The sequence below is a fragment of the Haliotis cracherodii genome, unplaced genomic scaffold, assembly GCF_022045235.1.
Source record: "Haliotis cracherodii isolate W230 unplaced genomic scaffold, xgHalCrac1.p SCAF_17, whole genome shotgun sequence".
NCBI lineage: Eukaryota > Metazoa > Mollusca > Gastropoda > Lepetellida > Haliotidae > Haliotis > Haliotis cracherodii.
This window is the reverse complement of record NW_027266272.1, coordinates 23,800,905-23,921,303: the sequence shown is the minus strand read 5'-3', so window position 1 is coordinate 23,921,303 and position 120,399 is coordinate 23,800,905. Positions and strand designations below refer to the sequence as shown.

General features: G+C 40.6%; 6 protein-coding genes across 6 annotated transcripts; 3 read left to right on the top strand and 3 right to left on the bottom strand.

The window, feature by feature from the left end:
- Positions 1 to 374: 374 nt before the first annotated feature.
- Positions 375 to 6,687, bottom strand: LOC139464543 (tRNA N(3)-cytidine methyltransferase METTL6-like). The gene is made up of 6 exons (XM_071246065.1): positions 6,565 to 6,687; positions 5,284 to 5,572; positions 3,182 to 3,313; positions 2,301 to 2,471; positions 1,018 to 1,159; positions 375 to 643 (listed from the first exon to the last, which is right to left on the bottom strand). Exons 2-6 carry the CDS (start codon positions 5,560 to 5,562, stop codon positions 390 to 392), a joined length of 978 nt encoding a protein of 325 aa, XP_071102166.1. The 5' UTR covers positions 5,563 to 5,572; positions 6,565 to 6,687; the 3' UTR covers positions 375 to 389.
- A 6,340-nt stretch (positions 6,688 to 13,027) lies between these two features.
- Positions 13,028 to 23,125, top strand: LOC139464979 (sodium-dependent glucose transporter 1A-like). Its single transcript, XM_071246623.1, has 5 exons — positions 13,028 to 13,132; positions 16,560 to 16,763; positions 18,791 to 19,074; positions 19,294 to 19,295; positions 20,791 to 23,125. Exons 1-5 carry the CDS (start codon positions 13,028 to 13,030, stop codon positions 21,840 to 21,842), a joined length of 1,647 nt encoding a protein of 548 aa, XP_071102724.1. The 3' UTR covers positions 21,843 to 23,125.
- Positions 21,063 to 46,070, bottom strand: LOC139464980 (tRNA N6-adenosine threonylcarbamoyltransferase, mitochondrial-like). The gene is made up of 11 exons (XM_071246624.1): positions 45,829 to 46,070; positions 45,389 to 45,488; positions 44,712 to 44,806; positions 43,342 to 43,404; positions 42,624 to 42,753; positions 40,732 to 40,936; positions 37,846 to 37,994; positions 34,094 to 34,224; positions 31,461 to 31,535; positions 30,657 to 30,744; positions 21,063 to 21,755 (listed from the first exon to the last, which is right to left on the bottom strand). Exons 1-10 carry the CDS (start codon positions 46,068 to 46,070, stop codon positions 30,669 to 30,671), a joined length of 1,266 nt encoding a protein of 421 aa, XP_071102725.1. The 3' UTR covers positions 21,063 to 21,755; positions 30,657 to 30,668.
- Positions 46,071 to 46,310: 240 nt separating this feature from the next.
- LOC139464978 (glycine--tRNA ligase-like) lies at positions 46,311 to 70,729 on the top strand. The gene is made up of 17 exons (XM_071246622.1): positions 46,311 to 46,582; positions 51,380 to 51,481; positions 52,967 to 53,066; positions 53,984 to 54,125; positions 54,586 to 54,674; positions 55,217 to 55,293; positions 56,663 to 56,808; positions 58,226 to 58,375; positions 58,505 to 58,667; positions 59,409 to 59,573; positions 62,548 to 62,655; positions 63,545 to 63,690; positions 64,347 to 64,432; positions 65,549 to 65,658; positions 68,064 to 68,157; positions 68,763 to 68,950; positions 69,748 to 70,729. Exons 1-17 carry the CDS (start codon positions 46,337 to 46,339, stop codon positions 69,856 to 69,858), a joined length of 2,223 nt encoding a protein of 740 aa, XP_071102723.1. The 5' UTR covers positions 46,311 to 46,336; the 3' UTR covers positions 69,859 to 70,729.
- A 2,543-nt stretch (positions 70,730 to 73,272) lies between these two features.
- On the top strand, positions 73,273 to 74,212 carry LOC139464712 (uncharacterized; the record flags this gene model as incomplete). The annotated part of the gene is made up of 1 exon (XM_071246229.1): positions 73,273 to 74,212. A coding segment is annotated over one exon (573 nt), but the record flags the coding sequence as incomplete, so codon positions are not given.
- Positions 74,213 to 81,934: 7,722 nt separating this feature from the next.
- LOC139464711 (ankyrin and armadillo repeat-containing protein-like) lies at positions 81,935 to 118,221 on the bottom strand. The gene is made up of 22 exons (XM_071246228.1): positions 118,116 to 118,221; positions 116,079 to 116,734; positions 115,009 to 115,443; positions 114,486 to 114,590; positions 111,522 to 111,693; positions 109,890 to 110,073; positions 106,741 to 106,960; positions 104,725 to 105,291; positions 103,767 to 104,060; positions 102,871 to 103,164; positions 97,977 to 98,178; positions 96,531 to 96,739; positions 94,598 to 94,702; positions 93,565 to 93,978; positions 93,160 to 93,253; positions 92,693 to 92,843; positions 91,367 to 91,520; positions 90,675 to 90,836; positions 85,730 to 85,959; positions 84,436 to 84,594; positions 83,483 to 83,907; positions 81,935 to 82,976 (listed from the first exon to the last, which is right to left on the bottom strand). Exons 2-22 carry the CDS (start codon positions 116,689 to 116,691, stop codon positions 82,694 to 82,696), a joined length of 5,472 nt encoding a protein of 1,823 aa, XP_071102329.1. The 5' UTR covers positions 116,692 to 116,734; positions 118,116 to 118,221; the 3' UTR covers positions 81,935 to 82,693.
- Between the last annotated feature and the right edge of the window lie 2,178 nt (positions 118,222 to 120,399).

The window sequence follows — 120,399 nt, the reverse complement described above, 5'->3', positions numbered from 1 at the left end:
GAGCTGGTCCTGGAAACAACAAGGGCAGATAACTCTAATTGTAGCTGGGAAAGAGCTTGGTAAATGACCATGGCAGGTTTGATCGATCCAGGGGTAGTTTGATGGGACAATTTGTAGAAGCCTTTCTGTACGTATAAGAGAGCAACAAGAGAGTGAGTCGTGGTCTTGTTTCCAATTTACTTATGGTTTTGAGGTCTATTTGGAAACACCAAGGCTACATGACACTTTACATCCTCTCTTGGTACATCCCCTTGTAGGAACTTTGCAGGAATTTCACGCTGGGCGTGTCTCTGCATCTCTTTAAGACAAAAGGATTTTACACTGCTCATTTCAAACACAAAGAACAATCACATTGACAAATACATTTATTCTGAGGTACAAAAGTAATGTCACGTGACTTGTTGACTGGAACTGTCTGATGAGTCTGTTACTTCTCTGAGTGATGGAGAATTGTGGGAGCCTGTGGAGATGATCGTAGCTTCTTTGTCAGGATCTGCAGATGCAGCTAAAGGTTTCACAAACTTCCCCTGAACAAATATACGAGGAACACATATTCCCTCTTTCCTGTTGACTGTCTCTCGCTTGACATACTCATTCTTGCTGACTGTAAAACCAGCGGAAGTCATCACATTCTCAAGGTTTTCTGAAAATAAACCAAAATAATTTTTAGAATCAAGGAGGCTATTCTACGTTGTGTTTGCAACTGAATATAGTATACAACGTTTATAATGAACACGCTCATTACAAACTGACGGATATAACGAACTTACTTTTTTGTCCCGACTATTTCCTGTAGTTATGCTGTATATATGTTTATAACGAACTACGGTTATAACAAACTAAATTTAGTGGTCCCTTTGAGTTCGGTATAACCGTAGTTTACTGTATTAATCAAAATCACATTAAATATGTCATTCAACCTCAGCAATCTCCACAGATGTCCTGAAGTTGTCTAGAGTCGGTTTAAATGACCTCCATGATGATTCCAGGTTAGAAGAGGTCATAATAATATCTCACCTATAGAAAAGTAATATGCCCGAGTTCCATCCTGCCTCACGTAGAAGTTGTCGGACAGTTTATGTCCAGGTGCAAATCTCAGCATTGCATAGTCATACAATCCATAGTCTCGGAATAAGATGCACCCCCCAGGCCGGATCACCTGTTGCCATGGTGATAAAATACATACCAGATTAATATTTAAAAAAACTGTACATGCTGTAAGCAAAATTAACAGGATATGTTTGATTCATGTATCTACAATTATATCACTTTGTGTGGAGTCTACTACTAATTGCACACAGTGGACTGTCTAACTGGCATCATGTGGTACTGGAAAGAAATGCTTGTTTGAGCAGAGAATGCTGATCGTGGATGAGAATAATGTCACTATATAGATTACCCTAACTGTGACACTCATCACTCATCAGCAATTTATACTGAAATAAACTTCTAATCCATGTTTAGATATGTATCGATACCAGGCTTCTGTGTGTTTATTTAGTGGACATGCTTATGCCTAATTAATAGAGTTTTCTACCATGAATATTGATAGGTAAATCAGAGCTTTCAAATCACCACAAACCCCCTGGGATTGAAAGTCGATTTGACTGCTGCATCACCGGGGAAGCTAATATTTTTAGAATGGTACTTCTGTTACAGTCAATGTCGGTAGGCATATTTATATAATTATACGTACAATTATGGGCTACAAAATGCAAAGTAGCGATATGATGTCATAATAGTGACATGCGGGGTAGAACGAAACCTTTGCAAGGCTTGCTTAGTTTTCTTTAGGGGTGCCCACCTTATATTAGCTGACGAAGTTGTCGTGCTACATGCTTTCAGAGCCTGTCATGAGTTCGAGTATTACGGTGCAAACAAACTGCTTGAGCATATAGAGTGCCATATTTTGTTGAAAGGCTGTTGTCCATGATTCCATAAACTCTCATGGACAACCCACTCAAAACACTGGACTCAACCATGCTGCTTCACTCAATGTATTTGCTAAACCCAAAGGTTTCGCGTTTTATTTATCATGGTAGAATGCCGTTTGGTTCCAAATTCAATTTAGCAAGGTTAAATCTACAGGTGACCTTGCTCTACACTGAAAACACAATATGTTTACCTCCTGATTTGTTTCCGGCTTACAACTGAGTGATTGGTCGGTGCGGGGTTATGGAGAGGCATTTTTTATGTAAATTGATAATTTCAACTAAAAACAGTACCAGAATCCAGGATAGACAGTGGCTGCAATACACAGAGATTAATAAATGACATTAGTGTAAGAGCCTCCATTTTACCTTAAAGACATTGTGAAGAGCAGCAAGCATCTTGTCTGGGTGTATAGCTGACAACACAAAGATCATGGACACGGCATCTACAGTGTCTGGGGGCACGTTGTCGAGGAGGTCATCGACTGTCAGATCACACTGGAAGGCGTTGCAGCGGGCAGCATCGTACAGGGGATTAGACTGCAACAAGATGATATTCACTAGAAATACATAGACGACTGAGTGACAGAGAGTGAATTGGGTTTTTTAGCAAGTTTTTGCAGTATTCCAGCAACATGACGGAGGATGACACCAGAAATGGTGTACCTAAGTGGGAATCGAACCCAGACCTGTGGTGTGATGAGCAAACGCTTTAGCCACTAAGCAATGCCACAACAGCACTATCCCAATACACACACTAAGCTGAAGAACACAAAATGTCATTGGTGAGAGAAGGTTTTCTGGTTAGGAAGATATCTGCTGGATTGTTAGCACTCACCCAGTCATAATATTTAGTGACTGAGTGAGTGAGTTGGGTTTAACGCCGCTTTTAACATTATTCCAGTAATATCGCGGCCTGTCAGCTTAAGGTTGGAGGAAAGCCTCAAGTGATGCAGGTCTCAGACGTTTACCATTCCAGTGAAAGCCACGAGCACGGGTATGGTGCTGACAAACCTAGAAACATAATCAGGGCGAACCAGGATTTGAACCCACAACCATAGGTTTCTGGCATGCCCAAGGGATGCAACTCTGCACAGCGAATCGCGGCACCTTAGATGACTGGGCCACCGGTGCCCCCTCATAATATTTAAGCTAAGTTACAATGACAACCATGTGGTATAGTAACTGCCTGATACCTGGTTTTGTCTTTTTTCTTGATTTGGGGGTTGGGGATTCATCACAGAACTTACTTTGACAAATTCCACAGCTCTCTTGGAGAAATCACATGCATGAAAGTACAAGTTTTTGTCCTCCTCCAGTAGAGGGAAAATAAAGTTGCCGACACCACAACCAACTTCCAGTATCGTCTTTACATCGGAATCCTGAAACACGCCTTAATCATATGATGCATGTTACAACCTGTTGGATACAAGACGCCTGTAGGGAAATGGTTTTAGCTGTGCAACCAGGATAATGAGTATCATTTCATTGAAAACAGGACAAAAAAATAAAACAAGGTTTTAAGTCGTAGTCTTCACATAAAAGCAGTCAATTCAATAATAAAGTACCCCTTGTTAAAAATTCCCGGTTAGTGAAATCATAACACTTTATCACGATTTGCCTTGGCCTTGTCCCTTGCCTTGAAGTCTTGGATAAATCTCTGTACATTGTTTGTTATTGTTCCAATCCATCTGTTAAATTTGATTGGAAGTTAGTAAGCATGGTCCTTGAGACACCCCTGATGGGTTGGTTGGTTTTTTGTTTAACGCCGCACTCAGCAATATTCCAGCTATATGACGGCGGTCTGTAAAATAATCAAGTCTGGACCAGACAATCCAGTGATTGACATCATGAGCATCGATCCACATAATTGGGATCGATGACATGCATCAACCAAGTCAGCGAGCCTGACCACTCGATCCCGTTAGTCGCCTTTTACGACAAGCATAGTCACCTTTTACGGCAAGCATGGGTTGCTGAAGACCTATTCTACCCAGGATCTTCACGGGTACACCCCTGATTGGATTATGTATAGCCTTCACTGAGTGGAGAATAAAAATTGAGTACATATTGTTCCCATGACTGGGGTAATAATAATCTAGCACCATGAGCCAAGATGTGGAAGATGATTTTTTCCGTGGACTACAGTTTAAAAAACATGATTTTCCGCGTTTCCGCAGAGATTTCACATCCCTTTTATATATATATATATATGATTTGGGGGGTATTTTGATGTTACTTCCATGATATGGCATTTGGCTTTCACATTCTCTGGTTATCTAGTTTTTTGCATTATTGACCTCCTCTGAAACTACTTTAGACTACAGTTCAGGTGAGCTACAAATGATTTCACACCTGGCTGATACCTTCAACATTGGACAGACTGCTTCAAGTAAATGGCTAAAAGTATTTTCTACACAAGTACTTGTCACCGTCAGATTACCTTTCCTTTTAACATGTTTAATAACACCATTGTATATAATAAGCTCACATACATAAAGATTCAGCTTCAGAACTTCATTGATTCAGAGCACAGGAGTCCGTATCTAAAAATAGACGCCCTCATGCATATTCATTACCATCTCCACACGCGAGCCCGTTCACAAGTTAGAAAAGCAATCGGTAACTGTAGTGTCAGTGTGGGTATATTTTTCTCGTTCGTAATAATTTGTTGAAAAATCTCGTGTGGAGATGGTCATGAATATGCATGAGGGCGTCTATTTTTAGATACAGACTCCTGTGTTCAGAGATACTCCATGAACCATGACATGCAAATGTAAAATACTGCTCTTCTTTTTAAGATGGCCTTAACTGATGTGACTTGAAATGATCTTGATTATCAAACTTATGGAAGCAGGATGACAAAACTATTAATGAAATAATGAAAGGTTAAAATAATGTCCAGGCCTAATTCAGACATGAAAATGTAAAATACTGCTCTTCTATTTAAGATGGCCTTAACTGATGTGACTTGAAATGATCTTGATTATCAAACCTATGGAAGCAGGATGACAAAACTATTAATGAAATAATGAAAGGTTAAAATAATGTCCAGGCCTAATTCAGACATGCAAATGTAAAATACTGCTCTTCTATTTAAGATGGCCTTAACTGATGTGACTTGAAATGATCTTGATTATCAAACTTATGGAAGCAGGATGACAAGACTATTAATGAAAAAATGAAAGGTTAAAATAATGTCCATGCCTGATTCAGAGAGACAGGTCAAAAAGAAGGGGCGGTATATTTCAGCAATAGAGATAGGCCAATTTAAAAGAACTGAAAACATTGTCAAAATTCTCATTTGATTCAAAGAAATACTTTGATCATAATTTTTTTTTGTAAACCCAACCTGTTTTTCACTGATTAGTTCTGAAAACTCTCTTTTTGTCCAGTGTCGGTCCTTAAAGAATTTGGTAGTGTTCCGTTTATAAAACAAATCCCAATTCTTTTGTGCTTCCAGTTCAAACTTCCTTTGCTTATATTCAGAAATGAGTGTCTTGTCCTTATCAAGCTTTGCTGTTTCTTCAGGTGTGAGAGTTCTTGCTTGGTGACCAATTATTTCCTCAAGTCCATTTTGAGAACCATCCCCATGTTTAGCAGCAGCTTCTCCTTTCATGTCTTTGTCCATGCAGCCTTATCTGAAATGAGAAAGGGTTAACACTGCAGTTATCTGATTGGCTGATCAGTCACTGGTTGACTGTTACATATTCATGACGTCATCCAGTGAGTTTAACATGATGTCACTTGCCTGTCCCATCACATTTGAATGACTGTTTGCAATTTGAGTGAGTGAGAATGGTTTTACACCGAGTTTAGCAATATTCCAGCAATATCATGGCGGGGACATCAGCAATGGACTTCTCACATTGTACCCATGTTGGGAATCGAACCCAGGTCTTTGGTGTGACAAGCGAGCGCTTTAACCACAAGGCTACCCAACCGCCCCTCGCACTTTCAGTTACCTCACAGAGAGTATGCAAGCAGGGGGGAAGTAGTGCAATTTAAAGGCAGCCTTTTTGGGATTTCAATGCGTGTCGCAGGGAGGAGCGAACTCACATTGCCAGTTTGAAGCCTACCTATGCTAGAGATAATCTAATTAGCCTACACGTTACCATTCATTTACTAAGTGATCAGCAAATGCTGTTTACCTTCATGCACATGCACATTTAAAAACTGATAATAATTGAACAGATTTTCCATAAAATTACATTGGATTCATTAATTTGGTAAAAAAAAAAGATAGCTAACCCATACCCTTACTCACAACTAACCCTAAAAATCGTAAAGGTGCATTTTATTGGAAAGGAGTGCCTAATTCCAATGATCGTAAAGGGGATCCAAGTTCTTAGGCAAGGGCTAAGGATAGAGTTGGGGTAGTCTCTCAGACAAACCCTGAAACAAATATATCCAATACAGCCCATGCAAGTCTATAATAATGGGCAAGTCTAGATTACTGCAGTATCAGGAAATCTGAAAATGATGAAAGTCTCTTGGCTTCTTTTTATTATATCTTATAAGAATAATTTAACAACATTTCAGTAACTTGTGAAATCAAATCAAATCTATCAGCGGAAAACGATCAACAGCTTGTTTGGGACCAAATGTAAGTAACGTATTTCTCAAAGCCTACCAATGGTGAGGGCTCTTGTAACTGTCGAAAAGATCAAAGTAGACACAATGTATGGATAAAGACGCTGATCAGTACAAATGTTAACAGACGATATTGGACAACGTTCATGTTGCAATATTTACAAAGGGAGGTAACTCTCTAATACATGACAAGTCATTTAATAGATGAATTACATGCAATAAAACAATAAAAGCGAAATGGACGAAGCATAGACATCAACCTTAATTTAACTGTAAGTATTAATATTCATGGGGCAATGGTTTTACTTCAGACATGACTGCGTGACTGCGCGATAGAGTTTAATGAAATCAAGAGGATATACATTAATGATGTATCCCCATCTTAAAATCGGGAGCATCAACACTGCATAAACCGAACCAGACCAGGGGTGGGGGCGCGGTGTGTTAATGGATAAACTGGCAATTTCATAATAAAACATAAAGCTTCTGCATTTTGTCTTTTCAGGAAGGGTCATGAAAAACATGTTCAATGAGTTGGGGAAGGTTATCTAATAATATGACAAGTATTAGGGGAGGGTTATTATTTTCATTACATCAGTGCATCAAAACCCTACACCTGTAATAAATGACCGATCCTTTATGAACGGTAACCAAAATACCAACAATGTATTAACGTGGACGAATAGGCATGATCCTATCAAATGTCTTTTTAACAGAACAGCAACGGTAGCTGTGGTCATTTAAACACGAGAAAGCGCCGTGTGCATTTACATTATTGCAAACTAATACATTTACTGATATTCGTATATGTGTCTTTAACAGAATACAACAGTAATATTTAGTGTGAAATGTATTACATTCAATACATCTTGGGGAAGCTTATTTTTATGCATGTGCATACACAAGTGTAACTAATAAATATAGGGGGCGGTCGGGTAGCCTTGTGGGCAAAGCGTTTGCCCGTCACGCTGAAGACTCGGGTTCGATTCCCGACATGGGTACAATGTGTGAAGCCCATTTCTGGTGTCCCCCGCCGTGGTATTGCTGGAATATTGCTAAAAGAGGCGTAAAAACAAACTCACTCACTCAATAATAAATATAGTCTGTTTGAAAGCGTTGATTACACAATGCATTTCTCTCCTCTAAACAATAATATTTAAAAATGTAAAGCTGATTTCATAGAGCTGGATATACTTGTTTGTTTTATTAATATAGATTGGTTTTGGTTTCTTAAAAGATATGTGACAGGCTCAAGTATTTCAAATATGTACATAACGTTTCATTAAGATTAGTTAGTTAGTAAGTTAGTAGTAAAGTTGTCATCCTCTATATCTCCATTGCTCGCGTTTCGATGCACCTACTACAAGTGTAGGTTCGCCGAAATGTTAGCCCTGAAGACAAAGATGATGTAAGGTTGCATCAGCTTGTTGCCATTTAATTATTTAATTAAATACCTTTGAAACTTACTTTAAACAACAATAATAATATCATTTTTGTTATATGATATGCTTTAGTATTTTATACCATAAACATTCATTACATAGCTCTGTTATATTAAATAAGCTTTCTCTCACTTTAACCTCCACTAATTGTCTAACTGCATGCTTTTGACCTACATCGTTCTTGCGCGCACCGGCCCAGACAACCGTCTCGCTGATAGGCCAAGATGGCCACAGATTGTATGCATTATAAAAATCCATTACTACTTTACTTATCAAGGAAGGACATATCTCTTACTCGTAAAATTATTGCCGATCTTGAGTAACAGTTTCGATAAGACTTCCGCCCGTATCCTCACTCAAAAATGTATATAATTAACAGGATTGAGCGGCAATGCATAGATATACAACTTTTGGAGGAGGAAACGGGCGGAAGTCTTTCGGTATGATGTTGGATATATGGGTGATATTTAGTTATTGTGATTAGAAATAGGATGTACTGTGTGGTGCACTTCTGATTTGATTTATAAGAAATATAATGTATCTCGTATATATTTACAGCTGTCGATGAACTCCCATTTCTGTGAGTTATTGTGATATAATTATATCAACTAAATATCTTATGTTATAGTCTATATGTACAGTAATGACAAGTACACGTGATTGCGCTCAGCAATATTCCAGCTATATGACGACGATCTGTAAATTATCGAGTCTGGACCAGTCATTCCAGTGATTGACATCATGAACATCGATCCACGCAATTGGGATACGATGACATGCATCAACCAAGTCAGCGAGCCCGACTACCCGATCTCGTTAATCGCCTCTTATGACAAGCATTGTCACCTTTTACGACAAGCATGTGTTCCTGTAGACCTATTCTAACCCGGATCTTCTCGGGTAGGCAAGTACATGTGAATGTATGTCACTATGTTTGATAGGAGTGATTGATGTATCTCGGTTAATGCAGGCGTATTGGCTTTGTAGCTTTGATATGAAGGCTAGAGTACCTTATAGTTTGACACTCTATTGTACCTTATCATATCACTGTATATAAACATAGTTTTCTGCAACGTTTGCCGAGTGTGTGTGTACCATAGTACATCACCGGTGTTACCAGCACGGGTTTGACGTGCATACATATAGTGTCATCAGCCTACCGTATTCGACATAATAAGCGCCCAGGGCGCTCTCAAAGTTAGAAATAGGGGGCTCTTATTAGAATATTATTTTGAGTTGAAAGATCGTTAATTTCGTGGTTTATGCTGACAGCCTGAAATGTTTATATACGACAGATATATTTTTCCAGGATTTAATTGCCCATAATTATTATACACAAATAAATAAGTCTGTGTACGTAAACCAATTGGAAGGGGTGCTAATTGAGATTGTTCACTAGCCAATATATTGGCAAATATCGCCGTGGGCGCTTATTAGAGCAGGGCACTTATTACGTCGAATACGGTTACACCAAACTGCTGTATGTGATCATTTGGGACGCTACCCCTATCGGCCCACACTTAGTGCTGTTATAGATTTATACGTGTAATCCAGTCATAGCGCAGGACTAGGGTTACGTTGATCTGTTTTTGGTGATGGTCTTGCTGCTGAGGTTGACAACTGTGTTGGTGTACTGTTGGTTGACTAAACATGGGCCACGGTTTTTGGTCTTGGGTTTTTTGTTGTTCTGGAGTTGATGTAGTTTGTTAAGGTGGATGGATTTCGTCTTAGACTCCAATTTGTTGTTGGCCTGGTTCTGGGCACTATGCAGGATGTTGTAGATGTTTGTTTGTTTGTTTGGTGTTTAACGCCGCTCTCCGCAATATTCCAGCTATATGACGGCGATCTGTATATAATCGAGTCTGGACCAAACAATACACCGATTGACATCATGAGCATCGAACCACGCAGTCGCATACGTTCGTAACAGAGTCCTACGGATCGGGAAAGGCCCAGAGAGGTCGGCCAAGGACTCCCGACAGTATGGTGCGTCCCGTAACAATCGTGACTATGTCGTGACAGAATCTGCTGTTTCTGATCAAAATCGTAACATTGTCCTGTGTTGCATGTCTGGACAGTGTCCTGTGGATCGGGACGCTGTCGCGATGAACGGGCATGAATTGTTCATTGCCGTTTCTTGTCGATTGAGTCCATATTGTGTCCAGATCTTCCCAAATGCGAACCGTCTTTGTCGGTTTACTGGCCGGTCACTGTCGGATCTCTGTCGGATCGCATTCGGGAGAATCGGGACAGATTCGGTCGTTTTTCACCATGCGGAAGATACAAATCGGATCAGATTCGGATTAAGAACGATAGAATCGGGACGATGTCGGCTGGAAACGGCTGATTCGGGACGCTTCCTAAACAACATCTGATTGTTTGTGAATTTCCCGCCACGAATCACAGCATCTTGATCAGACTTTTGACAAATTTTAATCGGGAATGGTCCTATCAAGGACGGCAGTAAAAATCCTGAATGTGTAACTGAGCCCTAATGTCTTCCATTTTTCGTGATACAAGTGAAAATGGTTACTCACTATAATGCAAGATGGCTGTTAATGTTCTTTTTCAAATGTCCTTTGCTTACCTATCACTTTAACTACACAAACTTTACTTTTTTATGTTTGTATATATATAATTGCTGCCATGTTGAGAATAGTTCATATACTGTGAAATGCCCTTAAATGTTATGGAAAAAGGAGGAATCAGACATATCTATGTCAAAATCACTTAATTTTATACAAAGATAAAAATGGCTTTAAATTTCTTCGTCAAAACTATACATGTACGTGCACCACGACTGAGGTAGACAATAAATAATGTATTAATATATTCAAAAATATATGCTGCCACATGCAGCATCGATGATAATTGCTAACACGTCAAGGCTGGGAGCGGTCGTTATTAATCATAAAATAAAATGACGTTATCGCGAGACACGCGGATGGTAAAATAAAAACATTGTATTTTAGTCAAGTCAAGATTAAAAGCATTAAATCCTCATTTTTTAAGTCCTGTTATCTGTGAACTACTAGTACTACTAGTACTACTAGTACTACTACTACTACTACTGACCCGTGAAGATAGAATAGGTCTTCAGCAACCCATGCTTGCCGTAAAAGGTGACAATGCTTGTCGTAAAAGGCGACTAACGGGATCGGGTGGTCAAGGTCGCTGACTCGGTTGATGCATGTCATCGTATCCCAATTGCGTGGATCGATGCTCATGGTGTCAATCACTGGATTGTCTGGTCCAGACTCGATTATTTACAGAACGCCGTCAAATACCTGGAATATTGCTGAGTGCAATCACATGTACTTGTCTTTACTGTACATATAGATTATAACATAAGATATTTAGTTCATATATATCACAATAACTCACTGAAATGGGAGTTCATCGACAGCTGTAAATATATACAAGGTACATTATATTTCTTATAAATCAAATCAGAAGTGCACCACACAGTACATCCTATTTCTAATCACAATAACTAAATATCACCCATATATACAACATCGTACCGAAAGTCTTCCGTCCGTTTCCCCCTCCAAAAGTTGTATATCTATGCATTGCCGCTCAATCCTTTTAATTATATATATTTTTAAGTTGGGATACGGGCGGAAGTCTTATCAAAACTGTAACTCGAGATCGGCAATAAATTTACGATTAAGAGATATGTCCTTCCTTGATAAGTAAAGTAGTAATGGATTTTTATAATGCATACAATCTGAACATTGAGGTTTTAAGCTATGGCCAGCTTGGTATATCAGCAAGACGGTTGTCTGGGCCGGTGCGCGCAAGAACGATGTAGGTCAAAAGTATGCAGTTAGACAATTCGTGGAGGTTAAAATGAGAGAAAGCTTATTTTATGTAACAGAGCTATGTAATGAATGTTTAGGGTATAAAATACTAAAGTATATCATATAACAAAAATGATATTATTATTGTTGTTTAAAGTAAGTATCAAAGGTATTTAATTAAATAACTAAATAGCAACAAGCTGATGTATCCTAACAACATCTTTGTCTTCAGGGCTAACTTTTCGGCGAACTACACTTGTAGTAGGTTATCGACATGCGAGCCCTGGCGATAAAGAGGATGACAACTTTACTACTAACTTACTAACTAATCCTAATGAAACGTTAAATGAAACATATTTGAAATACTTGAGCCTGTCACATATCTTTTAAGAAACCAAGACCAATCTACCCCGTATAACATAAGATATTTAGTTGATATATATCACAATAACACACTGAATTATTTTTCTTATAACTCAAATCAGAGTGTGGCGTTAAACAACAAACAAACAAACAATTATAGCATCCCTTCAACTGATTTACCCACCTTAACTAGAAATAAAAGAGACCACGGATACAACCTCATTTGTTTCATATTTAGATATATGCAAGATTCAGACTAACAAAATTATCCCTAAGACTGACTAACGGGATCGCTGGTCAGGCTTGGTTGGTGCATGTCATCGTATCCCATGCACCGTATCATCACGATGTCAATCACTTGATTGTCTGGTTCAAACTCGATTATTTAGAGACCGAAGTCATATAGCTGGAATATTGCTGAGTGGGCCTTAAATACCAAACAAACAAACAAACAAAACAAAACAAAAACAAAAAACAACAACAAACAAACCAAACCACTACCACCACCGGTGACAACTATACAAAATGTCTTCTCAATAACCAGTTTCGGTGTCCGAAATCTAAAGTTAAACATACAAATCGCCAAATTGGAAAATATCAGAAAAAGTAGGCAAAACAGATGTATATAACAACTTCTTTATTTTACTGCTGCCGTGATAGCAGATGTTATCCTCATTTTTTGTCTGCTTTGTCATTCGTCAACTTTTATGAAATGCATTTCAAACAATTCATTATCCGAGAAACAAATAATGCATTCGTAGTGGGCAAGTGGTGTTTATCTGGTACCTGTGGCACGTGACTATACATGCCGAAATACACAGGGTCATTAGCATACGTAAGTCAATCTCTCTTAACGTTCTCGTCCCAATTTAAACCTTGAACAATTTTTGCTAACATGGAGAATATTTCGTTTAGGATGATAATTGAATCCAACTTTTGGAGAAAACAGTTGACCACGAAATATAAGCTACTGAATCTATGCGAGTCTTTTTTCGCCGAGGTGAGGTTGATAATTCGCAAACTTGGCTTCTGTCATTTCGACATTCCATTCTCCAAACGTTTCGTGATGCGACACATATGTCCATGTTCTTTTCACAGAAGGACGAGTAACGTGATGCGCTAATCTTAGGAATGACAACATAAGGGTTATTGTTTGCGCGTGCTCTTTACTTCATAGAACACCTTCATATACAGAAGACGGTTCCCAGTCTTTGCCACGCGGGTCACGAAATGTGACAGGTGTCATAGAATGTACGTCCCAGTGACCCAGATAACCCCGTTCTTGGATATATTTGTGTGACTTTACCCGATCTCTTTACCTACGAACAGAGCGCATCAGGGTATGTTCCAAGATTTAGAAAAAGACGTTATCGCTGGAAAACCAGTATGCGTCTTGGTTTTCTTTAAAAGTCGAAATAAGGTTTACACAAACGAACTTTTTATTAGTACAACCAGGGAGTTTTTATGTGTCTATATATACCGGTGTGTATATATACTCATATATGAGTATAGACTTGTGTAAGTCTCTTGTATAAGATTCCCAGGAATAATTATCATTTATTTAGTAAAAGTAATGTGTTTGAATATGCCAAACGTTTGAAGATGAAGTATTTTCTTTCAAGACCATTGATGTTTCATTCTTGCTACAGATTATTGAAGTTTATGAAATATTCATATGCATGCACTTGTCCATATTTAATACCCGGGTACCGGACACCCTATTACCCAGCCCTGCCTGGGCACCCGTTATGGGTCTGAAGAATTGGGTACAAAATGTACGAATCGTAATTGTTTAACCGCAACATAAAATGATCTGATATCGCATACACTGAAGTTGATAGATGCTTTATCCTTACTTGAACATATAAAATTCAGAAAGAATGCTTGCATAGTCTGAAGGAAATGTGAACATTAGCTATGCTTGTAGTTTAACCATGGAGTTTTATTGTCGTTAAAAAATATACCACGTGACTAACCTCATGTTCGGTAGTTGTGTGGGTCGGGTGGGTACTGAGTAGGACAAGAGTACCCAAAGGATGACCTTGACCCATGGTTAGTCACGTGATATATTGTTTAATGGCAAATATTTACTAGAAATCTATGGTTACACTATAAGTGACAAATGTTCGTACATTGTATTTCTTTCTGACTATGCACACATTCCTTCTGACTTTATATGATTGAGTAAAGATAAAACTTCTGTCAACTTCTGTGTATACATGACCAGATCCTTTCATACGTTTATCTACCCAGGTAGGGTCGGGTAATAAGGGGCTGGGTACCCGGGTAGGGTCGGGTAATAGTGGGCTGCGTACCTGGGTAGGGTTAGGTAATAGGGGGCTGGGTACCTTGGTAGGGTCGGTTAGTAGGGGGCTGGGTACCCGGGTAGGGTTAGGTAATAGGGGCTGGGTACCCAGGTAGGGTCAGGGGGTAGGGGGCTGGGTACCCGGGTAGGGTCGGGTATTAGGGGGCTGGGTACCTGGGTAGGGTCGGGTAGTAGGGGGCTGGGTACCCGGGTAGGGTTAGGTAATAGGGTGCTGGGTACCCAGGTAGGGTCGGGTAATAGTGGGCTGGGTACCCGGGTAGGGTTAGGTAATAGGGGTCTGGGTACCCAGGTAAGGTCGGGGGGTAGGGGGCTGGTTACCCCGGTAGGGTCGGGGAATAGGGGGCTGGGTACCTGGGTAGGGTTGGGTAGTAGGGGGCTGGGTACCCGGGTAGGGTCAGGTAATAGGGTGCTGGGTACCCAGGTAGGGTCGGGAAATAGGGGGCTGGGTACCTGGGTAGGGTTGGGTAGTAGGGGGCTGGGTACCCGGGTAGGGTCAGGTAATAGGGTGCTGGGTACCCAGGTAGGGTCGGGTAATAGGGGTCTGGGTACCCAGGTAAGGTCGGGGGGTAGGGGGCTGGTTACCCGGGTAGGGTCGGGGAATAGGGGGCTGGGTACCTGGGTAGGGTTGGGTAGTAGAGGGCTGGGTACCCGGGTAGGGTCAGGTAATAGGGTGCTGGGTACCCAGGTAGGGTCGGGTAATAGGGGGCTGGGTATCCAGGTAGGGTCAGGTAATAGGGGGCTTGGTACCCAGGTAGGGTCGGGTAATATGGGGCTGGGTACCAGGTAGGGTCAGGGGGTAGGGGGCTTGGTACCCGGGTAGGGTCAGTAGTAGGGTGCTGGGTACCCGGGTAGGGTCGGGTAATAGGGGGCTGGGTACCCAGGTAGGGTCGGGTAATAGGGGGCTGGGTACCCAGGTAGGGTCGGGTAATAGGGGGCTGGGTACCCAGGTAGGGTCGGGTAATAGGGGGCTGGGTACCCAGGTAGGGTCGGGTAATATGGGTCTGGGTACCAGGTAGGGTCAGGGGGTAGGGGGCTTGGTACCCGGGTAGGGTCAGGTAATAGGGGGCTGGGTACCCGGGTAGGATCAGGTAATAGGGGGCTGGGTACCCAGGTAGGGTCGGGTAGTAGGGGCTTGGTACCTGGGTAGGGTCGGGTAGTAGGGGGCTTGGTACCCGGGTAGGGTCGGGTAATAGGGGCTGGGTACCCGGGTAGGGTCGGGTAGTAGGGGCTTGGTACCCGGGTAGGGTCGGGTAGTAGGGGGCTTGGTACCCGGGTAGGGTCGGGTAATAGGGGCTGGGTACCCGGGTAGGGTCTTGAAATAGGGGGCTGGGTACCCGGGTAGGGTTGGGTAATAGAGGGCTGGGTACCCAGGTAGGGTCGGGTGATAGGGTCGGGTGATAGGGGCTGGGTACCCGGGTAGGGTCGGGTAGGGTAATAGGGGCCTGAGTACTGGGGTAGGGTCAGGTAGGGTTGGGTAGGGTAATATGGGCCTGAGTACCTGGGTACCCGGGAAGGGTCAGGTAGTAGGGGTGAGTACCTGGGTAGGGTCAGGTAGTAGGGGGCTGAGTACCCGGGTAGGCTATGGTAGGGTCGGGTAATAGGGGGCTGGGTACCCGGGTAGGGTCGGGTAGTAGGGGGCTGGGTACCGGGGTAGGGTCGGACAGTAGGGGGCTGATTACCCGGGTAGGGTCAGGTAGGGTCGGGTAATAGGGGGCTGAGTACCCGGGTAGGGTATGGTAATAGGGGCTGGGTACCTGGGTAGTAAATGTGGACTCGTCCCAGCCCTTCTGTGTGTACCTGCCCGGCATTGTTTATATATATATATACAGGCCGGCTGATGTGATGAGTTGTGGTCCCTCTGACGTAGTCTCTCTCCCAGACCCAAGAGAATAAATTAAGTCTGACTCCAGTCTTGAATGATTTGGCAAGTCTAGATTGCCGCAGCTCCAGGAAATGAAGTTCTGGGCTCCATTTGAAATGTACTTTTATTCAAATAATAGATACATATATTCAAATAAGATGACTTTTTTTCTGGGACAAAATGTCCGCCTTATTCTGAAGGACACCATTCACTGTTGTATTGTGGGTATTATTATTTCAGTGGTCAGCAGAGAAAGGTCTCTCATATTTCTACAAGATGGCCCCAGAACAGATATCTGTGATTGAAACGGGACAGGATGTTGCCAAGCAAAGTGGGAACGAAACAGAGGACCAGGAAGAAACTATTTGCACAAGCTGGAGAGACAAGATTTACATGAAGAAGTTCATCTACACCATCTACCTGGCCATAGCGTTCTCCATGTTGGTGAGTAAACTGGACATGGTTTGAAACACAATGCCGTTTAGAGAATGGTCAAATGTAACAAATGTTATATTTGGGATTACACTTTCTCAGTAAAGTACAAGTTCTAGTAGATTCTAGTAGGGCTTGGACGGGTAATTTGGGTACTGAGAAGGACCCAGGTACCCATAGGACTACACGGACCCGTGGTTAGTCACGTGATAAATTGTTCAATGACAAAAATTATCTAGAACTCTATGGTAACACTACAAGTCATTAATGTTCGCATTTCTTTCTGACTATGCACCCATTCCTTCTGATTTTCATATGATTGAATAAAGATATAACTTAATTCAACTTCAGTGTATGAATGACCAGATTGTTTAATACATGTATCTACATACGTTTTGCCCCGGCTATGCTAAAAATGTCCCCAATCGGACATTTTGAGACATCTCCTGAGACCTACAGTGGGTACCCGGGTAGGGTCGGGTAAACCGGGTAGTAAATTTGGACTCGTCCCAGCCCTAGATTCTAGTACTTTTGGGGGATGAGTCCCATCCAGGATTCGAACCACACTGCCGGAGTGAGGCACCTAATCGCCAGCACACATTTGGACTCAAGCAAATTTAACACTTTCAAAAGCAGTGAAGTAGTCTGGTGGTGAAAGCATTAGATCGTGGATGACCCGGGTTCGAGTCCCCACATGGGTAAAATGTGTGAAGCCCACTTCTGGTGTCCCCCGCTGTGATATTGCTGGAATATTGCTAAAGCGGTGTAAAACAATACTCAGTCACTCTCTCACACAATTTCTGCCCGGCATTTTGGCTTTTGAAAACATATTTTGGATGATCAAAGATGGCTGCCTAACAGCCATGTAACAAAATATCCACAATATATGGCGCGGCCATGTTTTTCATCATTCTAATCTTGTTGTGTTCACTATCGAGGTACAGAAATAAGATATGTTAAATGCTTCGCTCACTTGTAGTGAGAATTTAAAGCCTCAGCACTGATTGGCACATCAGAAAGTTCACCTGTCACGACCTCCCAGAGTGAGACCTATATATATATACTATTCGCCAGCACACAATGGGACTCAACCCAACTCAACACTTTCATAAGCGGTGATGTAGCCTAGTGGTTAAAGCAATAGATCGGGGATGACCTGGGTTCAAGTCCCCACATGGGTACAATGTCTTCGTTTATAAGATCTGAATTAACTTAGATTGTTTACATGCTGCCATGATATAGCTGGAACATGGCGTAGAACAACATTCACTCACCCCTTGCTTCAAAAGCTTCAAAATTTTCACTGTTTCACTCAGTGATATTCTTCAAAGATCAACAGCCATATGGTCAAAAACACCGAACATTCAGTTCTCGCTATCGCTATTCAGATTTGAAGACATCCGATTACGGGTCACGTCAGAACGACCTTTCATCCGACCAATGAAAGCGTCGCTTACCAGATCATGAAAGTGACAGTAGGAATGTGTTTTCTAACGTTAACACGGGGTATTCCGAACGACAGTAACGGCCCGTACAACTGATTCCGTCAAAATTATCATCTTTCTCTTACTTCCGTGGGATAAACATTTGAACGGAGGAGGCGTTGCACAGTACGTGGGAAGGACTGCCATACAATCGCAACCATATATTACACATTCCGGAATGTTCGTTTCTTCAGTTTTACAAAAATTTAATCGAAAACTGACCCAATATATTTTTCAAGCGTAGTCTGAAATGGAAGTCGCCAGGTTGAAACGAGTGCCGTAAAGCTTGTGAAATCTGTTTTCTAATTGGCTGATGTCGACTTCATGTTAGTCGTTTCAGTGGTCGGTCAAAGTACGCAAAAGGTCGTTCTGACGTGACCCGTAATGGGATGTCCTCAGATCTTTATTTAGCGGCAGCGAGAACTTAGATCTAATTTTAATGAGATTGGTTAGCAACAGAATATTTTTGTCTGACACTGCTTCAATACAAAAAAGGCAAAAAGTGAGCAGGGCATTAACTATGAGTCCCATATTAGTATGTTTTGTACCCACCAGGGTGTGTGTATCGGACAGAGAGGACCCTCCTTCCTTGACCTTCAGATAATCACCGACACGGACGTGGAGCGGGGATCTGCGTTCTTCACTGCGGGTTCCGTCGGCTATCTGGTAGGGTCTCTCATCAGTGGCTTCGTGTACGACAAGTTCAACAAGGTGCTCACGATGTTCTTCTTGGGGCTCTGCATGGGCATCAGCACAGGGATTCTGCCGTTCTGTTCACTCTATGGCTTAATGGTGGCCATCCATCTCGTCACTGGGGCATTCATGGGCGGAATCGACACGTGAGTTGAAATCTTCAGGGATCAACCTTTGTTGCCAGAAGCGCTGGCTATTGATCAATTATCGATAAACTTCGAAGACGTATCTTTCATCAAATATACAAAAAGCTCAGAGACAAAACATCATATTTAGCGTCACTAGTTTCCATTTTACTCTCAGTCGACGGCACACATGCTATGCAAATCCTGCAGTCAACCGAAATCTGCACGGCAGTCGCTAAGTTGTTTATGAACTGGATGTCAATCTTGTTACGCAATTTTGATTGGACTAAGCTGGACTTTTACTGTCAGTTAACTCCCTTGCCTCAGTAAGATATCATCACAGCGCTGAGATCGCTTTGTGCAAGTGGCCCCAGGGGTGTGGTGCTGAAAAACCTAGAAACATAATTTGGGTACTTTTTAAGAAATAATTCTAGCTAATTCACACACTTCGGGGGTTGCCAGAGATTTTTATTATACCCCCGAAAAAAATACCAAGGTTCCGTCCATCCGTCTGTCCGTCCAAAAACTTTGTCAGCGCGATTTCTCTTAAACTATTCAGGGGATTCATCTCAAACTTAGTACATATAATCTGTGTCATATGGAGAGGTGCAGTCAAAAGAAATTTTTTTTTAATTACTTTTCCATTTTTTAATGAATTTTTCAAACCCTAACGTCCGTCCGAAAACTTTGTCCGCGCGATTTCTCTTAAACTATTGAATGGATTCATCTCAAACTTAGTACATATAATCTGTGTCATATGGAGGGGTGCAGACAAAAGAAAAAAAATGTTTTTATTAATATTCCATTTTTCAATGAATTTTTCAAACCCTAACCCTATCCTAGCTATTTAATTTGTAACTACTGACACACTAGGTGGGTCGGGGGTATTAGTGAGCCACGCTCACTTTTGCACTTGTTTTATTTCGCTTCATACTATGGGGCCACCAGATCAGCAGACTAGTCATTAGAAGGAATAGTGATGAAGTTGTTCTGTAATCATAACATATTCAGAAATAAATTAAGCAATATTAATTAAGCGATTAATATTGAGCAAAAATACTTAAAAAAGATTTGGTCAAATTCCTCGTATCCTATGGAAATATTCGTTTCTCACAAATACTCAGTATTTCCACTACGGCTGGGACGAGTCCAAATTTACTACCTGGGTACCTGCCCCCCTAATACCCTACCCTACCCGGGTACCCACTGTAGGTCTTAGCAGATGTCTCAATATGTCCGATTGGGAACTTTTTTAGTATAGCCCTGGCAAAATGTATTTAGATACATGTATTAAACAATCTGGTCATCCATACACTGAAGTTGACTTAGGTTATATCTTTATTCAACCATATGAAAAGTCAGAAGGAATGGGTGCATGGACAGAAAGAAAAGCGAACACTAATGATTTGTAGTGTAACCATAGAGTTCCAGATAATTTTAGTCATTAGACAATATATCACGTGACTAACCACGGGTCCGGGTAGTCCTGTGGGTACCCGGGTCCTACTCAGTACTCAGTACCCCCCCATTAACAAATCACTGATTAGGAACCTTGTCCTTATATTGATATATAGATGTTCCTAAAAATAAACGTCAGGTAAGACAGGTTTTCAGAGCTGATGGGGTCTGATGTTTTGCTTGGTTTGACAGTATGTTGTATTGTTAAAGGTCCAGTTTAATTACATGTTATACACAGTATCATTGATGCCGTCTCTCATGTCAGCTGATCTGTTTCAGGCGGGAATGCTGAGCTGGTTCGTACATGGGGAAGCAATGGACGCTCGGCCATGCAAACAGCTCATTTTGCATTTGCCTTTGGTGGAGTTATCTCCCCTCTTATGACCAAGCCCTTCCTGTCGCCATTACCAGATGTGATCAACGCTACAACAGCTCCACCCAATGTTGGGTTCAGCGGGATGAATATCACAGTCACCTCAGCATATATATCCTCCAATTCAACTTTGACCCCAATTGAAGAGAAACAAACAACAATAGTATTTTATGCTTATTTAATTTCTGCTGTATTGACAACATTCTTTGCTTTTCCATTTTTGATAACATATTGTCGTGAAAAATCTCAGATGAAGAAGCGAACTGCAGGGGAGGCCACTCCGGAGCCCCCAAACATGTCACGTGCTGTGTTCATCTTTACGATAGGAATGATATGTGTAACCTACATGCTGTACTGTGCTGTCGAGGACAGCTTCGCAGCGTACCTGATGACATTTGTCGTCAAGCATCTACACTGGAGCAAGTCTAGAGGAACGGAATTAACATCAGTATTTTGGGCATCCTTTGCTGGAGGAAGATTTCTTGGCATCTTCTTCGTAAAATTTCTCACTCCAGTCAAGTTGCTATTTATATGCTGCACTTCTTTAATAGCGTCGCTAATTGCTTTTCTTGTTTGTGCGCAGTACGATATACCTGTAGGCATTTGGATCAGTTCGGTCACAATTGGACTGTCAATGTCTGTTTTCTTCCCAACAGGGTTGACTTGGACGGAGGAGGAGTTGTTAAATATGTCCGGGAGAGTTGCATCCGCTATTTTGATAGCTTCATCGTCAGGGACCATGGCGAACCCCATAATACTGGGGTATCTTATGGATGAACACAGTCTCATGTGGTATGCGTATCTCCTCACGGCAGAAAGTATTGCATGTCTCCTCATGTTCCTCATACTTCTCATCTACGCTCGCACGTTCCTAAAAAAGAGGAAACAGAGCGCTGATATAACAATAGAGGTAAAAGCCAATGGTTTCTCATCACAGGTTGAAGAAAAGTTTCTGTGATCTGGTCAACTAAGGGATAAGAGAGGGACTATTTGATTTTCATTCATATTTTTAACATGGGAAGCCGATACTCAATAAGCAGTATTCCAAACAAAATTTCCCATATTTAGTCAAGGATGTTCATCAACCATTACCCAGTTCTGTAGAAATTCTTCTCTTTGAAGTGGACAGTTACTAATGGATATTATCATAACCAAGATTTTGTATTTGACTCGCAATAGCCTGTCAAATTTGTGCCTATAGTCGGCACTTACAAATTCAGCATTACACGTCTGAATGGATGTGTTTGGTTACATACTGTTTCACTGAAGACATGATTTGTTACATATTGTTTTCCTGAATACAGGTCTTAATACACATACAGAGAGAAATACTGTTTCCCTGATGACTTTGTTAACATTGAACTATACTGATGGAAATTAATAAGGGAACAATGAAAACTATAGGAAACAAGAAAACAGCGTTATCACTATCCCTGCCATGAGGCACATTATAAGTTAGTTTGTTCATATTGTAGTGAATAAAAACTATAAAAAAACGAGTCCCATGAAGCCTTAAGAAGAAATAGCTAATTGAGCAGCTTTCTCATCAGAAATAATGATTAAATATGAAATTAATACACACAAAAGGCCCCTTCTCTGGTAATAATGATTCAGTGTTGATAGATAAGCTAACTTATCTTCAGTGGTTTCTAAGATAACTTGTCCCCTTTACACACTCTTTACACCAAGCAAAATAACAAGGACCATAACAATAAAATGGACAGGACCAATTTTCGAACTCAGTCTTGACAAGTATCTTTTAGATAGGCATGCAAACTTTCATTCCTGTAACTTCAGTAGTTTATGAGAAAACATGTCCCCATTTCATGCAGTTTGCACTAAATTGAAAAGCACGGAGCAAGGGGCCTATCTCAAAAAATGAATTTACGACACCAATTTTCGAAGTTATTTAAGATCATGACCAGTAACATCAGTGTGTAAAATTTCATTTTTCTGACTTAAATAGTATTTGAGAAAATTTGACCCCTTGGAGAAGCAGATGGACCTAAATTAGTGGCAGGGGATAATAAGCTTTACTGTGAGGACATTTGAAATAGAGTGCTTACTAATTCAATACATGTCAGAATCAAATGTTGTTATGTGTTTGTGTGCATTGTTTGCAAAGTGTATTTGGTAGACAAGGCTGGGAACTCATGCTAGCACATCATTTTACTGTGTCTAAAACTAAATGTTCTCTCAATCATTTCCATCAGTATATTAACATGAATTATGTTAGTGTCAAATATCAATATAGATTATTGTTTTTGTTGATTTTTGTTTTACATGGTGACTAAGAAAATATTTTACTTCATGAGTCCGTTTCCACGGAAACTATTTTCAAGTGTTGTGTTTGATTGAATATTTATGAAAATGTTGATTTTCAACTAAATTGCTTTGAAGACAATTATGTTTGTATCAAATACGTTTGATAATCTCGGTGAAATTAATCCATCAAATGGTCAGCACTACCATCCCAAATCAATATACATGTTTTATATGAAATCAATTTTATGTCCAATTCTAATGAAATCCAAAATGTTGTTGTTTTTTTAAGTAACTTGATTTAAGCATCTTCCTTCCAAAGAATCACAAATGCTTTAAAAAGTACCAATTCTCAATAAGTTATTATTTTTTGTTGACAACTAGTGATGACCCAAACATCAAACTAGGTCAAGTGAGGAAGGCAAGTAGTCCTTTAACTTGTTTTCCTTCATTTCAATGTTTAGCTCACCTGACTGAAAGTAAAGTGCATTTTCATTTTTTACATTTTTTCACATTTGAATTTTATGGAGTAAGTGGATTCGTAAACCAAGTTTAATGTGATCTAATGATACTTGAGCTTTACCCCAATACGAGTAGAAAGTCAAATCCTACGTTGTTTTAACCGTTTTATTGTATGAATTTCATGTTTTTCATGCCATACCTATACACTGGCAATGCCATACACCATACTTGGTATGATATTATGTTAAATAATACAGAATCTTTTTATTTATTGTTTGTACACTGTACTGGTAATCCTATCTGATACATCTTTCCGAGGCAAGAGCGTCCACTAGACTTTTTATCAAAGTCTTGTTTCCACCCTTGCCACATCAAGACCCCTTTCCTGTGCTAAATATGATTGGACTGACGCACATATCATCCAATCAGAGAACGTTTCACAAAATCAACATCCACGACTGGTACATCTCGGTATGGAAGTGATTTACCCCTTCCTGTTTTTGTTGACACAATCTCATTAAAATCTGATCTTAGTTCTGGCTACCGCTAAACAAAGATCTGAGGGCATCCCATTACGGGTCACGTCAGACCGACCTTGCGCGAACTTTGACCGACCAATGTAATGACCAATCAGAAGGCAGCTTTCTCGTGCATTATGGCACTAATTTCAAATTGGCGACTACGCTTCAAAACATATTTTGACAAATTCTCTATTACAAATTTGAAACCTGAACCAAAAAACATTCTGGAATGGCTAATAGATGGTCTAGATTGTAAGGATTCAGTCGTTAAACCCATAACTATTGTTCGGAATACCGAGGTTGCATGACGTTTTGGAGGTTGCATGACGTTGTGGAGGTTGCATGATCAGAAATCACATTCCAACTGTCACTTTCATAATCTGGTAAGCCACGCTTTGATTGGTCGGATGAAAGGTCGTTCTGACGTGACCCCTAATGGGATGTCTTCAGATCTTTGTTTAGCGATAGCGAGAACTAAGGTCTGATTTTAATGAGATTGTTGTTGACATGAATAGGTCTTTTTCATCTTTTATACTCCCTAACAATTGCCTATGTTTTTGTGTCAGGGATGAAATCGCGAATGTTTTCGTTATCTGATCGACTAGGTCATCGCCTGTGGTAGTCGCCATCTTTGTGAAGCTATATGAGATTAGAACAGCGATCTGATTGGATATCGCGTTTTCATAACAAGTGGCACTACTCGTGCTCTACGCGAGGTGGCGCCAGGGTTGAGCAAAGACAAGTGGCCTGGATGTGGCAAGGGTAGAAACTAGGCTTTGATATAGGCTAGTGGAAGATGTATCTGATAATGAATACTACTTTCTAGATCCTAGTCAAGATGTGCCATGTTCCTCTGATGAGCTTACATACTTGTTCCCCACTGATATTTGCCTCATTAGCACAAACCAAAGTCGTCTCTTGACTTACGAACCAATCTGTCAATTTTATAACGTCAACAGAATTTTTATGATTTGTTATACCCCGACCTGTTCTTATGTGTGTGTGTTTTGACATTTTTGTGTGTGATCTATAAACAACTGAATTGATTCTTTTAAACTTGGTGAACAATTTCTATACCAATGGGAGAGGTTAGTGCGAAGTGTGATTTCAATATTTGGATTTATTTTTAAAATACAGCTTTTTTCGGGGTTTTTTACACAGAATTTATTTATTTAAACATTTGTGCAACCTATAACTTGAAAACTACTGCATGGATTCTTTTCAAATTAAGGGAATATACTTATAGAAGATGTGCAGTGCAAAGTTTGATTATGATATGTGTATTTTCTGAAACAATATGATGTTTTTATGTTTTGAACTTGAATTCTTTTTTCCTTTAACATTTGTGTGACCAATAATTTGAAAACTACTTCATGGATTTTTTTTCTATTTGGGGTTCAGTTTCTATACTAACTGGAGAGATGCCGTGCAAAGTTTGATTTTGATATGTGTGTGTCATGAAATAATATGATTTTCTCATGTTTTGAACTGAGAAATATGTTGGAGTTCAGGTTGGGGGTATTCACTTTCTGCCTTGTTTGTTTTGAAGCAGTGTCAGACAAATATATTCTATTGCTAACCAACCTCATTCAAATCAGATCTCGCTGCCGCTAAACAAAGATCTGAGGACATCCCAGATGGACATCAGAACGACCTTTCCCGATCTTTGACCAACCAACTGAAATGACAAACGTCAGCCAATTAGAAAGCAGCTTTCTTGAGCTTTACGGCACTCGTTTCAACCTGGCGACGTCCATTTCAGAATACGCTTGAAAAATATGTTGGCACAGTTCTCGATTAAAATTTTGAAAACTGAACAAACGAACATTCCGGAATGTCTAATATATGGTTGAGATTGTATGACAGTACTTCCCATGTACTGTGCAACGCCTCCTCCGTTCAAATGTTTAACCCTTGGAAGCGAGAGATAAACGATAATTTTGACAGAATCAGTCGTACGGGCCGTAACTGTCGTTCGGAGTACCTCGTGTTAACGTTTTCGAGGTTGCATGATGAGAAAACACATTCCGACTGTCACTTTCATGATCTGGTAAGCGACGCTTTGATTGGTTGGATGACGTGACCCGTAATGGGATGTCCTCAGATCTTTGTTGAGCGATAGCAAGAACTAAGATCTGATTTTAATGAGATTGGTTGCTAACAAGAATCCCACCCCCACCCAACACTTGACACTTGAGCCACAGAGCCTGACACTTTCTTCAGTTGGGGTTATTCGAGGTGAAGCGATACAGCAAGGTCACGATACAATACATATCATTATACATGGGTCAAGATAAGATGCGTATCGCGATACGCATATTTACGTCAAATCCATGGAAACTTCTTACGATAAATATTTCAGAGCAGGTTTAAAAAGAAAACCTAGCTGTAGACACATGTTCGTAGCGACAATTTTCAGTAGTGAACTTGAACAACACATTTGCGATATTTGAATGACAAAAATGCTGATGTCATTAAACGAGTAGTAAGTAATTTAATTTAGCAAGAGTAACGTCTTGTATCGATCAAAAAAAAAACTGTATCATGTATCGTATCGTATCGTATCATTGCATGTAAACACATAATGCACCGGTTCACAAATGTATCGTTTCACCTTTAGGGGTTATCCTGAAGAGCAGTGACACATTGTAGAAGTCCGACCAATTCCCCTATGTGGACACCACAAGCATACACTACCAAGGTGTTTGTGTATTCATGTTTTGCTCAGGGTACATTTCAGTGTACTTAAGAATTGACAGCAATATGTATTTGCGTTTATGGAGGTATGTAAGATAGCTAAGCCATAAATCGTGAAGAACAATGAGGAACGAAGTGTGGTTTATTTTCAAGATCTATCATGGCGTCATTTCTGGTGATTCGAATACTGTAAATCTTGAAATTAACGCGAGCGTGAATCAAATGCGAAGAATACGATTGGTCTTTGCTCTCATTATTTAACATTGCATTTATACCAACTAAGACATACACTGAAAACAAACAACTATGTATTCCACATCACTGTTTATTGAGCAGCACTTGTAACAAGTATATAAACAATGTCATTCAAACACTAATTACATCCTGTGAATTGTCACTGCTGGGGTCAAGACAAGAGTTCTATTCACTTACGTCATCACTGATCACACCTGCAAGTCCAGACAGATACCACCCAGGCAACATGGTGTCTTTGTTCTTTGCGACTGCATCAAAGGCCGACATGAGCCAGTGCGCATGTATTGTTTAAGCGGAAGTACTCTACTCAGCGCTAATAAGCGGTGCTATTTGGTGTGTTGGATTAATGTAAGGATGGATTAAGGTGAGGATTCCCCCGTAAACCTGACAGATGACATTTTCTTTAGATATAAATCCACTGATGCTTGAGAGGAGGGGCTGTCGCATTCATTTTGAGTCGCATTTTTGGCTAGGGGCCAGTGGTTGCATTTTTTAGGAGACGCATTAATTTCACGATTTACAGTATGCACAATCAACTTGATGATGTCATATATTGGACAACATTATTTTTTAGAGGGATATGTCCAGTAAGTTATTCCGCTTAGATGTTGCTGGCAGATATGGATCTCATGGATTATTCTCCCTGCAGTGTTTTATTGTATGTTAAACACCTCAACTAAACAACTATGTAAATCCGCAAAGTGTGCACTCTTGTTTTTACATCTATACCTTCATAAACGGAATACATATTGATGTTAATTCTTATAAATTATATGTCAACAATATTAACTTCACAGACTGTTTATTTAATGATTATCACATACAAAACTATAGACTAACAGTATGAAATCTGTCACATCACTCAACACATGTCCATTCCATTATCAGCCAATCAGGAAACAGTTTGCAAGTGGGTGTGACCTATTGTTCGGTTTATGGAACCATAAACGCAATTTTTTTTATTTTGTTAGCCAATCAAATGCCACAGAAATGGCTTGCAATTTATTTATAATATCATACAGAAAAACTACCCCTTCAGCATTGACTACGAAAAAGAAGTTAAAGAACACCCGATTTTTGCAATGACTATAGTTTATCTGTCAAGGCTGGTGGTTATTCTAACACCCAACCTTCTAATTGTGGGAGGGGGCCAGTCGTCTAAGGCACTGCAATTCGCTGTGCAGAGTTGCGTCCCTTGGGCACACCAGAAACCTATGATTGTGGGTTCGAATCCCGGTTCGCCACGATTATGTTACCAGGTTTGTCAGCACCATAACCGTGCTCATGGGTTTCACCTAAGTGGTTAACGTCTGAGACCTGCATCACTTCGGGCTTTCCTCTCACATTAAGCTGACACGCCGTGATATAACTGGAATACTGTTAAAAGTGGTGTTAAACCAAACTCACTCACTCATATTGGAATGATGTGTTACACATTCTAGGGCTATCTGGGTGTTTTTTTCCTGAAACCTTTGTCAATAATAAAACAAATTAAAATGTTTGTCTCCATTTGGCTTACATCATGATCCACCAGACATTGTGTTTCTGGTTGATCATGCATTCACTGTGGATACAAATATTAAACTGATAAGTCACATTTGTGTCTGTATTTTTAAAATATAGGGTTGTATGTCTTTTTGCTTTGAAATATTTTTCAATCAATAAAATATTTAATTTTTGTCTCCAATTTACTTGAGTTATCAAGGACTTCATAGCTGGGCTTTAATTAAATAAATCCTCAGTGGCACAGAGATCGAAACGGACCCAGTCACTGTTCCTTTTCTCAAGGGGTTTTCTATGAGGTTATAACAGTATCATGGTGTATTGCACTTACATCACTGCCAGGTTATAACAGTATCATGGTATATTGTACTAGATCACTGCCAGGTTATAACAGTATCATGGTGTATTGTACTTACATCATTGCCAGGTTATAACAGTATCATGGTGTATTGTACTAGATCACTGCCAGGTTATAACAGTATCATGGTGTATTGTACGAGATCACTGCCAGGTTATAACAGTATCATGGCTTATTGTACTTACATCACTGCCAGGTTATAACAGTATCATGGTGTATTCTACTTACATCACTGCCAGGTTATAACAGTATCATGGTGTATTGTACTTACATCACTGCCAGGTTATAACAGTATCATGGTGTATTGTACTTACATAACTGCCAGGTTATCACAGTATCATGGTGTATTGTACCTACATCACTGCCAGGTTATCACAGTATCATGGTGTATTCTACTTACATCACTGCCAGGTTATAACAGTATCATGGTGTATTGTACTTACATCACTGCCAGGTTATAACAGTATCATGGTGTATTCTACTTACATCACTGCCAGGTTATAACAGTATCATGGTGTATTCTACTTACATCACTGCCAGGTTATCACAGTATCATGGTGTATTGCACTTACATCACTGCCAGGTTATAACAGTATCATGGTATATTGTACGAGATCACTGCCAGGTTATAACAGTATCATGGTGTATTGTACTTACATCATTGCCAGGTTATAACAGTATCATGGTGTATTGCACTTACATCACTGCCAGGTTATAACAGTATCATGGTATATTGTACGAGATCACTGCCAGGTTACAACAGTATCATGGTGTATTGTACTTACATCACTGCCAGGTTATAACAGTATCATGGTGTATTGTACTTACATCACTGCCAGGTTATAACAGTATCATGGTGTATTGTACTTACATCACTGCCAGGTTATAACAGTATCATGGTGTATTGTACTTACATCACTGCCAGGTTATAACAGTAGCATGGTGTATTGTACTTACATCACTGCCAGGTTATAACAGTATCATGGTATATTGTACTAGATCACTGCCAGGTTATAACAGTATCATGGTGTATTGTACTTACATCACTGCCAGGTTATAACAGTATCATGGTGTATTGTACTTACATCACTGCCAGGTTATAACAGTATCATGGTGTATTGTACTTACATCACTGCCAGGTTAAAACAGTATAATGGGGTATTGTACTTACATCACTGCCAGGTTAAAACAGTATAATGGGGTATTGTACTTACATCACTGCCAGGTTATAACAGTATAATGGGGTATTGTACTTACATCACTGCCAGGTTAAAACAGTATAATGGGGTATTGTACTTACATCACTGCCAGGTTAAAACAGTATAATGGGGTATTGTACTTACATCACTGCCAGGTTATAACAGTATAATGGGGTATTGTACTTACATCACTGCCAGGTTATAACAGTATAATGGGGTATTGTACTTACATCACTGCCAGGTTATAACAGTATAATGGGGTATTGTACTTACATCACTGCCAGGTTAAAACAGTATAATGGGGTATTGTACTTACATCACTGCCAGGTTAAAACAGTATAATGGTGTATTCTAACAGTGCAAATGTAGGGATTGTGCATGTGCTGGTGATGTTCTTCATCCCGATTTGCTTCATAGACAGGGGTATATAACTTTGCAGCGGTTTTGAAGGCTTATACAGGGGGGGTCGCCTTATACGCGGAGTCACTTTATAGATGGCGTTATACGGTACTTACATCACTTCCAGGCTATAACAGCTTCAGTGGCGGCAACTTGATGGAAGCATCTCTCACAGCACTTGATATATCTTCACCGATGGGGCACCTATTCAGTAGAATATAAACTGGTTAGCAGTTCAACAACTAATTAATAGTAGAATAACATTTCTCGATATTTTGGGGGGTAGGGTAGGTCTACAGCAATCCATGCTTGCCGTAAAAGGCGATTATGCTTGTCGAAAGAAGGGACAAACGGGATCGGGTGGTCAGGCTCGCTGACTTGGTTGATGCATGTCATCGTATCCCAATTGCATGGATCGATGCTCATGATATTAATCACTGGATTGTCTGGTCCAGACTTGGTTATTAACAGAACGCTGTCATAGAGATGGAATATTGCTGAGCGCGGCGTTAAACAACAAACAAACAAACAAACAAACACATACTATATTTTCACCTGAACAATTGGAACAATCTGTTACAAACTCTTTAGACGATCATAAATTATTTCTTAGATTATCCATTTTTCCTGAAAAATGGCAAGACATTTTGTATTTCTGTCAAACAAAGGTTCAAAGTTATGTTGACATATTTTAAATTTACATCTGCAAACACTGAATGGGAGGTACGAACCACTGCCTTGGTTACTGACAACGTTCGTGGGCTAGGTGAGGTGAGGTGAGTGAGTTGGATTTAACGCCGCATACAGGCGCTATCAGTCCCACCTCCAGGCGAAGAAAAAAACTATCAAATCAGTAGATCCTGACAAGGCTAAGGGACGTAACTCTTCACATTATTTTGTATATACAGATATCACCTTACTTGGGCTGGAAATCCACTGCTTCAGGGTGAGCTGCTGAAAAATCCTGTCCACTCAGCAGTTTCTCCATTCCATTCCTACAAATACAGAGATGATATTTCAGAAGGCTCAGTCTTTCACTCTGAAGGGGCGGTCGGGTAGCCTAGTGGTTAAAAAGCGTTAGCTCGTCACGCCGAAGACCCAGGTTCGATTCCCGACATGGGTACAATGTGTGAAGGACAATTCTGGTGTCCCCCACCGTGATATTGCTGGAATATTGCTAAAAGCAGCGTAAAACCATACTCACTCACTTTCACTCTGAAGTATATAGGTAATAAATAAATAATTTTTGTTGTTTAACACCGCACTCTGCAATATTCCAGCAATATGACAGCGGTCAGTAAATAATCAAGTCTGGGCAAGTCAATCCAGTATCCTGTTAGTCACCTCTTACGACAAGCATGGTCGCCTTTTATGGCAAGCATGGGTTGCTGAAGACCTATTCTACCCCGGACCTTCATGGGTCATCTAGTCTCTGAAATGAACATATTTTACACATTAAAGCAGTTAAATCAAAAAGGAGCCCACAGACTCTCATGCAGTAATTAGACTTGCTGAATATTGTAGACTTGCATGGGCTGTATTAGATATATTTGTGTCAGGGTCTGCATGACACTAGGCATCAGTCCACAGACATAGTAGGCATACTCTTATCAAGTGTTACCATTACCTTGCATTTTCATCCAGTACCCCAATTTCACAAAGTCGGAAAAAACTTAAAGTGCAAACATCATGAAATATAAGAAAACAATTTCCTTCATTATTAGCCCCGTGAAGATCCGAGGTAGAATAGGTCTTCAACAACCCATGCTTGCCGTAAAAGGCGACTATGCTTGTCGTAAAAGGCGACTAACGGGATCGGGTGGTCAGGCCTGCTGACTTGGTTGATGCATGTCATCGATCCCAATTGCGTGGATCGATGCTCATGATAATAATCACTGGAATGTCTGGTCCAGACTCGATTATTTACAGACCGCCGTCATATAGCTGGAATATTGCTTAGTGCGGCATAAAACAACAAACTAACAAACCAACCAATTATCATGTAGCCAGTTTGATGTACAATACAATGCCCGAGAAATAAAGAATGAAAACAAAAACTTAGAGCTGTTGCTCTTGATTAAACATACATATTTTGAGGTCTACATTAACTCAAACGAATCTTAAAAGCACGAAAAAGGAGATGTGGCTTAATTAGCACATATCGGCAAGTTGGGATCAGGGTATCGCAAAAAGGAAGTACCGGTATGATCGAAGCTTCATCATTTTATACACAGAACAGTGAATATTTTAAAAACAAAAGTCTCACAATAAAATGAATGAAAGAAAAGTCACATGAACAATAAATGCCAAATAGTGAGTGAGTGAGTGAGAGAGTGAGTGAGTATGGTTTTACGCCGCTTTTAGCTATATTCCAGCAATATCACGGCGGGGGACACCAGAAAAGGGCTTCACACATTGTACCCATGTCGGGAATCGAATCCGGGTCTTCGGAATGATGAGCGAACGCTTTAACCACCAGGCTACCCGACCACCCCTGCCAAATAGTGAACTCAACTGTCATTTAAATGGCCTTCGTCACATTTTCGTTGTTGAAAGAAAGAGGAGTATAAATATTTCAATTCTTTAATCCCACTCATACGAAGGAAAGTTCAGCAGACCACAATCATGAACAGCGGCTCGATTGCTAGGCGCCAACTTGAAGGGCGGGCTTCTTGTGTGATCAAGCATGTAATTTTAGAGATAGCTTGTGTGATCAAGTGTGTCATTTTCTTTCCTCCAAAAAGATCCTCTGTACATATTTACTCTGCCTCTGCTGTATTTTTAATTTTGCCTTTGAAATTGATAGGACAAAAGTACAAATAAACCTTATTTACTTGCTGCTTTCGATGTTTTGAATATGATATTTGCAATAACGATGTGACGATCTATCCAAATCTGCAAAGTTGTATATACCCTATAACACTAATGAGTATTTTTAACCGTCAGGAGATCCTTTTGCTAAGGGAGGTAACTCTTACGCGACTAGTTCCCCAAACCACATTGTTTAGGAATCACAATAAGAAATGACTTAATCCCATATTTTGTACATCTCCTTTAGAAAACTATTTTTCAGCCATTTCATTATTATTTTGACCAATAATGCTATTATTCTAAAAAAACTCTAAAAAGGATTTTAAAAAAAGACATTGATTGTTTAATCGAGATCACAGTTGTTTTACTATCACAAACTCCACATCACACTATGACACCATTGTTTGTACATAAACAAGGTAGATGAGCTGTGAGGAGATCCAGCACCACCTACCAGGGAATCATTACACTATTGTTTGTACATAAACAAGGTAGGTGAGCTGTGAGGAGATGCAGCGCCACCTACCAGGCAATCATTACACTATTGTTTGTACATAAACAAGGTAGGTGAGCTGTGAGGAGATCCAGCACCACCTACCAGGGAATCATTACACTATTGTTTGTACATAAACAAGGTAGGTGAGCTGTGAGGAGATCCAGCACCACCTACCAGGGAATCATTACACTATTGTTTGTACATAAACAAGGTAGGTGAGCTGTGAGGAGCTCCAGCACCACTTACCAGGCAATCATTACACCATTGTCGGTACACAGACGAGGCGGTGGACAGACGAGCTGTGTGTAGTACATGTCACACACCTTCTGGAGTCCTGATCTGATGAAGTGATTGCTGCCAACCCCGCCGGACACAACCTGCAACATAAGTAGAGGATATTATATTCATTCAGACGACATCCGATGAGCTCCGTCGTTCTTTTTGTCTGTTTGTTTAGGCTGAAGAAATTAATTAACATGCACCCTTTGTCGAAATCCTTATAGATCACAGTTAACCAAAAAGTGTTTATGCAAAAATGCGTAAAACAAATATTGCCTCCAGCCTCCAAGTTTATTTAGCTCTCCTTGCAGACGGTAGCCCAGTCTCTGGTCACGCTCAGTTGCGTTGCGTATCATCCGGGTACTCACGGGGAAAAAACAATAACAAAGGCAACAACCAGTCCGGGGAATTACGTTAGATCAGTGCCCCTTTAATGTCATGCCATGTTCACGACATGAGTGTCTAAATACCACAATTTAGGCACGAGTTTGTTAACATGTTATAGCTAAAATGGATAGAATTATCATTAAACCACCCGCATGTTATCAGAAATGAGCGGGCCACTGTAACTTGATAATGCCCTCATATTGCTTGACGACGGGCCATTATGACGCCCATTGTTAGGTGATGTCATAGGGTAGGGATAGGTGACGTCACGTTTAATAGTGACGTCGTCTGGTTTGTTCTCTGACGTTTCCATATTTGTAAAAGTGGGTCAGTGACATTCGTGTTGATTGCAGTAAATGTTTCCAAACCGATATTGTTTCTTTTTATCTTACAGCAAATTCCATCAATTTTAGCTATAATGAGGGTAACACTATTTTTCAGGGCATTATCATTTACAGAAGCCCTCAGTCTTTTAAACCGCCCTGCTTCGTCGGGCAGTTAAAGGGGAAGTGTACACGCACAAATCACTTTCTTTCTTTTTCTAAACAAAACGCAATTTTAGAATTAGTTAGTATCTGTGTTTGAAAATATACACTCATTTTTTTCACAGTGAAAGTAGGAAGCTCACAATAGTGTGAAAGTGATATGCCGTTATGAGGCCTTCGTTTTACGAGCGAAATAGGCCTGAGTTATCCCCCTTAGATTATGACGTAATTGGTGCCAATTCAACTGGGTCCCTGTCTATTCTCAACGCAAAAGATATCAAGGACCAGTTTGACGTAAAACAACATGGTCTACGACACACTCCGGCGCAGTGGTGACTCAGCATAACACAATTCTGGCTGGCATCTGAGATGCTAGAATCACAAAACTGTACCTACACCACGTGAAGCGGCTCTAACAAAGCATGATGACGTCATAATGTTTATCAATTGGCACCAATGACATCATATTGCAAGGGGCATAAGCCATGGTGTTTTTGTTATGGAAATAGAACACTTGGTAAATGTGAAAAATATAAATCATTTTAGTGCAAAAAATATGTTAATTAAATATGATTTTTTCATATTTTTGTCTATGACACTTCTATGTTAACACTTTTAATGTGGAAAAAGTACAAGAAAAAATGGTTCATTTCCGTGTGAACTTGCCCTTTAATGGAAGACCTCGGGCTTAGGCAAATGATAATGCCCTGAAAAATAGCGTTACCCTTATAGTATGAAATGAACAGAAACATAATATACTATTTATTCCCGAAGAAGACATACATACAGAGACGAATTTTAGTGTATATCTACATAGACAGCAAGTTGTCACAGCAGCGTAACCACAATTTGTCGAATGACGTCACAAATCTTCAGCTATGACGTCATTTCTAGTGTGACGTCATTCTGACCTCACGTCAGAGTAAGATTCGAAGGATGTCAACAATGATGTACAGATGACGGAAACCATACACTTGTGTCTCGTGACGTGACATGCCCCAAGGGCACATAGGATTTTTATGTTTGCCCGCGTAGGTAGTAAAACAGGATAAAGAGCAGGCAATGGCAGCTTGAGTCCAGACCTGCAGGAAATGGCCTGGCACAATTTGCCATGCTGTGAAATCTGGTCCAGACTTGTGGCTGATAGCGCAGGCAATTACCTCAATGCTCAATCCTCATATATACTACTCAAAAGAAGTTAAGGATCACCCAATTCTTTCACATTGGTTAAGTTAATCTGTCATGGCATGAGAGATTAACTATTGTAATATGAAAGAATCAGGTGATCCTTAACTTCTTTTGAGTAGTTTATATGTACGCTGTTATATCAGTGCAATAACACTCACTCTATACACATATATATATATATATATATATATATATATATATATATATATTCAATCTCATTAAAATCAGATCTAAGATTTCGCTCCTCGTTGCCACTAAACAAAGATCTGAGGACATCCCATTAGGGGTCATGTCAGAACGACCTTTCGCAAACTTTGACCGACCACTGAAATGAATAACAAGAAGTCGACATCAGCCATTTAGAAAGCAGCTTTCTCGAGCTTTATGGCACTCGTTTCAACCTGGTGACTTCCATTTCAGACTACGCTTGAAAATATGTTGAAACAGTTCTCGATTAAAATTTTGAAAACTGAACAAACGAACATTCCAGAATGTCTAATATATCGTTGCGATTGAATGGCAGTGCTTCCCAAGTGCTGTGAAGCACCTCCTCCATGCAAATGTTTATCCCACGGAAGCGAGAGATAGACAATACTTTAAAATACCCTGTGTTAACGTTTTCGAGGTTGCATGATTAGAAACACATTCCGACTTGTCACTTTCATGATCTGGTAAGCGACGCTTTGATTGGTTGGATGAAAGGTCGTTCTGACATGACAACCAACCACTCACTCGTGCAACCAACCACTCACTCGTGCAACATACCACTCACCCATACAACCAAACACTCACTCACGTAGCCAACCACTTACTCATACAACCAACCACGCACCCATGCAACCAATCACTCACTCATGCAGCAATCACTCACCCATGCAGCCAACCACTCACTCATACAACCAACCACTCACTCATGCAACAAACCACTCACTCATACAACCAACCACTCACAAATGCAACCAACCCACTCACTCATGCACCCAACCATTCACTCATGCAACCAACCACTCACTCACGCACCCAACCATTCACTCATGCAACCAACCACTCACTCATGCACCCAACCATTCACTCATGCAACCAACCACTCACCCATGCAACCAACCATTCACTCATGCACCCAACCACTCACCCATGCAACCAACCACTCACTCATGCAACCAGCCAGTCACTCATACAACCAACCATTCACTCATGCAACCAACCACTTACCCATGCAACCAACCACTCACTCATGCAACCAACCACTCACTCATGCAACCAACCGCTCACTCATGCACCCAACCATTTACTCATGCAACCAACCACTCACTCATGCACCCAACCATTCACTCATGCAACCAACCACTCACTCATGCACCCAACCATTTACTCATGCAACCAACTACTCACTCATGCGTCCAACCATTCACTCATGCAACCAACCACTCACTCATGCAACCAACCACTCACTCATGCAACCAGCCAGTCACTCATACAACCAACCACTCACTCATGCAACCAACCACCCACCTATGCAACCAACCATTCACTCATGCAACCAACCACTCACTCAAACAACCAACCATTCACTCATGCAACCAACCACTCACCCATGCACCCAACCATTCACTCATAACACAAAAGACAAATGACAGCTTTTAATGACAAAATCTTTACCAGGGTCATCTTGTGTTTTGGCAGCAGACCATGCAGCTCACAGAACAGCAGCGACCTCTGAACCCGCCGTGCCAGGTGCTTCAGGACACCATATTGGAAGGAAGCGCATATGTCTGCTACATTCGGTAAAATATCCTCTCTAGAAACACCTGCACAAACACATCAGACTTTGTCAGTGGACATGACATAGGCATCCCCTTGGTCGGAAAAAACACAAGTCATGGTCTTCAAACTGATGAGGTGTTGCTGATTAAAAACAGTGTCAGGGATTGATTTAGACCTGCTTAGACCTGCTATTCGGCCCAAAATATGCAGCAAATTTTAGTAAAAATTCTCAAATGGGAAATAAAAAATTCCCAATTCATGTCAATATAGTTATAAGTAATGTGATGGCAAAGACTTCAATGAATAATTTTACATTATTGAATGTTAAGATAAAATGATAAAATACCTATTAAATTTACAAAATAAAGACAAAGCAAACGCCCAATTTTGAACAAAACAATTATTCTCAATTTGACTGTCAAGAGCACATTGTTTGAAGTCCCAGAAAAATCCATGTGTGAATATCCAGATTGACACTACTATCCAGATTCACACTACCTGGCAGTGAGATGACAGTTCCTGAACGATACTGCAGCAGATGTCTGCAGGCTATTGTCTCATGTTATCCATGTCCATTTAAATAAAGCACTTGCAAATGAACGTGTTTCAAGATTTTATAGATTAGGAATAAATTCATGACTGATTAGCTACCAGTTACTAGTCATGTATATGTTTGTCGTCCGAATGAACTCATAAGAACTTGAAATCCCATCCCAACGAATACTTAAAATGACAACAAAAATCATGTTACTTTATCAATTAGTTTCAGTCTTGCAACATCTGATTCAAGCAGTAGTACAGGTGTTCATTTCCTCATGGAGATTGTTGCAAAATCTATCAGTTAGCCACCACGATCTTTTTGTGTTCACTGTAGAAGACACCGGTGAGGATCCAGGGTAGAAAAGGTCTTCAGCAACCCATGCTTGCCATAAAGGCGACTATGCTTGTTGTAAGAGGCGACTAACGGGATCGAGTGGTCAGACTCGCTGACTTGATGGTGCATGTCAACGTATACCAATTGCGTGATGTCAATCACTGGATTGTCTGGTCCAGACTTGATTATTTACAGACCGCCGTCATATAGCAGGAATTTTGCCGAGTGCGGCGTTAAACACCAGCAAACAAACAAAACACTATACAACAAAGCTCTCCCAAATTATTTACTGAAATTAACAAGCAATCAATATACCTCTCTGAAAGAATGTTCAGCATAGATCTACATAGATCACTGCTTCGTACGACGAACCCTTGATGTATTTGATTGAATCATAAGACATGGTACATGTATATGAACTGTTAGCTTGAAAAGATGTTTTTATGAGTATAAAGAAAACATGGGATGTCATGACGCTACAAGATGGCCCATGCGAGATGGCACACAAAAGCCTAGTCGCTGGACCTTGTTTTAAACACGACAAAATAGTGTAATTTGATTGGATGGCTATTTTTAGTGTTGTGTCATGAGAACCTGGTGAATGGGATCATGATATTTGTCACAACAGATTTTTAAATTTTAAACTTGACTCGGTGTCGGTTGTAATCGTCATGACAACAAGGGGGTTGCCGTCCTTGGCCAGTCCTGTACACCAATCAGTCGTTGCAGGTCGATGAAACATCGGGTATCATCAGACACACTGGGACCAGTCGTCTTCGTAGTTTTGGCGGGAACTTCCTCAAGTAGAAGGGAATCGGAGATGACATCATCTTCTACTGAGAGTGACATGTTAGTAGATACAACCTCGGTGTGAATGGAGGTTTTAGTAATGCCCTTCGGCTTTTTCGAGGATGATGGTCCGTCCTTGATTTAGACATCTTCCCAAGGCAAGAGAGTTAACTGTCTACAAAAGTTCAGTTTCCACCCTTGCCGAACTAGGCTGGTATTATGGAGTTACATTTTGGCTGGACTAACGAGTCTATGCATAGTCCAATCAGAATCGCGCACCGAAATAGAAATCCGGTTCATAAACCGTCGTGCAGATTTCGGTCGATTGCAGGGTTTGCAAAGCATATGCACCACCAACTCGTTGTCAGCAGATATTTTCCAGATCTTTTCATGTTTTTAATAAATGTGCCCGCGTGATTTGATGCATTTCGCGATGTAAGACCCATTTTATCACAATATAGATCTTGATTATCGATCAGATCATCCTGACTGGGCGCCACCATTTTGTGTGAAGCAAACGCAAGTGATACGAATGGTGGAATCTGATTGGTCCATAGGAGAGGCTTAGAAGGGACATAGCTGGTAATAGCCACTGGTGGCGCTACGATCGAGCCCAGTAATTCAAGCCTAGTTCGGCAAGGGTGGAAACTGGAGCAACGCAAGCAGCATAAGTCACAGGAATTGCAGGATGAAAAAGTTTGTCTGCCTTGTTTACAGGCCGGGTGTTTTTCATTGTCAGTTCCCATCTTCTGCCATAGTAGTGATGGTAGTTGTAGGAGAAAGATCTCACCAAAAAACAAAAATGTATTCTCTACTGACTTACACACGTTCTCACACCATGGCAATATGAAAGAGATCTAGAACGATGTGGCAGGTTATGTCAGGTGATCAGGTCGTGTAAGGTCGCTATGCACGGAACTACAGTGTGTGACCCATACTTTTAGGTGGTGACCATGGTGATGCTGGGATGTGTTCGGGTGTAATGTTTTTTTAAGCTGGAAACTTTGTTTTAGGGTGTTTGCATATTAAGATCAAAAGAAGGGGAATGCATAGTGTGAGATGGGATAAGTCCAAAAATTGGAGATTTTATACCCTGGATAATGGAGGATGATGCTCACCCTGCCTCTCCTCTTCCCGTGCTATGAATCTCTTAGCCTGAGACTTCAGGCCAGAAAAAGAGAAGTCACAAGTACGAATCTGTGTCAGCATCAGAGGGAGGTCAAAGGCCTTGGGGTTGCCTTCACGTGCCAAGGTTTCTATGGCAACACCACCACTTACACTGCTAAATTGTTGGAGCTTTTTCAGATTCAGTTGCCGAGCAATCTGTAAAAACAAATGTAATAGTTGAACTATAACTGCTCTGACAGAGATAAGAGCATCAGTGACCTAAAATAAAGATTGAATAAGAGATATGGTACAGCACCTAATCCAGTAACATCAGAATTTGGGTGAGTGAGTGAGTTGGGTTTTAACGCCGCTTTTAACAGCATTCCAGTTATATCATGGTGTGTCAGCTTAAAATGGGAGGAAAGCCCGAAGTGATGCAGGTCTCGTACGTTTACCACTTCTGTGAAACCCATGAGCACGGGTATGGTGCTGACAAAACTAGAAACATAATTGACTCGAACCCACAATAATAGATTTCTGGCATGACCAAGGGACGCAACTCTGCACAGAAAATCACGTCTCCTTAGACGACTGGGCCACCCGTGCCCCCTATCAGAATTTGGGAATGCATTACCACCAACATATGTATATTCTTCAGCTCCCGATTTTGGAAATCAAAACAAAACCCCACTTTACAATTCAGCTTAACAACGTTTCAAACAGTTGCATCAGCATAACTTCGGAGAAAACCACACAGTGATTGTTGATGTTTACTACTTCTATGAAATAAACAAGCACAGGTTCCAGCACCAGCATCTTTAATCAGACAGAAAAGTTGTTTGTTTGTTTGTTTGTTTGTTGTTTAATGACACATTTCATCGATATTCCAGCTATAAGACGGCATTCTGTAAATAATCAAGTATGATTAATATCATGAGTATCAATCCACACAATAGGGATAGGATGACATGCATCAACCAAGTTAGCAAGCCTAACCACCCGATCCTGTTAAGTCGTCTCTTACAACAAGCGTAGTCGCCTCTAATGACAAACATGGGTTGTTGAAGACCTACTCTAACCCATTTCTTCACAGGTCATACAGAAATGTGATTTAGAGGGTGGTGGGGTAGCCTTGTGGTGAACGCATTTACTCGTCATGTCAAAGGCCAGGGTCTGATTCCCCTCACAAGTACAATGTGTGAAGCCCATGTCTTGTGTCTCCCGCCGTGAAATTGCAGGATTATTGCTGAAAAAGGCATAAAACCATACTCACTCACTGAGATTTAGAAATCACGATATGAGTCTCGTTTTATTCATCTTTGTCCTCTAACATTAGATAAGGAGGTCATAACACTAAGATCACTTTGTAGAAGTGACCAAGGTACTGGTTTGCAAATCAGCACAGATAAAGCTATGTGCACCATTAGCAGATTAAACTGTCCTTAAATCTATGCGTCTGTTGTCGTACAACACATTCAGCATATTCCAGCTATATGACAGTGTCCTGTCAATGATTGGATCAGACAAACCAGTGACTGATGTCATGAGCATTCCCCCCACGATGGCGGGACACGCAAGTCACCAAGACAGACCACCCGATCCATTTTGAGATGACAAGCAGTAGCTTGATTGAACACAGACTAAACCAGCATCCATTTTGAACTATGAAAACATGTGCAATCTTGTCATTATTGGCAACTGAAGAAATATAACTGTGGTTCTTCATCTCTGGAGAATTCTGACTGATCATGAATTCTCACTCTGATCATGAATTCTGATTCTGATCATATACTCAGACTCTGATCATGAATTCTGATCCTCATTATGAATTCTGACTCTGATCATGAATTAGAACTGTTCATCCTGACTGATTATGACTTAAACACTCATCAGAGGTAACCACCTTGTCAAACGCCTCCCCTGGTGCGTCGTCCAGACTCTCTCCCAGCAACACAAAATCCGCAACATCCTTTGCCACCGCAAGAAGACAATGGCCGCCACTGATGAGCAACACCAGGAAGGGAAAGTCTACTCTGAAACGGAGCACTGAGGTCAACTGAGGTCAAGGTCATGTTTTTAGCTTTTTCGCAAAATTAAAATTTCTTTATCAAACAAATAAACAGGTACTATCATAATTAAGCCAACAAAAGTTGATAGTGAGAATTATTGTCTGATTTTACAGAATTGACTTCAATATTTACTACGCTTATAAAACCAGTGTGCACACATTGCCTAAATCCGCTACACACAATGTGCACACAGGTTTATATATGGCAGCCAATTCTTTAATCATTAGCACAAAATAATGTACATGATATGAGGTCAGCAATAATGTAACAAAAGCCCCACCCACTCTATTATCAGCCAATCAGGAAACAGTAGTCAGCTAGTGGGCGTGACTTAATTTTTTAAGGGATATGGAAACAAACACAACAACAATTTTTTGGTTTCAAATGTCACAGAATCACTTGCAATGTGTTTATGACCTTATGAACACTTCTGTACGGATGTTTCTTCAAGGTATCAACATGAACGGAAAAGTGAATGACAAACAGTATTTTTATTATTTATTTCATCTATGAAATTGTAAACTTGTACACCCCTTATGTTCATTGCGTTACCTGTCACTCATTCTGGCCATGAGAGCATGTGCCTGCATATGATGAATCGGTATCAACGGTTTCCTGGAACAAAATGTTGGTTGCCTATAAAATACAAAACTTCAAAACTATGGAATGAAAAATAATATTTGAAGAAGTCTTTATTCTTCATGCAGAAGCTCTGAACGAATTTCAGTCATAAAAAAAGAGTGAGTGGGTATGGTTTTACGCCACTTTTAGCAATATTCCAGCAATACCATGGCATGGGGCACCAGAAACTGGCTTCACACATTGTACCCATGTCAGGAATCGAACCCGGGTCTTCGGCGTGACGAGTGAACGCTTTAACCACTAGGCTACCCCCACTGCCCTCATAAAAAAAGACATTAAATTAGAAATTATTATATTACATAAATTAGTGCATACAAGCCCATGATGTACTGATGAAGAAGCCAGTAGTTGAAAAAACATAACCCCCTCATCCGCCAAAAGTTTGTTCTTTACTTTACCTTTTTACAATTCCCTTTTCAAATCCTGATCAAAACTACAAAGGTGTTTGCATGTAAAAACCCATCAAGATATGTATCCACAACCTTTTTCAGCACCCAACTCACACTGAGTAACCTTGACCTTCAATGTAATCCAATCACAAGGAAGAACATTACTTGTTGGTGTGACACTGAGATACCATGCCGAAGTTTAACATGAATACCCCACTCAGACACAGTATACTGACTCCGAGCCGACCAGTCCTTGTTTTACCCCCTTAATGCGAATCGCCAGACAGGGTAACAACAAGTACCATCTTTTGACGTCTTTTGATATGAAGAGACCTGGGATCAAACCCCTGACCTTCCACTCTCCAGGCGAATGCTCTACCACTAGACCACGGAGGTGGTCGTGTTACAAATATTAAGTGAACCTTTCACAGGTTTGTAGTCATAATTTGATGTTCTGGTCGAATGAACATCACTGTATTTTCAAAGTAGAGCTAAGTTAAGTATAGATTGATGGCATATGGAAGTAGACGTAATGCACATCTTGAACTGACACAGGGCATACTATGACATCACAATCAAATGACATCACGTGCATTTCAGCCACTGGTTAGCTGTTGTTTGTTTGTTTTTTTGTTTGTTGTTTAACGTCGCAGTTAGCAATATTCCAGCTATATGACGGCGGTCTGTAAATAATCGAGTCTGGACCAGACAATGCAGTGATTGACATCATGAGCATTGATCCGGTTAGCTGCGTTTACTACATGTATCCACCATTAACACTAGAATCAAACATAGATCGAGTTAATACATGCAAACATCATCACCTCAACACAAATGAAACTTATTCAAAAATATTCAAACATTGATATAATATCATGAATGTAGATCTACCCCGAGTGCCTGACTAGAGATTTGGCATGGTCCAACCCGACCTTCAGGCACAGCGCCAACCCCGGCTCCACCGTCACAGCAACTGCATCCACATCCTGCCAAAACACAGAAAGCATTACAAATAGTCGTTGTCTGAACATTGTCAGACACAAAAAATGCAAGGCCTTGAACATAATGATACGGAAACCTTTGAGGGCCATTTGCTTTTTAATTATTTTCTTGAAATTTCAAGACATTATGTTGAAATTTCAAGATGCTATGTTGAAATTTTGAAGTACACATGTTGAATTTCGAGTGAAAATCTTATTTAGACTTATTATATAATGCTATTTTATATACTATTTTAATATAGTGAATACATCATATTGCATAAACGTAACTGCAAATGATTAATATTAATTACAGATTATGAACAGTTTACAAATTTTTAAACAGGTTTGGAATTTAATCAAACCATATCCAGTTATCTTAGTAAACTTGACTGGCCTAAATATCACTTCTGATTAAATGGCTGTAAAAAATATGACGACTAGGGATTTTTCTTAAATGTTTATTTCATGATTAAGGGATTGCAAAAGAAAATAAATGTTTATGTGCCATATATTTGCTATGGTCATCAATCAAATTGTTACGGTCAAAATGAAATCTGTTTCAAAGTTTGGCACGACACCACTTACATGGACTGTCATACTGGCTCGGTCCAAGGCTTCCTGTACAACTCCAGCAATGCTCTCTACATGGAGGTTACGAGCCACTGGGGGAAGTATGCCACCAGCTCTACAAGTATTAAAGTTATTGTAAAACATATATGACAGTGTGCTGCAATACTAATTCACACCCAGAAAAAAACAGGACCAATACTTAAAGCTTATAGTTGCCCTTTAACATGAATACAGATCTAGATTACATTTTTTTCTGATAATGATTAACATTATAACAGAAAATGACAGCTGTCATTTTGCCTAAAATAACTGAAAACAACAAGAACAACAATAATAATAATGTATAATAATAATAATAAAAAAATTTAAAAAGAAGTCATAAACATAAATGCAATAGAATCCTGATTCGCTGTCATTGTGTCAGTACAAATAAAAATTTGAAACACATTCCGTACTCCACATGAACTTTGACTTGGGAATTTAACGCCTCCCCAAGAACGCGACCTCTGTTATCAACAACGGCTGCACCGGTGTCATCGCAGCTTGTCTCGATGCCAAGGACAGTTTTCTTTGTATCAAAATATGTAGAAAACGCAGAGAGGACGCGTGTCTTCGATTCACTATTCCCTGATACTCTTAGACAACTCGGGATGCGTCGTTGACAACATCGGCTGACATGCCTCATGGGCGCAGACATCTTGGATTTCCCACAATGCACTCTGTCGAGAACCGACAGGATAAAATTTCCCAAATCCTCATGTTTATACTATCTTTCTGTGTCCAATATATATAATAAAAATTTACCGCAACATATATAATGTGTATATAGTATCATTTGTAGGCTTCGGAAATGATTATATCATTTTATTCGTACACTAAAACGAAACATATTCGAAAACTTTGACCCGGAAGTCCTTTAAATCTCAATGTGGAAGGCTCGAGCGTGGCAATTGTCAATTTCTGATGAAACAGTGTATTTATCTGCTAGGCCAGTGTGTGAGGTATAGTCGCTTAGCTCCCTTGACGGGATTTCACCGGATTAGCGCATGCATATCGTCCACTAGTCGACAGTATATAAAGGCCAGAGATCCTGAGTGGGGATCAAAGAGAGAAAAGGAGAAGAGAAGCTCGATATTGCGAAACCTTACGAAAATGGATCCACAGATAGAAGCCGTGTTAGCCCCATTCCGAGCATCGGTCAAGGAACAGGTAATTACTAGCATATTGCATGTTGACGTATACTTGATTCACACTGAATATTTGCTAGAAACCATACCAAGAAAGTTGGTTGTTCTTCAATACTCATTTTACATGTTTTAGGATAAAAATAACAAGATGAATAGATCTAGCAAGATGGATAGTTAACGACGAGTTAAATTTGTTTTCTGTTTTATGATGAATACAGCCAGAGAAGAATTGCCAAAATATTGCAAAATTAAATTCTCTATCTATGTTGCTATTGCAAGAGGTTATAACTTGCTATATGATCACGATAAGTGGAGTATTTTGGGACTGGGGCGAGTCCCAATTTACTACCTGGGTACCCACCCACCTTATTACCCGACCCTAACCGGATACCCGTTGTAGGTCTCATATGTCTGATTGGGAATGGTTTCACTGTAGCCCTGGCAAAATGTATTTGGAAACTTGTATAAAACGATCTGCTCATGCATACACTGAAGTTGACTGAACATGCTAAAGGTTTATCTTTATTCAAACATATAACGTCAGAAAGAATGGGTGCATAGTCAGAAGGAAATGCGAACAATAGTCACTTAAAGTGTACTTATAGTTCTAGATACTTTTTGCCATTAAACAATATATCACGTGACTAACGACAGGTCCAGGTAGTCCTGTGGGTACCCGGGTCCTACTCAGTACCCACCCGAATAACCCGTCCCAGCCCTAGAGTATTTATATATGGTTGGAATTATTTACAAAAATCCAAGGCTTATGATAATGCTCATATGTTAAACGATCATCAGATCTACTCACATTTACGAGACTGATTATAGAATTTTCATATGAGAGAGATAGAGTTTCCACTAGGTATCATACACAAAGTAGGCATGTTTACTGTGTTTGAGAATTCAGTTAACAGGTTAAGTCAGTAAACATGAAATATAGAAAGATAGAATATCGTCTAAACTGACTGATCTAACCATGCGAACAAACCAGTCGTATTTATCATGTACATCTGCTTAACCATATTAGCAGCGATAGAAACTTACAGTTTTAGCCCACTAGCTCTTAGTAATAATGATAACATAAAGCAAAAAACCCAAAACGGCAAATTTCTACTAGTCCTTAGGATACCTTAGCTATTGGGCAGTTTGGCAAGGACTATGAGACTAGTTCTAATTTCTAATGCTGATAAACCATGTACCATGTGTTAAGAAAACAAAGATTGATAAAAGCATAAACACGATAAATGGTAAAGTTTACAAGATGCTCATGATGCTGGGGAAATTATTTGACTCTAAGGATTGGAAGACAAGTAAGAAAAGAAGCATCGAAATGCATCATTTTTTATTTCCGACTTATTGTGGGTTTATTGATTAGAAATTAAAATAAAGAAGGATAAATGCTCTCTTAAAAGTAACTTCCTCGTGAAGATATCAGAGATTTTGAGATGAGGAGGACATGGTGGAAGTATGATGTGACATGCTTAGGGCCATGTGTTGAAGATTAGGAATATGCTTAAGTAAAACTAATGAGTGATGTATGAAGTTTTAGAGTCAATTTACTCATCTAAATAAGGAACCCTCCAAAAAGTTAATGTCCTTCATAATATGGACGATGTATGCTTCGAAACTTAGCAGCTTGTGGGCCTCTGTCATGGGGTCTGTGTGTATATAAATTTTACAAATGATCGGTGATGAAGTGTTCACCCTGTTTAAACTATAGATATATGTTGATGAAGATGATGAATGCTGTGTTGTTTTTAGTTCAGTTTGTATTTATCAACATTTTGTATTATTTTGATTTATTATGATTAATGAGACACTATGAATGTGCCTGGGGGACAAGTCTTAATGACTTCCTGCGTTATGACTCCTGTGTGGTTATCTCAGGCAGGGGACAGCATTATCACATCAGGCATGTTGTATTCCTTTATTTTGTTTTGTCTGCTTACCCCAAAGTTTGCAATCAAAATTGAGAATCAGTTGGTTGTTTTGTCACTTCTATCATGTGTCTATGTCTTTTAAATAATTTCATGATAATAAAAAAATCCTAAGGAGTTCATTGTGTGAAGGCAAGTTACTCTTGGACATTTAAAGAAAAACTTTGTGTAGTGTTTGTTTTTTCATTCTAAGACGTGTATGTCTTGTTTCATTTCATCCTATTGTCATAGCGACTGATTTACGACACCCATTGTCTGAAGAACATTTAATTGCAAAGGCTCATTACCCTGGAGCCATGACATCTATATGCCTTGAAACACTTAATTGCTGTTATTTATAAGATGCTAATCCTATTTGTTAATCCCCATTTTTGTGTACATCGACCGTCTGCCATCCTGAACGAGATGTGCAAGTATGTCACTGATGATTTACTGTTTACACTTTACACTATATAGGCTGGGGTGCTCCGGGGCACCTAGACAACAACCACTACCACTATGTGCTGACCTGGCACAAAGTGTCTTTTGTATGTATATATCTACATGTATAAATTAAAACTGTATATACTGCAAGCCATCGTCTCCAAGTTGTCACTTAAGACTGAGAACCATACGTCGGCCCCTTGCATATATGAGTATGGAAATTATATATTAATCAATGTTAGACCACATGCGTTGTTACTATAATTCACTTCAATATTTTTTATGCACATTAAGTGGTGGCTATAAGCATGTTGTGAGATGTGATATAAAGATAGGTATCCTCATAGTTCATGATACTTTGAAGTCTTTGAATCCATCTTCCCCATATAAATGTCAGATATCCTTTGCCGTAGCTAAGTTAGTTATTTCTGTAAATGGGCCATGATAGACTTTGCTCATCACCTGATTGTAACCTGCCCATAAACCAATCTCCTAAAATCACATCGTTCACTCCCTGGGACTTAATTGCCTGATAATTATTAAGTCTGTCAAGGCCACTCCCTCAATTGCTTTGGGCTAGTCCTCATTAACAATGTGTCAGTGAGCTAATGATTGCCGGCAAGGTTAGATTATTAAAGTTTATTAAACCAATAAACATGATGAATATCTGCCAAAATTATTTTCTTACGTTTCTTGTTTTACCATGTTTACAGATGCAGGTTCGCATGTCCTAAATTTTGCGAAACTGAAAACAAAACTATAAAAATAAGTTTTCAAGTTTAGCCTTTTTGTATGTTAAAATTTTGTATTTGTTCAACTATGAGCAGGTAAGCATGCTACTTTTCATACATGTCATATGTGATGGCTGTTTGAGAAAGGACCGCCTCCGTGGTCAAGTGGTAGAGCGTCCGCCCGGAGAGCGGAAGGTCCGGGGTTCGATCCCCGTCCGCGTCATACCAAAAGACGTTAAAAGATGGTACTTGTTGTTACCCTGTCTGGTGCTCGGCATTAAAGGGGCTAAAACAAGGACTGGTCGGCTCGAAGTCAGTATACTGTGTCTGAGTGGGGTATTCATGTTAAACTGCGGCATGGTATCTCAGTGAGCTAGCACTATAAATTGACATCAGTCCGAACTAGTACACATGGTACAAGCAGCCACACAAACACACACACGTACATGCACGTCACTGTATAAGTGCAATAATCTTGGACGCGACGTTAAACCCCATTTCACCTCACCTGTTTGAGAATGACTTCAATTCACAAGAATGTTTTAGACAGTAACCTGACACCTCACAATCACTATGTAACTGTGGTAACAATTCCCATGGTTCCTCTTAGTTATGTGTCTTTGGCCTTATGGACAAAAGGAAACTTAAGACCTTGAGTCCACTTCCTACTTGTACAGAATAATAAACAGACCCACCTACTCCGTAAGTTAAAATACTAGTAGCTTCTGATGCCCAGCTGTGCCCAGTGCCTCATACTCCATGTAAAAAACATCTTCCTGCCTTAACCTTCAAGGGTGTTGCGGATTGGTTGGGTAGCCTAAGTGTTCGCTACCCAACCCAAGACCAGGGTTCGATTCCCGAAATGGGTACAATTTGTGAAGCCCATTTCTGGTGTCCCTTCCAGTGATATTGCTGGAATTTTGCTAAAAGGGGCGCAAAATCACTCGCTCATCAGTGTTGCATTTATGGGTGTTTTGCTTTATTAATGTGAATTTTATGGAACACAATTTCATATTTTTGTCTCTGCGGTCAACTGCCAGGGCAATCTCATTAAAATCAGACCTTAGTTTTCGCTACCGCTAAACAAAGATCTGAAGACATCCAATTAGGGGTTACGTCAGAACGACCTTTCATCCGACCAATGAGAGCGTCGCGTACCAGATCATGAAAGTGACAGTTGGAATGTGATTTCTAATCATACAACCTAGAAAACTTTTACACGGGGTATTCCGAACGATAGTTACAGGTTTAACGACTGAATCCATACAATGTAGCCATTCCAGAATGTTCTTTTGTTTAGCATGTTTAGGTTTCAAATTTGTAATCGAGAATTTGTCAAAATATGTTTTTAAGCGTAGTCGCCAATTTGAAATTAGTGCCGTAAAGCATGAAAAAGCTGCCTTCTGATTTGTCATTGTCTTGGTCGGTCGAAGTTCGCGCAAGGTCGGTCTGACGTGGCTCGTAATGGGATGTCCTCAGATCTATGTTTAGCGGTAGTGAGAACTAAGGTCTGATTTTAATGAGATTGCTGCCAGTGTTAGCTATGCCGACCTATGACAAATGTATGACTGGTAGTGAATTATTAACATAAAGTGGATATGAATTTTGTAGTAAGATTGTCAACTTCACCTAACATTGCATGATTATTAACACAAATCTTGGAAAGACAGACAAACATTAGCAATCAGTTTGACATAGCCATTAAATTACATGTTATTTGTTTTCCAGGGTGATATAGTTCGGAAACTGAAGTCTGAAAAAGCTACTGACATCGATGTGCAGAGAGCTGTGGCAGAGCTAAAACACCGCAAAAGGGCTTTGGAAGAGAAGGTAGGGAGGATCTCGATTGACTGGTCTGATTGACATGTCTTATACTGCAGTCAGTGTTATGGCAGATATTTATCCCGGCCTAGAAATAATCCAATCTTTACCATGCAGACCAGTGGTTGATAAAATGAGCAATCCTAGCGCCACATCACCCATAACTCCTCTGCTTACGACAGTCATAACGCTACGATTGCTTTGTGGATTAGGCCACTTTCGCAGTAAGAGTGATCTTAACTCTATGATGATCGTAATGCCCATACTTTAACATAGACTTACGACAGTGGTAGTGCTACGATGGCGTGTGAAACGAAGCACAGCGTCCACTTGCACGAAGCAATCTAACGCTACAATGTTCGTAACTCCCAGCACTTGGTTTTGGTTTGTCAGCGCTATACACCTCCCAGATTTAACAATTCTACTGTGCAGAGTATGACTGGAATACATGAAATACAGTCACAACTAAACAGTGCCCTTAGACCATGTAGACCCTCACTGGGGCCATGAGGTAGCCCAGTGGTTAAAGCGTTCATTTGTCACACTGAAGACCCGGGTTCGATTCCCCAAGTGGGTTCAATGTGTGAAGCCCATTTTCTGGTGTCCCCCACCATGATATTGCTTGAATATTGCCTAAACTAGTAAAAGCTACTTAAAATCATAACCACTCACTCGACCCACCCACACACACACTCGACCCACCCACCCACTTACTCGACCCACCTCACTCTCTAACCTCTGTAGGGGCGGTCGGGTAGCCTAGTGGTTAAAGCGTTCGCTCGTCATGCCGAAGACCCGGGTTGATTCCCGACATGGGTACAATGTGTTAGGCCCATTTCTGGTGTCCCCTGCCGTGATATTGCTGGAATATTGCTAAAAAGGGCGTAAAACCCATCTTCCGTTAGTTAACTAACTTTTCAAGTCCAGTTTCCACCCTTGCCTAACTAAGTGTTTCGGTATTATGGTATTATGGAGTTACATTTTGGCTGAACTAACGAGTCTATGCATAGTCCAATCAAAATCGCGCAACGAAATCGAAATCCGGTTCGTAAACTGTCATGCAGATTTCGGTCGACTGCCTGATTTGCAAAGCATGAGCACTGCTAACTCGATGTCAACAGATATTTTCTAAATCTTTTCATGTTTTTAATCCAGGTGCTCACGTGATCTGATGCACTTCTCGATGTAAGACTCGATGTATCACAATATAGAACTTGATTATCGATCATATCGTCTTAACTGGGCGCCACCATTTTGTTTGAAGCAAATGCAAGAGATACAAGAGGTGGAATCTGATTTTGTCCATAGGAGAGGTATAGAAGCGACATAACTGGTAATAGCCACTGGTGGCGCTACGATCGAGCCCAGGAATTCCAGCCGAGTTCAGCAAGGGTGGAAACTGGACTTTTAATGTCAGTTAACTCTCTTGCCTCGGGAAGATGCGTAAAACCACACTCACTCACTCTAACCTAACCTAATGTTTGTATTCTCCAGGAGTTGGCACTGGCACCGAAGGATGACTTTGACCGAGGGAAAATGGAGGATTTGTTAAAACAAAGGTTCTTCTACGACCAGTCATTTGCCATATATGGAGGTTAGTGACGACCACAACCAAACGTTCATGAGATTGACGATAGAGCTTTGGTATTTGTGTATGATACTTGAGAAACCCTGAGGCTGGTTGTACATTAAATGATGGTAATGAGATTGGTTAAAGTGTTAGCCGAAGACCCGGGTTCGATTCCTGACATGGTTACAATGTGTTCCCCGCCTTGAAATTGCTGGAATATTGCTAAAAGCGGCATAAAACCAAACTCACATGGTTAAAGCGTTAAATCGTCAAGCCAAAGATCCTAGTTCGATTCCTGACATGGGTACAATGTATCCCCCGCCTTGATATTGCTGGAATATTGCTAAAAGCGGCGTAAAACCAAACTCACATGATTAAAGCATTAGTTCGTCTAGCCGAAGATCCTGGTTCCATTCCCGAATTGGGTACAATGTGATATTGCTGGAATATTGCTAAAAGCAGCGTAAAACTAAACTCACATGGTTAAAGCATTAGTTCGTCTAGCCGAAGATCCTGGTTCGATTCCCGAATTGGGTACAATGTGATATTGCTGGAATATTGCTAAAAGCGGCTTAAAACCAAACTAACTCACTCACTTGTTTTTTGGTATCATATGTGTTATCTAAATCGACTGTGCATTTGTGCAGTTTTACTATATTAATGTCTTCTTATGATTGAAGTCTCACAATTAGGGATGTCATTGTATATCATGATATGGACGTATCATTGCATTTTTAATATCCAGGATGTATCAATACACATACATTCATATATCTCAAATGTCCACAAAGTAATCCATGCATGGATGTGTCACTGCTCACCAGTTGCATGGCATCTATTGATTTCTTTCGGGACTTTCTGGTGTATTTTCTTAAAGTTCCTTCTCCGATATGTATCGATAATTGATCGATATTTATTGTCGTGTGCTGTGTGTGCTGCAGGTGTGAATGGCCTGTACGACTTCGGCCCCATGGGTTGTGCCGTGAAGGCCAACCTGCTGCAAACTTGGAGGAAGTTCTTCATTCTGGAGGAGCAGATGCTGGAAGTTGACACTGCCATGTTGACCCCTGAGGTTGTGCTCAAGTGAGTTGTCTCCCTTTGTCATTGAAGTGTTGTCTCCCAAGGGTTGTCTTCAACTGAGTTGTCTCCCTTTGATCACGGTTGTGTGTTGTCCCAAAATGGTGTTCTTAAGGGAGTTGTCTCCCTTGGTCCCCATTGATGTGTTTTCTGCCAAATTTTGACAAGTGAGTTGTCTCCCTTAGTTCATAATGCAATGTTGTCTTAAAGTGAGTTGTCTCCCTTTTTTCACAACAGAGCGTATCACCCAGATGTTGTCATCAAGTTAGTTGTCTCCCTTTGTTCCTAATGATGTGTTGTCTCAAATGTTGTCTTCAACTGAGTTGACTCCATCGGTTCACAATATCATGTTGACTTTCAAGGTCATGAGAGTCAGGGTTTTTACTGGATGCAAAATATGCATCCATATAATATGCATAATAGTCGTTAAGCTTTATTGTAGCCAGTTCATGCCTCTGTGTTTCAGAGCGTCAGGTCACGTTGACCGTTTCCAGGACTACATGGTCAAGGATTTAAAGAACGGAGAATGTTTCAGAGCTGATCATCTCATTGAAGGTGAAAAATAGTATTTTCCTTACCTCGACAGCGAATTATTTCACATGTACATGTGGTTATTTTGGATACAATTGTCATCATTCTGAGAAAACGATTTTGTGGTTTTATATGTATTCATCAGAATGACCTAGACCTGGGTTAGAACTGGTCTTCAGCAATTCGTGCTTGTCGTAAGAGGCGACTAACAGGATCGGGTGGTCAGGTTCGCTGACTTGGTTGATGCAAGGAATATTGTTGAATGCGGCGTAAAACAACAAACATTCAAAACAAGAATAACCATTTATTGTTTACTTTTAAACTTAGTATTGAGGATTGGGATATATTCTTAATTAGAATATTTGTCATACATACATATGACAAGAAATTCAGATTCAACAGCATCGTCATTGGAGATGTCCCTCATATTCCCTCTGTCAGAATTACCCAAGATGGATATTTACTCAAATGATTGCTATATCCAGAATAACTATTATTCAGGATCTTGTTGTGATGGACTCAGTATCCATGGTAACAGTATACATATGTTCTTGATTTACTTATAGCTCACCTGGAGAAACTGTTGTCTGACAAGAAAGCATCCGATGAAGTGAAGGAAGAAATCAGGAAGATCCTGCCGACAGTGAGTATTTGTAGTTATGTTTTGTTTGGTAAAAAACCCAACTATTATACACCTATAGTCAAAGCCTTTGATAACTAAACAACCTTGGTCATCATAGAATGACACATAAGATCAGCTTTGAAAGGAAGACTCTGATTGGCAGAAAATTAGGAATGCCATGCCACTTCCTGAATTTTAACATTGTTCTATATTCTGTTACCATTTCTAGACCAATCAGCAGTTTGATATTAGACACCTAGCATGTAACAGAGGAAATATTAACACTTTTTACAGTTCCTATGGGTGAACGATCGGCAGCCTTTCTAATGAATTAACATGTGGGCTATCGATGTATTCATACGCACATTTTTTGTGTGAAAAGGCTAAATATATTTAAAAGGGGTTTCCATAGCAAAAAGGAAACCTTTTTAACCAGCCAGAATCAAGCATTCTTCAATGTCATGGCAGAATGTGTTTATGAGTTTATTCCATCTGAGCATATGACATATTGAGTTTACAAACAGGTGTCAGAATTTAGTTTTTCCAAATGAAGTCAAGGGAAAGACCTGAATGGTAACAAAAGTTTCATAAAATTAGTAATATATACACAAATATGTTATGATCTGTTTGAGGGGCGGTCGGGTAGCCTAATGGTTAAAGCGTTAGTTCGTCACGCCGAAGACCTGGTTTTGATTCCCGACATGGGCACAATGTGTGAAGCCCATTTCTGGTGTCCCCCGCCGTGATATTGCTGAAATATTGCTAAAGAGGTAACTAATGTGATCGGGTGGTCTCGGTTGATACATGTCATGTGCGTGGATCAATGCTTATGATGTCATTCACTGGATTGTCTGATCCAGATTCGATTATTTACAGCCTGCTGTCATATAGCTTGAATATCGTTAAGTGCAGTGTGAAACAACAAACAAATGCACTGTGCACACCTCTCTAGCAGACACTTAACTTGCAAGCTGATCACTCAGCCAAGTCGTACTAGGTGAACACACCCTTTTTTTAAGACCTGGCTCCTCAGATTTTATGGGGGGACACGGGTGGCCCAGTCATCTAAGGCGCCGCGATTCGCTGTGCAGAGTTGCGTCTCTTGGGCACGCCAGAAACCTATGATTTGTGGGTTCGAATCCCGGTTCGCCCCAAGTATGTTTCTAGGTTTGTCAGCACCATACCCATGCTCGTTGGTTTCACCGAAGCGGTAAACGTCTTAGACCTGCATCACTTCGGGCTTTCCTCCCACATTAAGCTGACACGCCGTGATATAACTGGAATACTGTTAAAAGCGGCGTTAAACCCAACTCCCTCACTCACTCAGATTATATGGGCTTTGCTCAACTCTTGAACCACACAGACAATTAACATGTCCTTGTATTCCTAGATTGACGGTATGAGCAAGGATGACATGGGAGAATGCCTCCGCAAGTACAACATGAAGTCACCCGTCACCGGCAATGATCTGTCCGACCCCATGGAGTTCAACCTGATGTTTGCCACGTCCATCGGCCCTACTGGCCAGCTCAAGGGGTAGGTTTACCAGAAGAAGATTAAAATGGTTTCAGACAAAGAACCAATGACATTTTCTCTACACTAAAGGAACAGATATTTAATTTCGTATGGTCATTTTCATAATTATTCTGCTTCATTACCTAATGTTTCATCACTCGACAAATCCATGTATTCTTGTGCAGTATGTTACTGGCCCATCTTCCTGAGGCAAGGGAATTAACTGACTATAAAAGTCCAGTTTCCATCCTTGCGAAACTAGGCTGGAATTATGGAGTTACAGTTTGGCTGGACTAACGAGTCTATGCATAGTCCAATCAAAATCGCCAAACGAAATCAACATCCGGTTCGCAAACAATATGGATTACAACATACAGATTTCAGCCGACTGGAGGATTTGCAGAGGTTGTGTGACGTCAACTGGGCGTCGACAGATATTTTTCAAATCTTTTCATGTTTTTTAATCAACGTGCTCATTTAATTTCATGCATTTCGCGAGTTCAGACCAATTCTATTTCAATGTAGATCTTGATCATCTATCATATCGTATTGACCGGGCGCCACCATTTTGTTTGAAGCAAATGCAAGTGATATGAGAAGTGGAATCTGATTAGTCAATAGGAGACACATAGAAGGGACATAACTCATAAGAGTCACTGGTGGTGCTACCACCGAGCCTGGAAATTCTAGGCTAGTTCGGCAACGGTGGATACTGGACTTTTACAGTCGGTTAACTCCCTTGCCTCGGGAAGATGTCTACTGGCCATGTGACCATTAATATTGTGGTGGATGACCGCATTTCGGCAGCTTTGGCTCCCGAGAGTTTCCAAGGCTTTGGTCCTGCCCCACCTGAACATGCTGAAGCACATCTAACACATGTGGCGTTTCCTTGGGCAAGCGACTTTATTATTATGAATAAACCGTCAATACACAGTACACAGATATTAAGAAATGATGTGATATCCCCAGATCAGTCCCCATTGATGACCTGTTAAGATTCCGGGGTAGAATAGGTCTTCAGCAACCCATACTTGCCGTAAAAGGCGACTACCCTTGTTGTAAGAGGCGACTAATGGGATCGGGTGGTCAGACTCGCTGACTTGATTGATACATGTCATCGATCCCAATTGCGTAGATCGATGCTCATGATGTCAATCACTGGATTGTCTGGTCCAGGCTTGATTATGTTACAGACCGCCGTCATATAGCTGGAATATTGCTGAGTGTGGCGTTAAAAACAAACAAACAAAACATTGACACTCCACAAAGGGAGGTTTGAAACACATTCATTACCTAATTTCCACACTTCGAATTGTATGACTTCAAGACCACTGATGCAACATTAACTCTTAGACTGTACTTCACTTCATGATGATCTTCAAACTAATTCAGCAGTCTAAGGGTTAAACACTCACTCAACCTTTGCCTTTTGTTACAGGTTTTTGAGACCAGAAACGGCCCAGGGTATTTTTGTCAATTTCAAGAGGTTGTTGGAGTTTAATGCTGGGAAGCTGCCATTTGCTGGGGCGCAGATCGGCAACTCCTTCAGGAATGAGATCTCACCCCGATCAGGACTCATCCGAGTCAGGTAGATGTTTATTTGTCACTTAATGTCACAGGTCAGCAATATCAAATCGGCCTGGAAATAATATTGTCTTGGCCACGCAAACCAGTGGTTGATAAACGTCTCACAACCCTGTTTATCTTCATGCTGTAGAGAGTTTACGATGGCGGAGATCGAGCACTTCTGTGATCCAGACTTCAAGGATCATCCCAAGTTTGTGGACGTCGCGGACCTCGAGTTCCCACTGTACTCTGCCTGTAACCAGATGGACGGCAAGCCCCCAGAGGTCACCAAGATTGGCGTGGCAGTGAAGACAGTACGTATCAGTGAGACACAAGGTCCTGAATATCTGTTCAGTGGTTATAGGTTTGCTGGGTTTATAAATTCTGGTACGAGACCCGTGAAGATGCAGGGTAGAATAGGTCTTCAGCAACCCATGCTTGCCGTAAAAGGCGACTATGCTTGTCATAAGAGGCGACTAACGGGATCAGGTGGTCAGGCTCGCTGTCTTGGTTGATGCATGTTATCTCATCCCAATTGCATGGATCGATGCTCATGATGTCAATCACTGGATTGTCTGGTCCAGACTTGATTATTTATAGACAACCGTCATATAGCTTGAATATTGCTGAGTGCGGCGTTAAACAACAAACAAATACAAGTTCTGGTATGAGTGCATGTTTCCTATTTTCACAGAAGCTTTTGAATACAATTGTTTATTGGTACTAGAGGGGGCTTTTACTGGCAGTGATGAGAAAAAAGTCAGTGCGTCTGGTCAAGAATTATTCAAAATGTTGTCACTTTTTGTTTTGATTTTTGTAGTTGAAAAGTCCAGTCCGTTTTTTCAATGACCTACGCATTAAGTTCTCTGTGAGAATCATTCAGGGATTATTTTGCTAGTAATTTTTTCCCAGATCTGTTTAACTCATTTATGATAACAGATTTGTATTCAGATTCGTGACAGGTGTGACTTGACTCTGCCAGGGTGGTGGGTAGTTAGCGTACATCCATGTTCGTATATGATCTTGGATTATGTATCATCACTCTGTGTTTTCAGAAACTGGTAGCCAATGAGACCCTAGGCTACTTCATGGCACGGATTTTCCTGTTTTTGACCAAAGTTGGCGTTGACCCCAAGCGGTTCCGATTCCGACAGCACTTGTCCAATGAGATGGCTCACTACGCCTGTGACTGCTGGGACGCTGAGATGAAGACATCCTACGTATGTTAATATAAGTCTTACGAGGTGATGCTAAGATGAAGACATCCTACGTATGTTAATATAAGTCTTACGAGGTGATGCTGAGATGAAGACATCCTACGTATGTTAATATAAGTCTTACGAGGTGATGATGAGATGAAGACATCCTACGTATGTTAATATAAGTCTTACAAGGTGATGCTGAGATGAAGACATCCTACGTATGTTAATATAAGTCTTACGAGGTGATGCTGAGATGAAGACATCCTACGTATGTTAATATAAGTCTTACGAGGTGATGCTAAGATGAAGACATCCTACGTATGTTAATAAAAGTCTTACGAGGTGATGCTGAGATGAAGACATCCTACGTATGTTAATATAAGTGTTACGAGGTGATGCTAAGATGAAGACATCCTACGTATGTTAATATAAGTCTTACAAGGTGATGCTGAGATGAAGACATCCTACGTATGTTAATATAAGTCTTACAAGGTGATGCTGAGATGAAGACATCCTACGTATGTTAATATAAGTCTTACGAGGTGATGCTGAGATGAAGACATCCTATGTATGTTAATATAAGTGTTACGAGGTGATGCTGAGATGAAGACATCCTACGTATGTTAATATAAGTCTTACGAGGTGATGCTAAGATGAAGACATCCTACGTATGTTAATATAAGTCTTACGAGGTGATGCTGAGATGAAGACATCCTACGTATGTTAATATAAGTCTTACGAGGTGATGCTGAGATGAAGACATCCTACGTATGTTAATAAAAGTCTTACGAGGTGATGCTAAGTTGAAGACATCCTACGTATGTTAATATAAGTCTTACGAGGTGATGCTGAGATGAAGACATCCTATGTATGTTAATATAAGTCTTACGAGGTGATACTAAGATGAAGACATCCTACGTATGTTAATATAAGTCTTACGAGGTGATGCTGAGATGAAGACATCCTACGTATGTTAATATAAGTGTTACGAGGTGATACTAAGATGAAGACATCCTACGTATGTTAATATAAGTGTTACGAGGTGATGCTGAGATGAAGACATCCTACGTATGTTAATATAAGTGTTACGAGGTGATGCTGAGATGAAGACATCCTACGTATGTTAATATAAGTCTTACGAGGTGATGCTGAGATGAAGACATTCTACGTATGTTAATATAAGTCTCACGAGGTGATGCTAAGTTGAAGACATCCTACGTATGTTAATATAAGTCTTACGAGGTGATGCTGAGATGAAGACATCCTATGTATGTTAATATAAGTCTTACGAGGTGATGCTAAGATGAAGACATCCTACGTATGTTAATATAAGTCTTACGAGGTGATGCTGAGATGAAGACATCCTCGTATGTTAATATAAGTCTTACGAGGTGATGATGAGATGAAGACATCCTACGTATGTTAATATAAGTCTTACAAGGTGATGCTGAGATGAAGACATCCTACGTATGTTAATATAAGTCTTACGAGGTGATGCTGAGATGAAGACATCCTACGTATGTTAATATAAGTCTTACGAGGTGATGCTAAGATGAAGACATCCTACGTATGTTAATAAAAGTCTTACGAGGTGATGATGAGATGAAGACATCCTACGTATGTTAATATAAGTCTTACGAGGTGATGCTAAGATGAAGACATCCTACGTATGTTAATATAAGTCTTACGAGGTGATGCTGAGATGAAGACATCCTACGTATGTTAATATAAGTCTTACGAGGTGATGCTGAGATGAAGACATCCTACGTATGTTAATATAAGTCTTACGAGGTGATGCTGAGATGAAGACATCCTATGTATGTTAATATAAGTCTTACGAGGTGATGCTGAGATGAAGACATCCTACGTATGTTAATATAAGTCTTACGAGGTGATGCTAAGATGAAGACATCCTATGTATGTTAATATAAGTCTTACGAGGTGATGCTGAGATGAAGACATCCTACGTATGTTAATATAAGTCTTACGAAGTGATGCTAAGATGAAGACATCCTACGTATGTTAATATAAGTCTTACGAGGTGATGCTGAGATGAAGACATCCTACGTATGTTAATAAAAGTCTTACGAGGTGATGCTAAGTTGAAGACATCCTACGTATGTTAATATAAGTCTTACGAGGTGATGCTGAGATGAAGACATCCTATGTATGTTAATATAAGTCTTACGAGGTGATACTAAGATGAAGACATCCTACGTATGTTAATATAAGTCTTACGAGGTGATGCTGAGATGAAGACATCCTACGTATGTTAATATAAGTGTTACGAGGTGATACTAAGATGAAGACATCCTACGTATGTTAATATAAGTGTTACGAGGTGATGCTGAGATGAAGACATCCTACGTATGTTAATATAAGTGTTACGAGGTGATGCTGAGATGAAGACATCCTACGTATGTTAATATAAGTCTTACGAGGTGATGCTGAGATGAAGACATTCTACGTATGTTAATATAAGTCTTACGATGTGATGCTGAGATGACGACATCCTACGTATATAAATATAAGTCTTACGAGGTGATGCTAAGATGAAGACATCCTACGTATGTTAATATAAGTCTTACGAGGTGATGCTGAGATGAAGACATCCTACGTATGTTAATATTAATCTTATGAGGTTATTTCTAGGGCTGGGACAGGTAACTCGGGTACCTGGGTCGAGTGGGTACTGAGTAGGACCCGGGTACCCACAGGACTACCCGGACCTGTGGTTAGTCACGTGATATACTGTTTAATAACAAAAATTATCTAGGACTCTATGGTTACTATAAGTGACTAATGTTTGCATTCCTTCTGACTACAAATGTTTTTATAAAGATAAAATTTCAGTCAACTTCAGTTTATGCATTAAAAAAAGTGAAGTGCACTACTCCCCATGTCTTCATTCTTGAATCCAGAAAAGTGTTAAAAGCATATAAACAACAATTGTTACTTGTTACCATGGTTACTATGTTGACTCTTGTTTCAGGGTTGGATCGAGTGTGTGGGCTGTGCTGACCGGTCGTGCTATGACCTCACCCAACACACCAAGGCCACCAGCGTCAAGCTGGCAGCAGAGAGGAAACTGCCTGAACCAATATCCTTGTTAATCTAAGTTACACCCTGTGGGGATTCCAAGACAGACAGGTCCCTAGTACCTTATGCTTGTCTCCCTGTGGGGATTCTGGGGCGGAATAGGTCCCAAGTGTCCCATGATTGTCCCTGTGGGGATTCCGGGACGGATTAAGTCCCCAGTATCCAATGCTTGTCTCCCTGTGGGGATTCTGGGGCGGAATAGGTCCCTGGTACCTCATGCTTGTCTCCTTATTGGGATTCAAAGACAGACCAGATCCCCTGTACCTTATGCGTGTCTCCCTGTGGGGATTCTGGGGCGGAATAGGTCCCTAGTATCCCATGGCAGAATAGGTCCCCAGTGTCCCATTGCAGAATAGGTCCCCAGTGTCCCATGCTTGTCTCCCTGTGGGGATTCTGGGGCGAAATAGGTCCCCTGTGTCCCATGGCAGAAGAGGTCCCCAGTGTCCCATGCTTGTCTCCCTGTGGGGTTTCTTGGGTTGAATAGGTCCCCAGTGTCCCATGTTTGTCTCCCTGTGGGAGTTCTGGGGCGGAATAGGTCCCCAGTTTTCCATGCGTGTCTCCCTGTGGGGATTCAGAGGCAGAATGAATGGTAGCACAGTTGCAAGGTTGTCGGTTATGACATGGTAGACGACTTCCGGTTCATGTAGTATCAGTGATCAATAAGTGAATGGGATATTTGATACATTTTGTGGTGTATGTGTCCACCTTACACCATGCTAGTGACACATAGTTTGACACATAGTGAACATATTTGAGCAGTTTTACTGCTGTGGACATTTTTGTGTGGATAATCACCCTTTTTTACGATGAAATGAGCGATGCATACCTCCTGCACCTATTTTGAAACTACTGTTACTATGGTTACATGGATTATTCCCTAACGGTCCCACAAAACAATCAGCGTGTACGAGTGTGTGCCGGAGAAGGGCGGCCTGGGCAAGGCTTTCAAGAAAGATGCCAAGGCGGTGACAGCTCACTTGACTGGGATGAGTGGGGATGAGTTGTCTACCCTTGAACAGGCACTGCAGGATAAGGGGTAAGTTGATAGTGTGTATTGAACTGTATTGACTACAGTGTGCCTTTAGTCGTACAGAGTGGTGTCCCCTATGTGCCTTGGGTAATACAGAGTAGTGTTCCCTAGGTGCCTTGAGTAATACAGAGTGGTGTCCCCTTTGTGCCTTGGGTAGTACGGAGTGGTGTTCCCAAGGTGCCTTGAGTAATACAGAGTGGTGTCCCCTGGGTACCGAGGGTAGTACGGAGTGGTGCCCCCTAGATGCCTTGGGTAATACAGATTGGTGGCCCCCTTGATGCCTTGGGTAGTATAGATTGGTGCCCCCCTTGATGCCTTGGGTTGTACAGAGTTGTGTCCCCTTGATGCCTTGGGTAGTACAGAGTTGTGTCCCCTAGGTGCCTTGGGTAGTACAGAGTGGTGTCCCCTATTTCTGATCTGTGGTCTGTCAGGACCATGCCTGCACATACGATTCTTATAAACATGATAATCTCCAACTGTATGGGTAATACAGCAAGATATGAACATAGTTTATCATATTATTTATTAATTGTTTAGAGAACATTGTCTATATTTCAGTATTTCAGAATGTCCTACATGATATATTGAAGGTTTTATGTCAGGTTTAGTCGAAATGGTGGCATCTTGTGTTCGTAACTCGGCAACACAATTTACTTTTTCAGAGAAGCTGAGATTCAGGTGGATGGGCAGAAGTTTACTGTGAAAAAGGAAATGGTGACTTTCAAAAAATATGACAAAACCATTCATGGTAAGTCTTTCTAATAAACTGACAGTTGAAATCTTAAAAGGCCAGTACGTCAATGGTTCTGGTTGGTTGTCTGTCACACCTTTAGTTCATGCACGAATTCAAAACAACAGAACTCCGCACAGCAAAGCCCACAACCCAAGCTGTCGGTCATGTTTTTATGAGGCAAATTGAAGAGAGAGCTTGTGTGGTTTTTTTTACAAATTTGTTACTAAATACTAATTGCTAGCTTGATTGGATTAGAAGCCAGTGTTTATCTGCCAAGATTACAATATAAATGCCTTATCTGTATGAAGCCTATCAAGTTGCAGAAACAATGGAAGGGTATTCCTCCGTCAACTTCTAAGTAATGCCTTTCAAACAATTTATTCCTCGGAAGGAAGCACTTCCTGACCTGTTAATAAGCCTAATACCATGGTGTGGTAAATAGAGCCAGAACTTCTCTCGCGAAATAATGCTTCAGAAGGGTTGACTCACGAGCCCTTTAATCATAATACCGTATTCGACCTAATAAGCGCCCACAGTGATATTTGCTAATATATTGGCTAGTGAACAATCCCAATTGGCACCCTACCGATTGATCAATGTACACAAGTCTTATTTTTTCGTGTATAATACGCACTCGTGTGTTATATGCACCCTTAATTATGGGCAATTAAATTCTGGAAAAATATATCTGTCGTACATAAACATTTCAGGCTGTCAGTATAAAACACAAAATTTATCTTTCAACTCTAACCTATTCTAATAAGAGCCCCCTTGTTTCTAATTTTGAGAGCGCCCTGGCGCTTATTACGTCGAATACGGTATGTTCATAAGGATGTTGTGAAGAAGTCGGGGACGGTCGGGTAGCCTAGTGGTTAAAAGCGTGCGCCAAAGACCCGGTTCGATTGCTGACATGGGTACAATGTAGCTCATTACTGGTGTCAACCGCCATGACATTGCTGGGATATTGCTAAAAGCGGCGTAAAACCATACTCGCTGTACTCGCTGTGAAAAAGTCTTTTACATCAAGATACATTAAACTGTTGATGTGCCTCTGTGATGTAAGCATGTGTTCCCTCTTTCTGGGACAAACACCTGTGATTATGGGAAATATATGCCAACTGTACATTTCAGTGGAGGAGATTGTCCCATCTGTGATAGAACCCTCGTTTGGTATTGGGAGAATCATGTATTCGGTCTTTGAGCACAACTTTAAAGTCCGAGAAGGCGATGAGCAGAGAACAGTGAGTTTTTTGTTGTTGCATATTTGTCATATATTTTCACTGGCTGTTTGATACGTTTGATGATAAGTATGTGATAACAGTGTTTCACTGGGTATGTGGTTACATTTTATGATAACTATGTGATAACAGTGTTTCACTGGGTATGTGGTAACATTTTTTATTACCCACGTGGTGAAGATACAGGTGGTAAGATACTAAATCCGTACGTCACACGTGTGTCGTACAAGGTTGACCTTGTTTTATTCGTTTTGATTGGATAACCGTGACCTCTGTCACACCGGGACTACTTTTTTCATTCATAAAAAATCGCGAGACGTCATTCATTTTGCGATTACAAGGCAGAACTGAAGAAATTCATGAGAACGAGAGATATTTACAAACACTTTATTAAACCAAACAAGATAGTCACACGCATCAAATTCGGTTTGCATTCTATATAAGTTATGCATAGAGCTCCTACAGACATATAATCGAGCTAGATCTATAAATCGATTTACAATGTAAGACTGCCGATCGAGCGCGTCCCTTGAGCGTGACGCACCCGACCATTTTCGCAACTTTCAATTTGATTTAACGTAAGAGGATAAGCGTGGTGAAATGAAGTCTGTTTAAACTATCTGGACAGATATCGAGACTTACTTGGGATGATCCGGTTGTGCCATCGGTGTCCCCTTTGAAGCGTATGTTGTGGCGCTGTTTCGGGAGGTGTTGTTCATGAATGAACGAACACGACAGCACGACCAGATCACTTATAGTTCACAGTTCCGATACAAATCATTCGAAAACTCCGTGGAAGTGTGCCTGACTTCAGATTTTGTGGCCCCAAACATCCCAAATGTGAACAGTATCATTCCCTATCTCTAGCGTAAAACGCTGTGAGTGGATCGCGGTTGTCTTTTCTTATTCCGGTGGCGACCTTGCCCTTCGATCGTTCGAAGCTGTCACTGACATGCAAGCAGATTTGAGTTTGTTGATTTTCACGTCTTCAGTATATAGGGTGATACAGTTAACATGAATGTCTTTGGCGAACAGTCTGATTTCCCTCCTCCAAAATGGTACGGACATGATATAAATTCAGCTGATAGATCCATGAAACCGAACCACAGACGGGACCCCGGCAGTGTGATGCGTGTGACTGTTGGTCCGATATTCAAAGCGCGGCGCTGTTACATTTCAAATTTTCTTATCGGTGTCGTGCGTACTAACAACATGGCGCTTGAATTACGATAAGTTGAAGACTTTCTTCCAAAAGGATCTTGAGCGTCGGTGCTGGTTTGTTTGCAAACAGAACAGCAGGCGCATGTTGTTAATGTGTATGCATAAACATGTCAACAATGCCCATATTTGGTCATATATCAATATTCATGCGCAACCAGATTTTGCAACCGGTTTCAGTTTGGTCTGTCAATGAACGAAAGTTGTTATGTATTTACACTTAAATATATATTTAACGTGGGTAATAAATAAAATACCACACTCATTCTCGTTAGATACCATTTTTACGAAACTCGTGAACTTTCTATGGTATCTGACCTCGCTTTCGCTCGGTCAGATACCATAGAAAGTCCACTCGTTTCGTAAAAATGGTATCTAACGAGAATGAGTGTAGTATTCTCTATATGATAACTATGTGATAACAGTGTTTCACTGGGTATGTGGTAACATTTTATGATAACTATGTAACACGGGCAGTGTTGGTTCGAATCCCAGCTGGAACTCAACCCAAAAAGTACGAGAATCTGTACTTTACTAAGAAAGTATGACATTTGTTGCATTTGACCACTTTCTAAATGGCATTGTGTGTTCATAACTTTTAGCCATGGGAGCCGTGCCAATTTGCTCTTGTCAGAGGGGTACACTAAGTACATGATCTAGACTACCAGTTGTCGGACTTTCATTTTTGTGGGCGGCGGTCGGGTAGCCTAGTGGTTGAAGCGTTTGCTCGTAACGCTGAAGACCCGGGTTCGATTCCCGACATGGGTACAATGTGTGAAGCCCATTTCTGGTGTCGCCTGCCGTGATATTGCTGGAATATTGCTAAAAGCGGCATTAAACCATACTCACTCACCCACTCACTCATTTTTGTGGAAGCCTCAGTGGCTGAGTGGGTTAGATCGCTGACTTTGTGTGCTGGCGATTAGGTGCCTCATATTTGCTAAGTATGTGATAACAGTGTTTTACTGGGTATATGGTAACATTTTATGATATCTATGTAACACTGGCAGTGTGGCTTCGAATCCAGGATGGGACTAACCCCAAAAAGTACAAGAATCTGTTCTTTACTATGAAAGTGTTCTCCCAAATATGACATTTGTTATATGTGATACCAGTGTTTCACTGGGTGTGTGGTGACATTTGCCAGTGAGTATGTGATAGCAGTGACATGACAACATTGTATTGTGCAGTACCTGACGCTGCCGCCAATCATCGCCCCCTACAAGTGCTCCCTGCTGCCCCTCAGTAACAACCCAGACTTTGCCTCCTTCATCAAGCAGCTGTGTAAGTACATGGAATAACACTCAGAACACACCCAAGCAGGCTAGTCAACATCGTCTATATCACACAGGACATACAGTTTGTGATTTCTGATTTGTTTTAATTTTGTAAATGTAACAATCGGACCAGACAGTAGTAAGAAAAGATTTTAAAAAGGATTAAAACAAATCTTGGTTCTAAGGCACCGCCCACATCATCATAAAGTTTGACGCACAATTCGTTTTAAATTTCATTTAAAAAAAGTAAATAAATAAAATCCTGAAATATTCCAATCACAACCTTAGTCAAATATTGTATTCCAGTATTTTACTCATCAAGGAGTATTTACATCTCATAGCGGTTAAAGCTTTTGCTCGTCACGCCGAACACCCAGGTTCGATTCCACTCACTCACTCACTCACTCACTCACTCACTCACTCACTCACTCACTCACTCACTCACTCACTCACAATGAGCAGTGGGTTAGCCTGGTGGTTGAAGCAATTGCCTGGTTACACCGAAGGCTCAGGTTTGATTCCCAACATGAGTACAATGTGTGCAACCCATGTTTGGTGTGATAGTGTGGGAATATTGTTAAACAATGCACTCACTCACTATGTTTTCTTTAGCCCAACAACTGACTGAGTTAGACGTGTCACACAAAGTGGATGACAGTGGCGGCTCTATTGGACGCCGGTACGCCCGTACCGACCAGATTGCCATCCCCTACGGCATCACCATTGACTTCGACAGTCTGAAGACTCCGCACACCGCCACCCTCAGGGAGAGGGACACACTGAAGCAAGTCAGGGCACCGGTAGGTTACCATGGTTACTGGCTGCTATATTTAATTTACTAGATGATTACATAATGTTCTTTCTAAAGATTCCATTTGTCAACCGTACGTAAACTCAAACAAAATGAAACCTAAAAACTCATCTTTTCAAATTAATGTACTGTAAAATAGTACTGTCGTGTAGCGCTGTGAGCAACTTGTCCTTATACACACTGACACACGATTATTACGTCACAGAACTTGAGTATGGTATGTGACATCACTTCCAGTTGGTGCAGGGCAGTCGGGTAGCCTAGCGGTTAAAGCGTTTGCTCGTCATGCCGAAGACCCGGGTTCGATTCCTGACATGGGTACAATGTGTGAAGCCCATTTCTGGTGTCCCCCGCCGTGATATTGCTGGAATATTGCTAAAAGCGGCGTAAAACCATACTCACTCACTCACTCCAGTTGGTGCATGTTGTTTATTGTTGATAGTGTTTGGTTCACTCAACATTGTTGGGATTTATATCGGCCCACCTTTTGTTCATTGTGTTGTGGTGAAATTTAACAACTGGGAATAACGGCAATGTTCCTTTCCTCTGGTGGTGTGTTTGTAACTGGTGCCTTTTGATAGTTTGGGATTTTAAAAAAAAATATTTTTCGAGTTTCCATTGCAACGACTTTGACTTAGACTGAAAATGGCGGTAGTCCTCGTTTCCGGAGCAGATCTTGAAAACCTTACCATATGTCCTCACTAAATTTGGCACATAGATAGGTCTAGTGGTGAACTGGTGCCTTTTGATAGTTTGGGATTTTTAGCATGTTGTTTCTATCTCCAGATTGAAGAGCTACCCGAGATAGTGCGTGATTTGGCTGTGGGTCGGAGGACTTGGGAGAACGTTCTGAACAATTACCCCCTGTTTGAGCAGCAGGAGGCCAGTTCCAAGTGAACAACTACCACCCCCCGAACAATACGTGGCAGTGAAAGTTCATGAACAATTCTGAAGTGCCAAATGCCGTTTGGCACCCGCTTCTTGAGAAGCTGTGATACATAGAATGGAGGAAGGGACATGCTTTTCTATTTATGTGCATCACACAGCATGTGGGAGCCACAAAACGATCGACAGAGGTGTGTGCAGCTGTAGCAGTTGCCATGGTAACTGGAAATAGTTGCCTGGCAACATTGAACTTAAAAATGACGTCTGCCAACAAGTTCCATGACAACTTGCCATGGAAACGTTTGAAGTTCCTTAGACAACAATACCATGGCAACTTATATGGTTGTCCGGCAACAATTACCATGTCATGGATTCTGGCAGCTGTTGCCATGGTGATTTGAAATGGTTGCCTGGCAGAGGAAGGTGAAGGTAGTGAGACTCAGGAAAGATGAACAAGACAAAGGTGCTCAACGACCTCATATAGTCATCATTCCAGCAGGACTTGATGCAGGATTCACAAACTATCACGGCTCCTTTGCAGTGCAAGGAAAATTTACACACACTGAAACTTTACGAGCATGTGCAATGTTTACTGAAATTATTTTCCAAATTTATAATTTCATTCTTTATGGGAAGGGTTTCAAGGTATGTTCTGTTACATTTGTATGTAATAAACCACTCCATTTGAACCAATGTGTCCTCCTTGTTGTTATACCCCGCCCCAACGAAGTTGGCGGGGGATATAGAAATGGGTTCCGTCCGCGTGTGCGTGCATGTGCGTGTGTGCGTCCCAAAATCATTTCCAGAGCATAACTCAGAAACCGTTAAATATTTCTCTATGAAACTATGCATGTCTATCAGACTCATGCTAAACTGGAGCCTTTTGCTATTTAGGAATTTTATAAATTTATATTTTTTACGTTTCCATGGCAACAAGTTGGACTTAGGTTCTATAAGGGTGCTGTTCGTTTCTGGAGCGTAACTAAAAAAACATTAAATAATTTCTTACAAAACTTTGCATGTCTACTAGGCACATACTGAACTGGTGCCTTTTGCTATTAAGGAATTTTATAAATTTTTATTTTTTTGCGTTTCCATTGCAACAAGTTGGACTTAGGTTCTATAAGGGTGCTGTTCATTTCCGGAACGTAACTCAAAAAACGTTAAATAATTTCTTACAAAACTTTGCATGTCTACTAGGCACATACTGAACTGGTGCCTTTTGCTATTAAGGAATTTTATAAATTTATATTTTTTACGTTTCCATGGCAACAAGTTGGACTTAGGTTCTATAAGGGTGCTGTTCGTTTCTGGAGCGTAACTAAAAAAACATTAAATAATTTCTTACAAAACTTTGCATGTCTACTAGGCACATACTGAACTGGTGCCTTTTGCTATTAAGGAATTTTATAAATTTTTATTTTTTTGCGTTTCCATTGCAACAAGTTGGACTTAGGTTCTATAAGGGTGCTGTTCATTTCCGGAACGTAACTCAAAAAACATTAAATAATTTCTTACAAAACTTTGCATGTCTACTAGGCACATACTGAACTGGTGCCTTTTGCTATTAAGGAATTTTATAAATTTTTATTTTTTGCATTTCCATTGCAACAAGTTGGACTTAGGTTCTATAAGGGTGCTGTTCGTTTTTGGAGCGTAACTAAAAAAACGTTAAATAATTTCTTACAAAACTTTGCATGTCTACTAGGCACACACTGAACTGGTGCCTTTTGCTATTAAGGAATTTTATAAATTTTTATTTTTTGCGTTTCCATTGCAACAAGTTGGACTTAGGTTCTATAAGGGTGCTGTTCATTTCCGGAACGTAACTCAAAAAACGTTAAATAATTTCTTACAAAACTTTGCATGTCTACTAGGCACATACTGAACTGGTGCCTTTTGCTATTAAGGAATTTTATAAATTTTTATTTTTTGCATTTCCATTGCAACAAGTTGGACTTAGGTTCTATAAGGGTGCTGTTCATTTCCGGAACGTAACTCAAAAAACGTTAAATAATTTCTTACAAAACTTTGCATGTCTACTAGGCACATACTGAACTGGTGCCTTTTGCTATTAAGGAATTTTATAAATTTTTATTTTTTGCATTTCCATTGCAACAAGTTGGACTTAGGTTCTATAAGGGTGCTGTTCGTTTTTGGAGCGTAACTAAAAAAACATTAAATAATTTCTTACAAAACTTTGCATGTCTACTAGGCACATACTGAACTGGTGCCTTTTGCTATTAAGGAATTTTATAAATTTTTATTTTTTGCGTTTCCATTGCAACAAGTTGGACTTAGGTTCTATAAGGGTGCTGTTCATTTCCGGAACGTAACTCAAAAAACGTTAAATAATTTCTTACAAAACTTTGCATGTCTACTAGGCACATACTGAACTGGTGCCTTTTGCTATTAAGGAATTTTATAAATTTTTATTTTTTGCATTTCCATTGCAACAAGTTGGACTTAGGTTCTATAAGGGTGCTGTTCATTTCCGGAACGTAACTCAAAAAACGTTAAATAATTTCTTACAAAACTTTGCATGTTTACCAGACACATACTGAACTGGTGCCTTTTGCTATTTAGGAGTTTTATAAATTTTTATGTTTTACGTTGCCATGGCAACAAGTTGGACTTAAGTGCTATTGGGTAGTGTTTGTTTCTGGAGCATAACTCAAAACCCATTCAATACTTTCTAAAAAAACTATGCATGTTTACCAGACACATACTGAACTGCCTTTTGCTATTTAGGAATTTAAGAAATTTTTATTTTTTATGTTTCCATTGCAATAAGTTGGACTTAAGTTTTAATATAGGGTGGGTTCACTTATGGAGTATAACAACTAAACTGTTAAATATTTCCTTGCCAAACATTGCATGTCTATATATAAAGCACATACTGAACTGGTGCCATTTGATATTAAGGAGTTTTATAAATGTTTATTTTAGAATTTCCATTGCAGCTATTTTGACATGGCCTAAGAGAAATGTTGGGTCAGTTACCTGGTTTAGGACCATAACGTGTTAAAATGGGCGGGGGATATAGATGACTTCGTCGACTGTACGCTTGTTTTCCCCAAACACAGGCAGCATGATGACACTGTACACTGTCTTCTGTATGTTTGTTTGTTTGTTGTCTAACGCTGCACTCAGCAATATTCCATCTATATGGTGGCGGTGTGTAAATAATCAAGTCTGGACCAGACAATCCACTAACTGACATCATGAGCATCGATCCATGCAACCCGATCCCATTAGTAACCTCTTACAACAAGCATAGTCGCTTTTTACAGCAAAAATTGGTTGATGAAGACCTATTCTACCCCAGACCTTAAGGGTCACACTGTCTTCTGTATGTTGTTTTCAGCTGCAATGAGCATATAGCATCAGTCTCATTAAAAACAATGTCTCTGTGTGTGAACATCTCATCGCGCCGCCATCGTTCTACTTATGAAGTCCACAAGCATGGAACTTATGAAGTCCACAAGCATGGAACTTATGAAGTCCACAAGCATGGTGCTTATGAAGTCCACAAGCATGGTGCTTATGAAGTCCACAAGCATGGTACTTATGAAGTCCACAAGCATGGTGCTTATGAAGTCCACAAGCATGGTTCTTATGAAGTCCACAAGCATGGTTCTTATGAAGTCTACGAGCATGGTGCTTAAGAAGTCCACAAGCATGGAACTTAAGTCCACAAGCATGGAACTTATGAAGTCCACAAGCATGGAACTTATGAAGTCCACAAGCATGGTGCTTATGAAGTCCACGAGCATGGAACTTATGAAGTCCACGAGCATGGTGCTTATGAAGTCCACAAGCATGGAACTTATGAAGTCCACAAGCATGGTGCTTATGAAGTCCACTAGCATGGAACTTTTGAAGTCCACAAGCATGGTGCTTATGAAGTCCACAAGCATGGTCTTCATGAAGTCCACAAGCATGGAACTTATGAAGTCCACAAGCATGGTCTTCATGAAGTCAACACGATGGTGCTGACAAATCTAGAAACAAGAATCACCCAAGACCTCCAGCTTTTGCATGTTTGATCTACCACTGCCTGTCTGCTCAGAATAACAACAGATACAAAGCTGCAAGGTTTATAACCAGTTTATTCCGCTAGTGATGAAGCTCATCATAATACTGGAGGAGGAACAGGAGGACTGTATTCAACATACTGAATGCTGTAGAGACAATGGAGATGAAATTCATATTAAGTTTGTAAACTTAAAGAAACTGACACATAAATTGAGCCTAGAAACTTTTACCAAAGTTCGCATTTTCTTCTGCTTCAATAGCAGATGTCATCAGACGGTCTTTGGTTGACTACCTCTGTAAAACCTGTTCATCCTGAAGGAGAAGGTTTTCTGCCACACATAACAAGTCACCACTAGTCACAATGGTCTGGATCAAATCACTGGTTGGTAGTGCTTGTTTATGATTTAGAATCAAACCCAGACCTTGTGCTTGATGAGACGATTCCTTCAAGTCACTGACGGAGTGAGTTCATGTTGCGAGGTGTATCACAGAGATCAGACAGACCAGTGGCTGGCCACAAAATGTTATTGAGAAGTGTAGGGAGGAGCACCTACGGTGGCGCAGCACTCGATATGTGGACAACACTGACACAAGGTGGTACACTCGATACCATAATACTGGACAGGAAACATCATTCACAAATATGGATCATTAATTGTTCAGTGAGAGTGCATGGTGAATTAGTGCTTCTCAGTTGTAAAATTAAGAGAGCCCAGTTCTCAGAATTTGTACCTTGATTCCACATCAGAATCACTGTCATGTGCTATACACATCTCATTAATTTCATAAGGCCACACTTCCTTAATTTAACATTTCACGGATTTAGTCCAGCTTTTCCACACAAGGTCAAAATAAAAATAAATAGCTACCGGTATGTCAGTCATATGAAAGTCATTCTGCTGTGGCGTTAAACCTGCAGCTGGCTTCTTGAATCACTGACAGTGTTGTAGACATGGAATTTATATGTTACATTTTAATATTGTATAAGAGGGTCAATATAATAAGCAGGAGACATAATAAAAATAAATATTTTTATCTTTAATTTAATTTTCCAGCTGCTTTTCAGTAAGGGCAGCAGGCCTGTGAAACAAAAATATACAATGTGTGGCCCAACAGAATTACAGTCATGTTCTTGACACATTCTCTTAATTCCAGTGTGTTCATAACCACAACATTGTAAGTAAGAAAATAGCATTACATTTTTAAAAACATGTTCTAATAAAAAAACTTAAACTAGCTTGTAGAGAATGGCCACATCAATCACTTGAAAACGAGATTACTTTGGAATATGAGTGAGTTGAGATGTAATATCTCGCATCCAAGATGGCTGATTTCTCAAATGCTTAATATTCGTTTTACAGTAATTGTTTTGTTTTTTTGTTTAACGCCACACTCAGCAATATTGGAGTTATGTTATGGCTCTCTGAAAATAATCGAGACGTATACTTACCGCAAAAAGAAACACGAATACCATACATGTAGGTTAATATATGAAGACATACTCATATTCAAGAGATTGGTTCGATGCACAAACGAACATACTGGTATATTGTGTGAACTGATGCTCATGAACGCATCATATGTGACATCATAGATCCACGACTCGAGATGCACCATTTGTCTCGTGCAGGATTAGCATGTAAAGTTTCAAAATCATGTGCAGCATATCGTGATAAGAATAAAGTCACTCTGTGGTAACACTTGACTGATTGTTGGTTTTGTCATTAATTGGTACACATTGGAAACATCTCTTCTTAACGTACATACTTCTCTATGTGTTTCTATAGTTCGCGTTTCTTTTGGCGGTGAGTATATATAGTTTGACACATGTTAAACAGCGTATATTTCAATATTAAAGTTTCACATTTATCGACTTATCTGGATATGTATAAACTGTTCACAACTTAAGACAACTTTACTTACGTCATTTAAAGCAGGGATGAAAGCCTCATGCAAAAAACAATGACAAGACACATAAAGACTTGATACAGAGGATTCCTAACTACACTAAAAGCACCAACTTCACTTCAGGCAACAATTCACACTCGATAGTGTCAGCATCAGGACTCTAGTATAAAATATGAACTATGAATTATGCAAATATCACAAAATAGCATTTCCTACCCACTCCTCAACTTTTGAAAGGGATGTTGGTGTTGATTCTGTTACCATGGTTACCATGTTTATTTAAACTTGAAATGAAGCTGAAGATGTGTCAATTCTTTGGAAATATCGAATAGTATTTGTAAGACAGCATTTCCAAGAAATTGGTCTGTTTATATAGTACTTGAATGCAGGGACCCTAGTCTCACTTACAGACCCTGATAAATATCAAATACAGCCCATGCAAGTCTATAATGTTTGGCAAGTCTAGATTACTGCAGTATCAGGATGAAGAGAGTCTCTGGGCTCCTTTTTACTATATTTTTATTAAGATAATTTAACAACTTTTTGTTCTGTACTACATGTATATGTTCATTTCTGAGACTAGATGTTACAGACTATCCCTTTCAAAAATTGAGTAGCACTAGGGGCATGTTTAGGTTAACTTCATTGTGTCATGTTTAGTCTTTTTTTGGAGTTACACCAATTAAAATGAAAACCATATTGGGCCTCGCTGCACATTGTGATCTTAGTACTAAGACGATTACAACCCCTATACTTTAATATAGACTTACGACAATCATTGCACTAAGATTATCATAACTCTAGACTTTCACATAGACTTACGACAGTTTTAGAGCTTAGATTATCATAACCCCTATACCTTGAATTAGACTTAGGACAGTCATGGCGCCAAAATGGCATTGTGTATCCCTGGACAAAAACACCAGTATTCCAGACTGTGGATGTTTCACAATAGCGAATTACCATGGCAACACAGCATATAATATATATCATTCTATGAGATCAGATATGTGGGACTATATTGCAATATATAATTTAAGACAATACAAACATGTTGATACTAAAATTATTCTGATTCAACAAATGGCATCAAGTTGAAAACAATCATTTCCTTATTTCAATACTCTAGGAAATACAAGGAGACCTCACTCTGAACCTTAAGGTCAGGAGGCCTCAGAATGCCTACACATACAGCTTGTAAACACAATGACTGTGAACATAATATTCCAATACCCTCTACTACTGATTCAGAAACACAAACACTGTCTAAATGGGTGAAATCCCATTCTGGGCTGACACTGGCGAATGTCTTCAAACTGTACATTACTACGACTCAGATCTTATAATGATCAGATCTCTCTTCCATCAACAAATATTACCTGGTCAGCATTAGGAAGGATCATATGACTTGCTTCCATGTTCACCAATCTACTGGTAAGCCAGGATAAGTTGTGACCTGACAATTAACCCTGTATGACTGCTTTTAGCAATATTCCAGCAATATCATGGCGGGGGACACCAGAAATGGGCTTCACACATTGTACCCATGTGGGGAATCGAACCCGCGTCTTCGGTGTGACGAGCTAACGCTTGAACCACTAGGCTACCCGACTGCCCAACCATTGTGAAGAAAGGGGTAGTGGGTGGATATGTGTGTATCCTGTCTCGGCTAACAACGAGTTCTGGGGCGAATTCAATAGTAAAAGATAGTACCTGCAGATTTGAGGTACCCGATGACTGTGAAAACGGAAACAGCAAATTTGCATAGATAACAAAAATTGAGAAGTATCGTGACAATTAAAGGAATTAATTTGCGGTAAAAATGGAATACAATGTACTTTTTTAACCCCAGGGCGCAATAATGAATAGTGTCATTTCATTCATCAAATGATTGTGACGGTTGAGACCTTAGCATAGTGACAGTTGACTCAACGACATACTCCATTACTAAACCATGTGATTGTTTATGGGGTTTCAGCATACTGAAAATATATTATTGCCGGATGGATCTATATTGAGATAACTGGATACTCATACCACTAGTCTTCACATTCTGATGTGTTTTAGCATAGATAGAGGCAGACCAGTGGCAATGCTACCTTTAGACAATGCTTGAGATTTAGTTGTACATTCTTTCTCCGTGTAATTTATCACATTATAGGCCAATTCTCGAGCCTGAGAATGATTGATTTGGCCATGCTTACCTAGCTAGTACATGTCTTTTTGTTTGTAATTAACTTCTACCAAACGACTTTAAGAGAATTCTGGTATCTATTATTCTTAATAGTCTTGTGAGCAACACGTGTGTCCATGGGAGCGTAGTCAATTTCATCGTCATGACCTGCAGGTGCACAACATGCATACAACCTCTCTACCTGTAACAAACCAAATATGATGCCCAAATTCTGTGTACCTCCTACTTGTAGCAAACGCGTTTTGTGAATTGGTTTAACTTATCCTGCAGGGATAATTCTAGGGTGAGGCCTTGTGCTTTTAGGCACTAAATTTCAAAAAAGGCCCACATTTTCAAATACAATGGGGCATTTTAACATTGTGCTGTATGTACGTCTGGAATATTTGAAATTTTCACATTAAAGGGCCCATGTCAGAATATTCCTAGAGTGAACCCTGATCCTGGCTTACCAGTATATGCATGGTTTTCCAGTAAGACAATGGACAGGAATATACATAATGTACAAACATGATAAATAGGACACTGAATCAACTATTTCACAAATAACAAAACAACTCGAAATAAGACTCTTGTTTCCAGCATTTGTTGCATAAACAGAAACAGCCATTGATATAAAACCTGCTGCTGCTGCATCGACTGGAGTGAGAGTGGATTTAATGCAGCTCAGTGTTTCAGTAATATCAAGACATGTCAGCCTAATGTGGACGGTAAGCCAAAGTGATACAGTTCACAGATGACTACTGTTTTGTTAAACCCACATGCATAGGTACGGTGCTGATAAACAAAGGGAGAAATCAGATTCAAATTCATCACATGCAGATCCTGGCACCTAGGGGGCACAACTCTGCAAAGAATATTGCACTGCCTTTGGCCACACATACCCATGAATCATTAAAGGAAGCCATCAAGCGATACCCAAAGGCTGGAAGACATAATGTAACACATGACCTAAATTTGTCACAGGGGAATCCCCTTTCTCCACTAATGTCATAACTACCAGTTTCGACTCAAAAAAAACATGGAAAAACATGTTGATGCTAAAAGTAGAAGGATAATGTAAGCCTCATTTTGAGATTAAGCAGCACTTGGTATGAATGCTTGATGACTACCTCTAATGAATTCAGTGACAGTGATACTGATCCACAAGCAGTGTGATAATCTTCATGATTCTGTTCATATGTAATTCTACCATGACACTGAAAAATACTTGAATCAGGTATCTAATTCCATTTGATACCTCAAAATGAACATGCCTTTTCACCCAAAGGCTAAAGCGCTTGGTTCCAAATTAAAATATGGGGAACTGAATCTCCAATGAGACAATTTCAAATTTGAAAACTGTAACAGATCTCGCTCCCTAATGTACATCGAACATTCTTATACAATGTATGCTCCCTCTTGTAACAGCATGGCGATCATTCTGGTGATCAGCAAATGTACACACAAACATTATGAAGTATATAAACTGTTCTAAAGACTGACAGTGTTTGTTATGTGGAGTTATCACAAAAACACAGTATGTTTATCGCCTAAATAACACATACCGTATTCGTCGTAATAAGCGCCCAGGGCGCTCTCAAAATTAGAAATAGGGGGCTCTTATTAGAGTATTATTTTGGAGTTGTAAGATAAATTTCGTGGATTATGCTGACAGCCTGACATGTTTATGTACGACAGATATATTTTTCCAGAATTTAATCGCCAATGATAAAGGATGCATATAACACACGAGTGCGTAATTATACGAGAATAGGGGAAGGAAGCGGTGCGTATTATATGCGAATAGGGGTCAGAAGGGGTGCTAATTGGGATTGCTCACTAGCCAATATATCAGCAAATCTCGACGTGGGCGCTTATTACGTCGAATACGGTAATCATATATTCCACATCATAAAAACCATGGTAATCTTGAACAACACCACAAATCTCATATATGGTGTCGGGGTTCTCCAAGATAAGAGGGCGGCCAAATAACATGGAAGGCGCCATTGTAGAAATTTGTCAGCATGGGGCTCGAGATCTGTTCTGTAAGTCCCCACAGTTCGGATTCCTAAATAGTCTCTGGAGACAAAGTTAATACCCTTAGATAGCACTACCAAGACTACCAATGAGATCTCCTTGACCCTTGGGGAGCATGCAAATCCTGCAGTTGTTCTATTTGGCTGTACGAGATAAGACAGAGGACTTGTGACAGTGCAATATTATGGCCTACAAATAATGACACTGAAAAGAAATGCTCACTTTCATCTCACATTCATTTCGGAGTCTTTTCAGTGTCAAATTTGCTCACCCTGAGTGAATGAGTGAGTATGGTTTTACGCCACTTTTAGCAATATTCCAGCAATATCACGGTGGGGGACACCAGAAATGGGCTTCACACATTGTACCCATGTCGGGAATCGAACCGGGGTCTTCGGCGTGACGAGTGAACGCTTTAACCACTAGGCTACCCGACCGCCCCTTGCTCACCCTGATTCCCGAACACTTCTTACCAGATCTCAAAAGGACATGTCAGAATCCACCCTACACCGCTAAACCAAAATATACAGTACACATTCCTGGGTCATAAAAGGGGGCAATTTCAATCAAAATTACTGAAAAAAAATCGAAAAATAAAATATACATATCCTTTATGTACACCATCATTTTGTTTTAAATGATGAATCTTCTAACCAACTATGATTTCACTTGCATCCCGTATACCACAGTGTTGACTATTCTCTACATCAACCCCAGAATCGTGTGTACCAAGGGGGTTGGCAGCCTCATAGATGTTACATACTTGAGAACCTCGGGATGAAGCAGCTTCTTCAAGCATCATCCACATACCAATAACAGTTTCTCACAAACAGCTTCAGATCCTGCTGAATACAGATGATATCACAGACCTAGGATACCAGTAAATACTTAATGCTTACCCATGCTATAAAACACTAAAGAACATACATTCTAAGAACTTGGTATTAATGTAAATTATTGCTCATAAAAAATGAGAAACTACATGAAAACAATATAAGACCAGATCAAAATCTCTTGACTAGTTTCTAAAGCAGTAATGCAGGACTCTTGTTTTCTAAGAATAAACAATAGTCTCGTTATCTGAGAATAAACAATAGTCTTGGTATCTGAGAATAAACAATAGTCTTGGTATCTGAGAATAAACAATAGTCTCCTTATCTCAGAATAAAGAATAGTCTCCTTATCTCAGAATAAACAATAGTCTCACTATCTGAGAATAAACAATGGTCTCGATATTTAAGAATAAAGAATAGTCTTGTTATCTCAGAACAAAGGTTTCTAAGACCGACAATCAGTAGCAGATTTTAACAAAGTCTCCACAATGGTTAAATAAAAACACATCATTAACAGGTTTACTAAGCAACAGCTCCAATAAGATGTAGGAAATATTTCATGATATTCCAGACTTGATAAGAATACAAATGTTTTACTGGTGCATAACATATCCATAACCACTCATGTGCCATGAATGGTTACATTTGCTGCATATATACCTTCACAGTTGGCAATGGTTCCTCGTAACCAAGTGGACCTGGATATGAGCGAGCACTGAGTGTTCAGTTATACCCTGGTTTCTTCATAAACACAGCAGCCTTACTAATTATTTCAGTTCTCATTAACAAGACTGTAGGAGGTGTGACTCACTCCAGTATGCACAACCTGGATGAACCCAGGACAGTCTAGTCTGTGGTGCCCACAGTTAACCGATTGACCAACATCTCAGCTGAAATTATCTTTTTTCAGTTATTACTAACTTTCTATAGTTCTTGTCTATAGACCTTCACACCATCTTGAATGTCATGCTCTCCATCATGACGCCATCACTGTTCTCTCAGCGGTCATATTAGGGTCAGCGAGATCATCACAGGACACACTATCCACCTGGAGACATAGAACACGGCCGCAGATTGATAGACTCCCATTCTGTGTCAGCAACCAGCAGGTAATCAGGGACATACACTCCATATACTTATCGAGATGTCGCCATAATGAAGGAACTGTGGGTCCATCTGTCTAAATCATTTGAACATAAGTTCCACAGTGACATTTATTTTACCCATGTCCTCAGTCACGTGAACACGGAAGGGAGAGTACAAGCAGTATTCACAACATACTTTCTCTCCAAGTAGAGGCCTACAGCCACCATTACACTCAATCCGCAGAGTCGGCTTAGGGGAAATCAAGTTCGCTTACGACTCTTCCAAGCTCCAGATTCACCATCATTATCACACAAGTCTACATCAAATGGTTTTGACTTACTATATTTTACAAGCTCTAAATTGAGTCTAAATGGTACCCCTGTTTTGAGTCCCCTGGGTAATGCTAGATGATGGCCGCGCAAGGTTTTACCTCCAATACTTTGAAGTTGAATTTCCAAGCTACCACTGTTTTGAGTCCCCTGGGTAATGCTAGATGATGGCCGCGCAAGGTTTCATCTCCAATACTTTGAAGTTGAATTTCTAAGATACCACTGTTGTGAGTCCCCTGGGTAATGCTAGATGATGGCCGCGCAAGGTTTTATCTCCAATACTTTGAAGTTGAATTTCCAAGCTACCACTGTTTTTAGTCCCCTGGGTAATGCTAGATGATGGCCGCGCAAGGTTTTATCTCCAATACTTTGAAGTTGAATTTCCAAGCTACCACTGTTTTGAGTCCCCTGGGTAATGCTAGTTGATGGCTGAGTAGGTCCTACTTCTTGTTTTTCCATGCACCAAGTTGCGTTTTGAAGCTGCCAGTGTTCTCTGTACCTCGGGTAGAGCTGGTTGAAGGACGTGTGGAGAGTGCTGATTTGCGCCCGGATTCATCTGTAGGTTTAGCAACGACGCTGACTACGGACCTCCTCTGGTGTATGTATGGAGGAGCCGACTTGATGCGGTTGTAGCCTCCTTGAGAGTTGTGTCGCCCAGCAGACTGAGTGGTCCGCGGGCGCGAGGAGGCTCGGGAATGAATACCCATGCTTGATATGTCCAGACTGCACAAACAGACAGATAGAGAATTACATGGTGTACAGTCATAATGCAATGATGGCTAATGATAGGCCTCTGAAATTTTAGATTGATAACGAAAGATAAACTAAAATAAATGTCAACATACAGTGTTCCCTCGCTATTGCGCTCTTCAATATAGCTCTAAGTCGTTTATATCACGTGGTAAAGCATGGCTCCCAAAATTTACTAACATAAACTCAAGTTTTCCAATGACATGTTTTCTCTCATCTCAGAAAACATTATCAGGTGATCATCACCATCACTGTACTGATACCTGATACTTATATATGCTCACATTTAGTATTGCATACTAACCAAATTCTTAATACAACATCATCAAAATAATTTTAAAATATGTTTTTAGACCATTTGTGACAATCAATGGCAGCTAAATTCCAACCAACTATTAACAAAGCCTGGTTGCATTAATTTCTAACAATGAAACTAAAGCTGCAGATATTCTTACACCTCTCCAACAAACTCAACTCACCACTGACTGGGAAGCCCAACAATCTTGGCCCGTCTGAAGTCGTCTACAAATTCCTGGCTGATGCGAGGATCGTTGCCAATATTGGCCATGAGCTGTTTGTACAAGATCCCATCTCGCCGACACTTGGACAGGAGGTCGCGTGCAGCTGTCTTGTTGAAGGTCAAGTACCCCAAGGCCACAGCCACGGCATTGCGGACAAGGTCATTCTTGGACCACAGCCGTTCCACAAGGAGTTCTATGGCCCCGGTAGTTATCATGGCATCAGGAATCCCTGCACGTGTGTGTGCAAGGCTGGACAGCAGACTGGCTGCTATGACCACGGTATTATCCTCCTCGGATGTCAGTTTCTTGACCAACTGGGTTATCCCCCTTGCTGTGAGGAGGACTTGATCTTGATCGACAATGACACGAGCTAGAACCACGATCTGAATAAGGAGAGGATCTTCTGTAAGCATTTCTAAATTGGTAAAGAATCCTCTACAAAATCGATACTTTCTCAACAGTAGTCATCTCTGGAGACAAGCGGGAGGTACCAAGGACTTATTCTGCCTCAAGGAGATACAAACAGGAGGTACTAAGGACCTGTTCTGCCGTGAAGCCTCATGGAGAAACAAGCAGGAGGTACTGAGGACCTGTTCTGCCCTGAAGCCTCAAGGAGATACAAGCAGGAGGTACTAAGGACCTGTTCTGCCCTGAAGCCTCATGGAGATACAAGCAGGAGGTACTAAGGACCTGTTCTGCCGTGAAGCCTCATGGAGATACAAGCAAGAGGTACTGAGGACCTGTTCTGCTGCAAGTCCCCAAGAAGAGACAAGCATTGGGTCTTGAACTATGGAATCTCCATACAGAGACAATGTACTACCTAATCAAGGTTGGTTAACAAGCAATTAATTCTCAGCGTCTTTGGGAAGAATAATGAAGAATAACATGTACAGAACAGTTGTCATGGTTACCTGGAACGCTGCAGAACACTGAAAGTACTCATCCTCTGAGCTGATAAAAGGTTCAAACACGGAGTACTTGATGCCGCCCGCCTCCCGGATGGCAAACTGCTGTGGCGTGTTGTTGAAGGCGAATGTTGTGAGCGCCATACCTGCCTTGAGACGAGTGTCCTGTAACATGGACCAAACTTAGTTACCTCCCCTTCCCTTGCCAAGGTCTTTATCAGGGTTTCACCAGATGCAATTACTGCATTTATACACAGACAAAATGTGACCTGATGCAAATAATTCCTGGGAATGAAATTAAAACTAATACTAATTGTAGACTCCAGTTAAAAATAACTGACATTTCTATTCTGGCAACAAAAGCACTCAAAGTGTCAGGGTGTCAGTGGTAGACTTTCTAACATTGAAATCCCCATCTATATTAGACCAATGCTGCTGAGCATGTGCAATGATATGACATACTGTATTTCCTCTGTTAGATGCCTGTGGTATGTGAAGCCCACATAAAACCCACATGAAGCCCACATGAAACCTACCATGAAGCCCACATAAAACCCACATGAAGCCCACATAAATCCCACATAAAGCCCACATAAAACCCACATAAAGCCAACATGAAACCTACCATGAAGCCCACATACAACACACATGAAGCCCACATACAACCAAAATGAAGCCCACATGAAACCTACCATGAAGCCCACATAAAACCCACATGAAGCCCACATAAAACCCACATGAAGCCCACATAACAGACCAAGGATCATGACGGGTGAATTTGGGAAACTCCTTCGCACCACAGCATTTTTGGTTTCCAGCCTTAAAACTTTATTTTGGAAACTTGCCTAAAATCCAAATAGATGCTAAACAATATGATTAACCTAAAAAAGAATTCTGAATTCATTATGTTATCCAGCAATATTCCAGCTATATGACTGGGGCCTGTAAATAATCCATCCTGGACTAGACGATCCAGTGATTGATATCATGAGCAAAGTCCTATGCAGTCAACCAAGTTACTGTTTCAGATTTGAAACAAGCATGTATTATTGTGGATCAGTTCCTACCATAAATCCCCATTTTCACTGTTAGTTTCAAAATTACGAAATTTTCTCTGCGTCATAGAGGTAACTTTTAACTGCTAGACAGATTTACATGATACAGTATATTTTAGCAGACCAAAAATAAATTTTAAATGACTTTAAAACATATTTTGCTGGAGCTGCAAAAGGCGTCCCTTTGAAATCAACTTTTCTTGGTGCATACAGAGATGACTGCGACATGTATCAACTGGACTCACCTCCAAGCTAGACTTCAGCAAATCCAGAAGGATGTCAAACTTGAAACCCTGCTCCTCATGCAGCTTTTCCTGGTTGTCATGGTTACTGAGCACAATGCAAGCCAGTGAGTGGGCAACTTCCACCTGGATCTCTTCAGACGGGGGCGAAAGTAATATCTGGACCAGGATGGGGATTCCCCCTTCCTCTGCAATTTTCCGCTGTGTCAGCTTATTATTGCGATTAGCCACACCTGGGACAGAAAACAGCTGACTCAATAAACGTCGACTACGTCGAGTCATAAGAACAATATCTATAGAGGCATACATGAGCATTGTATCTTAAAATACTTGTAATATCTATTTATTATTAAAAAATTATCTCTGATTCTGAAATATAAGCCTTTCGTTGTGTCTTTTACAGTTATAAATTTATCTACCTACATAATGACATACATCAATCAACATTTATTACAACATAGGACCCAAAAAACTGTTACTGTCTGGAAAAAATTTATAATCTTTCAAACTAACATGTTGATGAATTTCATAACATGAATGAACTTATTAATAACATGTTGTGTTCCATTATGGTGTACATGCTCTACGCGCTGACCAACTAGGGCAGTGTATATAGGTCATAACACGCAGCAGTCACTTGAACATATTCCACATTGCCAGCAATCCCTGATTACACACCATCAAAGTCTGCAGCGTGCTACTCTATCTAGCTAAACTCCAAAACTGCGCACAGATCTCAAATCTGGTTCTTTGCTGCACAAGTTAGTGAATTGATATTTCTATTGTAACTGTAAGTATTTGATAAAAAGAATATGTGTTGATTATTGTCATCACACATCTTATTTTAATAAACAATGTTTAATCCTGAAATCAGCAATATTTCAGCTATATTGTGGAGGCCTTTTAATAATTCCGGGCCAGGCAAACAAGTGGCTGAAAACATGAGCACCCATCACGATGTCGGGAATGATAATAAAATCAGCCAAGTCACAGAGTCTGATCAGCAACCCCTGATCCTCTAACGTGCATGATGCTCTGGAGACCTGGAATCCCCAGGGGGCATATGAAGAAGCTGAGCGTGTGATATGGCGATATAACACTTACACAACATACTCTGTTTATCCCATACTTCCTGATAAATAAGGATAATTGACATACATGTGCACTACGCGCTCCCACCTACAGCTGCATGGTGCCATCAGCCTTGAAACGGTAAATACCTTAAACTTTACATTGAATACAAATAACAGCTGAGCCAATCTCATTAAAATCAGATCTAAGTTCTCGCTGCCGCTAAACAAAGATCTGAGGACATCCCATTACGGGTCACATCAGAATGACCTTTCGCAAACTTTGACTGACCCCTGACACGACTAACAAGAAGTCGATATCAGCCAGTTAGAGAGCAGCTTTCACGAGCTTTACGGCACACGTTTCAACCTGGTGACCATTTCAGACTATGCTTGAAAAATATGTTGATACAGTTCTCAATTAAAATTTGGAAAACTGAACAAACGAACATTCCGGAATGTCTAACAAATGGTTGCAATTGTATGGCAGTGCTTCCCACATACTGTGCAACGCCGCCTCCGTTCAAATGTTTATCCCACAGAAGCGAGAGATAGACGATAATTTTGACGGAATCAGTCGTATGGGACGTAAATGTCATTTGGAATACCCCGTGTTAACGTTTTCAAAGTTGCATGATTAAAAAACACATTCCGACTGTCACTTTCATGATCTGGTAAGCGACACTTTGATTGGTCAGATGAAAGGTCATTCTGACATGACCCGTAATGGGATGTCCTCAGATTTTTGTTTCACGAGAGCGAGAACTAAGATCTGATTTTAATGAGATTGCAGCTGAGCATACCTCTGCATATACAGAGTAGTCTACCCTGCTGCATACACAGAGTAGTCTCCCCTGCTGCATACACAGAGTAGTCTCCCCTGCTGGAAGGCCAAACCAGCCATTGCCATGAGATCTCTCACTTACACATGCTTATTGCGTAACAAAATATAGGTGTGCAGTTACCTATTATTCATGGTAAGGAAATATTACTCAGAATATGATATGCTGATTTCCTATTCGCAACTGACATTCGTTTCAATTGTGCGGTATACATGTGCAAGACAATATTACGTGATTCATTCAAAACTAAAACTAATGATGAACGATGCATGAGTTGTTAGACTAAAACTTGAATAATAGATCATGCCTTTGAGCATAAACAAAAATCTGCTATATTTAGAGCTAATTCTTTAAACTTGTCATAGCTTGACAAAACTTAAGCTCTACCCCAAATTTCCGGAGAATCCACTGAAAAAAATGATGTACATATACATGCTTTCATAGCATATAATCAGTTTATATAAAAGTCTTCACACCATAGACTTGGGAGTGAGTGTGTTAGTGAGTCAAGGGAGTTAACTAACTGTAAAAGTTTCCACCCTTGCCTAACTTAGCTTGAATTTCCCAGCTTGATCGTAGTGTCACCAGTGGCTATTACAAGTTATATCCCTTCTATTGCCCAATCAGATTCCACATCTCATATCACTTGCATTTGCTTCAAACAAAATGATGGTGCACAGTCAAGACGATCTGATTGATAATCAAGATCTTTATTGTAATAATACAGGTGTTACCTCACAAAGTGAATCAAATCACTTGAGCATGTTGATTAAATACATGAAAAGAATTGCTCTGTAAATCCTGCAATCGACCAATATCTGAACGGCAGTTGCCATATTGTTAATCAACCAGGCCCCATTCCACAAATCAATCGTAGCGCTAAGATGATCGTAACTCAAATTCTTTAACATGGGCTTACAACTGACTTAGTGCTATGATCGTTCGGTGGAACATATCCAAGAAGTCCATTTCATTATGTGATTTTGATTGGACTATGCATAGACTATGCTAGCCGAAATATAACTCCCCAATTCCAGCCTAGTTCAGCAAGGGTGGAAATAGGACTTATAGTCAGTTAACTCCCTTGCCTTGTGAAGATGGGTTTACACAGCCATTAGCAATGATCCTGGGATGTGACACCAGGACTTCAGCATGACATATGGACACATTACCCACTGGGCTACCGCACAGACCTCAAATTATGTGAGAATAAGAATTAGTTTAAATAGAGTCAAAACAATTATCAGTGTTCCCAAGTATTTGACAGAATTGTCTAAGACCTAATCTACATGTTTTGCTTCATGGAGGTGGCAAATACATAACACAGTGAAATTTCTTAAACAGAACTTATTGGCTAACATTTCAACATTTTTAAAAACATTCTGGAATAAAGTTCTGATATAGTTATATACAGTTATATACAGTTATATAGTATATAGCATAAGCTGAGACATGAGCATGCATTTGGTATATAGAAGTTGTGCTTACAATCACACAACCAATCCAACAACCAACAATCAAACATTCCACTTCCTGTGGTTGAGTGAGTAAGGTTTTACACCGCTTTTAGCAATATCCCAGTACTATTCCAGCAAAGGGGGAGGGGGTTGGGGGGGCCACAAGAAATGAGCTTCACTCATGGTGCGGAACTAAACCTGACCTAATGCTTTTACCACCAGGCTAACCCACCACCCTCCTGTGGTTGGATGAAGACACACTCTCTCAGCAGCAAACTACAGGTAGACAGGCTTGGTTGGTTTGTTGTTTAACACCGCACTCAGCAATATTTCAGCTATATGACGGCGGTCTGTAAATAATCGAGTCTGGACCAGACAATCCAGTGATTAATATCATGAGCATCGATCCAAGCAATTGGGATCGATGACATGCATCAACCAAGTCAGCGAGCCTGACCACCCGATCCTGTTAGTCGCCTTTTACGACAAGCATAGTCACCTTTTATGCTGAAGACCTATTCTACCCCAGAGTCTTCACGGGTCCCCAGAGTCAGGGAGGGCACAATAGCTGTACAGTAGGCCTCCTTTAGTATCTTTTTAGGCCATGATACAAATAGCCGAGAGCCCAAAGGGTCTGACACTGAAAACAAGATGTACGGTCATGTCTTCACCAACCGATCCCATCGCAGCACTCAGCTATGATACCCATAGCTCTAGGAATCAATATTTTAACACCCATTGCATAGAATATCTTTTCTCTAGAAAGTCTCAAATTTCAATTTAATTTCACATGAACCACAGTTGCTCAATACACAATCTGTATTAAAATGATCACAACATATTCTAGTTTCGGTACCTTTACCAAAATGCACCAAAACCAGTTGTACCAGAACGTCTGGGATATTACAGTCGTCACTAGGATCTACCATCTGGACGTCATTTCCAGTCTAGGTCTAGCACAATGTCCAGTGCCATGTGTGAAGCAGTGTTTGATGTTAACATACACAGTTAGAACATCAAGTTTATCATGACCTTTTACTTTTAGACTCCAGCAATCTGATTGGTATGTCAGCAGTGTAAAAAATATGTTAAATCATTTTGTTCATGACTGCCGCGAAAGAAGATATTTATTTTAAAGCACTTCTTTCACAAAGCCAATTAGCAGACATTTAAAATACTGATTCAAACTCTAACTCAAAACCTGTACATTTTTCAGAAATGTGCTGACAGTTTCAGTTTCGAATGTATTTACAGGTATCAAATCTACATTCAAAACGACTAAATGTCAGTTAGAAGAGTAAACTGATTCAGGTCTACTGTTATCCTCAATATTTGCCAAGTCACAAAGCCAATTTGCAGTCATTTAAAATACTGATTCAAACTCTAACTCAAAACCTGTACATTTTTCAGAAATGTGCTGACAGTTTCAGTTTCGAATGTATTTACAGGTATCAAATCTACATTCAAAACGACTAAATGTCAGTTAGAAGAGTAAACTGATTCAGGTCTACTGTTATCCTCAATATTTGCAAAGTTAAGACCATCTTTCAAAGAAATAAACAAACTTGGCAGTGCTCACCAACACAGAGCGTTCCCAGCACCTTGATCACCATCAGCAGCACCCGGTCAGATGTCTTGTTGGAACGCAGCAGGCGGACAAGTTGCTGGAAAGCATCAGCCTTCGCTAGGGCGTTCTGATTCTCCATACTCTCCCTCCCGAGAGCAATAGACGTCATACAACCTGAGGGGAATATGTCATCATACAGCTACCATCAACAGGGAACCACATACATCCTGAGGGGAATATGTCATCATACAGCTACCATCAACAGGGAATCATATACAACCTGTAGTGCAGCCTCAAAATATAACATTCTGCAGAATTGCAGAAAAATCTCGGAATTTGCCCTTTTTGATCAATCAATACACTAATTTTCATTATTTTTAAGCCTTTCTTTCAAAGTTTGCACTCAAACAATACCTAAACATTTAACATGCAATTCAAACATACAAAATATGAATCCTACAATAAGACGAAATTTGAAATAATTAATTTTCCTTTTAAACGTTCTTGTGGTATTATGACTACATAAACTATGTTTACATCTAAACATAATTTATTTTAAGTATGAAAATGAACCGTATCAATTTTTTAAAGGAAAATGGTAACGTTTTCACCGCAAAATTTTGGGATTGTATTTTGATAATTCTATCACAGAATTTGTCTGGGACTGGTAGAGATACTAGAGATAGCTGACTCTCTGTACCTACCAACATACAGCAGTTTCTCTGTGGGTTCCAGGAGCATCTGGATGATGTGCGGGATGCCCATCCGCTGTGCAATGTTTTTCTGCTGAGTCTTGGTGTGTCCGGCCAGCGCCCACAAGGCACAGGCTCCCTGTTCACGGACCTCTATGTTGATGTTCTGCAACGTAAAGCGTGACACCATGTGAAAACTCTGACTACAACCAACAAAATGAATTTAATCTGCTTGCAATATTCTCCATGTTTTGACAATTAGAAACTTATTTTATCAGTGAGCTGCTTTCCTATTTTCACCTATAAAATCCTTCCTTCTGAGGTAAATATTTATCATAGAAAACGTCCATGGCATCGGTAGTGATGTTTTCAGTCTGGAGGCTGTTTGTTTTGTTTTTGTCAGCTGTGCAATATTTCAGCTATGTGACTATGACCTTCAAATAATCAAGTAATTGGTACTAAGTATCATAATAACACCCTATCGGCCATTTCACCTTGCCTGACACCAGGTCCATTAATTAAGTCTTAGGACAAGCTTAGGTTGGTGGGGACTGAACTCAGGGCAGGTTGCTCCAGGCATTCTGTGTTTATCATGAAAGGGCACAGGTGACTCAGACTCCCTGATTATGTTTCTAGGTTTGTCAGCACCATACCCGTAATCATGTGTTTCACCAGTGGTAAATGTCTGAGACCTCTACCACTTCAGGCTTTCATCCCACATCAAGCTGACACACTGGGATGTACTGTTCAAAGCTGCATTAAACCAAACTCACTCACTCACTCATATCATAGCATCAGCCAACGGAGGTCGCTGCTTACCTTAAGCAATCTGAGCAGCGCTTTAGGAGCGTCCAGTGCAAGGAACTCACTCACTCATTCACTCACTCATATCATGATAGCATCAGCCAACGAAGGTCGCTGCTTACCTTAAGCAATCTGAGCAACGCTTTAGGAGCGTCCAGTGCGAGGAACTCACTCATTCACTCACTCATATCATGATAGCATCAGCCAACGAAGGTCGCTGCTTACCTTAAGCAATCTGAGCAGTGCTTTAGGAGCGTCCAGTGTGCGGAAATCACTCATTCACTCACTCATATCATGATAGCATCAGCCAACAAAGGTCGCTGCTTACCTTAAGCAATCTGAGCAGTGCTTTAGGAGCGTCCAGTGTGCGGAAATCACTCATTCACTCACTCATATCATGATAGCATCAGCCAACAAAGGTCGCTGCTTACCTTAAGCAATCTGAGCAATGCTTTAGGAGCATCCAGTGTGAGGAACTCACTCATTCACTCACTCATATCATGAAAGCATCAGCCAACGAAGGTCGCTGCTTACCTTAAGCAATCTGAGCAGCGCTTTAGGAGCGTCCAGTGCGAGGAACTCTCTCTGACTCTCGGTGTTGTTGTCGGCCAGAGCCTCCAGAGCACTTGCAGCCTTCACCTGGACTGTCACGTTCCGGTTGAGCTTGATCAGATCCACCAGCGGCCTGCACCAAACATCACACATGCCATAATTCATACTACCACTGAATGCGTCATTGTTGTAACAATTTAAACTCCCAGATATTTTAATAATATTTTTTAGTATTAGTATTACACGCTGTAATGTACCCACAATTTGAGGTAGTCTAACTGTTGATTAGATACCTGTTATTTTAGTTTGGAACTAAGCACTTCAGTGCCATATCTGTATGACAATCATCAATGGAGCCTTGCTGGGAACCTTTTCTAACCCAAATTTCTCAGGAGGGAAAATCTGATATTCTGATATCAAACTATGACAATGAGGACCAACAGACTTACTTAGCAGCTCGTTCAGCCATGATGGCATCCTGGTTCTCCCGATGCCCTGTTGTCATGGCAGCAATGGCTGCAGCAGTAGCAGCTTGCAGCGTCTCTACAAGGCAAAGTGTACCTCAGTTGTCACATTCTTCATTGTATGTCATTACCTACAAGGAGTGAGTGAGTGAGTCAGTGAGTCAGTCAGTCAGTGAGTCAGTCAGTCAGTGAGTCAGTGAGTCAGTCAGTCAGTCAGTCAGTCAGTCAGTCAGTCAGTCAGTCAGTCAGTCAGTCAGTCAGTCAGTCAGTCAGTCTAACCTGGGTCGTCGGTTTTATGTGTCAATGATTATCTACTAGATCACACTATTATCTACCAACACACCTTCACACTTATTGAAGGTGTCGAGGTGACATGCAAGACCAGCTTACCTGAGTCAACAGAGAGGAACTCAATAAGAGGCTCAATGCCCTCGCACTCTGCCACCGCTGTCTGGTTGGGGGGGTTTCGAACACACAGCACCCGGATAGCGTTCACAGCGTTCACCAGCACATCTTCCAACTCTGAGTCCAGGAGATTTACCAGAGGGGGAATTCCACCATTCTGTGCAATGACTTCCTGGTTGCCTTGGACACAAGCCAGGTCGGAGAGGATAATGGCAGCTCGTGATTGGATATCGTCCACCGGGGAGCTGAGAAGCTGGATGAGGATTGGTCCAGCATTTGCCGTGGTGAGAGCCAGTCGGATGTCGTTTTGTTCGGAGATGTTACACAGCACAGAAGCAGCCACCGATTGTACCTCCTCGTTGTTCAGGTTCAGCAGGTTGACAAGGGCCGGAACGCCACCTGGTGGACAAAGTAGGCATTACAAATAAGATTTTCAATTCATGCTGCTGTAAAAAAGAAACATCATAATGGAAAAACAAAGAATCCTATGATTTCATGCTTTCATAAATGAATCTGTTAATTTGCGAGTGTTGATTAAAAATCCATTTAATACAAAACATCTTCGAAATTTGCCAGCCAGCAGTAAATGGTTAGTCTGTGAAACAACATGGTTGAGACGAGGTAAACCTCCGATAAAATCGATAATACAATTTAAATTTTTCTCAGCTGGGATCATAATTGAGTGGCACCATAGCATTCTTTCGGGTAAAAACATGGCATAATATATAACAGCTACACGATGAATAGTAGAAAACAATAAAGAACCAAGCGTAGTTTATTTCTAATAAAACATTGTTCATTTCTGGAGATTAGAAGATGTCGTCTGGCGTTTCGAACATGCGCCCCTCATGGTTTATTCTCCCTGCAGTGTTTTATTGTATGATAAACAACTCCCACTCAATAAACATTGTGATGACTTTATTATTATTTATTAGGAGTTTTGTTGCTATTGAATATGCAGGAAAATTTCCAACAGTTTCAAGATAACTGGCAGACGATATCGTGATGCCGTCCTGACCTGCATACAAGATGGCCTTCCAGTGATCCTCCTTGGACGTGGACAGAACCTCCAGACACTTCACAGCACTGTCCTTCTTCATCAACGACTCAGCATTCAACATGGCTGAAACATGCAGACGGAATATACACATGACATGAATTGTAAAAGGCAGCCAGACTATACATATGATTTGATGTTTGTTTGTTTGTTGCTTAACGCCGCACTCAGCAATATTCCAGCTATATGACGCTGGTTTGTAAAAAGAATCTGGACCAGACAATCCAGTGATAGACATCATGAGCATCGATCCACGCAATTTGGATATGATGTCATGCATCAACCAAGTCAGCGAGCCTGACCACCCGATCTCTTTAGTCGCCTCTTATGACAAGCATGGCTTGCTAAAAACCTATTCTACCTATTCCAGATCTTCATGATTCACATATGATATCAATTTAACAAGCAGACGGCAAGTACATATAACATGGCCAACACAAGACAATGGAATACATGTTGTAAATATATTTGCAGTACATGTCAGTGGCAGCAAATGATTAAATCACTAGTAACAGTGTTGTCCCGGCCAGATTTGAACAGCAGCAAACAGTGTGGAGCTTTCCAGACTAGTCCTGTACTACAATTAGAGTTATCTGCCCTTGTTGTGTACATGAACGTGGCAGGCTTCCTCATTCTAGAAGTTTCTGGATAAGACAGTTTCAAATAGGCTGGCTGTATCTTTATAAGAGTGACAAGAAGCCTTTTTGACCTTACTTGTTTCGAATGCAGTTTTGATACCTACCATATTCAGTGCCCAGGGCACTCTCAAAATTAGAAATAGGGGGCTCTTATTAGAATATAATTTTGGTGAGAAAAAAAACAGAGTTGAAAGATCATTAATTTCATTGTTTATGCTAACAGCCTGAAATGATACATAAGAAAAGTCTGTGCGTATTATACACAACAGATATATTTTCCAGAATTTAAATTGCCCATAATTAAGGGTGCATATAACACACGAGTGCGTATTACACACAAATAAATAAGTCTTGTGTACATTGATCAATCTGACGGGGTGGTAATTGGGATTGTTAACTAGCCAATATATGATGAAATATCGCCGTGGGCTCTTATTACGTCGAATACGGTATTTGGAAACACTGAAATCCAGACAGCTTCCAACACTATTCCGGATTCAAAAGCTGAGAGAGAATTCTTTCTTGTCAATCAACAGTGACAATATTCCAAACATTTGTGAATGCACTAACACTTTCTGGGTTAACCTTTCATTTCAATTTGGAAATCCCCTCGTAACTCTTACCACTTGACAAAACTACTAACAATTTGACCAGTCACCTTCGAGGCTCCCGCGCACGTGATCGCAACACCTACATGTTGACATAGAATCGTCAAACTACAACAAATATGACTTTTAACGAGTCAAAGTATGGCATTTATGATATATGTGTCCATTCTGTCAACTAAAGTTCTTTCCAAGGCGTCAATAGGGGTAATCTGAGCATGAATGCTGTTAATAATGGTGAGTTGTGTGATCTTCCGATCGTTTCACACCCGTTTTGCCTAAATTAATTAAAATAATACTAAAAGGAATTTTGAATAAAATTAATGAAATAAGTTACAAACATAAGTCCAGATATACAAAGAACACTTTTTATAACCAGACAGTGTAATTACATGATTAATTTGCGTGCTTCAGTATTTGTTGACATGGTATTTCCGGTGTTACATGCTCACAGTAATATTAGTCTTTGCGTTGGGGGAAATATACCCATCAAAACTCATTATGGCCTGTACAATTCGCATCACCTCTACACAGCTGTGTTTTGGGGGAAAAAAGTCTGCACTATACTCAAGAAAATACGGTACACATGCAGAGGGAATATATATATATGGCGGATACACATAGACGACATGACTTGAGTTGACCACCTACCTACAAGGATCTCCCACACCGGCACATTAGGGTGGTTCCACTCTATCAGGTACTCAAGGATGTTGGTGTGGAACCGCAACGCCGCTAGGTTCACCATGCCGTTGTTGTCCCCGTCCGTCTTGGTGATATCGGAGCCGAGCAGGATGAGACACTGCACCGCAGACAGGGCGCCGGAACTTGCTGCCAGTAGGAGAGGGGATGACTTCATCCTGGAACAATGTCAACTAACTTCTGAGACTGCTCATTCCACCCTTCTAACATAAAACCCTAAAAGCCCTAAAAACTACTTTTTAAGATACACTACAAGGGGTGGTGAAATGTCCCTGTGTGTTAGGTAGGGAGAATATAAATTTCAAGGTTTTACATTTGTAATGAAATAATTAAATTTTACGGAAGACAACTGCACAAAAAGTGTTTATATTTTAATTTTATACCATATCACCAACTGAATGTTGTAATACACATCATATGACATTATATTAACGTCATATCACCACCTGTTTACTGTAATACACATCATACCACCACCTGAATACTGTAATACACATCATATGACATTATATTAACGTCATATCACCACCTGTTTACTGTAATACACATCATACCACCACCTGAATACTGTAATACACATCATATGACATTATATTAACGTCATATCACCACCTGTTTACTGTAATACACATCATACCACCACCTGAATGCTGTAATACACATCATATGACATTATATTAACGTCATATCACCACCTGTTTACTGTAATACACATCATACCACCACCTGAATAGTGTAATACACATCATATGACATTATATTATGTCTCAAAGTGAGATTGACCAATCAGAGAGCAGAACTACTGACCCCACATGAGCCCGTACACCGTCAGAAAAAATCCAAGATGGTTGATACTGACCTAATATGAGACTGTATACCGCCAGTAACAGCCATCTTGGATTTTCCAACACCCACCTCACATATTTCACATGGAAATGCTGGTAACGAAATTCGTTTATTTGACACTGTTTGGTGTTTTACTATCATTAATTGTGATGTGCAAGGACATTAATCTGTTTTTTAGATCACATTCGTGACTTAATTGATAAAGATTATAGTTTTTTTCAACGAGGTTTGGCCTCTAAGGTTTGAAGAGTGGTCTCCCTTTGACATAAGCAATGGCTGTCAAACGCTTTGCTAGTACATGTAGCACCGATGAGGAAATCTCTGATAAAAGACAAAATGTGCGATATGGATACCAGAAAGTGTAAACTTTTCGGCATAATAAATTCGCTATGGTGTTATGAGGCCTCGCCCAATATTTTTCTACTAACCTATTATGACACCGTATAAGGCAACTAAAGACACCATAACTAATGATACTGACATCATATCCCCGACCAGGACCCATTGGGACCAGGTGTACCATCAGAATCTCATCACAGATCCACTTACTCATTCTTCGTGGTCAGTTCGAGGAGCCCGGTGTTTTTTCGTATCATCATTTTGATGATGGATTCATGGTCAAAGAAGGCAGCATGATGAATGGGGGCCCAGCCATCTTGGTCTGTGGCCAGGATATTGGCATAGTTGGAGAGAAGACACGCGACAGCATCGAGGGCCCCACACCGCGCCGCCACATGCAGGGCTGTCGGACCTGTGTAAAGATGCTAGCTTCATACAACTATACATAAACACAACACAGTTCTCTTACCTCAATTGTGAAATTCCATTTAACTCTGTTTTCAAACAGTAGGGCTGATTAACTAACTGACATTCGTAGGATTCTTCACCAGATATTATTAAAGGTGACCAAGTATGTTATCCATGTCAGTCTTTATTTTAATGTTAACAGCTGTAGTATTTCCTGTTTCAGCAATCACTTGGATTGTGTGTATGGGATTACTGGTTAAAGATGAGTAGACAAATCTTGGGTTAACGGAAATGATATGATCTTGTGGTTAGTGACACGAGTTAAAACACTGTAAAAAAACATCCATGTCTGGCTACAATTTAAAACAATGCTAAAGACAAATTGGGCTTAAAACACAAAAATGGAAAATATTGATAAAAAAGGAAATGAAGGCCTTTGTCTGGGCTGTTAAATATTTTACAAAACATGTACAGCAATACATGGCATCATCTCAAGGAAGGGGAGATAACTGGTGACATGTTGAACTTATCATTAGCACATTGCACGACATGTACAAGGAATGCCATAAGAAATATTCTGTTATACTTTGGGTAATATCACTAACAATAGGTTAATATATTTTATTCTCTTTCAAACATTGTTCCTAATAAAATACAACCTACCTTCAGTATCATAATCATGGTTAATATTACATAAAACAATGTCATTCCAACAAGAAGCAATAAGATAAAATCAACTTGAAATTAATATGTGTTATACACTCAAGTTGTGCAGTGTTGTGCATGTGTGCAGAAGGTGCATTCCCTCATCGCATGGTGCAAGTGCCTGGCACTCCCTGGTGCAACTGTATGCATGACGTAGCCTACCAGTGCCCTATCCATGCTGTGACATCGTGCTGTGGCTAATCACATCCTTGTTATAGGTAAACATGCTATTGCAATATCAGATTGTTGTGTTGTCAGTGTTGTAAAACTTAGTTATTGAAATCCATATTTGAATTAATTAACATGTATGCATATTACATTAATTGAAACAGTTATATTATTGTTAGCTGAAAAAATATTAAGTATAGAAATGAAGAACCAAGATATCACAATTCCTATGATTAATTTCAAAACTAAACGAGACACTTTCAGAATATTGAGAAATGCCTGTCAAAAACTAAATCTTTTATAAAAATTTAAGAACCAAGTTTTCCAACAAGTTTTCCTGTTATTCCAAGAAGTGAAAATCAAACAGAATTTTGTTTCAAAGTTTTAAAATATTTTCCTATCTTCCTTGGTTCCACATATTCAACATTACATTGTACATGTCTTACCTCGTCGCTGTGTATATGAAACTATATTAAAACACGGGTGTCAGTCATCCTCATCACCATGGCAATAAGCATAATAAAGAAACAAATATCTGACATCCGATTGGTTGAAAAACTGGTAAACTGGACTCAAATCCTGTATTTTCTTCAAATGAAACCAAGTTAAATACATTTACCTTTGGAACAAACTGTGTTGTTCATGGCCGTCTAACAAAATGGCCCGCATGTGACCAATATTGGAAGTGTATGAAAATATTCTCCAAAGCCTGTCGTCTCTTCACATGATTTACACGCCACCCTATCTGACAGGTCAACAGCACGGTAAGGGCCCGTAACTCTTGACGGTGCAGCAGATTTAACATCAGGGAGAGCAATGGGGGGATGCAAGAAGTTAGGCTCAAAATCACCCAATATCAGGTATTGTTGGTGGATAATTTTGTGGGACAGACGCCTGAATTTTAAAGGTGGACTATTGTATGATATCAAATTCATACGCTTCAACTTTTGACGTGTTTGAAGTATTATTCTGTTTAACTCAATTGGATTATGCCATGGATCGTGTAGGTGTCAGCCTATTCACATTCAACAGTATAATTCTAAAAACATTATGAATGGCAAGTAATAAATAAAATACTAAACTAGCTCGTTTAGATACCACAACTATTCACGAGTTTCATAAAATTGGTTTTACACTGGAGCTAGTTTAGTATTTTATTTATTACTTGCCATTCATAATGTTTTTAGAATTATACTGTTGAATGTGAATAGGCTGACACCTACACGATCCATGGCATAATCCAATTGAGTTAAACAGAATAATACTTCAAACACGTCAAAAGTTGAAGCGTATGAATTTGATATCATACAATAGTCCACCTTTAAAATTCAGGCGTCTGTCCCACAAAATTATCGTAGCGCTAAGGCTATCGCAACTCACATACTTTAACTTAGACTACCGACTGTCCTGCGCTACAATATGATCGCCTTGTGGAACGGGGCCTTGCACCTCAAAGTTTACAATCATGTCACAATACCCAATGATTTTTGGAATTTTGTTGCAAGATCCATCTGCGAAACAATGCCATGTGACGTCAGCCTAGCAACAAGGTTGCTGGGGTCATCGAGTGTGCATAAGCTCCTCCCAGTGATCTATTATCTCCACACGCAATGTCGTTGAATAAGCCAAGGGTTGTTGAGAGCTTTCAATATTTGTTCGTTAAACGTGTTCTGAGAGTACATAAGCACGCGTTTTGGTATTACACAATGTGTAATACAGCTGTATGTTTATTAAACGGGTGATCTCTTCATGGGCAAGTAATAAAAAGATTGCAGACATACATTTTCTTCCGAGTCCATTTCCAATCTAGGCCAAGATGTCATAACCAGTGACATGTGACACGACCAGGGTACGCTTAAAGTAATCATCACATTACGAGAAAAACAATGCATAATCAATGTACAGCTATATTATCTATTATAGATTCAACCATGCTTAATAGAATTTGGAACCAAATGCTGAGCCTTTTGTCCCTAAAACTCATCTTCCCGAGGCAAGGGAGTTACCTGACTCTAAAAGTCCAGTTTCCACGCTTGCCAAAGTAGGCAGGAATTTCTGGGATCGATCGTAGCGCCACCAGTGGCAATTAGGAGTTATGTCCCTCCTATGCCCATGCTATTGACCAATCAGATTCCACCTCTCATATCACTTGCATTTGCTTCAAACAAAATGGCGGTGCCCAGTCAACACGATCTGATCGGAGATCAAGATCTATATTGTAATATAACGGGTCTTAGCTCGCGAAGTGCATCAAATCACGTGAGCACAGTGATTAAAAACATGAAAAGATTTGTAAAATATCTGTCGATGCCCATGTCGATACACATGCATTGCAAATCCTGCAGTCGACCGAAATCGACACCCGATATTTTCATAAGACTATAGATAAGTTAAGAACTCCTGATTTCTTCATATGACTATAGTTTCGTTAAAGAACACCTGATATTTTCATAAGACTATAGTTAAGTTAAAGAACGCCTGATTTCTTCATATGACTATAGTTTTGTTAATGAACACCCGATATTTTCATAAAACTATAGATAAGTTAAGAACGCCTGATTTCTTCACATGACTATAGTTTCATTAAAGAACACCTGATATTTTCATAAGACTATAGATAAGTTAAGAACGCCTGATTTCTTCATATGACTATAGTTTCGTTAAAGAACACCTGATATTTTCATAAGACTATAGTTAAGTTAAGAAAGCCTGATTTCATCATATGACTATAGTTTCATTAAAGAACACCCGATTTTTTCATATGACTGTAGTACAGTTACAGAACACCCAATTCTTTAGTTAATATATCATGGCCAAATATTACTTGTTAATATCAGAGTCACATCACTGTCCACACTATCTGTACTTGTGGTGACATTATATGACTTTATCTAAACTGCTAAACATTTCCACATGTTCCAAGTAAATTCAATTCTAATAATAGACAGAAAAAGGAGGGAATTCATAAAATAGCTGGAATCTGAAAATCTAAAATTACACAATAAAACATGTGAGAGATGTCACCACTACCACCATACACCACGGCAGCAGTGACAGCACAACAACAACATCAAAAGCCATGACAACAACATGTGCTGAAGCCAAGGAGTGATGGACATTCCGTAAAAATACCGTGGGGTGAGGCAAGGTGAAATATGCTGGCTCATCCTCACCAGTCAGGGGAATATTACTCATGCCATACTTACATCCCTCAAGCCTACACTGACCAACTATACATGCTCTACGACCCTCTGCTGGGGCTTGTGATGCCTGCGTCTATTCTGTGACTTTAGCTACAACAGGCCTACAACACTATCTTTATATACAGGTAGTTGTCATAGCGATGGAATTGTTTGCGAACTGGATGATAGCCTATACATGCAGAAAGATGCAATGAGAAGTTGTGATTTAACCACTGAGAACTACTTGTGTTTTGTCCTACATTAAATATGAATACAATTCAATTCGGTTTATTTTCGTAAGTGTAGGCCATCGGCCTATATGAATACAGACATCATGAGAGGTAGTTGTGTAAGTATAAACAGTGACCATGTATTCAAATACACATAGTCTACCCTTCAAAGGTTTTACAAGACATAAGGAAACATATTTCACCTGAATGGAATTCCTATGTTAAAATTACCCTATGGCTGATAAGAAATTTCTTTAGTTTGGATAAGATGGCGATAAGAGAGGGGCGAGAGGAAGAGATTGTGGAGGGGAGGGGCGGGGGAGAGGATTGGGGTAGGGGTAGTAGAGGGATGGGAGGAGGGGTCAGGAGGAGTAGGGGGTAGTTGGGGGGTGGGGGCGGCGGTTGGGGGGCCTGAAGGGGAGTAGGGGAGGGGCAGGAAGAGTAGGGGAGGGCCAGGAGTAGGGATGGGCAGGAGGAGGAGTAGGGGAGGGTCAGGAAGAGTAGGGGAGGGCCAGGAGTAGGGATGGCAGGAAGAGTAGGGGATGGGGCTGGAGGAGTAGGGGAGGGTCAGGAAGAGTAGGGGAGGGCCAGGAGTAGGGATGGGCAGTAGGAGGAGTAGGGATGGGCAGGAGGAGGAGTAGGGGAGGGACAATAAGAGTAGGGGAGGGCCAGGAGTAGGGATGGCAGGAAGAGTAGGGGATGGGGCTGGAGGAGTAGGGGAGGGTCAGGAAGAGTAGGGGAGGGCCAGGAGTAGGGATGGGCAGGAGGAGGAGTAGGGGAGGGTCAGGAAGAGTAGGGGAGGGCCAGGAGTAGGGATGGGCAGGAAGAGTAGGGGATGGGGCCGGAGGAGTAGGGGAGGGTCAGGAAGAGTAGGGGAGGGCCAGGAGTAGGGATGGGCAGGAGGAGGAGTAGGGGAGGGTCAGGAAGAGTAGGGGAGGGCCAGGAGTAGGATTGGGGTAGGGGTAGTAGAGGGATGGGAGGAGGGGTCAGGAGGAGTAGGGGGTAGTTGGGGGGTGGGGGCGGCGGTTGTGGGGCCTGAAGGGGAGTAGGGGAGGGTCAGGAAGAGTAGGGGAGGGCCAGGAGTAGGGATGGGCAGGAGGAGGAGTAGGGGAGGGTCAGGAAGAGTAGGGGAGGGCCAGGAGTAGGGATGGCAGGAAGAGTAGGGGATGGGGCTGGAGGAGTAGGGGAGGGTCAGGAAGAGTAGGGGAGGGCCAGGAGTAGGATTGGGGTAGGGGTAGTAGAGGGATGGCAGGAGGGGTCAGGAGGAGTAGGGGGTAGTTGGGGGGTGGGGGCGGCGGTTGTGGGGCCTGAAGGGGAGTAGGGGAGGGTCAGGAAGAGTAGGGGAGGGCCAGGAGTAGGGATGGGCAGGAGGAGGAGTAGGGGAGGGTCAGGAAGAGTAGGGGAGGGCCAGGAGTAGGGATGGCAGGAAGAGTAGGGGATGGGGCTGGAGGAGTAGGGGAGGGTCAGGAAGAGTAGGGGAGGGCCAGGAGTAGGGATGGGCAGTAGGAGGAGTAGGGATGGGCAGGAGGAGGAGTAGGGGAGGGACAATAAGAGTAGGGGAGGGCCAGGAGTAGGGATGGCAGGAAGAGTAGGGGATGGGGCTGGAGGAGTAGGGGAGGGTCAGGAAGAGTAGGGGAGGGCCAGGAGTAGGGATGGGCAGGAGGAGGAGTAGGGGAGGGTCAGGAAGAGTAGGGGAGGGCCAGGAGTAGGGATGGGCAGGAAGAGTAGGGGATGGGGCCGGAGGAGTAGGGGAGGGTCAGGAAGAGTAGGAGAGGGCCAGGAGTAGGGATGGGCAGGAGGAGGAGTAGGGGAGGGACAATAAGAGTAGGGGAGGGCCAGGAGTAGGGATGGACAGGATGAATAGGGGATGGGGCTGGAGGAGTAGGGGAGGGTCAGGAAGAGTAGGAGAGGGCCAGGAGTAGGGATGGGCAGGAGGAGGAGTAGGGGAGGGTCAGGAAGAGTAGGGGAGGGCCAGGAGTAGGGATGGGCAGGAAGAGTAGGGGATGGGGCTGGAGGAGTAGGGGAGGGTCAGGAAGAGTAGGGGAGGGCCAGGAGTAGGGATGGGCAGGAGGAGGAGTAGGGATGGGCAGGAGGAGGAGTAGGGGAGGGTCAGGAAGAGTAGGGGAGGGCCAGGAGTAGGGATGGGCAGGAGGACGAGTAGGGGAGGGTCAGGAAGAGTAGGGGAGGGCCAGGAGTAGGGATGGGCAGGAGGAGGAGTAGGGGAGGGTCAGGAAGAGTAGGGGAGGGCCAGGAGTAGGGATGGGCAGGAGGAGGAGTAGGGGAGGGTCAGGAAGAGTAGGGGAGGGCCAGGAGTAGGGATGGGCAGGAGGAGGAGTAGGGGAGGGTCAGGAAGAGTAGGGGAGGGCCAGGAGTAGGGATGGGCAGGAGGAGGAGTAGGGGAGGGACAGGAAGAGTAGGGGAGGGCCAGGAGTAGTATGGGCAGGAAGAGTAGGGGAGGGCCAGGATGAGGGATGGGCAGGAGGAGTAGGGGAGGGACAGGAAGAGTAGGGGAGGGACAGGAGTAGTATGGGCAGGAAGAGTAGGGGAGGGCCAGGATGAGGGATGGGCAGGAGGAGTAGGGGAGGGACAGGAAGAGTAGGGGAGGGACAGGAAGAGTAGGGGAGGGGCAGGAAGAGTAGGGGAGGGCCAGGAGTAGGGATGGGCAGGAGGACGAGTAGGGAAGGGCCAGGTAGAGGCAGCAACAATTGGGTGTGTCCACATGGTGATAATTACACATGTTTAGCAGCAGTGATTGTGGATAGTTGCGGTGATCAGCGTTGACCCCTTGCTGACTAGCAGCATTACCATGGTTACCTTCACTTTCTGTCTCTCCTGGTTGGCATGGCAACAAAGACAATAGGCTATAGGATATAGATTCTATGCACATCGTTTACATTGACACATCCATCTAGACCAAAGGCATTCAAACCACAGGATACATTATAAATATGACTATATCATGTGAAAGAGTAAGAGGTGCTTAACTAGTTTCCAGGAGTAGAGTATCATGCTACTTGGATTACACTCTATCACATTGCAACATTGTGTGTCGATAGGGCCCTTTCCCTCCTTCATGATCAATCCATTCTCTGTCACTCTGACCACTGAAACCTTCTTATTCCATTCAGAACTGCCCCCAGTTACCGTATTCGACATAATAAGTGCCCAGGGCGCTCTCAAAATTAGAAATTGGGGCTCTTATCAGAATAATATTTTGGTGAAAATCAACAGAGTTGAAAGATCGTAAATTTCGTGGTTTATGCCGACAGCCTGAAATGTTTATATATGACAGATATATTTTTCCAGAATTTAATTTCCCATAATTAAGAATGCATATAACCCACATATTATACACGAATATATTTAAGTCTTGTGTACATTGATCAATCGAAAGGGGTGCTAATAGCGATTGTTCACTATATTAACAAATATTGCCGTGGGCGCTTATTAGAGCAGGGCGCTTATTACGTCAAATACGGTAATTTGTCTGTATTAATAAACTTCTGGATTAAATGAATAAAGGTACAGAGCAGTGTTCGTTTGCCCATACAGTCAAGTCCCGTTAATCCGACATGGTTGGTTGCATATGATTATGTCGTATTAATGAGTATGTCGGATAAACGAAATTAAGTAGTATCAATGTTTGTGATCGAAAATCGGAGAACTACACGCTAGATAACGATACAAACACTAATTGTTAATTAATTGTTTACTGTTTAGCAGGTTTATCTCTGCAGCCGTTGTAATATACAGCTACCAGCCGACTCGTCTCACATCAAAACACGGGCTGTGTGCTTGCAGGCAGATGACCACGGAGTACGCTAACCACTGTGTCGGATTAACGAGACTGATTAATGAGTGATTTCGGTAATTCGTTGCAAATTAGGTGTGTCGGAGTAGGTGTGTGAGACTGTCGGAATAACGGGTCTAAATAGCACTGATTTAATCGGTTCCCATCATTAGTGTCGGATAAAGCCAGTTGACGGATAAACGAGTGTCGGATTAACGAGACTTGACTGTATATTGTCCAGATCATCCTGAAGTGCTGTGATGGGTGGGGGGGATGTCTGGAATAGCAGGTCCCAAACTAACGGGGTCCGGAAAAACAGACTTAAGATCGGTACAATGTCCATGACAGTGACTGATTATACTCTAAATCATCCTAAAGGTTTTATTTTAAAGTGTGATGAAACATTGTGTTGAGAACAATCACTGCTTCATGGTATGACATAATTCAGATGTACTGGGTCTAACTCCTGGACACAAATGCGAGGCACCCACCTGTAGACAGAATGTTATTCCGGCGGACATTGACATCCATGGACTGAAGGAGCAGTACAGCAATGATCTGGGGTCGGTTGTTGAGGGCGGCATGGTGGAGGAGAGACAGGCCGTGCTCGTCCTGCTTGCCCAGGCGGGATGCCGGCATTTTGCGACACAACGTCATGAACATGGCCACAAGGCCGCGCTGGGATGCAGTCTTTAGACCATTCACTGCAGACTGGAACAACAAGAGTCAGCGTTAGAAATTCCTAGTCCTGTAGTCCTTGCTATATGTTATCATTATAAGGACTAGTTGCCTGAAACTGTTAGTTTCTAGCGCTGAGAGTGAGTGAGTGAGTGCCGGGATGAGTGAGTTAGTGACAGAGTGCATGGGTGAGTGAGTGAGTGAGTAAGCGACTTTCTTTGTTTAACGAAGCGTTCAGCAAAATGACAGGTATACGATGGAGGTCTGTAAATAATAATGTCTGGACCAGACCATCCAGTGATTGACATCATGAGCATCGATCCATGCAACTGGGATATAATGACATGTATCTGTGGTCGATGCAGTTTTTGTATATATTTGTTTTAATTTCATTTTAGGTTTTTACATATATTTATTATATATAACTAGTTGTCCGTTACAGTCAGCTATAACAAAGTGTATCTGACCTGTCTTACCTACTAACTGCCCCATGGCCAGAAGCTTCATTTGCTGATTGGCCAAGCTAACACCTATTGTTAAACTGCATGCTTTGATTACACTGCAAACTCTCTCAGCACATAAACTGACAGAACTGCTAAGACCAGCAAAGGATAAAGAGACAATATTAAATCAGGTGAGTTAAATGGTTATAATCTCTATCTTGTGTTGTATTTAAATAATACAGTATGTTCAAAGTGTTATATGAAGTAAACTAAATGTATGTAATCTAACATAAATGTTGATTGTGTCTAAATATTTAAATCTGCATAAGATAAGCTAAACACCCATACTTTATCACTAAAATGTATTCTATCACTTCAATGAAATATGTGTGAAAGTGTTTTACTTCAAGAGTGTTTTAATAAGCTTTGTAATGTACAGATTCAGATGTGATACATGCAAATCATTGTAAATAAAATGTGTGTATTACTTTGTTCAATATATTTAATGTTAAATAGTGTTTTAGTCTATGTATTGTTTATTCAGAAAATCTATGGTGTTGCCATACGTGTGGCAGTTGGGACCCACACCCTTGTATCACCCACAGGGCATGCATTGTGTTATTTATATTTACAATGTAATCTAATTGTTATGACCACATTTAATGTAAGATCATATCATTAATTTCTGTCTTAAAGTATTGTATATGTTGATGCAGAATGTGTAAGCGTTATGCATTTATATTATGTATACATTATAGTCAAATGAACGTCAAGGAGTTATCTCCCTTGAATGTCAGTATTGTGGATCATGTATATTACTGTATATGTTCTAGTATAATCGTTTAAGGTTCAGTCTATCTTGTGTTCAATGGATGACTGAGATATGTAAATACTTACTTGTAATAAGCCTATGCTATGTATCTAGCATTAATAATAATGTTTTACTTATCATTTATTGTGTTATTATGTGTTTCAGGGTGTATGATATATAGATCCTTGATCACACTCAACGCATCGCAATAAAGACCTCAACCCCGTAGTATGTGTTTGTTCGCTCTAAAAAGACATTCACTAAACTGCTACATATCAACCAAGTCCCAATCACGTAAACCGCCTCTTACGACAAGCACAGTAGCCTTTTAGTGCGTGAGGTACTGTGGACAGACAAGTATGAAGTACTGTGGACAGAAAGACAAGTAGGAAGAACTGTGGACAGACAGACAAGTAGGAAGCACTGCGGACAGACAGACAAGTAGGAAGCACTGCGGACAGACAGACAAGTAGGAAGCACTGTGGACAGACAGACAAGTAGGAAGCACTGCGGACAGACAGACAAGTAGGACGCACTGCGGACAGACAGACAAGTAGGAAGTACCATGGACAGACAGACAAGTAGGAAGTACCGTGGACAGACAGACAAGTAGGAAGTACTGTGGACAGACAGACAAGTAGGATTCACTGCGGACAGACAGACAAGTAGGAAGTACCGTGGACAGACAGACAAGTAGGAAGCACTGCAGACAGACAGACAAGTAGGAAGCACTGAGGACAGACAGACAAGTAGGAAGTACCGTGGACAGACAGACAAGTAGGAAGTACCATGGACAGACAGACAAGTAGGAAGTACCGTGGACAGACAGGCAAGTAGGAAGTACCGTGGACAGACAGACAAGTAGGAAGTACCGTGGACAGACTGACAAGTAGGAAGTACCGTGGACAGACAGACAAGTAGGAAGTACCGTGGACAGACAGACATGTAGGAAGTACCATGGACAGACTGACAAGTAGGAAGTACTGTGGACAGACAGACAAATAGGAAGTACCGTGGACAGACAGACAAGTAGGAAGCACTGAGGACAGACAGACAGACAAGTAGGAAGTACCGTGGACAGACAGACAAGTTCTGTGGACAGACAGACAAGTAGGAAGCACTGCGGACAGACAGACAAGTAGGAAGCACTGAGGACAGACAGACAAGTAGGAAGTACCGTGGACAGACAGACAAGTAGGAAGTACCATGGACAGACAGACAAGTAGGAAGTACTGTGGACAGACTGACAAGTAGGAAGTACCATGGACAGACAGACAAGTAGGAAGTACCGTGGACAGACAGGCAAGTAGGAAGTACCGTGGACAGACAGACAAGTAGGAAGTACCGTGGACAGACTGACAAGTAGGAAGTACCGTGGACAGACTGACAAGTAGGAAGTACCGTGGACAGACTGACAAGTAGGAAGCACTGCGGACAGACAGACAAGTAGGAAGCACTGCGGACAGACAGACAAGTAGGAAGTACCGTGGACAGACAGACAAGTAGGAAGTACTGTGGACAGACAGACAAGTAGGAAGTACTGTGGACAGAAAGACAAGTAGGAAGAACTGTGGACAGACAGACAAGTAGGAAGCACTGCGGACAGACAGACAAGTAGGAAGTACTGTGGACAGACAGACAAGTAGGAAGTACTGTGGACAGACAAGTAGGAAGTACTGTGGACAGACAAGTAGGAAGACAGACCTACCTTATACTTGATGGCCTTCTTGTAACCAAAGTACTTCTTGAACTGTTCGTGGAGGTTTATGTCATTGATGGGGAGCTTCTTGGGTTTCAGTCCACTAATGGCCTCCGAGTACGAGCGAACCCACAGAGGCTTGTGTGGATTCTGCCCATAGTATGTCTCCAGCTCCAATGCCACCACATGGTATCTAGGCAACCACCATTGATCACAATGTAAAATGCTGTAACTACATGACACATTCTTGACATCAACTATAGGTCAGTGGGACAATATTTCACGCATGTGACGGTGTGTTAGGGGCCAGTCATGTATTATAGAGGAGTGTGGATCACAGTTTTGATGCACTACTGTACTGAAAGTAATGACCCTCCCCTAATACTTGTCATATTTTTGGATAACCTTTCCAATGTCCTTTTACATTATATTTCATTTCCTGCCCTCCCCTGAGAAGATAAAATGCAAAAGCGCTTCATATTTTATTGTACACTTATAGTTCATTATTTTTTATGATCCTATATTGTATTGTTTTTTTACGATCCTTCCCTAGAGATCATATGTTTGGGTGACCCTCCCCTCAGTCCCTCTGACTTTCCCTAAAAAAGTAGTCCTAGAACATTGCTACAAACAATAAAGAAGTTGTTACCGTATTCGACGTAATAAGCGCTACGCTCTATTAAGTGCCCACGGCGATATTTACTAATATATAGGCTAGTGAACAATCCCAATGAGCACCCCTTCCCATTCATTAACGTACACAAGAATTATTTATTCGTGTATAATACGCACTCGCGTGTTGTATGCACCCTTAATTATGGGCAATTAAATTCTGGAAAATATATCTATCGTGTATAATACACACATATTCTTCTTTTGTATCATTTCAGGCTGTCAGCATAAACCACGAAATTTACAATCTTACAACTCTGTTTTTTTCTCTCACCAAAATTATAATCTAATAAGAGCACCCTATTTCTAATTCTGAGAGCACCCTGGCACTTATTACGTCGAATACGGTATCCACAAACAGGTTCATGTCTTCATGTCCTTCCAAGCCAATCAAAGACTTCAACACTGAATTTATCGAGTACAACCTTGCTAGATACATGAACTCACATGTTAACACATTTCATGCCAATTTTTTGGCACCAGTTTGCCTAAAATTCTCCAGGCCCAGCTAACAAGAGGTTTCAACTGGTCTTTGTTTAATTTGCATGTCTGGTTCATTGATCCTTGTCCTGGTGGGTTTACGCAATCCAGTTTTGCATTTTGTTTCGTGATATGCGGTAAGTAAACATGAACAGTTATCATGACATACCGATATTTATAAAAGCGGGTTATTGCAAAATGTAGTGATTATTTCTTTTTGAAAATCTATGCAGAATTAAAACATGAGTTAATACATGGGTATCATATCATATCATATCATATCATATCATATATCACATCATATCATATTGGGCAGTCAGGTAGCCTAGTGATTAGAGCGTTCACTGACATTCCTGACATGGGTACAATGTGTGAAGCCCATTTCTGGTGTCCCCCGCCGTGATATTGCTGGAATATTGCTAAAAGTGGCGTAAAACCATACTCACTCACTCATATATTATCATATCATGTCAAAATATAACAACATACCTCTTTTCATTGATCTCGGTGACGGTCGTGGCACAGTGCTCAGGAAACACGTGGTCCGGCTCCAGGAGCTTGGTGAGATACATCATGGACTCTGACTTGACAGCATCATAGCACACAGAGAACTCCTTCCCAGCTTCCTCCATAGGGGAGGTCTCAAGGTCAAATAGAATTCCTGGAAATAACAGGATCTCCTGATACATGTATACCTCATCAGTCTGTGACTTAACCTCTAGTGTGTAGTCCGAGTCTAGTAACATTTCTTTTGGTCTAGTAAGATTTACAAATAAAAGTCCATACATTAACATTATTAACATAATCGAGTCTGGACCAGACAATCCAGTGATTGATATCATGAGCATCTATCCACATAATTAGAAACAATGACATGCATCAACCAAGTCAGCGAGCCTGACCACCAGATCCCGTTAGTCGTCTCTTGCGACAAGCATAGTTGCCTTTTACATCAAGCATGTTAAGATCTATGGAAAACTATGTCATGAGACAGGTTTTGGGAAAAGACTCAAAAGTTTTTGGCACAAACTGTCCCAACAAGCTAAATGACGGCGGTCTGTAAATAATTGAGTCTGGATCAGAGAATCCAGTGATTGACATCACAGGCATTGATATAGCTCATGTACAATGTATATTTACATAATTATTATAAAAAACAAAACAAATACACAAGATAAACAAAACCACTATCTGCCATCTACTGGATCCATGGAACCCAGTTGTTTACCACAAAAGTTTCAGGAATTTAAGTTTCTTGTCATTAAAGTTACAAAATGTTGTACTCATTACGCAATGATTATGTATCAAAATGCAAGAATACACGAAAGACCTTTAAGTTACGAGAATATTCAAGCAGATGGCAACAGCTCTGTAACATTGTGATATCAGTTACCATGACGTCACAATCAAACGATATCACTAATCTCTCTGGTACTGAAGCTGGCTACATTATTTACACTCCAAACACTGTTTACAAACAGAAAAAAATGGAAGAATAATTTTGGATGATGAATCTCACCTGAGTGTCTTCCAAGCTCAAACATATCAAGACTCATTGATAAAAGTAAAAATATCCTTGGCAAACTGTGAATATTTTTTATCAACTTGCTTATATTTGGTCTGACACTTGGCGGAGGTTCTCTATATATGCCCTTCTCTCTACATAACATCAGTCCATGAAGATGCTTGTTAAACAGGTCTTCAGCAACCCATGCTTGTCTAGCCCCATGAAGATCAGAGTTAGAATTGGTCTTCAGCAACCTGTGCTTGTCGTAAAAGACGACAAACAGGATCGGCTGATCACGCTCACTGACTGGTTGATGCATGTCATCATATCCCAATTGCGTAGATCGATGCTCATGATGTCAATCACTGGATGGTCTGCTCCAGATTTGATTATTTACAGACCACCATCATATAGCTGGAATATTGCTGAGTGCAGCGTTAAACAACAAACAAACAACAAGGGCGATCCAGCATTTTTGAAATGGAGGGGTCCAAAATATCAAAATCCTCTCTCAGTCAATTTTAGTTCCCACAACACACTACATTTGGTTTTCAAAAGGAGGGGGTCCGGATCCCCTGGAACTCCACTGGATCAGCCTATGAACAACACCAACCAGTATGTTTCAAAATACCATGACACTTTGGGTCTGCCTCCCTTCTATGTTTGCAGAATTTCTGTCAATTTACTAAAAACAATATTAAGAACACACTCAGTTGTATTCAATCAATCCTGGGTTTTACCAGATGAGAAATATTGGGTCCTACAGACATACAAATTGAGAATGCAACAAAAAATACGAGTTCTGTGTTATTTATCGGAATACAAAAAGAAATGGCTGTTTGAATCATTAAATTTATCAAAATTGTACATTGCAATCTGACATTGGAATCCCCATCAAAGCCTAGGGTTCTGAGTGAGTGAGTTAACACCACTTTGAACAGTATTCCAGTTATATCACAGTGTCAGCTTGATGTGGGAGGAAAGCCTGATGTTTACCACTTTGGTAATCTAGGTTAGAATCTTTTCCCAGCAACCATTTCTGGTCGTAAAAGGCGATTAAATGGATCGGTCGGTCAGGCTGGATGACTTGGTTGATTGCGTGTCATTGTACCCTGGACCGTTGTTCATAATATCAACCACTGAATTGTCTGGTCTAGACTTGATTATTTTAGAAAGCTGTCACATAGGTGGAATATTGATAAGTGTGGTATGAAACAACAAAGAAACAACACATGTCTGAAACAGATACCAAGAGGACTGGGAAGCAATCATTAAGAATGTATCTTGTTTTAAAAAGGCCTATATTGTAACAGTTGTTAATAATACAAAATAAAGGCTCTGTAGCTCACCTAAATGATAAGAAAAAAATGGTGTCCATTAGGGCTGGGACAAGTCCAAATTTACTACCCAGGTACCTCCCCTCCCCTCCGCCCATTACCTGACCCTACCCAGGTACCAGCTGTAGGTCTCAAGAGTTGGGTACAAAATGTCCGATTGGGAATAGTTTGACCTTAGCCCTGGCAAAATATATTTAGATATATGCGTATAAAACAATCTGGTCATGCATACACTGAAGTTTACTGAAGTTTTATCTTTAATCAAACAGATAAAGTCAGAAGGAAAGGCAAAACATTGTTGACATTGTAACCATGGAGGTCTTGATAATTTTTGTTATTAAACAATATATCATGTGTCTAACAACAGGTCCGGGTAGTCCTGTGGGTACCCAGGTCCTACTCAGTACCCACCTGACCCGAGTACCCGAGTTACCCCTCCCGGCCATAGTGTCCAAGTATAAAATCAGGTCAGAATTCTGTGAGCACACATTCATACAGTTTTGAAAAAGTAAACGACAGATGGGCAACATGAGCTTGCTTTGGCGAGCACAAAATGAATGTAGGTCAATATATATTCAACACAAGACAAGTTTATCTCTCAACACTTACCTCCATGAAGATGGAAATAATGGTTTCCAAATGAGAAGTTTTTGCATTTGAAATCTTGACCAAGGATAAGGGGAGGTAAGTCTCTCTCCGTCCGGCACTCGTCTCCTGTAATACACGGGGTTTGGGAGAAATCATTTTCATAAAAACTTTTCTTGCAGCAATTCATGAAGGAAATTTTTTCTCCAGAATCAGTAATATACTACCGGGTACTGAAAAGAGGCTAAAGAAACCTAATTCTTTCATAATACCAAATTAATCTGTTATGAAAATTAATAGTCTTTTTTTTTCTGAGAGTCGTCAGCTCAGTCACATGAAATAGTCTGTCAGAACCAGAACAATGGATTATGACACTGCTCAAAAGAGCCGCATCTCAAACAATGAAAACAATGGAACAATCGGTATGAACTAGCCAATCAGCATAAAGCAAACACTACAATCCATGGAACAATAATTGTACCAATATCCTTGCCCATATGGGTAATAATTGCATATTTTATACAAAATTATCCACCACGCCACTCACCTGCCATAGCAGGCAACAATCGGTTGATGTTGGGTATCCTCATCCGCTTCTTCAGGCCGATAAGGAGGGGGGTCATGAAACTAATAAACCTAAGGAGTTCAATTTGTCGTTTAATCTCAAGTTTGCTTGGCAATGCAGTTTTGATCATTTCTTCATGAAGCTGAAGGCGCGTCTTAATCCTCTCGTAACCTGTGTGATCAATGCGATCGTCCAACAGTTTCACAATACTCGACACAGCCCAGTCAGCATCAACTATGTACATGTCTTTGTGGTGGGATATTGCGTTCTGGAAAAATGTCATTCTCATCGTGAGATCGTCGACATGGCTCATGAAGAAGCGTCCCTCCTGAATCATGTCCGTGTCGCCAGGCTGCTCAACTGGCAGGTTGTCGTAGGCTGTGGAGTAATCTGGATCTTTCGTAATGTCCATCAAACCTGGAAAAGATAACTATTTCATCATGGTATTCAAAGGCACTTGTCATCACTCTGAATATTCATTTCAATAATTATAGCAAACATCACAATAACAGTGTTTTTCAGATATGATATTCCACTTTTGTTTTTTAGGATCAGCAGACTTTGTTAACAAATTAGACATGCACAGAATACATGACATGATTATTATTAATACCATCTTCCTGAGGCAAGAGAGTGAGTGAGTGAGTTTGGTTTAACGCCGCTTTTAACTGTATTACAGTTATATCCAACGTGTCAACTTAATGTGGGAGGAAAGCCCGAAGTAATGCAGGTCTCAGACGTTTACCACTTCAGTGAAACCCACGAGCACGGGTATGGTGCTGACAAACCTAGAAACATAATCGTGTCGAACCGGGATTCGAACCCACAATCATAGGTTTCTGGCGTGCCCAAGGGACGCAACTCTGCACAGCAAATCGCGGCGCCTTAGACGACTGGGCCACCCGTGCCCCCTCCAAGGCAAGAGAGTTAACTGACTTTTAAAATTCCAGTCTCCACCCTTGCCGAACTAGGCTGGAATTCCTGGGCTCAATCAGTTAACTCTCTTGCCTCGGGAAGATGTATTAATACAGACCCCTATGAGAGCTACTTACCAGCACTAGTGAACTCTGTCAGAAGTGGCTTCTTCGTCTCAGGATTCCCATTAGGATCAATATCCAAATTAGATCGCCATCGCTCAGAAAACTTTATCCGTTTATCTTTAGGGATGTAAGCACCATGCCACAGGGCTTTCAACATGTAGTCCACATTGACCAACACCTGCCCCACCTTGGTGTCGAGGTAGGCTGGCGGAAGCTGACAGGATGTGCTCTTGTCGTAGTTCGCCTCCAAGGCTATGAGCGGAGTCTGATGCATAACAAATATCCCATAGGTCAGTTCCTTCACAATCTGATGCAACTCTCGGTAGTCAAGAGGCTGATTCTCTGCCACATCCGCATCTTCTGGGAAGAGGATCACACTGTAATTTGAACCCGTAGGGTTGATGCTCGTGATGAGTCCCACCGGGGGGTCAGTCGGTAGGCGGAAGTCCTCATTGGACAGCATCCAGTGGGTGGAAGAGTGAGCCAACAGTTCCTGGCAGTCATAACGGTCAAACTTCTCAAAAAAGTTTGAAGCTTGACGAGCACTTTGTTGTGCTAGGATGTCCTCCTCAGTGGGACCCTGATCGTTCTTGGGGTTTGCCATTGCACTTTTTAATGTCGACATATCAACTGTCACATGGAGTCTTCATTCCATCTCGAACAAATTCCTGGAATGGCAAATACAGACACAAGCATGGTGAAACTGGTTTGTTAAGATGGAATGGTGATTATTTCATTCATTATAACTTTTCTAAAATGGGTATTTCCATATTCTTTGTTATTCTATTAAACAAAATGATAAGGTTTGTGTGCATATCATAGCAATAGGCTTTTTTGTTAACTACCACTTTCAAATTCATTCTCCACTATCATGGCATGTATAGAAATAACTACCTCTTTCAAATTCACTCTCAACTATCATTGCACGCATTGTAGAAATAACTACCACTTTCAAATTCACTCTCAACTACCATGGCATGTATTATAGAAAACAATTCAGAGTGTTAACACATGCACATGAAATTTATAACTCATAGTATCGGTATACATGGTATACAATATTTTCCTATATCATGTATATTTTAACCACATATGGATAAAATGTTTACCTATAAGGACACATCATGATATCTATATGTTAGTGTACTACTATTTTTGCAAATACAAATAATGTGTTCCCAAAAGTTCCTTTTTATAAGCCAAACTTTTCCCCTGTACTTATATATGTTACGATACATGGTTATAAAGTTTGACACAATGGGCAGGGCACTTATCACGAACCCTTCTTAATTGCTTAAAGATACATTACTTTTGACAAATACATTTTCAATAGCAACATTTTGTGCATTCAAAGGAAAATGGTTTGGGAACACAAATCTATACACTTTTGGCCAAAGTTGCCATAATCTTCCTATATTAACAGAAAGGCCAGTGCAAAATCAGCCTAAGATTTTAGTAGCACATTATGAAGGCATAAATCAGAGTTACGTATTTGCAACCACAGGATGTGAGAAAGTTAAAGGTAAGCAGAATAGCTACGATTTTGCAGCTATTAAATAAGTTAAATGGGGATATTATTTTTTAGGTTTAATGAGATTTAGAAATCTAAACAAACGAGCTTAGTTGCAGGTTATTTTTTTCTGAGAATTAAGTAGCTTTTCCTAAATATTTTTGTTCAAATAGGTACCACCTTGCATGCAAGTTAGTATGGCTGCCTCAAATAATCATGGACTGGTAGATAGATATCCGGCACAGTGCATGTTTTCCCATAACCATAAGTGTACACATACTGACATAGATCGGGTTTTCAGGTCGCAAAATATATGGTATGTCATATCACTGACAGGCAAGAAACATAAACGTCTACTCTTTACCTATGCGTATCCTACAATAATTGTTGTGAACGTCGCGTCATTATCATAACATATAGCATTATTGTTACAGTCACTAAAACCATTCCCTTGGGAAAAAAACCTAGGTTGCCAATGAAAACAAACTCATTGTCACTACGATATCAGTGAAATGCCGCTTAGTCTTGTATTCACATACCTGAAATCTCAAACAGTTGCTTAAATACAACTCTAGGTTAATTCCACTCATCTTTGAGACATAAAGAGGTGATGTTAATGACAATAGTTCGTACACAGAGTAGCGTCCTCCGTATCCAACTGCAACTATGAAGCGACGCCATATTGGCAAAGCGAACATGTGCTTGCCGCAGTTTCGAATTTCAATTTCCTTTTAACGAAATGTGATCTTTTGTGATAGAGAAACACTATAAGTACATAGTGTTTCTTATAACCAATCGATTTGCATCATCTTCACAAATGGTGTCTTAATTAATACGAAAATAATGCATCGTCTGCTCCGACTGACTATATTGTTGGAGTGCGCATGCGTAGTCACTAGTTTGGTAGACTAGCCACTGTCTTCAAAATGTTTATATTTCCTCGTACATTGTTGCTGAATCACTGAAACACTATTTTATAATCAGCTCCCTTTTCTTTCTTTAATACCCTACAAATGCATATGCGATAAATCTCGCCTGAGTCACTTATGAAATATTCAGCAGCAGAGATAAAGAACAAAAGTTGCTCCTCTAACCATTAATTCAAAAGATAAGCGTATAAATCCATCAACTATGAACTTATAGTATATAAAATTCCAAGCTACATTTCAAAAACACTTTGTCGGAAAGCTTAATCCCAATGAGCCTATATTTGCAGACTATTTGATACTTATTTATCACCTAACAGTGTGTTATTTTACAATTAAACACTAATAAAACGTCCTCATGTGTTTTATCCCATATATATGCAATGTAGTAGTAGTAGTAGTAGTAGTAGTAGTAGTAGTAGTAGAAGTAGTAGTAGTAGTTAATTGTTTATTTAAGTGTCACACGCACTTGAACATATGAAATATACATGCTACACTTAAAATACAGTACATCAAGCCACAAATTGGCCTCTGAGACAATTTAATCAAACTATACAATTCAAAAACAACCAAAACAATAATAAAATAAAAAGTTATAGGTTGTAGCCTATAAAAAAAATCACAACATTTGCCTTCTAAACATTTTAAAAAGTGTTGAGGATAAAAAGCTTTGTATTTTACTTTCGTTCATTAAATGTATATATACATACAAATTTATCTTCATTATTAAAGTAATAAAACCAAGGATTATTTTCATATGCAGTTTTAAAAATATTGAAACGCAAATCATCATAAAAATTACATCGAATTAAAAAAATGAATTCATTTCCAGCCATATTAACATGAACATCATTTGGTAAAATACAATATTTACAGATTTTCTCTGAAAGGTGCACAAAAGGCTTGGCATATCTACTGGTTTCAATATACAAAGGTAAAATAGCACGTCTAAATTTGGATAAAAACACAACGGTGGTCTCTGTACATTATATGTTTAACATAATGTTCAACAGTTGGAGTTGGTTTATACCTGTTTCATTCCATAAAAAAATATGCCAATTATTAACATCGCTGTTCATTATAAATCGTTTAACATGATTAACACAACGTTTCCCCCCCCAGTCATTTACTCTGTAAAATTCACCATTAAACTAACATGCTTAAAACCCTACAGTCTCAATATCCCCCTTTAAGTCTAGCCTATTTAGGAATTTGTGTAAGAATGAGAGCAGGTCTCATGAATTTAAGACGATAGAGATATCTAAAAGACTCTGACTCTGACTGACATTCACAGAACACTATCCCATATCTCCCCAATCTCATTAAAATCAGATCTTAGTTCTTAGAACTTCGATCTGATTTTTATGAGATTCATATCTCCCCTAATTGCAATAACTGTACCATTCCTGCCTACTTCCCTAATACTGCACTATTTCTACTTCTCTGTACCCTTTCCCCCCCAAATACTGGCACCATACAGTAATACAGGCCCAACAAGAGACCTTTACAATTTTGTAAAAACATCATATGACATTCCCCCTGCATAAATTAACTTTATATACAAAGCAGGGAAGGCTGTACTTGCTGACTTAGTGCCTTATTGTTGTATCACGTCCATGTGTTCATCTAAACACAGCCGAAGTAACGGTAAGCACTGTTGTAAGCAATTGGGATATCCCCACACTGAAAACTTTAACAAGATCTTAAAACAGATTTCTTCCCCAAAAAAACAACTTTGGCTGTGTTAATCCGGATGATCTGTAGTGGGAACAGAACTGTCCGCATTAACGGGGTTTCGCTGTATGCAGCAAACAAAGAGTGTTATGTTTATCAAAATTACGTATTTGAGATATACATTGTCGTTACGATATTAGTCGACCCTACGTGTTTTATCGCT

Excerpts from the sequence above, each read along its gene's own strand:
- LOC139464543 (XM_071246065.1), bottom strand. The coding sequence starts at position 5,562 with ATGGACAAAGACATGAAAGGAGAAGCTGCTGCTAAACATGGGGATGGT. Across the intron at positions 1,160-2,300 it reads CTCTTCACAATGTCTTTAAG|GTGATCCGGCCTGGGGGGTG; the intron begins GTAAAATGGAGG and ends CCATGGCAACAG. Across the intron at positions 644-1,017 it reads GGCATATTACTTTTCTATAG|AAAACCTTGAGAATGTGATG; the intron begins GTGAGATATTAT and ends GTTTATTTTCAG.
- LOC139464979 (XM_071246623.1), top strand. The coding sequence starts at position 13,028 with ATGGAGAATATTTCGTTTAGGATGATAATTGAATCCAACTTTTGGAGA. Across the intron at positions 13,133-16,559 it reads GCGAGTCTTTTTTCGCCGAG|TGGTCAGCAGAGAAAGGTCT; the intron begins GTGAGGTTGATA and ends TTATTATTTCAG. Across the intron at positions 16,764-18,790 it reads CCATAGCGTTCTCCATGTTG|GGTGTGTGTATCGGACAGAG; the intron begins GTGAGTAAACTG and ends TGTACCCACCAG.
- LOC139464980 (XM_071246624.1), bottom strand. The coding sequence starts at position 46,070 with ATGTCTGCGCCCATGAGGCATGTCAGCCGATGTTGTCAACGACGCATC. Across the intron at positions 31,536-34,093 it reads AATGGTGTAATGATTGCCTG|GAATGGAATGGAGAAACTGC; the intron begins GTAAGTGGTGCT and ends CTGTATTTGTAG. Across the intron at positions 30,745-31,460 it reads GCAGTGGATTTCCAGCCCAA|GTGCCCCATCGGTGAAGATA; the intron begins GTAAGGTGATAT and ends TCTACTGAATAG.
- LOC139464978 (XM_071246622.1), top strand. The coding sequence starts at position 46,337 with ATGAAACAGTGTATTTATCTGCTAGGCCAGTGTGTGAGGTATAGTCGC. Across the intron at positions 68,158-68,762 it reads CTCCTTCATCAAGCAGCTGT|CCCAACAACTGACTGAGTTA; the intron begins GTAAGTACATGG and ends TGTTTTCTTTAG. Across the intron at positions 68,951-69,747 it reads TGAAGCAAGTCAGGGCACCG|ATTGAAGAGCTACCCGAGAT; the intron begins GTAGGTTACCAT and ends TTCTATCTCCAG.
- LOC139464711 (XM_071246228.1), bottom strand. The coding sequence starts at position 116,691 with ATGTCGACATTAAAAAGTGCAATGGCAAACCCCAAGAACGATCAGGGT. Across the intron at positions 111,694-114,485 it reads TTATTTCCATCTTCATGGAG|GAATTCTATTTGACCTTGAG; the intron begins GTAAGTGTTGAG and ends TGTTATTTCCAG. Across the intron at positions 92,844-93,159 it reads ATGGCTGAACGAGCTGCTAA|GCCGCTGGTGGATCTGATCA; the intron begins GTAAGTCTGTTG and ends TGTTTGGTGCAG.